This window comes from Mytilus galloprovincialis, chromosome 4 (genome assembly GCF_965363235.1).
Source record: "Mytilus galloprovincialis chromosome 4, xbMytGall1.hap1.1, whole genome shotgun sequence".
Taxonomy (NCBI): Eukaryota; Metazoa; Mollusca; class Bivalvia; order Mytilida; family Mytilidae; genus Mytilus; species Mytilus galloprovincialis.
This window is the reverse complement of record NC_134841.1, coordinates 20,778,128-20,903,274: the sequence shown is the minus strand read 5'-3', so window position 1 is coordinate 20,903,274 and position 125,147 is coordinate 20,778,128. Positions and strand designations below refer to the sequence as shown.

Here is a 125,147-nt window from a genome sequence, read left to right as displayed (position 1 = left end):
GATAAATTCAATATGAAGTAAAACACTGTTTGAGAAGTAGATAAAGTCATTTAAAGTTATAATACTGTACCACAGGCATATCAAGTGAATAAAAAGAACAACAAAGGTGATATATCAAGTACCGTATCTCTGTAAAGGTAAAAGTAAGAACAACGAAAACCGAACTTAACCTGTCTTCAATTGCCTAATATTTCATTGATATTTCTATTAATTTGAAAAAAAGCGGTTCCTCTCTATTCATTATTTAGAAACAAACAAAAATGTATTCATCCTACGATCAAATAATATATCGCTAAAACGGAAAAGTAAGAAAAGACGAATATCAAACTTATTTCAACCAGAATATATTGGTCCATATCATTACATTAAAATCATTTTAATTAAGGTCAAAAGCCAGGTATCGTTTCTGAGTATTAAATTATAATCCTGGTACATTTGAGAACTATTTACACCACTGGGTCGATGCCACTGTTGGTGGACGTTTCGTCCCGAGGGTATCACCAGCCCAGTAGTCAGCACTTCGGTGTTGACATGTATATCAATTATATGGAAATTTTCATAAATGTCTTGTCACAAAATTCTGAATTTTTCGAGAAACTAAGGATTTTCTTATCCCAGGAATAGATTACCTTAGCCGTATTTGGCACACACAATTTGGGTCCTCAATGCCCCTGAACTGTTTAATTGTGTGACTTTATAACTATTTTGATCTGAACGTCACTGATGAGTCTTATGTATACGAAACGCGTGTCTGGCGTATTAAATTACAATCCTGGTACATTTGATAACTATTATCATATGTAAACTTATCACATTTTGATTTTTATCTACAAAAAGAACAACAATTTTCGGACGGCAACAAGTGAAAACAATGAAGATTGAACTGAACTTATTATGACGGTACGAAAGTTTTCCTTAAAATGTCAATTAACTCTAAAAATCAGTTCTCTGTTTATCATCTGTTAACATACTTTTTCTCTCCAAAAAGCATACTCTATCTCTTGATTGTTAAAATTTAGTACGATACAATCGATACTAACCTGTATTTTGTTTCCCAATACATTTTATCAAAATTTCGATTAATTAAAAAAATGACATTATCTATTTATTCTAACTTTTGAACCAAAAGCTTGACGGACGGACAAGATGTTTCTTTATACCATTGACTCAACCGGATAACCCGGATTTGAGCGGGAGTTTACAAGTTCTGCTCACAAGGCAAGAATTAATAGATAGAAAAGCCAAAGTTTATACAAGAGGTTACACAGCACCAGTGGTATGGCAGATTCAAAGTAATTACGTTGAACGAAAATTCGACAAAGTAAAACATAAAGAAATTACACCAAATCAGAGAAATATAAAGCGAATTCAAGGTAAAAACACTAGACAATATGCAGACAAAGTATATCTTCAGAGTAGACAATTGAAGAATACAAATAAAATTACACTACACAAGAGATAGAAAAAGTTAATACAAGAAATGCACTGCTTGAGAGGTGATGCAAATTACAAATTAACTAAACCGCACCAAATAAAACTTAAATTGATACAGAGTAATTTCCGACGTTCTCCCGCACTTGAGGCGAGCAGTTTACCACCCAATTACTGGATTTGTTCACTAGAGGTGAATATATGTAATAAAACAAAGTAATTACACAGCACCAGTCGTAGATTAAGTAAAACAAAATAATTAAAAAAGTGGTAAAGATAATACAAAGTATTAACACTACATCAGAAGCTTTTACAGTCAATGCAAACAAAACTGCAGCAGCGGAATATGATAAATATAAATTAATTATATGATACACTGCACCAAAAAAAAGTGAATATATAGAAATTAGTTTGACACCACGCAAGAGATGGATAAATTTAATACGAAATTAGAAGTAGATACAGTTAGTACGAAGAAGAAATAACTGTACCAGAACGAAAATAAACTTAAAGTAATGACACTTCACAAAATGTAAAGTAATCAGAAGTAATTATACTGCACTAGATGTCAATAAAGTACATTAATAAATAAGTAATTACACTGTATAGAGAAAGATACAATTGAAAGGAACAAATTACAATGTACTAAAGAAAGATAAAATTCACAAAAAGTTATGATAATGCATTAGACAAATATAAGGTAATAAAAAGTAATTACAAATTGCAAAATAGAAAACTGTCCATGGTTAATTATCTCCAAAGCATTAAATGAAAAAGAAGATACGTAACATCTTACAGTGTATGTGGTGTTGCTAGAAACCTATTTACAAAATATGATAAAGCAATGAGGAAACTTTCAATTACAGACGATAAAAAATAAGTGAGTGACCACTATACACAAATACAAGAATACAAGATAGGTTATACCAAGTACTCTTTCCAAGCTCAAGTAATTTTCAAGTATGAACGAGAAATTTTGTCATGGTTTTGTCTGTTAAGAACATTTTTAGGTTATGGTTGCTACGATTTACAAGAAAATCACAACAAATTAAGACACTAATATATACATGGAGAAAAGGCAGAAAGGACAAGCATTCGATAACCAAATATGACTAATGATAGGCCCTTCACTGATTTGACTATATCAATACACAGATCAGACAGGATATTTCTAGGTTTATCATGTCTTCTTTACACATTTATCTTATTCTGAAAAATGAGTGACATACGATTGAAAATGAAATCTTCGAAAAAGAGATTCCTTCAATTTCAAGAAGACGAAATTTTCATAACAGATTTCTTTTAATTTTCTTTTTACACACTCAGCACTCTTTGTTAAATTATTTTTTCTATGACAGATACATACTTTGCAGCAAATGTTGTGCAAAACGGTGGAATTAAAAGATGAAACAGAGTGATTCTACATTAAACTGCAAACTACATACAACAGCCCATACACTTTTGGAAAGTTATCATAATAGTGGTTTTATTACAATATACGGTCACAAATCACTGAGGTATAGTATATAGGGTCTTGTGGTTTGGCGTTTGACCTTAATGTACACTATATTAATATAACTTTTCAATATTTTGCAGGTTTAAAAATAGAACCAGATCTTTTCAATTTCAATATCAGATATATTGATGATGTCCTATCAATCAATCTAACCTTCACTTTTTTGAGTGGTTGAATCTCATCTATTCCAGCGAACTTGAGATAAAGGATATTACCGAAACTAAAGGGATGCTTGCTGACACAGATAGGTACACGGGATGAATTCATTTTTTTCAATTGTCAACTTCTCATTTCTCAGCAGAATAACCCTCTGCCCCATCGTATGACCTATAAATATTTCAATCAATTCGTTTCGCTCATGCATGTTTACACAAACATACTTAATACTTCTGCTCAAAAACTGCAGAAAACAAATGAAATACTCAACATAAGTTCTACTGTTACATCATGAAATGGTTGCCCTATGCAATATGTCTGTGTCTGAACTCTCGTGTCAATTTTTCGAGGTTTTCGATTTTATGATACTATAAAAAAAATCTTAAAATTTCCTGTACCATGTCAGGAATATGGCAGTTTTTATCTAATAGTTCGTTTATATGTATGTTGCATTGTCGTTTATTTTTCACTTCAGTGTTCTGTTTCTTAAAGTTGATGTGTTTCCCGTGGTTTTAGTTTGTGACCCGGATTTGTTTTCTCTCAATCAGTTAATGACTTTTGAACAGCAGTATACTACTGTTGCCTTTATCTGCTATGTTAAATTATCAATTTTTAGATACCAGAATAATCCTCTGCAGCTAAATCAAAGGTTGAGTACTTTCTATTGCCCTGAACTGTTGACTGAATGATGAATTCACAAGGCGGGTGTTAAATGAATAGAAGGATACACCTAAAGTGTTAACACACAATGTCTGACTCTTTCGGAAGTTCATGTTTTTTTTTACAGTAATTTGTGTCTTCTAAGTTGATTAATGAGTATTGAACATCGGTTTAACTACTGATGCTTTTAATCTAGTAAGTCATTAAAATTATGAATCAAAATCAGAATACATAAAGTTGTTAATGACAATTTATTTGTAAATGTAAATGTACAATTATAAATATATTTTTAAAAACTGTAATGGGATGAAAATGTCTCTAGTTATTCATTCAAAGAAAAGTAACTCTAGTATGATGGTAATAATTTAATACTATAGACATACTAGAAAAACAATCACATAGAAACAGAACTGTTATGCCATACATCATCATGTTACATACACACAAGTTGTATAGAGAGGGAAATCATTATCCCAGTGTTCTTATGTTACTAAAATCTCCTAATAAGACACATATATCTGGGGCATACATGATTGATAAATTATTTAAAGAAAATGTATGATTATCACATTAATTCAATTACATTTGTATTACTCATTTGGGTATGGATGATTCCATGACAGTGATGTATAAACAGTGAAATTACATACCAGTAGACATGTATACACAAGCAGAAGCAATATGATAGGCATTAATTTATCATGAAAATCATGGAAATTCTTAAAACCAAATGGACAACTAGATAAAGGTTATCCAAAAAGTGCAACATGTGCAAGTACCAAGAGGTTGGGCCAGTCAGATCAAATTACTTGAATCAAAGAGTACAACATCTAAACAAAATTAAAGGGTACATCTTTGGGAATTTGATGCTTCCAAAACCAAAAGACTACATTTTGTTCACGACTATAGGCCAAGACATCCTTTCAAATGACTTACTGTGCATAAAGTCAAAAAAAAATATTGTGTATAAAACATCTTATAAATTTCACTTAAGTTTGGTTTAACTTAAGTGAAATCTACAAGATTAATTAAAATTAAAATAACCCTATATATAATACATATATGTAATAAAAGCCGTCACTTACAAGTTGTGGTATTTTATAGGTATAGTAAAAACAAAAGGGTTAAAAATATCTAACTGTAAAGCTAACGTAGACATGTTATAAGAATGATAAGAGAATAAAAATACAAAATCTAAAAACAATAGTGCACAAAAAAGCAAATGTCAATGTCACCTTCCAGCAATATAGAATGCATGTATATTCGAGGGTGAAAATAACAATTAAATCAGATTTCAATGCAATCATTCAAAGTCAACAGGTGATTTTAAAAGTCACTTAGTGAATTACCGCTTTTATAACTTAATTTTAACAATGATATGAAATCGTTAATGATTCCTTATCTACATCTTTATCCACCTTGTGGATCCTTAGAAAAGTTCCGTATAAGGTGTAATAAGACTTCTCTTTGAGCTTGGTTTCCTATGAATCTGGTTAGAGCTTCAATTCCAGTGCCTCCTACTAGTTCCTGTACTTTCTGAACAAGTTTTGCTTTTTCACTATCAGATAAACTATACAACACTTTTAACAGTGAATCATAATCATCAGACTGCCAGTAACCCAACACTGATCCTAAAAGCAGGTAAATATCATTGTTTAATTATACATGTACTAGTACTATGCATGGTCTTTTCAATATTATTTGTTCATTCAACAAATTTATTTTGTGCAAAATAAGAAGTGATTAAAAAATGTATTGTGTAATGCAATTTGTAAAGTATTGTTTATTCATATACACATGTAAGTATATCTCCTTACTAACATTTACTACTAACCATGCTAACATGACTAATTTAATTAAGTTTATACCATCTGCAATATGTAAAATATAGACCTAACACCATTTAATTTGATGTGTTATGATAGAACACAGGTTTAGCAATATACCTGAAGAAAAAAAATATCTTTTTATTTTCTTGAGATGTTGTAATTGTGATAATTTCTGTGTTTTGTGTGATACATTTGTGTATAATATTTTGTAGGGTACTATTTCAATGGCAACTACATAAAGAAATGATTTTATTATATATAACATGTAACTAGTCAATTAAATTGTATAGTATATATTTACATGTACCATTATTAAATAAGTACCTACCTGCAATGCCACCAACCAAAGCCCCAGGAGGTCCACCTACACAACCCCCTATAGCAGTGCCACATGCACCATATGCTACCTGTTTGAAAATTCCTACAATATAAAACAATGCTATGGAAATACTCAAAAGATTTCAGAAAACTGAAGCATCAATGTTGTTTATAAAAGATTTATAAAAACTTCCCATATATACTGCATTACATTAAATAAATCACAAATAAGTAAATAGTCAACTAGATTAGTCTCTATGTAGGTAAAGTATAACATCTGATTAAATTATTCAAGGACTTATAATATTTATACAATTACATGTAGCTACTGTACAGACTACACAAACAGAAATTTAAAAATAATGACAAAGATTAAATCAAAGTGCTTGTAAGCACAAAAGGGTAAAGATTGCCTTAGTTTATCAATGGGAATTAAAATTTAATATTGGATTGTCAATCATTTGTCAATAAATCATTAGTTGTAGTTGATTGAACTACAATTCAGGGTTCTCACTAAGGCGAGTCCATGAGTCCTGGACTCATCAAAATCTGTCTGGACTCACCATTTTCAAAACTAGTGAGTCCACAGATGCATTAAGATTGAAATATTTTGTATAAACTGAACACAGTAATAAACACAAATATCATCATTTTATAGCAAAAGTTTAAAAGTGATCTGAATTTAATGTCATTTCATTGCTGTGTTAGGAAATGCAGACTAAAATATTATATTATATTGCAATAAAATATTTTCTTCTTTCTGTTGGACTCGTCATGGCTAAAAATGACAAGTCCCTGGACTCGCCTTCAAAAATCTGTAGCGAGAACCCTGCAATTCTCGACAATTGGTGATAACTTAAAATTTTAAAGATGACTTTAACAATGACATCATCTATATTTTTAGAACAGATATTGATAAATTTCAGGAAATGTTCATGAATAGGATGTCTAGAATGTTATGATCAATGCACTATATTTTTTGTATAAAAAGGTAGTGGTAAGCCTTCAAAGATTTAAATATCAAGTCAGTAACATAAGGTTTTGATTGCATTTCATGCAATCTTTACCCAAAAATTTTATTTTGAGAGAAAATACTTCATTGTGAGACTAAAACATCCTAAGTGTACCAGTATGGCTTTTAAGAATATTCTGTTAAAAGAAAAGAGATCTTTTTTATGATATATTTCTTTTAACAAGTTTAATATGTCTGATAATCATGTGTTTTTTTTACAAGTATATTCTCATAGAATCCATTTACTTTTTACCTTTTGCACTTGCCCTTAAATCAGGATTTGTGGCAAGTATTTCCATTAACTGATTATAATATGGTATAAACGCCATTCCAATGAAAGATGCCATACTGATGACAAATTTTTTGATTTCCTCTGTATAAAATTGAGAAGTTTACCTATTTGAAATCATCTGGAGCCACACTAAAAATATAAAAATCAATATATCATGTTGAATATAAATGGAATTAAGCAAGGCTAGGAGTTAATTTCAAGACTTAATCAAATTTCAATACTAATTAAACTAACAAATTAAAAATAATAGAATTAATATATGATCTTACTGATTTCTACATTGTATTGGATGTATAAATAATCAAAGATGAATTAAATCATACCTTTTAAAATGTTATATACAATTTATTTTAGGTATTGTATTTATCTAGCAGTTGAAATAAATAAAATACAATATATATACCCCTACATTGTACATGTTATAAACTTCATTTGTCTTCAAATAAGGTTATGGATTGAGAGATTGTTGGTTGCTTAACATCCAGTCATGCCAGTGGCAAATATTTCATGCATGTTCAGGATGATAAGGTTATGGAATGAACCAGGTTTGATAGATCTATGATTATTAGTAAATTTATCTTTAATTTTAGATAGTTAAAATGCTAAATTCGACAGGATTATCTTTCTTGTCATGCTTGTACATGATGTACGGTTTCTGTTTTCTTATGATATCTTAGTGGCATATCCAACATGTTGAATTGATGGGCAAGTGTCTTTCTATGTCATAAATGTATATATATATATATATATAAGTACGTCTGAGTCAGTGACAACTCTACAACAGATTTATCCATCGGATCACCAGCAATGATGGTGATACACGGCTGTGTACATTATGTATATACAACTCGTCTAAACATCAACCCAACAATGTTAGATCTGTAAATTTGCTTTCGCAATTTTTATATATATATATATATATATTCTTACATGTATTTGTTTTGGAGGTTAAAGTAACATCATGAAACTTGTTTAATGACAGAACAACAGTAGATCTGATGATTTTAGTGTATAAATGGTGATGTTTTCATTTATCATAATAGAGGGTAGAAATTCCCTTACTGTCCGGCATCCAATTGGTTAAAATTTTACTGTGATTTGTCAGAGTTCTCAAATAATTATAATACATGTATCTTTATTTTGGGAAAAAATTATTGTGATACGTCAAAATTGGTCAATTTTTTTATTGTCCAAATTAAAAGAAAGTGTACATTTTATTGTCGTGCATTAAAATTACCGTTAACATCATTTGGCTAGAATTTTAACAGTAATTTGTCATTTTAATGTACCCCTATTACGACCCTCTTTAAGCTCTTAATGGTGAAGGATTTATTGCACATATACATGTAAGGCATAGATGACAGATGCATAAATACTGATTTAATGTTGTCCCGATGTGGACAGTAGAAAAATTCCAGATGAAGATTGCTAGTTAATCATTGAATGGGTATTAAAAGTGAAAGTGAACTTATTTCCTAAGTGCATAAAATTCGTTCTACTGTATTGTTACTAAATCGCAGAAGAAATAAATTTGTTTAAATAAAGATTTACAAATGATAATCATACCAGAAATCAAATATTTATTACACGTTTTGTAAACTAATAACCTGACAGTTCAAAGTTTCAATGTAAACATTACCTGGGGCTTGTTTCTTTTATTGCAAGGGAGAAAATCATTAAAACGTGGGGCGAAAACCAGTTATGAAATACAACACTGAACTAGGTTCGGACGCGACTATGACGATTTTACGCACTATCGGAGTAAGTTGATTTTGTGCCAGTTTATTTAAAAAGCCATTAACTTTTCAAGACGTCACGTGTAATAAATATTTTATTTCATGTATACCAGTATGGTCCCAGATCATATAATGATGAACATTAAGTTAAGCATCGCTACAAAGGTATAATGAAATGGATTTGATTATAGGATATTTTTTTTGTCAGAATACTCCATTTTTGGGATACGATCACTTTCAAGCAATCTGTAGACTTATACCATTGGCTCAGGACCATGCCCTCACGTCAACCGTTTTATTCTGAACATTAAGGAACATTCTTATGATTGTATTGCTTTAAAATGTAAACACAAACAAAGGGATTGAACTAAAACAACTTTCCTTTAATGTTCTTTTCATACTCTTCATGTTTGATATTTCCCTTGACTTATATTCGTGTTTTTAACAACACGGAAAATCAGAATTAAACAGTATTTATATTTAGTGTTTTTATAAATTTAGAAACACGTCAGAGGGAATTCACCAGTTTTGATAAAAATGCGAGAGTTCTCTGAATCCGATCAATCTATTTCTGTCATATAAGAACTGAAGTGGAGTTTTTCTTATATGTCACCGTTACGAAACTGATATTTGATATTGTACTTCCATAAAGAAAAAGAGAACCATCTAGGTCGTTTAATTAACTTTTAATCAGAATATACGTTCTTGCTCCAGGGTTTGTTTAGGTATTTATGCGTATGCGTATAGTTTTCTTGACTTCAAGGGGTGTTAGATTGAATGGTTGCTCTGGATTCCCCACTCAATTGATTTATTTCAAACTCATGGGATCCTTTTATGTATGTCTGCTATCGAGGGTTATTGTTGTTGCCTAATTTTAAATCATATGCATCATTTAAATTGAAATAAATGTAGTCCACATCGTAATGGTGTAACTACAACAGCCCTTCAGGCGAAATGGAGTCTTCCATATTTAATATCGTTTCGAGTTGTCTCCCTTCCGGAAGTAACTTTCGTCAATTTTATACAAAACGTCGAGAAAAATTAACTCTGTCGATAAACGCGCGTCGCATAATATTAAAAACGATCTCAATTTAAACTGGGGAATGTGTACGGAAAGGAGTCATGACCACTGACCCAAAAGAAATTAAATATTTTTAAAAGAGTTAGGAATGGGGTTCCTCCTAGAATTATCGTAGGAAAATAGGTGATAAGATACGAAGTGAAATACCTTCTCTCACTCTGAGTCTCTGCTGTGACTGCTGTGGAAAGTAAACTTGGAATTGATAGTACAAAATAAAACACAATGAGTACATTGTTCATATACTTGTATCCGGCCGGATTGGCTATTTTGTAACTATTCAGATTACGTAAATTACATTTTACATGTGCAGTTGAATTAGTTTTGAAAATAATATTATCCAGCTACATCTATACATGTGTCAATGAAAACAATGGCAATTGTATCCCTCAGAGCAATCTGCTTTTTGATTTTACCTTCATTGCGAGTTTCGTTACTTGTCTGCTCTAAAAATATTATCGAGTCCGTACGCTTCATCATAGGGATTCGGCTCTTGGAAATGGGCTAGCGAATATTTATCTATTTGCTTTAAAGGGGTGATGATTAGCTGTCAAGTTCATGTTTTTCTCTAGTGTTGCCGCTAAGTTTAGCGAGACTGAAATTTTGTTCCTGCCGTCTGTTTATCATTTCCTCATTCAAGTAAGTGGCCATGCTATTGGTAGCTCTACTATGTAGGTTACTTTCATCTAAAGTCATATCGGCCGCTATATTAGCGGAATGATGCAGAGCTGATATAAAAGCTTGCTCTCAGTGAAAGGTAGCAGTCAGCACAGCCTGTTAGTTATAACAAAGCCTGTATATATATAGTTCTTACAAAGACTGTATATATAAAGTACATGACAAGAAAGTTCGTCACCTACATGCATTTGCTATATATTTCATATAAAAGCAATTTTTATGGTTGGATTTTTATAAACAAGTACGTAAAATTATCTCAAGAATATTAGTTTATTTGGTCATAGTTTTGTCTCAGTTGTTTTTAATTGCGATCAGTGGATGGTTTATGCAATAAAACTTCTTCTGTCAGAAAAGTTGCCAAGTTGCTTAAATTCAAACCAGAAATGACTCCAAAATATTGGTTTAAAAAAACGTAGTTTTGTATGAAATATAAAGTGAAAATCTCTATGACGAATACTTATGGGCACACTCTGATCTAATTTACTAATTGGTGTTTGAAAATAGCATTATGCATGGAGACTACATCTAAATGTGTTGCCCGGAACCTATACATCCACGATTGATTTCGTTTGTTTCCGTCGAAATGATTGTCACTACGATTTTATAACATCATCTTGGTATGTTACCATCTTCCATTAGTACCATATATCGCAAATCTTAATTTGACATTTATATTTTTTTCGTATATGCGCATTATTTCCCATTACAGATTGTTGGTTCTTTTTAAAATAGACTTCTGTATTGGAAATATGTATTAAAACAAATGAGATATCTGTAAGCCTGTAAACACATTGATGGCATTCCGTACATGTTATGAATTATATATACCACATATGTGTCAAGAGTCTTCAGAAGATTAAAAATTGTGCTGGTAAAATTGTAAACATCTCTTTTGTCGTATGTTTTGATTTAAATATTTCTATTTTGTACTAAAACAGTTATTTCTGAAAACGGACAATATTTCTTGTCTAATAAGTTTTATGGAGCTGAAGTTTTGCGTGTTTTAAATTGGCGTACTAAATTATAATCCTGTTGCCTTTGATAACTATTTACACCACTGGGTCGATGCCACTGCTGGTGGACGTTTCGTCCCCGAGGGTACCACCAGCCCAGTAGTCAACACTTAAGCGTTTAAGTGTTGACATGAACATCAATATTTGAATTTTCCTTACCCCAGGCCTAGATTACCTTAGCCATATTTGCTCAACTTTTTGGGATTTTGGATCCTCAATGCCCTTCAACTTTGTACTTGTTTGGCTTTATAAATATTTTGATATGAGCGTCACTGATGAGTCTTATGTAGACGAAATGCGCGTTTGGCGCACTAAATAATAGTCCTGGTACTTTTGATAACTATTTACACCACTGGGTCGATGCCGCTGCTGGTGAACGTTTAGTCCCCGAGGGTATCACCAGCCTAGTAGTCGCGTTTAAGTGTTGACATGAATATCAATAATGTGGTCATTTTTATAAATTTCCTGTTTACATAATTTTGAATTTTCCGAAAAACTAAGGATTTTCATATTCCAGGCATAGATTACCTTAGTCATATTTGGCACAACTTTTTGGAATTTCGGATCCTCAATGCTCTTCAATTTCATACTTGTTTGGCTTTATAAAAAATTGATATGAACGTCACTGATGAGTCTTATGTAGACGAAACGCGCGTTTGGTGCATTGATTATAATCTTGGTACCTTTGATAACTATTTACACCACTGGGTCGATGCCACTGCTGGTGAACGTTTAGTCCCGAGGGTACCACCAACCTAGAAGTCAACACTTAAGAGTTTAAGTGTTGACATAAATATCAATAATGTGGTCATTTTTATAAATTTCCTGTTTACAAAATTTTTAATTTTCCGAAAAACTAAGGATTTTCATATTCCAGGCATAGATTATTGCGCATCTGGTGCAACAAAATTGGTACCGTTGATTTTATTACTACCACTGGGTCGATGCCTCTGCTGGTGGACTATTAGTCCCCGAGGGTATCACCAGCCCAGTAGCCAGTACCTCGGTACTGGCATGAAAATACGGATTTTTTGTGTTATTAAAATTTGCTGTTACAAAATATTAGAAATTATTATAAATTAAGGAATGTATCTCCCTCATGCAAAGCTCTGATTCCTTTCACGAATTTGGTTATACTTTTTGGACCTTTTGGATTATAGCTCTTCAACTTTTATATATGCTTTGGATTTCAAATATTTTGGCCACGAGCATCACTGAAGAGACATGAATTGTCGAAATGCGCATCTGGTGCAACAAAATTGGTACCGTTGATTTTATTACCTTAGCCATATTTGGCACAACTTTTTGGAATTTTAGATCCTCAATGCTCTTCAACTTTGTACTTGTTTGGCTTTATAAATATTTTGATATACGCGTCACTGATGAGTCTTATGTAGACGAAACGCGCGTTTGGCGTACTAAATTATAATCCTGGTACCTTTGATAACCAATCAAATTCCAGGAGTATCAACAGTAGATATTGATTAAGCTATCTGCTATTGATTTCAATGTCTGTTTTTGTAACCATCTCTATCTGATATATTTGAGTCTTAAGTTTATGGTCAACAGTTTCATCACACCCTAAAACGGAATTAAACAAATAAAACAAAACCACATCTAAAACGGACACATGCCAACGGTACCTAATTAATTTCCTCCTTTGTTAAAGACAAATAACGTATGTATAAACTCATAATTATCAGTAAACGTGTTATATAAATAATATTTTTGCAGAAATAATGTCTACTGCAAGATGGTTATCTCGGTTGATGTGTACCAGTAACACCGGTAATACCGGAATACCGTAGTAAGATAACCGCAATGTCCTAATGTCGATGAATGAGAGCTGTTCCCCTGGCAAGTGTACAATACATTCCTATTCTTTTATCTAGTATGTACGCTGATTACAAAAAGTGTTGGAATCCTAAACGGAAAGTTTTTGGATTATCAAACCAAAACGACACACTAAAATATTACCCAGGACTAAATTTGAGGAATTTTTATCACTACTTTATTTGAGTACACATAAGCAGATTTGAGAATTGATGTAAACTTCCCCCTTTTAAAGTTATTTTTAAATGCAACGATTTCTTTTCAAAACTGTACCTTGTTCAGAAGAAATCGGTATCAAAATAGAAATGTTAGATAAACAAGTGAGAGTAAGGAAACAGGAAATATCGGATGAAATGTGCACCCCAACATACAAATATTCAGAGAAATATAGAGATACGCAAAGTGAGACCAAGAGCAATTTAAAATCGCAATACAAATTGAAATGTTAAAACGACAAGGGCATACATAGCGCCCACCGGTAAATGTAGTCTCAGAAACAAAATTCAATCTTTAAGGTAAAAGGATTTTTTTTTCTGAGACATGTGCCTGTGATATCGCCCTTTTTTTCGGAGAATACTCAACTGTTTTAACAAACTGAATGATGTACATCATCTTTAATTAATCTATATACGTAGTTTCTATCACTTTTCCATTTTTATATAATGCCTTATTCTCATTGTACGTATTCTATATTTCCGATCCCATTTTTATTTGACGTTAACAACAAAATTAGAAATACCGGTAAGTGCAATAAGACTGAAAATAAACATACAATAGATCCATGTATTGGACAGATGCCATATAGATATTCCAACGTCAAGTATATGTTTTTTATGCAAATTCAATCACATAAAATGTTTATACTGATTCTTACAAAAAAAGAAAAACAGAGCAACGAATATATACAAGAAGTAACAATATTTAGAAAATAACCAATTCCCCACATATCAATCACTTGTGAAACTTCAACCACTCAAGGTCGTGAGACTTTTTGTCGGAGAATTTACTAGACAAAAATGTTGACAAGTATTTTATAAAAAGATGAAGTCCTTGATATAAATACGTGTAAAGTGTCTGATTTGATTTGTAAATTACAACTGTACAACAATACTTTATATGATAAGTTCGTCTTTCGAACGGTGAGGTTTAACTTCAAGGTAAGGCACTGATGATACAAGAAAGACCTGTCAAATTTCAGCTGAGATGTTTTTGTCGATACGTTTATACCTAAAAAAGTAACACGGTAAACATCGTATCATTTTAATCGGATGAACCACACAGTTAATTTCAATTATCAGACGGTACGTACCTCTAGTGGAGCAGGAACTATTTGCTTTTCCGGGACATTTGAATATACCATCGGTGTTTGGTTTGGATCGTGTTTCTCAAGCTGTAAATTTCTGTGTACTGATTTTTGTCTGTTGTTTGTCCTTTTAATTTAGGCAATGTGGTGCTGTCTGCTTTTTTTTCGACTTACAGTTTTAAATATCCTACTTGGTATCTTCTTCGTCAGACCCAAGTGTATAATAAGACTGGTGGCCTAATTATAAAATATGCTCATTTACAGAGGAACATTAACGGTTTGATTATTTTGATTGTTGTTGTCGTTATATACTTCGTATGTATTTAGTTCCAATTATAATGGACATGAGATTGTAACTAAGTTTAAAGATTTTTTAAATTCCTGTAGAAAACTTTTAAATAATGACAATTATTTCTGTCTGGTGAAGTTCGCAAGTAGATATTATACAAGTGTTTACCTTGTACAGATAAAATGCGTTTAACGGATGGAACTCTTGGAAAAATGTGTCTAGCAATTGAACATTAATATTAAGTGAATGTGAAAATATGCGTAATTAACTATTTTATTTCATTTTCATGTCTTTTATCATTATTTAAGTATATTCATATTTCATTACATTCCATCTGAAATAATACTATTTTTGTCGTTCTAGATAATCTGATTTATTCGTCATGATATAAGTATCCGCTTGTTTCGATTTATATGTAAATTTGTCGTGTTCTAGACATAACAGTTTATTATTTGCTATTAAAGACTTAACTTTACAGCTAGTTCATGCGTGTTCCTTTACATACTCACTAGAACTCGCCCTTAAAATGGAATATTTGATTAGAGTGAAAGACTTTATGTTTCATGCATAGATCCTATCTTATTTTTTTATCTTTCGCATCTGCTTCAATCTTTTTTACCAACCATTTTAAGCATCTGCTTCATTTTGTTTTACCAATTTAGCAACACTCTGTTTCATTTGTCGTTGTTAATATGGTGAAATTAAAGTCCTGGATAGAAATTATGGTAGATAGAAATATTACAAAACAATCGCTAGCCTGTTTATCTAATTTATTCATATATATATATATATTGAATGTGTTTTTTAGAGACACATAGTGTACATGCTTAAACATGCTTGAAATAAGGAGATGTGGTATGATTGCCAATGAGACAAGTCTCCCCAAGAGACAAAATGGCATAGACGTTAACAACTATAGGTCATCTTACAACCTTCAATAATGAGAAAATTACATACCACATAGCTTTAAAATGCCCCGACATGACAAATGTAAAACAGTAAAAAACAAATATTTATATATAAAATGCACCAAACGACAACCATAGCATTACAGTCTCCTGACAATGGACATGCACATACCGAATCTGGCGGGGTTTGTCATGTTTGCAGGAGCCCAACACCCCCCTTTCCTGAAAAGTGATGAAACAACACAATATATGAACAAACTATAAAGATAAGTTGTAAATGGCTTTACTCTTCAGATCGATTCAAGGTAGAACAACAAGTTACAAAAACACAGACCAGACGTTGCAGGGTATTTACACATCCCAACAACAAAACAGACAATAAGAAAATATTTGAAAGCACACACACATACTGAAAGCATGGAAGTATTATAATATGATATAATACTTCCATGCTGAAAGCTAGTTCAAAACCAGTAACAACTAACGATTTTTTAATTTAAAAAAAAGTATTTTCGATATCTGATTGGCCCCTTGGCACATTCTATTTCTATTTGCATCGGTGAATATCACCTCCCCTGTTTTATATTTAAATACAAGTACTTTTAGGTAAGTGTATATAATTTGAGAAAGTCCTGAGGAAATCCTGGTGCAGAAGAAACTTTTGAAAAATAACTATTTTCATAACAAAATTAATCTTTTCAAAATATCTTTTGTACTTCTTTGGTGGTAGAAATATTTAAAATTAAGTGATAAATATCTACCAGAAGATTAGGACGACCGGAGTCAATATAAAGTTCACTCTATTGATAGACAAGATATATCGTCTGGTCTGTTTTTAGCCTCGGTGTTATTTTTTAATTGTATTTATGATATTTGCATTGGTGAACATTGCCTCCGCTGTTTTATATTTAAATATAAGTACCTGAGTTAGGTATAGATAATACAGAATAATTGCCCATTTGAGCAGTCATACATGGCGCTATTGCACATTTGACGTGGCTTTATTCTTATACAGCCCGTCATTGTGATATTGTACTATGGTAAATTTGTGTATTCTTGTCTTTAATATTTGCTTATATGCTTGGTCTATATGCCATTTTATGCTTCTTTGCTACATATTTGTTTGTTGTTTTAGTGATTAAAGTCATAAGAAACCTCAAATTAGAAAAAAAAATATGCATATGTTTTTTATAACTAAATAGATAGTTTTCTTTATACAACTTATGTACATATACTTTTTTCTGAGGAAAATTCTTTAATTTGTCCACATTTAGAAGAAGTTTACTATTTTTAATTGCTTCCTTCGAGGAAGCAATTCGCCGACATATTTTCCGTATGCATAGTGACCTGAGCGTAATTCTCCTCGTAAAAATCCGGTGGTCGCAATACGCATGGATCTGTCATTAAAATAAACAATTATCTGATTGTACATGTTAAACACGTGCTCAATACTCACTTTTTGTTATTTGTTTACTATAAGGTGACAATCGGTAAACTTCGACTTCAAAACACGGCATTTAATAAGCAGCCATATTGGTTAAATCATAACAGACAGAGTGAAAAAAATTGACGATTGTACGTTATATTTGCGTAAAAAATGAGAAAATCGTTCACAGAGGACTAAGTTTATGATATATACATGCATTGGTTCAAGAATTGGATAAACATTTTTTTTTCACCACCCACTCGTTTCATATGACTTTAAGATTATAACACAATGTTGTCTGCTGTAACCCTATTTTTGTCTTTTTACCAATAATGTCTGTTTGTTTTGTCTACACAACGTTGTCAATATAATGAAATTTGATGCGACTGTCATACAAGTGAGAGGTTTAGCAAGCTATAAAACCAGGTTCAACATGAGAAAAATGCCTGTTCCAAGTCAGAAACATGACAGTTGTTATCCATTCGTTTGTGGTGTTTGTGTTGTTGATTTTGCTTTTTGATTAGGGACTTTCCGTTTTGAATTTTCCTCGGAGTTCTTTCTTTTTGTGATTTTACTTTTTAATACAGATTACATTTTCAGTTCTTTTGTGCTTTGTACTCAATTATTAGAAATACTAAAAATGATCGCCTAAAAATCACATCAAAGCGAATGAGGGGGGGGGGGGTAAAAGGGGGGGGGGGTAATTTAATATAAGATAATTTAGAGAAATAACTAATAATTTCTTTTTTAATTATCTTTGTACTTCTTTGATTTACATCTTATTTTTCAAAATAAGTGATAATTATTTACCAGAAAATTCATAAAGATTTGGACGAACAGAATCAATATAAAATAAAAGTTCAGTCTATTGATAGACAAGATTTGAAGTAAGACAATTTTTAGTGACAATAGTATAACAAAACATTATTTAATGCTTATATATCTATAAAATGATACATGTATCATTTCAGTGAAATAACGATAAGAGACGTTCTGGAATAACAATTTATGCATTAAATACAATAAATACATATGTGAAGTCAAAATACAATAAATACATGATACAAATAAACAATTGTCATAGCAACATAACATTTTCATTATTTATTTACATAAAATACATTTACCAGCTGTATTCAAAAATGGAATATAAATGTAAATAAAAAATATATAATACTGAATTTTAGCCTTTAGTACATCTTCCATGTGAACTGGAATATATTTACATTAAAGTGATTCGTTTTGCATTTATATAACCCAAAAGAATACAAATGCTCTTTAAAAGATCAAAATCATTCCTTCGACTAATTTAAAGTAAGCTATTAACCATTTTGCACTTAACTTTAACACATTAAGATAAAATAAAGGAAAACTATAGAGGAAGATCGAATGCACGTTATACTTTCGATCGATTTTTCACTGTATTGTTGTTTAAAATATGTGATTCATGCAGACCCAAACACGCTCCTCAGGGCGTAATTTCTTTGATATGTGGTTACAATTTTTTAAAAACTTAAACAGTAATAGGGACAGGATAATTCTTTCCTTACGTTTAAGTTTTCCATCATCGGAAACCTGGAGCACTAAAAGGGTAACTTAATCGTAATAATTAGCCTTTGGTTAGTATTGTACCCGCCAGTTTAAAATTGACTATTAATAAACATCATATTCAAACATACTTTAAGAAACAAAGCATGTTAAATTGAAATAGTGCTGTCCTTTCCATAAGAGGAAGCATTTAGCATGTATTATAATGGATTACTTCAAAGGCAAAAACATTCAAAATATAACAATACTGGTTGTCACATACGTGAAATAGTGCTATGATTATTGTGTACAGTGAGCGAATATGACTTATTGAGGCCACGCAGACGTGTTAGTTCTAACTGTCTATAACCTGAGTTTCTATGCCACATATATTTGTCATCTGAAATATAACAAAAAAGAAGACGTTACTAAGTCGTAAAAGTTACTGTGTCTGATCCATTTTTCATTTTGAACAATACAATATTTTTAAACTAACAAAAAAAAAAAAAAACCAAAAAAAACCAAAACACATGTCATTTTTCAGTAATGGACGAATGGATAACTATTAAAATTAATTCTACGCACTAGAACTGATTGTATATTTGTTTGAGATACATATAATGCTTTTGAAGCAGTCTCATCTTTCGGTATCTTTACAGTATTGAGTCATTTTAAGATTTGCATCAATCTCTATATCACAAACAAATGGTCTCAGACCCTGGAGACTGTACGGTACCGAAGTAGCGCCTGTATATCGTTTGTGTTTGTATGGTTATTTATAGATATTGATTTGGAAACCTTTAACGTTGCTGTCTCGTGTATCTAGTTAGATTGAATTTATAACAAGTGAAACAGTTGTTTAAGAGCTAAAGGGGAAAACAGCTATATGATTTATTCATAATTATAAAGCTTAAATGATCAAATGCTTGCGGAAGATGATGCTGAATGCAACTAATAATGAAAATGGGCCTAAACAATATTTCAAATGAATAAGTCTTCGATTATCTATGTTATCATTAGTCATCCTTGCTGCGTTGAAGTCCCATTGGTATTTCTGTCGGGTTGTTGTCTCTTTGACACATTCCAAATTTCCATTTTCAATTTTAAATGACATTTTGTTCGCCTACCGTAGATTTTTGTTTTTGCCTTGCTCTGATGCTTGTAATAATATAAATGTTAAAATACTTTCGTTCAATAGAAACTTTAAACCAAAACAGAAATATACGTACTGACCTACAATAGAATGTTTAGTATCAGTGGACCTATAAGATCCACCACCAGTGAAAGACTTCCGAAATCTACAGGCTCTTTTTCGAACATTTCCTAAAAAAGTCGCCGTTGAAATTGTATACAAAACTGGATTTATTGCGGAATTTAATGGAAGTACAAATACTGCTATCCATGCGTACACCTGTAAAATATAACAGTTCAGTGAACCTATAAGTACCAATTATGACAATATCTAACAAATAATGCCACAGTTTCATAATTTTATATGGGGTTATTATAAAATATTTTTGTTGTTGTTATATATGAATTGATACTTGTTACTAGAAGCCGTTAAAATTGTCTAATTTCCAAGAAATGTGATATGTTCACAGACAAGTTATATATGTAAAGAACATTAAGTGATATCAAGGTTGAAGAATAGTATTACATCACAGTTGTCAGTCGTTGTGAATTCTTACGCAGTAAGAACTTTCGTAGACATAATATATTAAATAAATAAGACAGCCGCAAATTTGATTACTTTGTCATTACTCACATTAATAAGTGACAAAGTGAGCAAATGTCAATGTTGAAGCATTAACGGGATATTAGCTACAATTAAGATAGAAATGAAAAGATTGTTTTTGGCTGCAAATATTATTAAAAGTGGACCACTTGATTTAATTATTCGCTATTAGCATTCATTTTGTTTTCATTTAAAAAAAAAAGCTCAATACCGTGTATGATATAATGAATGGTCTTGCAAGTCAATAATTTGATCCATGTTTGGTCCGTTTATTTGCACGCAGCTTTTTATTTGACCCTTAGCTGGAGATGAATTGCGCATGTGATCAGCATTTTTCAGCTTTGTTATGAAAAAAGAAAAAAACCATAACAAACTGATTTTGATCTGAAACGGTCGGTTTGATCTGAAAAGTTAATTATTAACTAATTTTCAGACTTTCAGTAATTTTCGAATTGTTAACTGCAATACATTTTATACTGTTCAGACAGTTCGCTTGCATTAAATTAATAACTGTTTAGACAAAGCTCAGATTTTTAAGAAGATGCTATTTTCCCGTAAAATCAGTATCATACGCAATGTCCTAAATACCGAATTTACTACAAGCGAACAGACGGAAGAGTAATACATATACCGCAAGCGAACAGACGGAAGAGTAACACATTAACTGCAAGCAAACTGTTTGAAGAGTATTACATTTATTGCAAGCGAACTGTTTGAAGAGTAATACATTTACTGCAAGCAAACTGTTTGAAGAGTAATATATTTACTGCAAGCAAACTGTTTGAACAGTAATACATTTACTGCAAGGAAGCTATTGAAGAGAAATACATTTACTGCAAGCAAACTGTGTGAAGAGTAATACATTTCCTGCAAGCGAACTGTTTGAAGAGTAATGCATTTACTGCAGTTGAAAAGTTGACTTAATGACTGAACGTTGAAAAAATAATTTATCGTCATCTTTTTCAGATGGTGTTATGATCCATTTGATCGTTGAAGACTGTAAATTCATTTACTAGTGAATGTTATCATTGACAAGTAAAGCGAAGGGAGCAACCAAGTATAATGCTTTCGATGACTGGATCAGACCATAAAAATCGTTCTTAAACATTTTAAACGACGGTACCTATATATATTCCAATTATGACATGAAACCAAACCTGTCTAGAAAAAATAGTCATTTAGCTGTTTAACATACATTTTTCTCTATTCATAGTCATCTCTCAGTTGTTATTGAGATAACATTTTAGTCTGAAATAATGACGCAATGCTTAAACTTTGCTTTGATTTCATGCAATGTTTATTGTTTCCTTTGGCGCGTATATACTTTGAAATATTTACCGGATTTAAGTTGTTTACGTCTATTTCCAATTTAAGGACAAAAGACAAGTGTGTATGGAACAACCTTCATTCGATACACTCGAGACTAAAAGTCTGAACAGCGAAAAAATATAAAAGTTTTGAGTGCATAAAAAGCAACAAACTGAAGGTATTTTCCCTAGATATCAATACAACTTTTTTTTCATTCGCACTAACTGATAAAGTAAAAATTACGTATGTTAAATGGAACTATTTTTAGCGATTTTAATGGTTTTTTTTAACTTCTTTCGTCTAATTGATTTTTAAGTTGCTACGTAGTGGTGGTCGTCGTTTGGAATTTGTTAAAAGTCTATTGAGCTAGTAAAAAATCTCTAAATGGTTATGAGTATATATTGGTTGTGAAAATATAAAAGATCAGTAAACTGATAATTGGTTTTGATAACAAATCTTGACTATTAATTAAGGTAGATGGGGTGTCTAAATTATAATCCATAGAATCTTTTAATAATTTGCCAAAATGGAGTTCATATCCTGCTTGTTTAAAAACATTAATAAAAAGAATGGGTCACCAGACTTATTTTCACACTACAGGTTGTGCAAAATTGTCAAGATTTTGTAAAGATTATGCATGGAAAACTCATTTTTCCGCAATAAAACGCAAACCACAGCATAGAATTTTGAGATAAGATATGAGAAGATAGCTCCAATATTATGCTTTCAGATAAGAAAAAGAAAAAATGGGGTCACCGGACTCGTTTTCTTGCTACATGTAAAAATGGGTAAATACCTAACACATTCTATTGTAAAAGTAACACTATCTGAATTATCTGCCTTTGCATTTGAATTGCCTCCCCTTTGAGAAAGTTGGAAAAAATGAATCAAACAAAAGAATTCTTATTTTTGTAAAATACAATCATAAATATGATCAAACATGGCATTTCTATATTATAATGAAAATTCTTACTCATGAATTACCTACTACTATAAAAATTTGCACATTTCATCAAAGATCTAGACCTTATTTTCTAGTATTTCAAAATCCAAGATGGAGGAAAACACCCTATCTACCTTAAGAATCACTACATACCTGTTGTGGAACGTGAGCACCACCTAGTGATGCAAATCCAAGTAAAATTATTGGTACCCAACACATAAAATCAGTCATCACAATAAGAGTCATTCTCTTGGCCATTGATTTGTCAGATAACGCTTTGGACTTTCTTACAGCTGTTGTAGTCTTTTTTGCCACAAAAAACATCCACAAATATGATAGAAATATTAAAAGAAATGAAACAAAGTTTAACACAAGAAATACAAAAACGGAGTATTCCCATCCTCCAACGTGATCTGGTGTTATATGGAAGGCAAGACAAACGCCGGAACGACCATAGAAGTTTTCAAAATATTCTATACCCAATAGTGGGCATGCGGATAAAAAGACTACCAGTACCCATACAGAAGGCATTACTATAAGTGCTTCTTTCATTCCTAAACGTTTCAGTTTTAACGGAAATATAATACATACTAATCGGTCTATAGTAATAACTGTAAGAGTTAATACGGACAATTCACTAGATAATGTAGAAATGAATCCTGCAAATTTACACATCACACTTTCCCGCCAATATCTGTCATATATATAATAATTTCCTCTGTAATAAGTATCCACTACAGCTATTATCATAAGGTATACACCCATGAAAAAGTCACCAATAGCAAGATTTGCTATAAGAAAGGAGTGAACCTGAAAAAAAAAATATTGAATACCGTTTTTTATATATAACTTGAACATTTATGCTAGGTGAATCAACTTTTTTTTTTAAATTCTAAAAATTAAAAGTTAAAATACATATATTCCATTTTAAAATACTTTCTGAAGAATTTTTATAAGCCACGTCTGATTTGCTTGTTTCGAAAAAAGAGACAGCAGATACCACTAGGACATTCAGAACTCACAAGTCGAAGAGATATGTTTTTGGAAACTAACAACGCCATAACAAAAAGAAAAAAAAAACAAAAAACGATGAAAACAAAAGTCCTGAAACAATACGGAAAAAGACTGAACATCATGATGTGCTTCTGAATGATATCGGACTTTGTTTCACATGCGACAGCCGTGTTACTACTATAAAATACGTCAATACGCATCAATATTTTTTTTTGTTGCATTTTTGCGCATTTCCCAAGTCAGGAGCCTTTGTTAGTCTTGTTATTTTGATTTTAGTTCATTTATATGTTTTGGAGTTCTGTAGTTTTGGAGTTTATAAGTGTAACATCCATTTCCACTGAACTAGTACACAATTTTATTTAGGTGCCAGTTGAGGACAACCTCCGCGTGCGTGATTTCCTCACTGCGTTCAAGACCCATTGAGGGACTTTGGCTGTTGTCTGCTCATTGGTCGGGTTGTTGTCTCTTTGTCATACCCAATTTCCTTTCTCAATTTTGTACTATAAAAATTGCTTGCAATTATAGAGATCAACCAATTCTCTGATAGATAAATCATGCCGTCTCAAACCCTCATATCGACGTCTGAACCTCCAAAATGATCAAACACAGATTGATGTCGCAATGTCAGAAAAAAGATCCGATGAGTTAGTACTATACTCATGTGTGTTTCTCTTATGAACTTAAGGGTACATATGAAACAAATCAATGAGACCTCCAAGTCCAGATGTCTACACATTTAAATAAGGGTTTTGAGTGATAATGCAAACGAGGCGATACTTTCAAAATAACATTGACCGACAACATTTGAGCATCTTTAAGTAATTAAACAGTCTCCAAAGCTAAATACCTTATAGCAAGCTGTAAAATACTCAATTCAAAGAGGACATAATCAATGACCAACGATACCTTAGTTTTATACCAAATATGATAGCTGCTAGTATGTCTTGTACCAAGTCAGGAAAATGGAAGTTGTTATCTTATATTTCGTTTCTGTGTGTGTTGCATTGTCGTTCGTTTTTGTTACACTTCAGTGTTTCTGTTGTTATGATGTTTTGCTCTAATTATTGATTTGTTTCCCTTGGTTTTAATTTGTAACCCGGATTTGTTTTCTCTCAATCGATTTAAATATGACTTTCGAACAGAGGTATACGTCTGTTGCCTTTATTTATAAATATTCAAGATTACAACAATTACATTTTTTATAAATAATTTAATGTACTTACTTTTCCATTTTTAAAATCCTTTATTCGCCATCCAATTACTAATAAATTTCCAAAACATGCAAGGGAGCCAAGAATCCAAATACTTGTACGTAAAACAAAGTTCGACATTAAATCTTCACAAGACGAAAATTCGTCTGGTTTTGGGTAGCAATTTTCCACCGTCTTGACCATACAGCAGTAAGGAAACTCATCGGTATGTCTCTCAAAAGAAAACAAAATACACAACTAAACAATTTGTTAATTATTTCATCAGTTCTTTCAGCATTGACCCCTTCTTTTGGTTCAAGTACGAAAATAAGGACCTCTTTGATTGTTAATATATGAAGCCCTAGTGTTTATACAATTTTATTGAAAATATAAGAAATGGTAACTTTATCATTTCAAGGTAAGCATTTGAGACACTACTTATACATGTTTAACCATTCATATATACAATAACACATCTACATTGTAATAGTAAAGGAAACATATGTTGTTTCGGTATTTGAATTATTTTAATCAATTTCAACACATTATTAATTAACTACACTGTTATTGGACTTAATATGATAAAAACTGCCTATGCAATATAATGTGTAAACTGGGCCAATACAGAATAACTCGGCCAATATAGATTTTTTTCTGTATTGGCCGAGTTATTCTATATTGGCCGAGTTGACACAAGTGCAGGATTTCGGAACGTCTCTAGATTTTACATCGACAGTTACGATAAACACAAACTGAAAGTAAACAGTTGTTTTGAAGACGCAGTTGTCATCTAGTTATCTTAAACATGCTGAAATCAGGCGAAAGACGGTCACATTCATTTAAAAGGTATTTTGAAGGCAGACGATAGAACTATTTCAGGTTTGGGGAACGAGTAGATTATCACAAAGTTCATTTCTTGACGACCTCATAATTTCACGATTGTACACATCGATTTTAAATTAGTTTCTGCATAACACATGCAATGGCAGTACCTTTCCAATTACTATTTATGTGTTGCGTCTAAATTTAAGTTGTAACACTTTATAGTGACTGAAAAGGGTAGAAAAATTCATCAGATGAGAAAATGCTGAAGACACCTGGCCTTGCATCTAATAAAAAGAAACAAACAGAGATGGATAGTTCCACTTCAAGGTAAAAATATTTATCTCTTTTGAAATGAAATTAAAAAAATATTGTAACACTGTAGTTAATTAATAAAGATATTATTACGTGTATTTCTGTATTGGCCTTGTTATTGGTCCTCGGCCAGCTGTATTGTCCTTCGGCTTCGCCTCAGGCCAATACAGCAAGCCTCGGACCAATAACAAGGCCAATACAGAAATACTTACGTAATAATATCATATTATAGATCTGATTGAGGTATACTTACCATATCATGTTTATGGCAATATTAAGGAATATGTTAATATGTATATATATATATATATATATATATATATATATATATATATATATATATATATATATATATATATATATATATATATATATATATATATATATATATATATAACAATAACATCTTCATGCCTTATATATCATGTACTGTAGTACGCCGCTAGATTAAAACTGACGTGGAAAGGTAACACATGGCCAGCGAAAGCTCTTTTTTTGAGAGCCCAGGTGGTCGTGTGGTCTAGCGGGACGGCTGCAGTGCAGGCGATTTGGTGTCACGATATCACAGTAGCATGGGTTCGAATCCCGGCGAGGGAAGAACCAAAAATTTGCGAAAGCAAATTTACAGATCTAACATTGTTGGGTTGATGTTTCGACGAGTTGTATATATATATATATATATATATATATATATATATAGATCGTTTTACATTATCAAAACTAATATTTTACTTTTATTGTTAGTTCCGACGTACAACATTACGAGAAATCCGACGGTTACCAAAATCGTGTTCTGAATGCATACACACTAATTTTTCTACAAGACCGTATACTTTTTTTCTATATACTTCATTTTCTACATATACGTTTTTACTTTTAATGTGGTCCGACGTATTACAAGGAAATTCGAAGTTTACATGTTTCGTGTTATGAACACTGAAACACATTTTGACGTTAATCAGCATGATAATTTTTCTACATGCTTGATTTATATTTTTGATTTTACCGATTTTTAATTTCCCCGTTAATAAGAACTTTAATCCTGGTATCTATGATGAATTTATTTAACTGTTTAAACTAATCCAGAGAAACATGTAACACTCTTAAGAAATACTTACAATGTCCGAAGATTTGGCAGACCATGAAACGCGTTTGATTCTATCATCATAATTTCGTTATTTGAAATGTCTCTGCAAAACAAATAATGTACCACTACAAATATTGAATAGTTATCACTAGGTTTATATATATGGCGAAAACAGTGTAGATAAGATAAATAGTAGACAAAAGAAGGGTGTAATGATTTATTCCAATTTAATAATTTGACAGAAAGAAAATATCAACATTATCGTATGAAATTCGATCTATTACTTTTTTAAGGTCATAACACAAATTGAACAGATTGAGTCACTGTAAACTGCATTCGGTACTGACAGACATATCAGTAAAACATGCCTTCGGATAATACTTTTTTCTATATCAAAAGAGAAAAATAGAAAGATGTGTTAGATATATGTTTGAAAAATAATGAATATGTAAAAATGGAAGACTTACAATGTGAGCAGTTTCAGCAAACCATTCAAACCACCACCTTGTATTATCTGTATTGTGTTGTACGACAAATCTCTAAGTATATTGAATAAAGAGAAATTTAACAGAAATTTGAACAAACGATATTGTTAATCAGCTCATCATAAGAGATATATCCCTTCAATATCAATTTGTAAAATGCTCATTCATGTTTCGTGTATTTTTCTATTTTCCTAAGATTTTCAATGGATAGAGAATTGAATGTGTACAGCAAAATTAATCTAAAAACTTTTAGCATAACTAAATTATTGGATCGAATGTTAATAATTTTTACAATAATTCTACAACTAAATGACGATGTTTGACCAATTTTATGGTGTTTGGGAATTATCTTGAACACTGTTATAGATTGAGAGAAACTATAAAAGGCAACACGGATTAGAAACTATATAAGATATTTTTGTATCGAATCTGAATAAAAATCTGGCCTGAGAGACCTATTTTTTTTATGTTTGTATCTTACAGATCTACCGTTATACTTACATACACATTAGTGAATGTGTTTAGAGACGAGAATTAATTCTAAATAGTTCAACAGAACATGTCCATGTTGACCTTTCATACATTTGATTTCCTTTACAGAAATTCTACATATTTGTCATAGAATATTCGAAAAACGAATTCATAATACAATCGTGACAAGGAGTTGATTGATTCTTTATATATCCTCCAGATATGTGTAACACAATTCGAGAACGTCTAGAATAGTATGAAATAAAGGCAACAGTAGTATACTGCTGTACGAAAAACATTAATGTATGATTTGTTTTTCAGTTCGCACTGGTAAGTCTGAATAAAATACCAGTACCTCCCACAAGTGCACTTAAGATAATATATATTGAAAAACTATAAATGTTTTTAGACATCCCAACGAAAAAAAAAACCATGGAAAATCCTTTTTTCCCTTAAGCATTCCAAAGCTTATACAATGTACTTTTATATATTTCCTTGTTGATTATGCATCTGTTTTGTGTTTTTCTTTTGACAATGACTTCTTGATTATGGTCCTGATAACCTTATTGTTCGATATTTTCCATATGTGACAGGTGCATCGAGAACAGTTTATAATGGATTATGTAATACAATTATTATTTATAAAATTGGCTAAACAAATACTAACAAGCTGAATAGGCTACGTAATCCAAGGAATGTACCGCTTTGCAGTGTAACAAGTCTTTGATGACTTAAGTCTCTGAAAAACAAATATTCATTTTATCATACCTAAAATAAATTCAATTAAAAAAGTAATCCTCTGCTTTTTTTCTATGACATGTAATAATTTAGTAAATAGAGATAAGATAAACATTTAATCTTAACATACGATAAGAACAATAAAACTATGTAGCGAATGCATTTTACCTACGAAAATGAGTTACTAAGCAGTTCTTAACAATTAGTTATATTTGATATATGACAATCTAAGTACTACTAAATAGTTACAGTGTTTGCAGCTGTGAAAGTCCAACAAAAGCTGATGGATAAATCTCCTCGATACCATTTCCAGACAAATATCTGAAAAAAAAGAGACATGAATGCAATTTCCATACTATAATTTGAATTATTTTCATATAAACCATAATTAAATTTTTTTCGTGATGAATATTGCAAAAATATCCGCTTTATTAACATTGAAAATACTGAAATTGGAGATGATTTGTAGAAAGAAATTGCATCTTGTGGAACATTATTTGTATTTTGCCTGCTCTTTAATTTATACTTTATCTAGTAGGAATGACGTTCAAAATTATTCTTATTCAAGATTAGCCTACACCTGGTACGCTTAGATAAAAAAGAAAGGGAAAGTAACAAGTGAAAGTCACGTAGCATCTCGTAGACTATACTTACAGCGCACGTACACTGGTGAGTCCACTGAAAGAACCATTCCCAAGTTTCCTTATCTGATTATCTTTTAAATTCCTATCACAGATAACAGATAATACAAATCATTTAGGAATGGGGTACGAAAAAAAATATAAATACACCGTTAGAAAGTACAACGCTGCACCTGGATTAGTTAACAGGTTGTATCTTTCACTTGTCCTTTACTCGTTTATCATGCAAAACAATATGAATTCATCAAGCAAATTCTATTCTTTTATCATTATCATATACATTTCCTATAACATACATTCTAATTTGACACGAATTTTGTCTTGAGTAAAAATATACATCGTTAGCATTTGAATATAAAAAAATACCCAAGAGATGTGTTAATTGAAGTCTTGTTTTCTAAATACACTTTTTCTTAACTTTAGAATAGTTTTGTAAAAGTTAAAGATTTATTACTTAATTTTCATACATAATAAAGGAGATATAGTGTAATTGCAAATGAGACAGCTTTTCACCAAAGTTGAAATAAAGTGGATTCTCCGCCCTCAAATTACACGAATGAGGTTTCGTTACATATTGTTTTCTTACATTTTCTTATTTATAAATATAGTCTATGATGTAGCTTTCCTTTGTGGTATTTAAGAAATGGTTAAAAAAAGTTAGCAGATCATGTAGTAAAGAAATAACAAAACGTTTCATATGCAACAAAGATAGGTTAAAATCGTTTGATATTTCTATAGCATATAGTTTTAATTGGTGTTGAACTTACCGTTAGTGGATTGGCGCAAATCAAAAGTACTAATAGCAAATCCCGAATTGGTATCGATCTAATTGTTGCAAGTTAAAGAGATTATAGACTATCATCAATTAAAATCGTAATCAGTACTAACAATCAATCACCGATCGACAGAGTCCGAAAAGATCAGAGGAGCTTAAAGTCCTACCAATATTTCTACTAATTGGTATCCATTCAGTATAATAAAATTGAGAATGGAAATGGAGAATGTGTCAAAGAGACAACAACCCGACCAAATAAAAAACAACAACAGCAGAGGGTCACCAACAGGTCTTTAATGTAGCGAGAAATTCCCGCACCTGGAGGCGTCCTTCAGCTGGCCCCTAAACAAATATATACTAGTCCAGTGATAATGAACGCCATACTAATTTCCAAATTGTACACAAGAAACTAAAATTAAAATAATACAAGACTAACAAAGGCCAGAGGCTCCTGACTTGGGACAGGCGCAACAATGCGGCGGGTATAAGCATGCATATCAAAGGGTGTATCATTAGTCTGTTGTAGAACACCCACTTGTTTTAACTTAAAAGGAACACAAACAACTGGCTTTATGGTTTGGGTTTTGACAATTGTTGAAGGTCGTTTAGAGACCTGTATTCATCAACATCCTATTACTTAAGTCTCTGTCGGATATTTGGATCATTGGTAATCACACCTTACCTCCTTATTCATGAATAAACAGTCCATCGCCATTTGGTATCGACGGTGTCTTCCTCGAATGCCAACATTTTATATGTTACCTATTCCTTTGACATGTTTAAATTGTCGGTAGACCAAAGGATATTGGCATTCAAGGAATAAACCGTATCGACATAATATTACCTTATTAAGGAGAGCATCAGTCCATTACAAATAAGTATTAAGAAAGAAGTAGCAATTAAAAAAGGAAAAGAAAGAGAGGCAGAAGATGCCAAAGACTTTTTACTTAAACTTTTAAAGTCGTAAATAAACTGACCACGCCATAGCAAAACCAAAATAAATATGTCAACATGGCATATTTTCCTTTCCCAAAAAACAAGTTCCATTTCTTTTGTTAAACCAAACTGTGTGTTACCATTATAATTGGGTATTGACATAATTGTGGGAAACTATAGGAACTAACAGTTAATAATAAGTGTTATTAACCTAGTAAAAAGTAAAATAAAAAAATAAAAAATAACGAGCTCCAAGGAAAATTCAAATCGGTAAGTCCCTTATTAAATATCACAAAACAAAGCTTAAGAACATCAATCGAATGGAAAACAACTGTCATATTCCTTTAATTAGATTGTTGTTCATATCTCTGGGATAAAATGTGGAAAATAACAATGATAAACGAAGATACATATTTCTTCCAATTCAATTATTGCCTGTTAAACATTCTTACAGTAATTAAGAAAAAGATAAGCTGTAACATTTCATCAGCTGTGTTGCACTCATTCAGCAATTGTTATTGATTCAGTATCAGCAATTTAAAAACCTAACTGAATGGACTCAGAGAATACGAGTTCTTCACAAATTTGTAATGACCTGGTTTTGCTAGATTTAAAGGTACATCATTTTTTGGTATTGCATCAGTTGTAGTCCTTAAATGAAACTACCACCAACTAATAATGACTTAGAAGTATAAAATCTTTAAATGGAATTGACGTAGTAGTGCTCAAGTAACAGGACTATAAATATACTGTAATTAACACTTACAATGTTACTAAACGAAACAAATTCTGGAAAACACCATCTGGTAATTCAGTAATTAGATTGTTGCTCATATCCCTAGGATAAAATGTGGAAAATTAGAAAAGTAAACAGTGTTACTATGCATGTTTCTACCAATTTAATTATAACTTATTGAATGGTCTTACAGTAGTTAAAAACATGATATTTTATACAAATCTTAGAATCAATTTCTGAACGCATGTGACAACATCCACAGCAAATAGCCATCACTTTCATTGATGTTCTTCATTTAAAAGTACTAGATGTCTTAATAAGTATACAAAATGGTCAGTATACTTTATTCAATAGTCATGCTTGATATATAACAGAATGAACAATTTTAACATTTATTTACTCTCTTTTTTTCTCTCATAATTTTGATACAAATTTAACACATAAGACACCACATTGTAAAGGAATATTAAAATAATGTTTATTACTCAATATTATAAAGTTAAAGTGGCAACATTGAAAGTATGCCAGAAGTGCCCATATCTTTTCATATATTTTTGTTGTTGAAACCATTCATTATAAAGTGAATATCCTGAGCATGCATTAAACATAAACATATAAGATTTTAATGATTTTGCGGTCAACGTCTTCTATGAGTTTTCTAAAGACTTGTAATTTTTGAAAATAATGATTGCATAGCATGAAGTGATTACGAACTCCGGGAAACTAATTGAGCATAGAACGGAATATGAAAAGTGCAATTTCATCAATTATATTCATTTGTAAATGTTATCAAGATTTCAATGAGGTATATTAAGTACATATATGAGTCGGAAAAGCTCATTACCTCAGTACTGCACCGATACTGTTTTAAAGCACTGATAATCAATTTAATTAAATACATCTTTGTACACTTTAAGGTAGTAGCAAAGTACAAAACTAAAGATAAGGTGTAGAAAACGGAAGTCATTATATATAATCACAAATCAAACGTACCTATTTCATGTATGCATTTTAACTTTGATAGAAATATTTATCAAAATTCTTGAAGGTATGAAATGTGTTTCTTCCGGCTAAATTACTAAAACAAGCAGTATTTTTTTTGTATATTATACAATCTGCATCGTAAATATTTCATACGTCACAGAATTAAAATTACTGTTTTTTAAGACATGCGTTACCTTAGTTTTTCATTATCATATCAAAATTGTCAACTCTAAACAAAGAAGGATACATATAAAATAATGACTTTATTGAAAAAATCATTGTTGGCACGCAAGGCTCCAAAGATCCAATAACAAAAACATCAATTTACTGAAGTAAATGTCAACATGTATTAATAGCGGCCTTGTCCTCAGTGCGAGGTTCTTTGTTTCAAGGTTGCAAATTCGTATTTGTTACTTCGTCACTAAGAATAATGCAGTTTGCATTCGAATGATTTATCGATGAGCTCAAAGTCAGTATAAAGTTAATAAGAAGACACAAGTTAACATAGTTTGAACTAAAACGGACATTTTAATTAGAACTGCTGTATAAAGACTGAAAAATAAAAAGTAATGTTAATTTTTTAAGTCAATTTTCAGACTTTTCCACTGAGTTCAACTCAGTACTATTCGGATATATCGCTCGAGATTACGATATATTAAGTTTTATGTTTAGACTGTTTTTAGTACCTTGTAATGGTTTTGTAATTATGAAATAGCATGTATAATGACCGACCAAGCGTGATGATCAAGGTCAAACCCGATTAAAATTCACATTCAAAACAACACAATTTAGTCTATACTTTATTTCATTAAACAAATGAAGAAAAATGGGCATGGATATCGATGCAGATATTATCCGCTGGACATGTACACCGATCATACATCTATCCACTATACTATAGCTAAGCAAGGAAGTTGTTTTTTCTTGACTCAGAATATATTCATATTCTCGTTGCGAACATTAACATTATTTAGAATTTCGGACATTGTGGAGATAAGTTTGTAAAAAAGATGTCACCTGAACAAGAAACACATTGTAAAATATATCTGGAACGAAAATTCAAACAGAGATGTTGATAATCCAACTTTGAGGGTATCATCAGCTCAGTGGTCAGTTTTTCGGTACTGCTATGATTAATAACAAAACTCTTTAAATTTTGCCATAAATATGTTTTGAAATTATTAAGAAATTAAGGTTTCAACTCCCTAATGCAAAGTTGTCCTTAGAAGGATTTGGCTTTTATTTCAGTTCGTTTTCAATTATATAGCTTTTCAACTGATTCGGTTTTATACATCCGTGGCTTTTCAATATTCGGCTTTGTGAGTTCCTGATAAAATTGAATTCAGGCAAGCGCTTCGGATGTGTTTTTTTCCCCCATTTTTCGACATATTTTGTGTGTAAGTCATACATATGCAAGAAGTCAGAAGTCTGTGCAGTTGAATAGAAAATTCAGAAGTCCATACGTGATTTTTAATAATTATACTTACAGGTACGACAATCTATCCAGATCAAAAAATGTATCTGTATTAAATGTCATCCCAATTCGGTTACCAGCGAGTACACTGAAAAAAATAATATATCGTACATGTCTAGAGGAAAGTGATAATTTAAACTAATGTTTTCAAAAAAACAAAACAATGAGGAAAAATTCTATAAATTTTCATTTCCAGATTTAAATTTTATTTTGATCTAATTTAGTGAAAGGTTTTTGTCTATGAGCTCATATTTGAATTTTTTTTATGACGGCATCGATTTTCGTCACGATTTATTCCTTGAAACTGAAATTTATATTGAATTATAAGGAAAGACTGTAATATTTATTCTGTCTTTCCGAAATAATCTCGCATATGTGGTGCACAATTCTAAATTGTCCATTTCGCGGGTTATTCAGTGTGTACCACATTTTTTATGTTATTTATCAACAAATAGAAAAATATAACAAGTATTCCCTAAATAGACCATTTTATTTTTTAAATTATTTCAAAGCACTTTAATGTATTGAAATATTCAAATACGTTTTCTATGTTTCTATGCAAACCAAGTTGTTCCGATGAATATGATGGAGCTAAATAGTTTAGGTGTCTGATATATATATTTACAATAAAAGCAGTATAACTAAATTAAAAGGTTTCACTTCAGTTTTATTTATTTTTATATGTGCGTTTCAGCCAATGAAAAGGCTTACATGTTTTGAGGACATTCGGAAATAACAAGAGCTATCATACGATAAAAGAAAATAAGTTACACCTTTTATTTCAAAATCGTCCTTGAATTACATATAATAGTCTCAATATTAAGATACTATCGATATCAATTCAGTTTTTATGTTTTTATCCAAGGGTTCAAAATTGAAAAAATAAAATGAAACCCAGCATTTATTTACTTTTAAGGTACTCATTAAATATATTTCTATATACTAATTATAAAACTAACCTTCACCTACAACTAATACTATCCATAGCCCTGAAAAATATTTATCCCTTAACCATAAACAGAACACAAGGCTACCTCTAAAGTACAGGACCGTTACAACAAATGGAGGCCAAAAATCTATTGAAGATCTTCAGTATAGAACAACAAAAAACATCATTGAATGATGTTAATTACTTCACATGCCAACAAGGATTCCGTGTTCCAACTTCCCGTTTGACACTGAACATTGAACCTCAACTTTCAACTACGTCTTGGCGTTTCTGACTAGTTCTATCAAACAACAAATGAAATCCATAATCTGCATACGAATTACTGTATTTCTCCATGGTCAGCATACGAGGTATATTACGAATACTTGACCTGGGCACTTTCGAAATTCACTGAACGAAACCGACAATATCGATAAAACTCATTATTTTGAGTTTAAATTGTACGCAGTCAACTAAATATTCTCAATTTAGTTCGCACCGGATGGACAGAGATACACATTTATAAACATTTTAATGGTATCTGATGTTACTAAGATATATTATACTCAACAGCTGTTTATCAGTTCTTTTGTCTCTTTCTAATCAATTTACGAGATTTGAACATCGGTAAACTACTGTCGTCTAAATTCATATATGTCAAGTTTAATCAGGCATTTTGTTTAAAAACATAACGATATTGCCTTCATAATTGATTTACCTTTCGAACCAAAAATATTAAACTTTGTAGTTTAAAAAAGATAACACTAAGTTTGACTGAAATAAGAGTCCTACAGATTGAAGACATCGGAATTAGAGGAGATTATGGGGGGGGGGGGCGGATACGATATAGTTTCAGACGATATATTTAAAGGAAAATGATTTAAAATCCCCTTTTTACTGCATCTTCCACATTACTGTTAAGTCTTGTTAAGGGGTGACAACAAACTGTTTTTGATCCTTGACCTAAAAATCTATAATACTTTAATACATTTCAAACTTACAATTTGATTAGATTACGCTCTAGAGTCAGGTATTCAGGCAAATCTTCTAACCCAAGATTAGTACAATTCATTTCATCTTCCTTACAAATGCATACATCTACCTGATACGGACATGAATAAGCTGCAAAAATAACGTACACAATAATTAAGTAAATGCTGTGTTGAGAAAGTAAATAACCTTTTCTTCAAGCCAATAATTAGTGGGTATTTTGTTTTCCTCATTATCGAGATATATCTTGAGCTCTAATACGGTGATCGGAATTATCATCATTAGTGAATCTTAAAAAATACAAATTATGTTTCTGCAAAATGACCAACAGTTAAAATTTAAACATTTATAAGTTTTATAATACGATTAATGACGTACATGTACATGAAAACTTTGAAAGAATATTTGTATCTTCAACATGAATAAAATAGGTCCGAACAAATCTCTAAAGATTTTTTTCTTCTGTCTCTATGTAATGAAATTAGACATCCATGAAAAAAGATATCATCAGAACAATTAAAAAAACCAATTGAAACACAAGGAAGAAGACCTAATATGTTATTGGATAAAACCATAAGAACGCTCTTAAACCTCGTTTGTATCTTATGCTACAAAGTAAGTATCAATTGACATATTGGCTGAAAGTTTAAACAACAACAAAGCAATAACAATAACATAAAGTAGAAGGTCAGTGCCGAAATGCAGACAATTTCTAATGAAGATGAAATCAGAACAGAGTATTTTGGAATGGTAAACTTTTAACTCAAATGAACTAAGCGTTATATTGTTATCCCTTTTCCGTTATAAAAAGTTTCCATACATAACATCTTATGTTTGATTACTTACGACAGTTTGTTTCATCCACATATGTTTCTGTGCAGTCTGGAACTCCATCACAAAGTCTCTGGCCATCAATACAAAAGGACTTATTACATTTAAACTGACCATCTCTACACTGCCATGAACCTATAAGTCAAAACGTTTTTAAGCTTTTTAAAACACATGCTGGTTCTTGATTAAATAGAAATTGGTTGTGTTGTGTGAGTCTGGATTGAACAGCGCTATACTACTATTGCCTTTATCTATAGCAACTAGGTTCAAGTTAACATGAACTTATAGTTTCCGATAATGCCGTGTTGTGTATATCTAAATTTTTAAGGTAAAAATATTACTTCACATATTCAAATAAAAACTATTTTCTAGTGCCTTACATATGCAATACATACTATTCAAGTGGTAATTTGGCGTTACACTGTAAGGAAACAAAAACGAAACGGCTACATGTGTGCATAGCTATAGGGTGAGGTTCATAGTAAGAAATCACATGCCTTCCAATGTATTTTGATAGGAAGAATACGTCTGATGTTACTAATGAAGCATGCTCTTCTGCTTTTTAAAGCTTCATCCACAATAAACTCTGGTTTTTATTGAGGATTGTGGACCTGTTTGTCTTCTTGAGATTTGCAATGGAGTTGGTAGTTTCTATCGACTTATAAGTTTTGAAATTCCCCTAAAGCCTCTCGTCTCTGTTTTTTTTTGCCAATATTATGAAAACATATACTATGTTCAATATGGAAACATATCCAGGAAATGTTTGAAATATCTTCTATAAGATTGGCAAGGCTCAGCTCCTTTTTCTTTTACAATATATCTTAATAATGATCGCATGAATCCAGAATCTGCATAACGACATTTCACGTTAAATTTACATGTCTAAAATATTTATTTTTACTGCAACAACGGATGACAGCAGTCTTTTAGTGATGCGAGTTTTATTTTCTTTTTCATTTGAAATCTTCAATTAATAACTCATAAACCTGTAAACATTAAATCATGCATATCATGTGTATATGACAATTACTATGTGATAAAATAATAATAATCATTTTTGTAGATTTCAATTTTAAGAAAAAAAATAAAGCCCGCCAGCAATAATTATTTCTGCAATTATAACCTTCCGAGATTTTGCTATTTTTGCATGGAAACACATAATTGCTGATAACGCTGTATACCTGGTTTGAACTATCATTAGAATGAATAATAGAAAATTTTAATCTTGAAGGCATAAACATGATAAGTTGCCAAAGATGTGAAATATTTGAATTGATAGTAATTTATAACAAACCTGTTTGTAAAATACAATGTACTGTGCTAAAGGTTCTATTTTAACCCTTTTTAGATACCAAAGAATAACAATACAACCCGGGGTCAACTGTCTTTCCTTATTGTGATGTCGAATTGACATTATTGTTAAAGGAAAAACATGCATATCAAATAAAGTAAAACAGAAGATGTTTGAACACTGAAAAAAGATTTAGTACACAAACTTTAGTTTATTTAATAAATTGAGTATTGTTGTTGTTATATTTTTTTGTGAATTGAAGTATTCAACAACAACTGGAGCTAACCTAGCTAGGTTCTTACAGTACCGACCTTACCTATACACAGGGTTTCAGATTATGCGAATGTTTTAACAAGTTTTGTTTATTTGATGTTTTGGTCGGCAGCTGTACTGTGATTCTTTGATGTGTTTCTCAACAAATGCACTGCAATGTTATACGAAACTATCTAGCAAATTGACATAAACGAATCACAAAATATTACTTAAAACCAAATTTACAATAACCTTGACAAATCTCACTTCTAGCCTTGTTAATGGACTGCTCGACTATTTTCTATACTACTCGATAGTCTATTATTGACCTTTGTATCCCAATGAATTCTTATTAAATGCAGCGGGTTTAATCGTTTTAATAAGTACCCACCTTCACCCTTATCTGAAACAATAGGTTTACATCACAACATAAAGAAAAATACAATAAGATATCAATTGAAATGGCTTAGCTCAAACAAAAGACATATTAACAACTCTAGTATAAGGCATGTTTACAAGATTTGTACATGTATTGTAGTTTTCATAATGCTTATAAAAAGTTATGTAAAAACATAAATGAAATCATGAACATCCTCCTCTTCGTAAAATAAAATATTTTTATGTTTACCATGTTTCTTCCTCGGCATATTTACTGGGTGACCCTTTTTAGAGTAAATGTTTACTGATGAAAATATAATACTTCAGCTTTACTTATTTGGACTCATTTGTAAAATGTTTGACGTTAGTGGGTTAGTGAACTTTTAGATATGTCTGTAATCCAATATTGACATTTGGAACAAAACGAAAATGGAATAATAACTAAAGTCTCACACAAATGTGTTATTAATTAAATGAATTTGAGAATAAACGTTTCATTGCATGCTTGATTAACTAGCGAGAAATGAATGTTTAAAGGAAGGCGATTGTCCGTACAAAACTGAAATCAAGAAAACACTTCCAATGATATGTCATTAATCCTTTCATTTCAGTTTTATTATGGAACATTTTACTCCTGGAAAAAATATATTGCATTGTCAATAGTACATTAATGCACTGATTTCAAGTTATCGTTTTATTAACTTATCAAATCAGAACTGTCATGAAGACATTAGTATATTCTGAGTTAAGGATTGATTTTAGGTTTCATGGGAATCATTATATATATTTCCATATATATAAGTAGCTTTTTATTTGATTTGACTTCTGACATCACCTGAATATCAATATAGATGATAATGAAAAACAAAACTTTGGATGATTTGTTTTACAAAGGAGTGAAAACACTTGAGAAAGGAAAATCATAAAAGCCATAATAAAAGATATTTATTTGAATTGCTTTTAGTAATTTCTCCAATTTCGTACTTTATTTAGCCTGTTTGATTTTTTTAGGGTTACTAATGGGGCCTGTCTTTGTAGACGAAACGCGCGTCTGACATATAAAATTACAAGCCAGATATCTTGGATAAGATGTTTTCGTCATCATCTGCGCTTTTTTACACAAAACGAACGGTAAGCATCCTATTCAACATTGTCGTATTTCCTATGCAAGTTTAAATATTGTGTTTTTATTTTTGGATTTTTAACGTCACTTTTAAGCACCGAATTTATGCTATTTCGTAAAGGCCAGTTTTAATTGGTGGAGGAAGCCGGAGTGCCCGGAGAAAACCACCGACCTTCGTAAGGAAACTAGTCAATTAAGTTTGGAGTTGAGTGCTCCCGCACGAGCCGGGATCGAACTCACAACCTCAGTGTTGACTGGCTGGTGATTACAGTATTAACTACGTATACCACTCGGTCACTGAGGTAATAGATTAACATCGTCTGCGATCCAGATCAAAATTTAGGAATATAAAAATACAAATAAAAACAGTGTTCAGTCATAATTCTGTCAAATAAACTTACTGCAGTTCAGTAGATGAGATTTGTCCGCACAACCTTTTCTTGTGAGGTTATCTGGATCATAATAGCACACGTGATTCATATCAATACACTGGCCATTCTTACATGTGAATTCATTTGGACCACATGATCTCCTCTCTAAAAAGAAAGATGAAAAACTAAGGTTCAAGAGAAAATATCTGCAAAACGCGTAGAACAGAAAATACAAAAAAAGACGATATTTCTTTCGATTTAAAAATTTTAAAAGATACTTTCACTAAATATTGAGCCCTTGAATGGTAGGCATATACTTGTCGATTAGTGGGTGTCCTTAGAGTAATTTTTGTTGTATTCCTATAATTAAGTCAGTACAAATAGATAAGGTACGAATATTGAATGCCAATCAGACAAATATTCACTCGAGACAAATGGTGGGAATGTAAGCAAACAGAGAGCATAGAAAACATTCCCTATGAACATAACCAACACCGCAAAGCAAGCTATAAAAGGTAATACAAAATGTAAACAATTCAAATGAAAAATTCAATACCCTGATTTATGTACAAACCACACATGTCGAATGTAACGAGGTTGAACATGAACTAAACCATCTTCCTTACCTTGTAATGTAGTGTTACAGAACAATATCAGAATAAAATGTAAAAAATAGTTGAAACGCCAACACCAACACCAAGCGCAAAACAACTAACAAAAAGAACGACCATACAAACCATCGATTTTTGGAGAACTCGCAGTTACCAAAAGCTAGTTCTCTAATAGATTACATGGAATTCAGTGGTAGTCGTTCAGCATTAATTAAATTTAGAAAAATGCTTCACACGGTGGCAAACTGGTAAGCGTTGTTTACATTTGTTTTTGTCGTTAGTTGATGTCTTTCATACCGGCGTTTCATAGTGCCAACTACTCCTTAGGTACGATTCAGCCAACAATGTGTAACATAACTAGTACTACCTATCCGGTTGTCAGTGCTGTCTTTCATACCGACGTTTCATAGTGCCAACTACTCCTTCGGTACGATTCAGCCAACAATGTGTAACATAATTAGTACTACCTATCCGGTTGTCAGTGCTGTCTTTCATACTGGCGTTTCATAGTGTCAACTACTCCTTAGGTACGATTCCACCAAAAATGTGTAAAATAACTAATACTTCCAATCCAGATGTCAGTTCTGTCTTTCATTCTCACATCATCTATCTCAGATAATTACATTTAGCCTTTTAATTAAACTTTGTCTTTAGCTTTCAGTCTTCCATCCCTATTAACATTAGCGATATCTATTTAATCGCACCAGATGCGTATTTTGACAATAAATGATTCTTTTATGACAACATAATGACGATCTTATACTTTGTAAAACTTACCAGGACACTGTGTCTCATCACTGCCATCTGGACAGTCTCTGACATAATCGCACCACCAGACCTCGGGTATGCATTGACCACTCCGGCATTTTATTTCTCCCGTTTGACAAGCAGTTAATCCTAAAAATAATATTAAGCCAATTTGAACTTACTTAAACCCTCGCGGTAAATAGATGACATTGTAAGGTTCATATCTTCATTGTGTACCATTAGGTTTTCTTCTAAGTTTGTCTCAGGTATTAAATCTTCACTTTTTCGTTATGAGGGACGTTATTATGTTACTTTTGATACGATACAGCTATAGATAGTTGACTGAGAGGGTACATTTGCCACAGGACTTGATTAATCGTTATGACATTCTATATAAAGTTATATCACCCAGGTCTGGGTAAGTCTTTGCTCAAAGTAAAATTTAATAAAAACAAATATCTTTAAAATTTTTAGTCAAATATATATTTAAACTTTCTTAATTTGTTTTTGTACTTATTCAAATAGGCAGGTGTAAATTATGGTCTTAACAATGGAAACTCTAATATAACGCCTATTTTACAAAACCAAGTCGTCTGACATTGTCTGACTTCTATAGAGGTTAATTAAAAACTTGTCATACGAGAAAAACACTTGTCTATTGCTAACAAATGTTTGTTGACCTCTTCACGGATTTAATGGCTTTAATTTTCTGTTTGGTATTTGTCATATTTAAGCATTTTGCAGACTTCTTTAATGCATGTCTTATTAGAACAATGAGAGGTGTAGTATGTACTTAGTTTTATCAAATTAACATATTGTCTATTCCATTGTAAGAAACGAATATACTCCTTATACGGAAACTTTTGACATATTGTGTGAGGGATATTTTGTTGGAATTGATGACCTTACATTAGATCTTACCGCAGTTGGCCTCATCTGTCCGGTCAAAACAATCGAAATTTCCATCACACTGTCGACTTGCAGGTATACACTGGTGATTAGTGCATCTGTACTCGTCAACTGCACAATCAGGAAACACTAAAGAACATTAGTGGTATATATTTAGTTATTATCTTTCTCAGTAAACAATGTGTTTTTATGCAGATGGCATATCAAAGGCAATGAAGTCGAAAATTACTTTTTACCTTTTGAAAGTAAATGATTTCCCCTTTTTATCTTTGCCAGTGATAATTTTTAAAATTCTATAAATTTGTCAGCGCAGCAATTGTTTGAAAAAAAACCCATTGTTTATTTTTGTGCTGGCGTCTTTGATTGTTAGACGGGGTAATGTTCTTGATTTAAGTATGAGAAATTTTTGTAAAAACGGTTTCTGATTTATATGCTTTTCATTTAAACAGAACTTCATATTTCATAAGTAAGTTTAATCTAACAAAAATGAAAGCTCCATAAAAGTTAATCTCAAATTGTTTGTCTTATCTTTCAAGTCTAATTCTGTAATACAGCTTCTGCATTTATGTCTTCATATTTGACTCTGAATGCTCCTAATGAAGGTAGGTCTTTTTTTGTGACCAATAATTTCTAGACAAAAAATAGCGGATGATTGTCAACTTAAAATTCAATTTTTACGTATTTATAAAAATTCTAAAATGATAAACTCTTTTTATAATCTTGCATTAATTCATTGTACCTATCACTATCATAAAGTAAAAAAACTTTTTCATTTGGACAATTGATCGACATTTTGATTTATGATTTAATCTCTTTTCAGACTTACTGCATCCTTCTTCGTCTTCTCCATTCAGGCAATCATAAAAATAATTGCATGTTGCATTTTCAGGGCCGGAGGCTGGTAAGCATCGGCCTTCTGGACATATGAAGTATTTTTCTATATGTCGTTCAGCTAGATATGGCAAGTCCGCGCACGTCTGATTTGGCTTTACTGAAAGAAAGATATGAGCTATCAGTATGCTATGAAAAGGTTTTTTAATGATGACGAAAATTGTAAATATAAAAGAACTTTGCCATCCATTCTTCCTCATTAAAACCAAACAATAAACTAAATTTCATATATATCTATACCAAATTAATTTGCTGTGGAACACATAAGACTCAAGAATAACTTTAATCATTTTTTCTCCAATTAGAAGCCTGGACAGCTGAAAAAAGTATATGGACAACTTTGTAAATGAGGTTATTCTTAGATTTTAATAATTAAAAAACATTTTGCAGTGAATGTATTCAGAATGGATTCATATGAGTAATCTCAGCACGATCATCCCTATTTACTATTGTAAAGAAGGCAATATCATTTTATTTGTTCGGTATCTACTTTCAACGTTATACTATAACATAATAACTATATTATAGCGAAAAATTAAAAAAAATATTTTAAATTACCAAAAACAAATGTTTTCCAACGAATTGCCATCCGTTGTTAAGGAAACTATTAATCACTATTCGTAGTATGTGTGCTTTTCAGAAAACCGCTTAATTAGAGCTTTCAATTTTACATCTGTTAGGAAAATAATGGTTTTAACTTTTTACAAATGTTTATCTTGATATTCCGAAAAAATTTTCGAAACATAATTTTATTCTTTTGGAAAATATCTAAGATAAATTTGTTTAAGAAAAACAGGATTGAGATAAATCAAAGAGTTTGTTTCCACATAAAACACAGTTATTGAAACTGTTTTAAGTCAAATTAACGAAAGGGTCTTACATATTTTCGTTGTAAACTAACAGACCTAAATGAACAATTCAATAATACTTTATTGAAAATACTCAATCACATACAAATATGAAACAATTACACACGAAAATATGTAATAAACATATATTTTTAAAGTGTCTCATAAGTCAGTAATTTGGCTGGGTACCAATATTTTGATTGTAATATTTAATTTTCAATTGCATATTATGTAATTATGTACTCATTGTGTTTATATTGGTATGTGACACTATAATAAATTATTCTGATTCTGATTCTGAATAAAAAAAAACCAAAAAAACACTCTAAAATAGAATATGCCAGTATTTGTGTATATGCCCCAAACAAAAATGGTGCACGTTTTCAGTACAATCATTGTGGCTTCCCGTAAACAATTTTATAATGAAAAGAATCAATTTAACACCATTATATATTTTTACATTATAATATGAGGACAAAACATATGATGAAACCAAGGGACAATTAAAACGATAACTAAACATTACACTGTTAAGTACGAAAGCACTATTTGTTAATCCTTTAACATATACAAAAAAGCACAGTTAATGATTTACAAATTTTATGGCATACTCTTCATTTGAAGAACATGTTTATTTAAACTGCAGTTTGTAATAAAATATAAAAAGAAAATTGCCAACATTTTATTGTTGTTATATGGGAATTTGTTTATTTGAACTAGAAGCAACTCTAACGTTATTTAAAGAAATCTTTCAGATCGAACTAATCAAATGCAAACATGAACTTCCTTCTTTCATTATTAGATGTGAAATGTTTATTTCTCGTCGATTTCAAGGATGATTTCAAAGAAATTGGTAAAATTTCTGTTAATAAAATTAAGTTCGGTTCAAGATTGTTAAACCTTATTTTTGCTTTATACTACAATTTCCTGACAGTATAAGATACAAATTAAACAAATACATATATCATCATTAAAGATGCTCACTAAACACCAGCAAATACCTTCTAGTAACAAACATTAAACAACAGGACGTCACCATACGTTCATCCTAAACAAACAAGTATTCAAAGCAGCCGACATGTTTTTAAATGCCGAAAATATTTGGTTGAGTTGAATACATACAATGTACATCGGAACACAAATCATGCATCCGGGGTATTATCAAATAATACAGAACAAAGATATAAATACAGAGGTTACCAATGACATTGATTGTAAAAATTCATGAGGGTAAAAAAAGTCTAAGACACCTGTGACAAATTTACAAGGATAAGTATCAAATAATCTATGTTCAAAGGCAAACAAAAGTTCAGGAAACAAAAGAAAAACAAGAAAAAAAACAATATAAGAGAAAAAAAAAACTCACATTATAGTATATAAAAAAAACCTTCCAGCACATAATAAAATCAACTGAATCAAAGTGCTAAATTATCTATGTGTAGAGAATAACCAAAATAAAAGTACAACATCGAGAAAAACAACTCGAGGAGAAAAAATGAAGCGACTACATGTACGTTTAGATATAATCGAAAAGGGGATTATTAATTGAAATGAAAGGGAAAAAAATAATATCATATAAGCACAGGTGCAGGTACCTTACTTAGAAAAAAATGCCGACAAATACAAGAGAGAATATACAATCGAGGAATAATAAAAGGCTATGGATCGAAAGAAAAAATGAAAAAATAAATCACGATAGCTTGAGAAAAAAGGCAATTAATATTGAAAAGTATTTGCCAACAGATTTGATTATAATATATAATAAGCTTAGTTATCATCCCTGCTTCAAATCATAAGTAGATATAAGGAAAGTAATCTTCAAAGAAATATATGTTAAAAAAATGCGTATATATTGTGCAATACAAGATTTTACAGTCAATGGATTCTAAATAAGAAAACGTAAAATCGACCCATGGATTGTAACAGAATTATCAATAGTCTAGAGAGTACAAGAATTTAGTAAAGTACTACCGGACCACACTGAAACACCATCTCCAATCAATCAATTAACTTATTTCTGATTGCTTCTGACAGATTCAATGTACCAAATTATATTATTATCATATTATTACTGCAAGATTACCACTGGTAATAACAGCTGATTAATGACTCGTGTCAGGCTTAGTACCAGCTTACATCCAGAACCTTTAATAAGATAATTGAAGTCGTAATTCTTTCTAATTTCATTTGCCGGAACATGAATGAAACATTTAAAGATTTAATTCATAATAACAACACTAGGTCTAATACAGTGTAGTTTATAGGATAAGATGTAACGGATAAGAAGATAGTTTGCTACTTGCATACCCCTAGCATACCATTTGCAGATTTCTAGTAATTCTCTGTGCAAATCTCCAAATTAATTCAAAATCACATAATTGGTATTTTTTCTATAAATAGTAAATTAAGCTTCTAACGAAATATTAAAATTGGTATGATCTAAAAGTTAGAAGATGTCGTATAAAGCTTTTTAAAGTAGAAAAAGCAATCCAATCACAAAGTTAGTTGACGAACGAGAATATCCATAACAGCAATACGGATAAATGTATGAGCAGGAAAAGGCCAACACAGGCACAAAATATAAAACTACGAATAATATTAGTTCGATTTAAAGGGAAAAGCACAAACTCCACGTAACAAGGAAAACAGACAACAACTTGGATACATGGAATTATGAAAATCCACCTTTCGCGGATATGGCAAAATAAGGAAATGTTTATTTCATAACGTCAACTTACTACATAGATTCAAGTAAGATGTTCATGATAAGTGAGCGTCAGAAATTGATAACAGGCACGCGAATATGCCATTCATTGGTAAAACAAGTATTTTAATGTTCAATCCACTTGAAATGGAACAGATTTGTTAAGTTACAGATTCTAGCAAGATTCTCCTGAAACGGTCAATAACCTTCCGGTATTTCAAAACCCCATCAGTATATAAATACGATGTCCTGCTTCTTGGACAGTTTCTTTTATTGTGACAGCTGCCAATGCTTCCGATAAAGTCATATTTATATGATAGCAGCACGAGCATTATTTGATCAATGTAGTCTTGACATAAATAAAACATCTCGAATATAGAGGACGTTTACTTTAATATATCGATAAATGAGATGTATAGCTTCACTTGTGGATTATGAGTTTGAAGGTCCTTTTAGTATTTTCGTTTTTCTCCGAAATGAAGTATGGAGAAGACCGTCTGTTAGCGTACAGATGAATATTTTTCATTGTTTTGCTCCCTTTTTAACATGTACCCTACATGTCCAACCATATATAAAATCAATAAATATTTCGTCCTCATTTTGCTTATCTGTAAATGCAGACAACAGTTACTTTAATTTTATTTGATAGGTACAGAAATACCAAATTTTCATGCTATATACACGTTATTGCAAAATATACTAAATACTCTGAAAAGCCTAAAAAAGACTTCATTAACGCTTGCTTTAAATATGTTGCGATGGTGTTCTGTTATCTAAATTATTTTACCTCTTTAAAACAGTAAGTGTAGCATTTATCAGTTTCTTATTTTTCACTAAACAAATACCCTGTATTATTTTGATTGAACGTTTAAAACGCTATATACGCTTGTAAAAATATATACACAAAAGAGTTACCAAAATATTAATGTACTTATTCTATATTTGGAAACCTAGTCAAAGGTCAAAGATTGTTTTTTTTTGTTTTATATTTTGTCTTTGTCTTAATGGTGTTATCTTTTAATAAATGTAATGTTATTAGCAATAATTGGCAGATTTTTAGCAGAATGAAATGGCAAAAAAGAAATGACAAACAAACAAAAAAGTGTTTCCATAACATCACGTGAAAAAGTAAAATTTAATCCAATAGAAACTGATTCGAACATCTGCGATGAAATCATGATTTTCAGAATTTTGTTTACCAGTTTCTGTTCGATTAGTGACACCCACCGAACTATCTTTCCTAACTTCGTTGGCATAATCTATCCAATGGTATGGCATCATACAGTAACGAGTTTTGTGGCCTTATGTGCCACTGGGGATGAAGGAGATAAGTAAGTAAAGTACAGTAACGAATATCATTTAAAAACAAGAGACGAAAGATACCAAAGGGAAAGTCAAACTCATAGATTAAAATTAAATTGACATCGCAATGGCTAAAACATAAAAAGACAAATAGAAAAAAAAAATAGAACACAAGACACAACACAGAAAACTAAAGACTAATCAACACGAACTCCACACAAAACTGGGGTGATCTCAGGTGCTCCGGAAGGGTAAGCAGATCCTGCTCCACATGTGGCAATCGTTGTGTTGCTTATGTTATTTCATTTAACTTTCTAAGACAAATAATACTAATTGGTAAAAGGATTCAGAAATGTTTGAAATAAACTCATCATAGACACCATGAATGAAATTTTATATTTACGCCAGACGCGCGTTTCGTTTACAAAAGACTCATCAGTGACGCTCGAATCAAGTAATGTTTAAGGCCAAATAAATTACGAAGTTGAGGAGCATTGAGAAACTTATTGTTTTTAAATGATACTTACAACAAAGAGATTCGTCAGAACCTGACTCAGCATTCCAGCAATCATTCCTATTATCACAAAGGTATTTCTTGTCGATACACCGAACAGTTGTTGTATGGTGAAATCTACATGGATAGTTTTCACCAACAGTACATGAATAGTTATCTGGAAAAAATAAAACAGGATGTTAAAATTTCCATCGCAATTAGCTTTTCTTTCGATTTAAAAGAGAGAATACAGAAAAAGTATGAAACTTGTTTACTTACAAATTAAAAGGAAAATCAGAAAAATACTAAACCCCGAGGAAATTTCAAAACGGAAAGTCCCTAATCAAATGGCTTAATAAAAAGCTCAAACACATCTAACGAATGGAGAAAAAAACCTGCCATATTCCTGACCGGGAACAGGTGAAAATGATGGAATCACACTGGTTTTCCCAAACCTCGCGCTTTATGGAAATGTTAAATATGGTAAGATGACAACACCACTCAACAGGAACACAGTACAAACAAATGCAAGTTAGGCTTTACAGGTAGTCATACTAATATACATGTATACATATGTCATAATAACAATACAAATGTTATTGACCCATTTGTTATGAGCATGCTAGATGAAAGAGTATCCTATATATTTGTTAACGCAATTATAATAAAGAGAACGTCTCTTTAATATAACTTAGAATTGGGCTGAACGCTAAAACACGTGTTTAACCCAACCACATTGTTAACATTCATGTCCCGAGTGAGTGGTTGTCGCTGATAGCTGTGTACCTTATTTGAGTTTTGATTTCTTATTTAAGAATAAATCAGGTCATCGATTCTCATTGAACTGTTTCCCATTTTATCACGCTGGGGACTACCATAGCTTCTTTGACGTATAGCTTTTGATCAAAGTTGAAGGCCGTACAGTAACCTCTGCTAATTACATCTTCGTCTAGTTTGGTCCGTAGTGGATAGTTGTTTCATTGGAAATCTAACAATATATTCATATTTTTGAATTGTTATTTATTACTCTGACTTTCTTATCCACATGTTGCTTATTTCAAATATAAGGTTGTTTGTAAAAAAACATCTGTCAATGCTAGCTTTATACCCGGTGTGTATGTAATTCATGGGAAATTAGCTCTATTTCTAAAATAGTTTGAATGCAATAGAAGTTCCTTCATTTGTACGACTACAGAAACAAGACATTTTATGAACAACTGAAATATTTGCATACAGCAATATGTCTTGGGTGATTAACACGACAGTTGCAAACAGGAGTTACATCTGCACTACTGCAAACATGGATAACATCAATATTTTATACATATATATTGTATATGCATAGGCTTTAATATTATCAACACCAGATTGACATTTGACAATAAATGTATACAGTGATTCTCGAGGCCGAAATTTTTGAAAATCAAAAAAACTAAAGACAAAACTGATAAGCTAAATAAAAGGACAATTAATATAAACCAAATCCTGGAAAGAATTGACATTTTCATTAGGGAGATATATTTCGTATTTCAAAATAATTTTTTTGTAAAACTTTTATAACAGCTAATTATAATACTTTTATATTACAACATTATTTGATTTTCACCAAATTTAATTAAAAATGCAATGTATTCATCATGAGATATTACATTGGTCATAATTACAGTAGAAGTAAGTTCACCAATAGAAGTAAAATCAATTGAGAAAGGTCGAATTGACGGCTCTAGCTTACACATGGATGCGGGCTTCGATGTAGTATGATTGTCCTTGCGACAACTACCCCGTCACGTTCAAATCAATTGGACATTCGCATTTACAGTCAACCGTACGACCTTCAACAATGGGAAAACCCAAGAACGTATGATCAGCCATTAGAGTCCTGACATGAAACATGAAACAATTCAGTTGTAACTGTCTCTTTCAAAATGTTTCCTCATATGCATATGATTTTCGAGCAGCTGTATACTACCGTTGCCTTTATACATAACAAAAATGACATATTTTTAAACATAATATCTGAATTCTATTTTTGCATTTCGTAATGATATCAAAACATCAACTATCATTTTGTAGGGTTGTTAGCGTACGTTACTGTGACCTTTCCAGTAATGGCATCTCATCTAAATTACCAGGGATGACAACGGCGGGAACAGTTATTAAATTACATTTAATGACACTCTATTAATAAGTAATTTCAACATTCTAGCTATAGAAGTGAAATGCGTGAGTTAGATCAATCATACCCATCCTTCTCATCCATCATAAACTCTACAAGAACGTCTTTTGTTTACCAAAGTTTAAAGTTCCTAACGGTTAAATAATCTCACGGGATCAATAAAACTTCATAAATTGTTTAACAGATTTGATAAATGATTTTCGCAACGTTATTAAAATACTTGTTTTAACGGATATATTAGTCTTAGAATTCAATGAAATGTATCTGCAAAATGACATTGCATTATAACTATAATCGTGGGAACAAGTGTTGCAAGATTCTCAAGTTCTTCGGTTGCTGTAGACAATTTCGTAATGGAAAGGGCGCATACTTAGTTCTGTTGTACTAAATCTTTGTCGAAGATTGTATCATGTGGGTGTATAGTTTTCTTATCATGCATTTATTCACTTTATATCCTTTCTTTACTCAATATTATAATTACACTTTTTTCTTTATAGCACCAAAAACTGCATAGCTAGTAGTAATATTGCAGAGAACATGTTTCATGGCAATCCGTACAAACAGCTCTGTTTCTAAAAAATACTTTACAGCGGAATTAGCCTACAGCGGCGATCATGATCTTTCATTATTATAAGTAGGAAGTAATTTCAGTTCTACCATCATAATTCACAATTTTGTTTTAACAAGTGCCCCTAATAGGAGGATTGATAATTTAACCTACCGAAAATGATAGCTTTGTAACTTCAATCTAAGACAAACCTGACATTTATCATTACTGCACTTTAGATTCGAGCTTAAATTCTTTTAATAATCATTAATATTTGAAAAATCTTCGCTTTTATTAAATGATCAATTCGACATTTAAAAAAAATGCGTACTTTATAAAAAGAGAGACTAAACATACCAAGGTGAAATACAAATTGGAAACACCATTGTAAAAAAGAAAAGAACAAAAATGAAGATAAAAAACACAAACAACTGTATGCAAAACACTAATTCGAAATGTTAGGACTAGGCATGAATCCCGTAAAAATAGTCTAGAGGGGAGAGAGCTCTGATACCCCAAAAGGGTAGGTATATCTTTCTCTACATGCACCATTTATCATGTTGTCGTTTAAATTAAACCCCGAATAAGTATAACTCGGTAAATCACATTACTAGGAAGGACTTGATTGTGGTTACGACAATTTGTTCTTAGCTTTCGTCATCTGTGAAACTCGGTTGGTTTTTATAAAATGAAAGAAGGCGTGATTTTAATTAAAAATTGCTTCGAACTCTTGGTTAAATAGCTTCAATGAAAGCAGCGAATCTCAATTAAAAAAATCATGATAGAAAATGCCATATTAGCTTGTATTCTCCAAATGTAGGCGCAGCTTTAATGTTCAGATAAAAAGAAAATTCACAATTGAGAGGCCGAAATCATGTTTTTGTCGTAATAGTTTGTTTAAATCCCGATTAAAGTATGAAATCTTTTGTTTTATTATCATGATACTCGTCATATATATTTAGGCGTCATTAGGACAAATGTATACCATATTTGAAAAAACTGAAAGAAATCAAAACTGTCAGAGGTAAACCAGAGGATGTATAAGGTACTATTTGACAACTGAATGCATTATAATATAATTGCAAAACTGAACTATTATAAAGAAGGAGAGATAAACATCTACAATCTTTCTATACATTCTAAGGTTCAAACGTTATACAACCTTCTGTGGTATTAAATCAAAGAAGAATAATCGCCAATTGGACAACTTTTAATAAATCATCAAGTCATACAGGTTTTGGGTCAGAGACGGGCACTTAAAAAATTAGGTGGTTTACATGGAAACCTACAGATTGAAACCCGGTAACACATCAATAATATTCATAGTAATACACAACTTGACAGTTAATACTAATTGTAAAATTGTATAGATAAAGCCGCTACCACAAACTAAGATTTTGTTTGTTCTTTTCCTTCCTTAACCTATGACTTCAAACATAAAATACGACCCTGAATGTAATAGCTATTGCCATTGATAAGAAGTTTGCTATTAGAAGAAGATAAATTGTTTAATTAATTTCTATTATATAACAAGATTAGTGAAGGTTTCGTTGTACTTTTCGACGTATTTCTTTCTTTTCCATTTGTTAAATTTCAGAAAGATAAATTACGTCATTTTGAATGCATTGCCTAATGCACTGGTGATAGCAATTCATTAGATTGTGAAGGATCTTTACAGGGTATTATAATTACTTCGTTTAGAAGGGAAACATAACTATACGCTTCTTACTTATTCAAGATTTACAACCACAATGTTCTTCATTATATTTTTTACATTAAATTAATAACGATTTTTGAATTCGAATATGATATCTTTAAAAACAAGATAGACACACTTGTATCAACTTGTATTCCCTACTTTTGACTTTAAAACATTGTAATATTTTTACGATAATCCTAAATCATACATGCTTGTCCTTTAATTTGATAGTGTCTAACGTTCTTTACAAGATATCAACAAATCTAAAATCTGACTTAACTTATTGTCAGGTTAGTGAGCATTCGGTTCATAAGAACAAAAGATAAAAACAAAAACAAAGTGGGGACCATTTACATGTAATATTAGCACAAATTGATGTTACCCTGTCATTTCAGTTGTCTTAGATATTAATTGATATATTTTCCACAATGAAAAAAAATATGAATTTACTGATCCGACATCAGTGTTTTCTGTTGGAAATGTAATACGTGAGAGGTTTAGCAAGACGATAAAGAAAACGTGATTAATAAATACTATGACAAACAAGGCTTAAAACAGCAAATACCAACAAACACATTTCTTAATATTCCAAGAAATTAAGCATTCCATTTTAAATGCAAAACAAGAATGAAAAAAATATTTCAAATAATCTGAAATTTCCCAAAGTTCGTATCAAACAAGTATCATACTTTAAAAAAAAATAAAAGGCTTATTACAACGAAACACATTATCAACAGATAAATGAAACATTTTATAGTGTACTGAATCACATTCATCAATTATATTTCCACTGCTCACTTAATCGTATCCACAATCCGTTTATGTACTCTGGAATCTTCAGATGATCATACATATAAACACTGTATTATATTTCATAACATCGAAATATCGTTATGATATCGTTTGATCTTTCAAAAACGTTAATAAATCTGCAATGTTTGCAGAAAACGTGTTCTTAGATAGAATTAATGTCTAACCATAGAAGCTATCATTATATAACCATAGAAGGTATCATTATATAACCATAGAAGGTATCATTATATATAACATAACCAATTAAGTTTTAATGTTTTCAATATTTTATTTGACCTTTCAACTGTTTTAATTTGAATGTACACATATAAGAATCGGTAGAACATAGGACCGTAAATTCTATTAACTGTATATCGATTCAAACTAAGCTTTGTTGTATTTTTCGGTTACCAAAATCAATGTTTGTATTACAAAAGCCAATATTCAAACACCTTTACCGTGTTGAATTGTTAACCTTCACAACCAAACTTCCAAATTGCAAATTCTTTCAAATGAATGTTGTATTAATTCTATTCCAGAAAGCCCATAGATAGTATCGAAATTCAACACGTTGTTAAACTATATGTACTAGTATATTAACATTTTTATTGTCAGTACTTGCCCACATTATGATTGCATATATTTAAACAATAATCCATGCCCGTTTCTGAAGACTTTATTTAAATGTGGCGATACTTTATTGCTTGATCAAGTTTCATGTTTGTTTTAACCATTTAAATTTAACAGCTGTGTACGATCAATCAAACATGCTATGAAAACTCTGATCGACAGAATGTTTTCACCCACAGTAAATGCAAAATACAAAAACATACATGCATAATACTGCAGGTGTTTCTTATATTACACAGACTAGCGCGATTTTGTTTTATCATTATCATTATGTACATTCATGTTGTAATTAATCGCATCACTTAGGAGTAATAAGTGGTTATAGAGCAATGCATTAAAAAAAATAATCTGCAAAGAGATTTTTAATGTGAAATTGCACCATGAACATAAAATTGATGCACAGCCATAAAGAATGTTTGCGATAACACTTAATTCCTACTTCTAGTGAACATATTTCAAAGTTGCACTTTTCTTTCAAAAGTAGATGCAGTTGATGTAATTTGCTATAAATTTAAAAATCACGATCATTATATTCCGTAAAACCCGAAGAATATGTGGCTGAATTCAGCGCTCAATTATTTTCAAGTTGAAACCGTTATTTTGAAAGAGCTTTGTTAGATCTGAAAAAAGTACAATTTACTTATATGGATGTAATATTGATATTCCTATCGTTAAAAAGTTTCTCCTCTCAGTCGTTCAAGGTTCTAGATTCAGCATGCAAATAGACCTAAGAATATTTTGAACTAATTTTTAACTTCCATATACGGATCCTTTTTATTTCCGTTTTGGTTATACAATGTATAGCTCTTCAACTGTGTAGGTTCTAATACATTCTTGGCTTTTTAATATTCGGCTTTGAGCATTCCGGATTGATAGGTCAAGAAATGCACTTCAGACGCATACAATTTGACACGTGTTATTTTCATGTTTTAGCTATTATACCCTTTTAGTATATAGCTCCTTCCATATTTCGGTTCTTATTTCAAGTTTTGGTTTAGAGAATTTCTGGTGAAGGTTAAAGCAGTATGAACGCATCAAATCTATAAAGTAAATTTTTCATTTTTATCCCAATATGTCGATAACCCAGCTTCTGGACAATGACAATGCTCTTCCGGCAGGTATCAGCAGCTCAGTAGTTAGTGCTCTGCTGCTTTAGAAAAAACCCTTGCAGAATTTTCTGTTGACAACGTTTTAGAACCCGGAATCCTATTCCCTTAATCAAAGTTTACCTCAAACGGCTTCTAGCTAAGTCTTGCTTATTTGTGAATAAGACACAAAACTCGAAAGATACCAATAACACTGTTAGTACCTTTGTTAACTAACTACATGATTTAATAATGATGGGCTGTTTTGCATGTGTTTCTCGTTGTGTCTAATTTCTTTATTTGTTGATAGCATTGGAAGAAATAATACGTTTAATACGATAAGATGGACCAGTATACATAATTAACATTGGGAAATTTGAAAAACAACCGGAAAAGGAATAAAAGCAATGCACGATATTGAAATATTTCAATTCAATATTTGATTTTCAATCGGTTCTACTTTGATTTTGATCAGAATTAGCAAATGAAATCTACAAAATTACACACAAGCACTAATTCATTTAAGTAAACTAGTCAACACACTTTTCACGGGCAATAGTGAAGAAAAAGAAAATATAAAATTTTTTTTCTTCAAAAAGATTACGGTCAAGGACAATAAAATATTTGACAAAGTTTAATAAACTCTTTGGTTAACAGAAAATCAAAATAATATATTTAGATATAAAATCATATTCAAACGGCTGTTCATCGAACCTAAAAATATTACAAAAGAGCCTCCATTTGGGTAATTGTCTTATGGGAATACGCCTTTGTGAGAAAACGAAACTTATTTCTAAGTGTCAAGCACAGATAGCAAAGAAACTTTCCTACTTGGTATCTATTTTGGATGTCTTTGTGTTTAAAAAGGTTCGAAGAAATATTCATTCAATAGCAAACAAACATTTTATAGATTTTTGTGCCGTTTAAATCAAACTTTTTTTGTAATTATATGATCAAAATAAAGAAAGATGGACAACGACACCCGTAAAGATCAATTCATCGAAGAGGGACGTTGGATTGACAAAAACAGACAAATTATAACCCAATATCATTTGTTGACAGATTGGCTTGATAATGTTGTTTTTAGTATATATTTACCACATGTGTTTTCATCATCACAACTATAGCCACAGTCACATTTGCCATCACAAACATTTGATAGTCTTATACATCTACCATTACCACAATGATAGTCATCTGCTTTACACGGACCACCTGAAAAGAAGACAGAATTTACTAATTTAATAATAAACATAGGCTATAAGTCAGGACATGGATAGAAAGCTAACACATTCGTTTTTAAATACAATATTCGATTGATGCTTATAAATGAATGACGCTGTATACGTAATCCGGAGATAAAACTCATTGTTAAGTTAAAACATATTCCATTTCCCTGCAATATGTACATCGGATACATTCGAAATATAATTCAAAGTAATTCAAAAACAAAGAAAAAAATATTTACTTTGACCCTTTGACAAAAACCTAAATTGAACCACACACTTTATCGTTAAGTTTTGACTGGGCATAAAGCAGTTTGACTAAGACTAATTTTGACCATTGAGAAGCTTAATATTTTCTTAACAATATAACGTCATTAAAACGTACAGCTGATTTTTACAGAGTTATCTCCCTGTAGTGTTATGTTCCACCTTAAAAACCATAAATATTTCCCATTATAATATTCAAAAGGTAGAAAGGGCCTATACCATGTTAGAACTTTAGTCATTTTATAAGAAAATAAACAATTATCGCTAATGCTTTGCAACGGTAATTTAATGTTTTACGTTTGACGAGCTTAATTTTCAATCCAACAATCCTAATAACAAACCCTACACGAAAGTTCACCCAATAGCTTGTTTGCATAAACATTTTGAACTTTTGTCTTCGGTGGACATCCGTTACCATGAAATAAACGTTATCGTTCATGGTATGAATAAGGTAATTGCCTCATTAATGGTTGCATGTCATTTCCGTATATAGTCGTTATTTGGCATTAACAGTCAAACATGATATCATTGGACTACACGTTACGGCCAGAATTGTTTACACTAATAACCAAATTTGCAATAATTTGCATAGTCCCATTATAAAAATTAAGAATAAAGAGACATTCAAAACCTAGATTAAATATCATGGTGATTAGATCAAAATTTGGCTTAATATTTTCTTTATCATAGAATATTGTATATTATTTGTGCAGATTAGGAAGAATGTTACTGGGTTTTCTTGACAGTTGTTAATGAGGAAGCTGTCAAGACCTCTGATAATTAAACAGGAGTCTTTCATTTTTATTATTCTCGTTATATTCTATTTTCTGTAATCTATTTGCATATTAGATAAAACTCTGTAAGATTGTCAACCATCAACGTTCTAACCACATTGATTCTTTTATATATACCATCGTAAAAATTCGAAAATAGCTTTTCTTAATGACTAGACAATGGACATGACATGGTAAATGGTAGATGTAATGTTATAAATAAAAATGTTTATTGCCAAATCTGGTTTGCAATCTGTCACAACCTGAGAAAACATCTTATTACCGATCGAAGAACCCAATATTTCTATTAATCAATTTTGTTTGTAGACTACGGTTAGCATCGTTCACTGTATATGTTGTTGAAGATATATGCAATTGAGCAAATAACTCTTGATGTTTGGATCTGATGAATGATTAATTTATACAAATAAACACATAGAATAAGCAGTTTCATGACAGAGAAGAGTGCCAGTAAATATACAATGATGTTTTGAAAGTTTAAAGCATGTATACCGATGATCTGTGCTTCTCTCCCTAAGTTGTCGAAAGTTGTGTGTGAATGCATGTATTTATGTAATTTTTATTAAAACAAAAGCAAAATGCTGGATGTTCATAACGTAAACAAAGCGACCACAAAAAAAATATTTTCATTACAAATGTTTCAACTCACCAAGAATTTACCTATTTCAACATTGTTGATTAAACTCGGACCAAAACATGTCTTTTCTATACAGTGTAATAAACATGGTACCGTGTACCGTGTAGGTATTGTTTTTCTAAGTTAATTTTTTTTAATGTTCAAAGTTCATAAAAACTCACAGTTAGTCTCATCCGATTGGTCGTTACAATCAACCCAACCATCACATACTAAGTCCATATTTTTGTATGTTCCGTCTCCACATCTGAAGTAAGAGCCTAAAACAAACATAAATAACAAAATTTAAAATACATCAAGCCATTACAGACTCAGCACATGTTTTTAATATATTTAATCACAACAGACACTTGTTGCTTGCGTGTGGTAATGCTCATGATAATTCATCTTTAGGTTAAGATTTGAGCAAACTAAACCTATGATTAGGTATATTTGTACACCAAATAATTCATTATAGGATTCAACAATATTTGCATAGTGGTTATTTATGTGTAACATAGGCGAATAACTCACAAAATGAATAAAAGTCTTAGGAACTTCCATAAAAAGATTGTAATCAGCAGACAAATGTAAGCATCAATAACTTCTAGACAAAATGTGTTTCATCTTTAGCATCCTTGTATAAAACATTAACAATATTTAATCAACAGTAGTTTCCATTTGCAACTACTCAAAAATCCACAGATGACATGTCCTTACTAAAGGAATGAAAAAAATAATGTAACAACAATACTAAACTCTAAGGAAAATTCGAAACGGAAAGTTCGTAATCAAACGGCAAATTCAAAAACTCAAGTACATCAATCGAATGGATAACAACTATCATATATCCTGACTTGGTTCAGGCATTTTCTTATGTAGAAAATTGTGGATTAAAGGACCAGCCATATTGACTTGCTGTAATATATAAGATCAATTTAATCGTAAATAAAACAAGACCTACATGTACTTGCTTTGACTTCAATTGACAACTATTGAACCTTTCCTTATCTTGAAACTAGTGTCAGTGAATTTTGTTTCTAATATATTTCTTAGATTTTTTAACTAGGGAAGAAAGGATAGGGGAGGCAGTTTTGGTGTACCGATATTTTTTGTGGGTCTCCAACTATTGATATAGAACTCACACGTTACAGCGAAACAGCATTGCGTTACAAAGATATAAATTTTTCATCTTAATCTATAATTGCTTAACATATTTTCCAATGATTGCATATCTGTATTTCAATTTAAATGTAGAGATTTATCATATGTTTATAGATTTTATAATTGTAGTTCAATTGCATCTAAAAAATTACATTACAGAGGGAATCAATTGCATTTATTCTTCCAATTTTAATATAAGTATTCACTAGCAAATGAATTTAACTGGGAAAAACGGATTTTTTTATAAACATCATCTTAAAAGCCTGAATTTGTAATGTAGAGCATTCAAATATTTGTTTATCTTTATTTTTCCCGAGAAATAAATTCAGTACAATTTAGACGTTTACCTTGCGTTTTATAAACTCTGTACTTAGACCTAACAGATCCGAATTTATTGCAATGAATGTATTTATAAAAATAGATATTTCAACATTTATCGAATTTTCACAATGGATATTTCTGACAATTGACTGAGAGTTGACATGACTGGTTTATTGTGCAAGTTTCAAAACTGTTTAAATAAAATTACTGATTCATTTCAAAATATATTCATTAGTTATATTTCTTCAACGATGGAATTTTCTCATAACCAGCAACTTATAAATCGTTAGTTTTTTTATTTTAGGACAATATCATAGATATCGTCGTATGAGATGATGTAATGCTCGCAGATGCTCTTTTGCTACTTTTTCCCTTCGTTTAATTAATATGGTTGCATTTCTTTTGATTATATAAACCCTGTAAAAGCTTATTTAGGATTTCAACGTTTAATAATGATTATTGTGTTTGTGGGTTGATGTCTTTGTTTTGTGTTCATCCAATAGCTTTTATGCAAAAACATGTTGAACTTTTGCCTCTGTTAGACTGCAGTGATCATTAAATAAACGTTATATTTCATGGTAAAAGTAATGTAATTGCCTCATTAATGGTTGCATGCCATTTCTATATTTAGAAATATGTTGTTTGTCGCCAGTCACGTTTCAATACCAAACTATGACGTCATTTGAAATATGAAGAACCGTCCTGATGAAGTTACATTGGAGTTGTGTTGAAGAAAAGATCATACAGTTTAATATTCGGTGTTTTATTTGAAAGAGATACAATTATAAATGGTGTTTTTTATAGATTAAAAAGATGGACATAACGTTCATCCGGCAAACGTGATCATAACGCTTGCTAGGTAAAGTTTGTACAAATTAAGATATCTTATACGTTTACGGTTATTCAATTATGTATACTCTAGCGTACAGATTTAAAAAAAATCGATTTTCTTTCGTTATGAATACGGAATCATACGATAACATCATTTTATGTTTATAATAGGTGCCTGATCACAAGTAGTACCCATTGTTGTCATTAGTTGAAGTATATATCATCACAGGTCCTAGTTGCGGAGATTATTTTTGCCCAGTTTAAAATGTTAGTGAAACATCATCACAGGGTTTCATTTAACACGCATTGTGGGTTGCTGCTCACAAGGAAGCTATTAAACCAAGAGTTCCAAATGGTGAAGTTGAAATCATCCCTTCGTAAATTTTACGGACGCCATCACGAGTTGGTTGACCGTTATGGAATAACCGTTTCACAAATGATATCGGATATGTTCCTTACGTCGTAACTACAATCCCCTTCCCTTTCATGAATGTGACCTACCGAATTAGACTATTTACCGGATTTGTTATCGCATAAGCAACACGACGGGTGCCACATGTGGAGCAGGATCTGCTTACCCTTCCGGAGCACCTGAGATCACCCCTAGTTTTTTGGTGGAGTTCGTGTTGTTTATTCTTTAGTTTTCTATGTTGTGTCGTGTGTGCTGTTGTTTGTTTGTCTTTTTCATTTTTAGCCATGGTGTTGTCAGTTTGTTTCAGATTTATGAGTTTAACTGTCCCTTTTGTATCTTTCGTCCCTCTTTCATAAATGTATACTCCAGATGTCATTAGTGAAAATAAGTATAACAACACTACGAAATCCCAAAAGTGCGTAAGGGTTTCGTTGTATAACTGAAATTTAGAAAACATTGTTATGTATATTAAAACGCCCAAACCATGTTTTAAAAATGAACTGTAAAAAAACAACAACACTAAATTTAACTGACCACAATTTGTTTCATCACTAGCGTCCTCACAGTTAATTTCACCATCACAGAGATAGCCATAAAATATACACTGAGAATTGTTACAGCGAAACTGGGATTGGTGGTAACAGTCAGAGTACTCTAAAAGAAAAAGAAAAACGTCAGGAAAGAAACACACCTCAATATTTTATTGGATGATTTATACTACATTGTTATCTCCTTCAATCTAATATTGGACCTACAAATCTTTAAGCAGTTTATAAATATAGCAATTTGTTTCTGTATTTTTGGTTCTTAATACTCTTCAATTTTGTTAAACAGTTGGCATTCAAATGTCTTGATTCATTAAACATTAACCTGGCCTTCTAAATTATACGCCTTGTATCTTTGGTTAGTGTAAACCATCGTATTGTTTATTTTGACCGACAACAAATAACAAAACAACATAAAACATTGAATGACACCAATCAATCATATGTAATCCTGTTTTGATTATAAAGCTGATCATTATTTATAAGCACACTTTATATATTTGTTCGACTTTATTCGAAACAATAAATACCTACCACAGTGTTGCTCATCAGACCAATCACCACAGTCATTTTCAAAATTACATGCTGCATCACGTGGTACACAAAAATGGTTTTTACATTTACTGTGAGTTGGTGGACATTCGTATACCTCTGAAAACAATCATTAGCAATTGAAAGCATGTTTACATGTTAGTGACGTATGCATATCTATGAATCTTCAAGTACTCATGTATCAAAATTGCCTAACATTATTAATGCGTTACAACAATAATCTTAATTTTAGAATTCATACCACAAATGTCCTTGTTTTTATAATTAAATGACACAGAAATAAGACAAGACATTTTTTTTGAAAAGTCGTCAATTTGGTTTTGCTGATTGTCCAAGGCCTCATGGTGACCTATAGTGGCTTACTTCAACGTCATTTGGTCTCTGGTGGAGAGTTGTCTCATTTGCAATCAAACAACATCTTCTTATTTTTAAAAAGATCTTAATGTGTTCTGTTATCCTACTTCATTAATGTAATAACAATGCATTGATTCATATATCCGTTCAACTTTGAAATTTTCATTTTTATTTGAAGAAATCAACAAGAACTTGAACGGATGCATGATTAGACAAACTGCAATCCATATATGCCTATAAATGATATTTGTACGTAATTGAGCGATAATATCCAGTAAACTCAAACTATTATGCAACTGTTAATGAAGCATATATGAAGCTGTTATTCTTAATAGTATGTCAATTGCAAAACAAATGGAAAAGCTTTTCAAAAAAGATCTTCGAAGATAAAGTTGATTGAAATAAGATCGTATGACTATATTGAATAATGTTCCTGCTTAATAAAATGCCTTAATTGCCATGAGTAATAAGGATAAAGATATATTTTGATATTGGTTTCACGGCTGAAATAAATCATATTATAGAAAATGATTTAAACTTAGAATATGTACACGAACAATTGAAATTGGTATAAATATTTCAATGTTAAGTACAAAACAACTGTTACATCCATAAGTATAATCATAACATACATGTTCTATTATTAGATATTGTCGATGCATAAGATGAGTAATGGAATACTTATAGTGAATCAATACCAAAATATGACATATTTTGATTTTGTTACTTTTGAACTTGCCATGGTTCTCGCGAGTAATAGGTTATTTCTACTGAAATATGTTTTGTTTATCAAACGTTCACATTATTTTCTTTTTGTCTATACTGCTAATAATGATAGTCTCTCCGTTTCCGTGAAATCATAAATCAGTAGAGTTTTGGTTTTGGCACAAATAGGAATACACCAAATAGAGTATGTTCGATAAGGTCTTAAATGGCTCTTGTTTTGGGTAGCTAATGCAATCAATAGATTAAAAAATCTTCTTTTTGTTGAAAATTTACATACTTGCAATCCATGCATTACGTCAAAAATATCTTAATTTTGATTTTTCTAGAAAACGTTCTGAAAATGGGCAAATCTTAATTATTTTTTTTGCATGAAACAATTATGGACTTTGAGTATTATACTTACCACAACCCTCCTCATCCTTTCCGTCCACACAATCCTGTTTTGTATCACAACGTCTAATCATATCTATACACACACTGGCATTACACTGGAATTCTATGTCTTTTAGGCAACCTAGTATGAAAAATTGTACCACATGGTGTATTATGTTAATACATACATAGTATATACTGAATTTTAGAGTGTTTAGACAACTTATATTGTAAATACCTGTATCAAATAGTGTAACATGTTTATACACACAATTGTTTGACAATGCAAATCTTTGAGAACCTTTTTATTTTTAAACTTGTGTGCCATATTGCATTACGCTGCTAATGTACTTTGACATTTTTGATATTTTTGACAAATTGAAATATTAGTCCCTTTTTCTCGTTAGCATCGAAATCTTCCGAAGACCGGTCGATTTGATTCTATGTTAAACGATCATATTAAATATCATATATTAAGATATGCAAACTGAAGATGTATTACCATTGGGGTGTATTTTAGTCTTTGGTCGGGTAATTGTCCGTTTGACATATTCCCCATTTCCATTCTCAATGTGATAAAAAAATCTATTCCACTTTTATAACTTTACATTTGAAATATTAACGTTTTAATCTTGATGAAATTATTGTCATTTTTCCTTTTATTTAACTTCAACCATGCAAGGGCTGTATAGACAGTCAATGTCATTAAGGTCGTTAAAAATTTCCATCGTCACCAACTTATAAATACTACTTTTAATATTTGCATTGTTACAGTTTTCTACAGACCAGGTTACCGAACTCCTATTTAAATTTAAACAGATGAAATCATTAAAAACTGACTAAATATTTTTTTTATCAATCAGTGGAAAACATCTGTCTTATTTCTGACTTGCTATGTGCACTTTGCAACGAAAATGTTGGATTAAGCCTAGTTTGATAGCTAGCTAAATCTCCCACTTGTACGGAATTTGTTGTGTTAAATTAAAAAGAACTGGATAATTAAGCAAAGCAAACCGTTATAAAAGTTTAAGGTGTCAGGCATTTGGGATCTAGCATCTAAAACTGTGTAAACATACATTACAGACATTCAAAACAACCGACTTTGATTACTTCATTCTTCCTGTTTGTGTCTCGATTATCAAAATAATACAAAACCAGTTAACTTTATATTATTAATATTACATTGGCTGTTGTACTTCTGTCGTATCACGAAAGTAAAGGGAAATTACATCTTTTAAAACATCATCATACATTTGTGAACAGAATTGCCAATTTGTCACTTTTGTTGAGTTTATCAGTTTGGATCTCGTCGTGGTATTGACCGTCTTTCTCCGTATATTTAAACATTTGTTTGTTTGTCACAGCACTATTTAAAACAATATCGCTTTATTTATTAGTATACAATATTTATTGTATGATTGGCAATGATTGATAAATCAGTTAGTCTATGATAACCATATACCATGATGAATATAGTTATTAAGTTCATGTTTGAAAAATTATCTTCTCTAGATTTGATATTTCCCATGTTTTTAAAACAGTTCTTGAATGTTCTGTCGTTATCAAAACTTCTATTAGGTTTAGACAATTTAGTATTGTATGTTTATATATATATATATATATATGTATATAGTTTTAGAATGATATTTTCCGTTTGTTTTCAGTTGTGACGTAAGAAAAACCACATTTACAACCTAATCATCATTGACACTCCGTATCATCCCTTCATGAATGTTCAACCGACCATGGTTTTTTAAAATGTCTGTACCAAGTCAGGAAAATGGCAGTTTTTATCTTATAATTTGTTTTTGTGTGTGTTACGTTGTCGTTTTTTTTTAGGTTGCACTTTAGTGTTTCGATTGTTTCGTTGTTTTCCTATTACAGTTAATGTGTTTCTTTCTGTTTTAGTTTGTAACGCGCGGATTTGTTTTACGTCAATCGATTTATGACTTCCGAACAGCGGTATACTACTATTGCCTTTATTTTGGCAGGAATTAACTTTTACTGTTGACTATTTACAGATATTCAATTGTCGTACTAAATCATTCAAGTAAGTTATTTCAGTGGATTTCTTTTCTTTGCATTAATGTTTATGCATTTTTGTAACTCTATTGATGAATTACTAGTAGATATTGTTTAAGACTTTTAAATTATGATATGCCTTACCTAAGTCATGGACCTTGTGAATGTAACTATGTTGTTTGCCCATTTAAAATTTTCAGGTCGAAGCAAATATTTAATCGTTTGTTGAATTCATTAAAAATGTGTAAAGATCCCTTGTCTGTCAGAGTGAGATATATGGTACGAATGGTTGTTTGTCATTGCCAATTATGGTTTGACCTTTCTTTGCTTCTTTTATTTATTTGTTATGCCGTAAACCATACATCTTTTCCCGTTCATAATCGAAATATTCAGTCTACCCTTATAATTAATTTACTGTTTCCCCTAAATGATCATTGATGTTTAAATATAAACCTAAACCTATTTAGTTTTGTTACATAGAAGTACGGCTGAACTTTTATTTCGGGCTTACAGAAATGAGTCAACATTCATTACTTATGCATGCTTAAGTATTAATCTTAGATCTACTCAGATGCGCATTTTGATCGACATCGCTTTAACTCTAAATGAAAATAACTACAATAGACAATTCTAACTAATAGACAATTTAGCCAGTAAACAATAATTTAAAAAACAATCAGACAACATATTGTCAATGAAAGACAGTAATAGGATAACAAAATAAATTTTATGGTCTTTATTTTAAAGTTTTATTGTCCATGTTTAATTAAATATGTTTTTACGTGCTTATTTTTGTCGGTATATATTAATGCTAATGCAGGTGAAATCCTATAATTTCCGTTTCACTGAAAATGCTTATCAAAGTGTTTTTCACCTTTTGATATCTGACATTCTGATTGTTATGAACATGGCAACTTTTCAATTTCATTGAAAGGTTGGAGATCTGCAGATTATATAATATCATTTTATACTTCCGTTGTTTTGATGTAGTTTATTGTACTATCATACTCGTAGTTGTCACAACTAGCCACAAAGGTTTTGAATGAGAGGGTTTCTTATAACGACTGTGACTTTTGGAGGTTTTGCGTAAATGCCTTCTATTTATATCACAATGTTGTTTTGAACATTAATCAGACCGCTAGTTTTCCCTTTTGTATTGTTGTAAATTTTTCATGTCAGGCTCTTTTATAGCATACTTAAACGTATATGTATTGGTTTTGATTATTGTTGAAGGTCGTTCGGTCATCTATAGTTGCTGACTACTACTTCATTAAGTGTCCTATATTGATGAAATATTTACAAGGACTCCATTGTGAAAGGCTAAGTATTGTTGATGTACAATTTTGTTAGATGTACCAAATAAGATTTCCTATCACTCTCCGTCTTTCATGGTTTCCTTAATTTTCCTTTCTTTTGGCTTCCATTAGTGTAATGTCATTTATGTTGTATGTCTTTCAATACATTTTGTTTGTTATGAATTTTGTATGTATGATCTAAATATTTTTATATTCTGAGATTTAATATTTTTAGTCGGCCATGCATGATGAAAGTAATTTCTAAAATGATTTTTGTTTTTGTTTACTTTATCACTAACCAGGGTGTTCGACGTTCGAGGAAACGTAGTCTTCACAGTATACGTATAGATACTACCATTGTATAAATAAGACACATATTTTTAAACTTCTAATTAATGAAGAAAAAACAAGGTTGTAATAATCCCCTGTCAAAGTATACCTTTGAGATATATGCTGTTTTACTTTTTGCTTTTCCTTTAAGAGTCTTCTGTCTATTTTAAGGCTAAATATTTCAAAGATAAACGGTCTTATATCATGGATCGTTTGAATATTGATCTAAATAAAATTGAGAAAGGAAATGGTGAATATGTCAAAGCGACAACCACCCGACCATAGAGCAAACAACAGCCGAAGGCAACCAATGGGTCTTCAATGTAGCGAGAATTCCCGCACCCGTAGGTGTCCTTCAGCTGGCCCCTAAAATATGCATAATAGTACAGTGATAATGGACGTCATACTAAACTCCGAATTATACACAAGAAACTAAAATTTAAAATAATACAAGACTAACAAAGGCCAGAGGCTCCTGACTTGGGACAGGCACAAAATTGCGGCGGGGTTAAACATGTTTATGAGATCTCAACCCTCCCCCTATACCTCTAGCCAATGTAGAAAAGTAAAACAATAACAATACGCACATTAAAATTCAGTTCAAGAGAAGTCACTCCGTTTATAATTTGAAATGTGTATATTCAAGTTTTTAGTATATTTTTTCAAGAATTCAATAGACTGGTTTGAAGAAAGCTTTGTAGCATGCATAGAAAATTCCATTCTAAAAGAAATATTTTTTTTAACATTTTTTTTTGCAATTTATAAACTAATACCTTTCACCTTTTAAAAAAGCAGTTCAATAAGAATGTATGTAAAGAAATTATGCAATTCTTTTTTATAATATCAATGAAGTGGAGTTAAAGTCTTATAGGATTGTAAGTATGCTTTATGTTAACACCTGGCACTTCCACAACTTGACTGTGGTAAACTACAACAGTTCATTAAAATTTCTGGTAGTTTAACTTGTTTGATAAAACAAATTGCAATTTGGTCATAATTTTGAACTGCAATACTTAGAGAGCAACAATTACAGTCAAGTCACAGTAAAATATCTAAATGATCTGAACGTAAAACTTTGCAAGGTTTTTCCATAATTTTTAAACTGAGATGAATATAACAAAAGACTACTATGGTACACTACCACACAATTACATTATATGTATGTTTCATTATAATACTTTATTCTGATTGGCTAACTGTACATCACGTGTTATTCCTTAAGCAATTGCATCACTCAATAAAACTTATCATTCATGAAAACACGTGGTTCCACAAAAAAGTGTACAGGTGAATTAAATAAAAAAAAATATAAAATTCGTGTTTCATGATCATAGCTAAAAATGTAATTATAAGTATTGAATGCTTCTTTTTGTAACTTCATAGGGTGGTAAAAGCGTTGACCGTGCGTACATTTTTAGAATGAAGCGCTTCCGCGCTTCATACAAAATGTACTTCGGTCAAGGCTTTTACACCCCAATAAAGTTAGAAAAAGAAGCATTCAATTGTTAAATATAAAGTCACCCTAGATGAAGAAAGCAGGGGTGGTGTTCTCGAAGCTATCTTTGGATTAGGACGTGTCCTAAGATCATCTTATGACAAGTCTTTGTCCTAAGTCGTGTTCTCGAAGCCCTCTTAAACCCCGAAAATCTTCAGTCCGGACTGAATTCGTATGATCTGTAACAGCTTCAGTATGTTATCATCTTGTGACAGATTTAATTGCTGAACAGTTCAGGCTGTGGTTTCACATCTGATAGCAGTTAACTGAGCAAAGACAATATGGCCTTAGTTTTAGAGAAAAGAAGTTTTATTATCAAAATACATATGCACTGGATATAATGATTTGTTTTTGTTACATCATTCCCACTGATGTCCAATGTATGGAATGTCTTTAGGATTAGAATATTTGGATCTAACTAAATCCAAGCTCTCAGAGTCAAAACTACGTTTTGGCATAATTTCTGTGATAAACTACCCATTTACCACCTCCTATCTTTTTCTTTCTGTCCAAGTACTCCTCAATATACCATACCCCTTAATTGTCCATTATCTTCCAAAACCGTTTATAAATTTCTTTTCTAATTCATGAATTTTCTTATACTACAGCGTTACATACAACCTGTCATGAATTTTTATTACAAATCAACATGATCAATTGAAATGAAGTTACATGTAAAATTATGCAAACATTTAAAATTGTAAAAGACTTTATATTTTGACCTATATTATACAGTCTTTACCTGATGACATTTCAAGTAATTGTAACAGAGGTATAACAAGGCTAGGCATCTGTAAGTCATCAGCTTCTTGTTGTCAAATATATGGTCATAAATTCATAGATCAAGAGAAACCATACAGTGACTTTCTTCATCACCAAACTGATCAAAAAGCGGTGTACTTCGGGGTTTAACTTAGGATATATCACATTTTCGTCCTTACTTTAGGACACCTAATTAGGTGTCTTAAGATCATCATATCTTCATCCTAACTTTGTGCATGCTTTTTCTCATTTGTTTACGTGAAGATGAACGTGAAAAGAGACGCACCATCGGTTATCACTCGTATAAGAAATTGTGCATGATTTTAAACTTTGAACTTCGTGTTTTTACGATACGATGACACTACGAATTCAATATTCTCATTTCAAAACAAATTGTTTTACAGTTTATATCAAAATCCTATTTTGATTATTATTTTATAACTACATTTGAAATCATGCATTTCATTAAATACTTGTTATTACAAAATTTTGTAAACAATTTTATTCATTGGTTTCGTCTCTAATAAATGTTTTCTCAAACAATTACTTTAACTATTTAGGATTTCGCACATAGGATATGTTAAGGACGTCCTAACATAATATGCGTCTGGGATAGCTTCGAGACGCAACTTAAGCGTGTCCTAAGTCGATGCTAAGTCCATCCTCAAATCGGTCTTATCTATGACTTACGACGAATCTTAAAAGATACTTTCGAGAACACCACCCCTGGTGTATTAGGATAACGATTAGCTTCCATGTGAGTTAAAAATTTACTTTTCAAAGCTTAAACAGGAACAAAATGAGTCCTTTTTTTAATTTCATTTGATATCAGTATTAAGGAACAAATTATGGTGTTCGTTTATTTGTCAAGAACGGATGATATCGACGATCAAATCATGTTTAACTAAACCGTCTTTTGCGTGCACATACTGGAAGCGACGGTTGATTACATGTATGATGTAATTTTGTTGCATTTACAGAACATATGCACGAATTTAAAGTTGTTCTGTTAACAAGTTTTCCATGTAACGTTGTCTGTTTTAATACCTTCACACATGACATGGCATCAATTTAACAGTTTTTTTAACTTTCAAATATTCCATTTTCATCAAACCTAGGAAATTACATTGACAAGATTCAGAATTAAATGAATTATAAAAGGTCATGTAACTGTTTGAATGAAACCCATCTGTTTCTTGCAATTCATTAGACTTCAATGAAAACAGCATTTAGAATAAAATCTATTACTTGCTAGAGCATAATGTGTTATAAAGGAATGAAGTAATATTTGCAAAATGTCATTTCAAATTGAAATCCTTAAACAATTTAACAATTCTTCTAATTTTGTAATTAGCTAACGTATTGGAAATTCCATTGCAATAGTATTGATTCTAAAGTAGAAATTACTAAATATGGTATACACATGGTCTTTTTATTTTATATATTTTTGTTTAGTATGAAAAATATCCATGTGATCATAATTTAAAGATGATACTCTGTTTGCTGAAGGAGGTCATGTTACAACCATACAGTCATGTATTTGATTAAACAAAATGTTTAAACACAAAACTCTTTTCAGTAAAATACTAGTATTTATTGTTGCCGCATAAAAAGATAGACAACGGGTAATTAAATAAATCTATAATCTATTCTTTGGCAACACCAGTCTATGGAGAAAAATTTCCCGTCAATATTATGTTCAACTACAAAAACTTATTTATTGGTGTCTTTTTTTAAATATACCATTAACTACAACAATTTCTGTTGTTGATGTCATTGTAAGATTTTCTTTGTATGCTTTTCAAATGTTTTTATCAGTTGTGTTGTATGTCTGGGTTGTGTGTCTGTGTTGTATGTCTGTGTTGTATGTCTGTGTTGTATGATTACACAGTTTTGGCTGCTGAATCATGATGATTGTCACCGAAACCTATCATACCTGTCATCGCTATTTTCTTATATGCAAGTAAATGTTGTTTGAAAGTTTGACTGTAGTACTTAAAGGTTGAAGGATGAAACGTTATTTATGCCAAATATCCCTTTATTTTTACAAAGATGAATTCTGCAGAATGTTTTGACAAATACAAATTTTGCAAAAACTAATAGGGGAAACAATTGAGGTATTATCTTTGTCAATTATGAAATATCTGTGTCACAATAACCATTTTGTCGTAACAACAATGTCTTCCTCTATTCTTTTGAAAGTGAAATCACCGACAATGTATTTGCCATGAAACACATTACATTTAAACTAGGGAATTCGGAACTGTGTACCATTTGGAACTATACGAGTTGACTACCTATTGTTTGTGTTTTTTCTGATTATTGTTTTCTGTTTTATCTATTTATCGTTTATCTTTGTCTAATATCTTAGATGATTTATAGTTTTCGTATAGCTTCTCTCTCCTTTTGAATCAGAAATTGGGAAAAAATCTGATATATCAATATATGAAATAAGTAACTTCGATTATAGATATTGTATACGTATACCATGTATACAGTTTATAGATATTGTATACGTATACCATGTATACAGATTATAGATATTGTATACGTATTCCATGTATACAGTTTATAGATATTGTATACGTATACCATGTATACAGTTTATAGATATTGTATACGTATACCATGTATACAGTTTATAGATATTGTATACGTAAACCATGTATACAGTTTATAGATATTGTATACGTAAACCATGTATACAGTTTATAGATATTGTATACGTAAACCATGTATACAGTTTATAGATATTGTATTCGTAAACCATGTATACAGTTTATAGATATTGTATACGTATACCATGTATACAGATTATAGATATTGTATACGTAAACCATGTATACAGTTTATAGATATTGTATACGTATACCATGTATACAGTTTATAGATATTGTATACGTATACCATGTATACAGTTTATAGATATTGTATACGTAAACCATGTATACAGTTTATAGATATTGTATACGTATACCATGTATACAGATTATAGATATTGTATACGTAAACCATGCATACAGTTTATAGATATTGTATACGTATACCATGTATACAGTTTATAGATATTGTATACGTATACCATGTATACAGTTTAAGTTTTATAGTATTGATGATTTGAAGTTTCAATTTGACGTTGACTAAAAGGCTATCATGTTCAAACGATAAAATCAATATGTGCCAAAGCATATTAAATTTTAAAAAATATGAGTTGCATTTGAAAAAAAGGGGGGAGTTTTGACAAAATTTACGAAAACTAAACGTTTATGATTTAGTCGAATTACTGCAAAACTAGTTCTTTTCGAGACAATCACAGCTTACACAATGATTGGAGCATGTCCTGTTTTATTTGAATTTAATATTTTCAATGTTTATTTTTTGGATTTCAGAAATTACTCCTTTTTGTAGTTTTATTTATGATATCATAATAAAAAGAAATTGCCTACTGATAGTCAAACAATCTAAGCTTTGGAATAGCTGCCATAAAAAATAACAATTATCGTTTTCACGCGAGACTTTGTTCTTGGCAAGAAATCAAGTATCTGCTCGTGATATTTTGTTTTTCGAAATTTAAAAACTTTTGCTTTAAATATAAAATAACATTTGGCATGTTTGTTTAGTTTCAATTCAAGATGTATCGAACAAATACTGTCATTCCTATAACACTACCTATTTGTTGAATAGCATCATTACGTAAATTGTGATACTGTATTATTTGCGTGTCTACTTATAGAATTTTAACTTACAGTGGCTGTGAACAATTAATGATAATAAAGAAATCAAATGCAGTGCTTTTTTGTACAAAGAATAATTTGTTAATCTTACAAGTAATGAAAAAGGAGAAAAATCTGGTTTATAAACTGTTAACTGTTACACTTTCAATTATATCAAAACTAAGATGTTGACTTTATTAGTTTCAATTACAATAAATTGTAAAAGAATACCAATGAACTTAAAATCATATCTAAAAATCCTTTCAACCTGTCTAGCATTTCGAACATCTTATCAAACTTACATTTTGAAAAGATGAATTATATGCACCATTATGACAAGGCAATGGATACTTTTCTATTAGACATTTAAATTTTCTTAGAATAATTCGTTTCAAAACGTCAAACGCTCGATTTAAATCATACTTGACTTTTTCTATAGAATCATTATTTCATGTTAAATACTTAATCACAATGGGATACAGAGCAAAATAAATGCATGGATACAGGGCTTTTCATCATGTCGTACTCAATTAGCTTCCTACGATTTCCTCAATATTCTGTTCTGATCTCAAGTCTGCTCTCATTTTTACTAAATTATATACCAGTTGACTTTAATCATACCTAACGCCTATTTTCAGATGACCTTTTGCATATATGGTTATAGAATCTAATAGTGATTGCTGATCGTCAAAAAATGTGGTAAGCTAGTACTCATGAAATACTTATAAAATATTTGTTGTAAAAGGATAATGTCTGTTTGTCAATCAATATAATGGTTCTGTTCGTTGGATACACTTTCATTATATTGAGGTAACCTTGTTTTTTATGCGACTGTCATACAAGTGAGAGGTTTAAGTAACTAAAAATCCACCATTTTCTACATACATAAGAAAATGCCTGTACCAAGTTAGTAATATGACGGTTATCATTCGTTCGTTTGATGCGTTTGAGTTCAGTATTTTTGTGATTTCACTTTTTCAATATTGATTAAGAATATGAGACTTGTACACTTACCACATTCCTGCACACTTTCGTCTCGCCCTGTACTACACTCATTTACACCATTACATATTTTGTCTTTAGATATACACTCTGCTTGTTTGTCGTCACAATGGAACACGTCTTTTCCTTCGCATTTGACAAAATCTGGGACTACTAGTTCTTCGTTAAGATATTGACTTAAAACTGAAACAAATATAATCATATTAAGCCAAGAATTCAAAATACAGTAGTCTATTCATGGACAATGATATAAGTTAGTATTGGTGATGTATAAGGTTGATATATTTTACAGATATATATCTATTGATAGACAATATGTTGCCTTCTCAATGTCTTTTGGTTATATTTGTCTGTAACAGTTGTTTGCTATCTAATCATTGTTGTATTCATCTCATCTTCATTCGCTTATATTTAAAGATGGTGTGTTTTTCTTTTTTTTTATTATGTTGTTGCAACATTTGTGTTTATCTCAAATATTCCCTTTATCGTATTCAACTAATTAATTCTTGTTTTTTGTTTATAAAAAAAAATATTTTTCAAACCATACCATGTTATATTAAACAAAATAGCACTGTTATTTCTGGAAAAGGCTTTGATTTCTATTATATAAATGAGACAAGCATTTTACGTGAAACACTGGACATTTTTAACAAATAGTAATGGTATTGTCATTAATGAATTACTTAATTTTAAGCAAAATACTCGTAGAATAGAAGATCTGATTCATATTTCATAAGACTAAGATAAAAAAAAAATACAAATAAATGTACATGGTGAACAAGCAAAGATACACGATGAAAACATATGTACGTTTTATTTCAATTAGAGGCTTCACGTACGCATGGTTCACACTATATATTCCAATGTAAACATTGGCACTCACACCACATCTTCCTATACCAATAAAATTCAATAAAGCGTAAATAAATTTAAAAAACTACATAACTAAATATCAGCATCAGATAAGATACCTATTAGAACAGATCTTAAAACTCGGAAACTATAACGCTGTTAACAACTTATATTTCTACTGCTTAAGTGATTTGATAGTATTTATAGAGCATTGTATATCTAACAAAGTAGGAATGTTCCTCTCATAAAACCATTTATATGATAAATTCCACTTGTTAATTTATGACAATATGATAGATAAGCCATTAAAAAGAATTGAAAAAGTATTGATGATTCTATAATGGGATTTTCGAATGCAAACTATTAGTTAAATATGATGATAGGAAATAAAATCTGTGTAAACGTTTTTGATTTAATTCATGAACTACTATGATACAACGGAAGTAGAATTGTGTAATGTTGTATTGGACGTTCCCAAACACCTTCCTGTGGGAATCATTATTCCATTGTATTTACACTGTCTGCAATCCCACCATCGTTTTTAATAAGTATATTTTTTGTATATGTCCTTTAGTACATGATACATTTATACATCACCCTACATACAGTTTTTCTAAGAAGAATATCCACATTTTGATAACCTGTTAACGTTATCCATTCATTATCTCCTTCATGTAGAATGTCATTTAGATAGCACTCAAATATTATCTGAAGTTAATGAACTAGATAAAGTCATATGAAAGTTTAATTTAAAAAAAAAGTTCAATATGTTTATTTACCTGAAAGGCTAAGTGTTACTATAAATCAAGTGTGAATGAACTTAATTGTAAAAAAAATAATCTTATAAAATGTACTATTATTGAATTATTGTCTGCCACTCCTATTCGCAGAATGATTTTCCACATGCAGTGACCTTAACCACAAAACCTCTCGTAAGAACTGTGGAAGCCGCTCAGCGCAAGTGTGAGGAAAAACTGTGAGGAAAAAAGTAAACAAACGTTTCTGAAAGAAGAATTAATTCGCAAAATAATTTAAACAAGTATTATTACAAAGTTTAATCAACATAAAAACTCATGGAAAACATGGGACTGACATCGCTCTATTAACTCGCTCATAGTTTATGTGCTGTATGATTAATTCTATGTTTGATTATTTATCAAGTTCAAGATCGCTTAACTTCGACAACAAACTCGAAAGTTCATTGGCAGTAACAAGTCAGGAGCCTCTGGTCTCTGTTAGTCTTGTACTTGAACTGAATTTTAATGTGCGTATTGTTATATACGTTTACTTTTCTGCATTGGCTAGAGGTATAGGCGGAGGGTTGAGATCTCATAAACATGTTTAACCCCGCCGCATTTTTGCACCTGTCCCAAGTCAGGAGCCTGGCCTTTGTTAGTTTTGTATTATTTTTTAATGTACAATTTGGAGTTTAGTATGGCGTTCATTATCACTGAACTAGTATATATATATTTGTTTAGGGGCCAGTTGAAGGACACTTCCGGGTGCGGGAATTTCTCGCTGCATTGAAGACCTGTTGGTGACCTTCTGCTGTTGTCTGCTCTATGGTCGGGTTGTTGTCTCTTTGACACATTCCCCATTTCCATTCTCAATTTTATTTGACCAGCGTTCACTGAATGAAATATTATACAGTATAGTTGATATGTAACTATGCAATAGATCAAAATATATTTCCCGAGTTGGCTTCGGGCAATAGAACAATAAGCTGATCTTCATACCGAGGGAAATACATTTTGATCTATTGCACTGTTACACATTCACACGTAAAAATTTTATATATTGTAAATAGTATTTTATTTCATATTGTGTATTATATCTATATGCATTTTAATAGTCTCTTTTAATTCTGTATAGAATGGCTCTCATTTTTATTTAGTGTTATTTTACAATGTATAAAGATTGATTGTACTTGTTGAGAGATGAGACTTTAATAAAACATTGAATTGAATTCAATAACTGATTTATTACATAAGTCAGTTCCAATTTGAATGAACAACGTGAATACCTTTCAACTGATCAAATTTCAGAATAAGAGGTCATAACAGGTCAGTGCAATAGACTGCACACAAGTGCAAAAGAACGATAATATCTAGTGCAATAGACCATGGAACAAAAAATGGCCTAAAAAAGCAAATGATATAGAAATATTAATAAAACAGTAAAATACTCTTTATTAGGTAATAATGTTTGTTGTTTATACGTTATGCATCGTAATAAAAGCATAAAAAAACAATGTGTAGATAGATAATAGAGTACTTAGCTTAGTATATATGCATGCATTGGTTCAATAGTTTTATTTTCATTATTATGATTATGATTAGAAACTCGTAAGGTCAAATATAATCAGACACTGTTGTTTCAATTTCAGAGAGAGAGTCCGAAAACTCTTTCCCAAAACCAGATTGGCATTTTCCCGCGTCCAGGGTAATATAGCATAATACAATACTATTGTTGATAAAGGCATTTCTAGAGGTGCGTTGTATCTGCACCTAAATATTTACTGTTTATATGATACTTAAAATGAAGCGACAGATACCAAAGGGGCATTCGAACTCATTTAAACGACAAATATGAGAGATACAACCGACAGTTTTTTTTTATATATATCCGGAATTATAAATCTCTCGAATCACGAAAGTGTGGTTAATTGGTTTTGTACACTTGTTGTGTAATCATTGCAGAATCATCATTTAAATCTAAATTACTTGTTTCGTTCTCATACACCTGAAATATGTCAATAAACGAAAAGTAATTGTCAACATTCTTATACAGAAAACTCTATTAAAGGACTACTCGATTTGATATTTATATTTCGTCCATTTGCTGTGACAGTCTTCATATGGCTAAGAAAACCAGGAAACGAGTTTGATTAAGCTAATGATCAGATCAATGCACACTTTGCACATGTCATTTCATTCAGATTAACAGTATTCAAATAAACAGACCAATTATGCTGTACAAAGTGAAGAAGTTGGAATTATCTTACAAAACGATTTTTAACAAACATGATGACTTATGTGACGGACGAAAGTATAGTTCTATTTGAAAAATTGGCGACTAACATACGCTTTCATATTTATTCATGCTAAGTGGTGCGTCAATTAAGCCGGCAAACCTGATTATTTAAAAAAGCATTACGTAATATGTCTACATAACACAATATTAACAGACAGGACATTTCGGTCCACCGAACTTCGGAAAAATTAAGCTGTTTGCATAATATATAAAGAAAGAGAAGAAGCGTTATAAAAAATATCTACGTCATCATTTACCAATCCTTCAAGAGATAATGGTTTTATTTTCCCGCGATAATGTGTCGGGACTTAGTAATACCCTTGTGTTTTAGCAACTCAGCCTCGGTATTCTTTATTGTTTACTTCTTTGATCATGTTGATAGATCAAGTTTTATTATTTCCATCGGTTTGTTACAACATGAATAATAGCATATGCAAGGTAGAATGTTATAGGCAATGCGATATTTGAATAAACAAACTTTAATCAATTATTTCAAGTCTACATATCTTTAAAAAATATCTTGAAAGCATTAAACTAGACATAATTATATCTTTGTAAACTTATTTTTATGCCAGAAACCTTTTTACATGACAAGCAGAAAAGAAGAAAAAACTGTAAATACCTAACCTGAACGGATAATAAATATTGTTGTTAACTTTACTTTTAAATCAAAATCTAATCAAGATATAGATATAACAGAGATATGTTACGTACTTCTCCGTAACACGTGCATTCATCCCTTTTCATGCCGTGGTTCGGCTTGCCCAATCAATATCTTCAGTTTTGTGTTGTGGTTTTTGGACATTTTTCTTTATAATATTTTCTGTTTTTCATATGTTTTGCCCTCTTGCTATTGTTTATGGTTTATATATAGTTTACCACTGCTTTTCTTGTATTTGATAAGAAATTTAGAATATCAGTATTCGTTGTACTATATAAAATTGTTAGTCTTTCTCCGGTTAACTTTCTGATAATCTAAAATTAATTTTCAATTTCTGGTTGACTTGTATATTTGCATGTTTCAGTTTTTAATTAAAACTAAGTGCAGTTTGTAAATAAAGACCAAACTTTGTTTTCATTGAAAGATCAAACAAAAATGTTCTTCATTGTCAGACATGTAGAAAGATATTTTGTGAAATCCCATTTCAGTGACTTACCAGACCCTTTCAAATATTTTTATCGATACTGTACAAAACATCATTATTATATGGCATAACTAAATTAGTTCGCAATGTAACTTAATTCCTTAATCCGTCTCAAACTGAGCGGTTCAAATTTCAATTATTCGATTGTAAACATATAATATCTAAGACTTTCATAGGGAAATGTTTTACAGTTTGTGACAATATCTGCTGAAAGCATAACAATTCATTATTCAGTAATCAAACAAACAAAACAATTTTCCATTTTGACATGTAAAGAACTGATTAAAACCTGTTATAGTTTGTTTGATAATATTTATGTTCGCTTGGGAAACATTTGAAAATTCCTGTCTTTTATTTTACAAAATGAATTAACCGATAGTAAGATAGCACAATTACACATCTCGACGTCAACGTACGATTTACAATTCTATTTTAATCATAAATTTAGACCATTCTGATACTTTAATAAAAAAGAGACAATAAAAGAGTTCTAGAACATATCAAATAGTAAAGCACATGCATGTGTAATTGTGTTTAAACAGCAGCATTAGCCGAAAAGGTTACATTGGACATATAGATTTATGTATCGTGGCTCTTATTTTGTGATTATCACTTCTTACCATAACAGAAGCAAGAGTATGTCATATGCAATCGGTGATAATCCAATGCTTTCAGTTGCATGAACTTATTCAGAGTTGTGGCTGTCATTATTTAAAATAAAGATCGTATACGTTTGTTTCATTTAAGAAGTAGGAAGGTGGAAATATTCTTAATCAAATAATAGATATCTGAGACAATGTATAATAAATCTTTCTTTTACTTTTCTGTCGTCTTGCTATAGACTTCGCTTTATTTATTGTTTCGACCTGACGTTCATGATGCTTTTTATTTTACAACGATATATGAAGCAGAATAGATAGTCCATTCTTTACGTATATTAAGCTTTCTGTGTAATCTTAATCATTCATTACCAAAAACTATGTGAGACGTTTGTATGTATGGAAAGCCATTTGTCATATCAAAATGAGGTTTAAAGGGAGATCCTACAACAATAGATATTTTTGCCTCACATAAAATCTGTTTAAAGATATAATCAAGATCTATTATTTGTCAAGATAAGACTATTCTATAGTAAAAAGTATCGGAATGAAATATATCCAGATCCAATTGTGTTTGTCTCGGAGTTCTATCATATATACCATATTCGATTATATCAGTAACAATGCTTTCATAAACTTGTCTTTTATTGAAACGAACAAATCTTCTACAAATCATTCATATAATTTACGGGAAACGAGTTTCAAAATAAGAATACAGGCTTTGGATAGAAGGTTCCTAAGTCGGGTAATATGAACGATAAGAATAATGCTTTCGATAGAAGGTTCCTAAGTCGGGTAATATGAACGATAAGAATAATGCTTTGGATAGAAGGTTCCTAAGTCGGGTAATATGAACGATAAGAATAATGCTTTGGATAGAAAGTTCCTAACTGAATACGATAACGAATCATGAATGGTGATTTTATTGTTGTTGTACTCTAAAGGGACATTTGTATTTAAGGTTAACTCGAATGGTCTAAGTTATTGTAAATCTTAAGAAAGAGAGATTTATTAGCAGCAAAACGATAAAGCGTGCGTAGATGTTAATATAAGATCAATAAATTACTGAGTATCAAGTATGTGTCTAAATTGAAGTGGTATTGTGGTATAAACGTAAAATGATAGAATGTTTTGATACTTTGTAGTATATATTGTGGTATGTTCAAAAATATAATTAAAACGATAGGTCGTTGATTTTTCTTATAAGCCACAGGTTGTGAACAAAATGAATTATGTTTATTAATTTTAAAGTGAAAACTAAGCATCATTTATGTAAATAGTAGGTAATATAGCTCTTAGAAAATGCTTTTAGAACATCGAAAGCAAAAGTGGGGTCATCGTCGGATTTTTTGCTATAACATAACGTAGAAAAAAAAATCATGTAGATTCCTTAAGAAATTAAACTATTATTATTTTAGTTACGTCCCTTTACAACCTAATTAGAAAAAAATGAAAGCAATCAAAAATGATCTTTTTTTCTAGGAGTATACTATGTCATTTGCGCCGATTTTTAAAATTGTCATTCTTTCATTTTTCTAAAAACAAATTAATTATTGATAAGTCACAATAAGTTTGTTCAATGTAATGACAATTCACATTTTTTAATGGCATATCCGCATTAAATTTTGCTGACTTGATAGAAAACAAGAGATCTTTTATGTTCTGCTACTTTAGAATCTAATACAGCAAAAGACATCATTGACATCCCAACCGCCGACCTTACGATACCCTCAATGGTAGTTTCTGTCGAAAACACCTCCATGTTAACTGTGCTATCTTGTTTTGAGTGTCACGAAGTAAAATCACAAAAATACTGCACTTTGAGGAAAATTCAAAAAGGAAAGTCCCTATACAAATGGCAAAAACAAAAGCTGAAACACATCAAACAAATGGATAACAACTGTTATATTCCTGACTAGGTACAGGCATTTTCATATGTAGAAAATGGTGGATTGAATTTGCTTTTATATTTAGCTAAACCTCTTATTTTTATGACAGTGTGTGAAAACTCACTATAGAGAATTGTTTTCATTTAGTTTGACTTGCAAATAACACAAAAGGATATGTAAAGTATTGTATAGTATTACTCCGTTGACTGACTCACAAACTAATCGGTTGGACTTAAGGGGGCTCGCGGGTCTAAATCAATTTTTTTTTTCATTTAATATAGGATTTCGCTATATTTTACTATAAATGAACTTTATCTTATACTAAATAGAAAAATGAAATAAAAAAATGGGGTCACCGTTCATTTACGCTCACAATCTGGCGTCGAAAGAAACATACATTTTTGTTAATGTCCTTTTCTTTCTGTTGAACTAATAGGAGAAAAAGCGGTAATATCGAAATAAAAAATAAAATAAAAAAAGAACTAAATTACAGAAATCGCTTAAATTTTACAATTATTTAGTTTATGTACAGATTATTCGAAAACAATAATAAAAATATAGGTCACCGATGAGTTAAAAAAGATATTTCAATTTTAATGCCAAAAATGGCATTTTTGCACCAAAGGGAGATAATTTGGAGCTTTTTCAATGATTTCTACATTTTAAAAGTTACCTGGGGCCAAACACGAATTGATTTTTTGGAATGATTTTTGTACCATATGACAAAATTAACAACTACTAAAGGTATTTTAAAAAATTTGTAATGAAAAATAAATGTTTAATTTTTTTTTCTATAAATTTCATACCCGTGAGCCTCCTTTAAGCAAAAAATATCATAATTTGTTACAAGTCATCATTAATTTCCATAAAATAATTTTTATAACTCACAGTTCTAATAAAGTATGTTTAAAGTACTTACGATTCTAATAAAGTATTTTTAAAGTACAAACAATTCTAATAGACATTCTTAAAGATATTATCATATCTAAATAAATTGATGTTTCCAGAAACATTTTGTTTGCAATGGAATTTATACTCACAACATCTCGAATTTATCAAAGTGTATTTTTCGGTTTAATGATATGAGCAATGAAACTGAATGTAACATATAACATTGGAATGAGCATAAATTTATCATACATCATAAACTCGACAAAATTCTTTCATTAATCAAAGAGATTAAATAAAGCCTTCATTCCAATGCATACAAGAAATAAATAAAATGGTAAAAATAAATAAGACATTTCCTTTGATGTAGAAAAACCAGTAAATTATATAACATACTATTTGCGATTTTTCTATATATACAAGACAGACACAAATGTTAATAAATGTCTTTTGCAATTCCGAGTTCATTTCATATTTCTTTTAACGAAATCTGGTGTAATATGAAGTCCCAATATTTTCAAGCAGTATTTCAATATGTTTGCTACACAAGTATAACATTTCGTGCTCTAGCTAGAAAAACATTGTCTATCATCTAGATGTTATATTTATGTGATGTGATTCATTCATACATACATGTAGCACACATACTTGTATTCTGTTATCGTCCAATTTACAGAATATGTTTATAAAAAAACACGAAGAGTTTAAGCAATAATATAAAAGCCGTTCAATTAAACTGAGTTTAAGCAATACGATTTAAACTGAGTTTAAGCAATACGATAAAGGCCGTACTATAAACTGCGTTTAAGCAATACTATAACACTGAATTTCAACTTGAACATCGATTTACACGATGAAAACAAAATACGTACAATGTTGAAAAATACACAATTTGTATTTTTTAAACCTGTTATTTTATTCTTAAAAGACGTCGAGAAGTTTTATATTGTAAATAATAATTGAATACTTTTGTTGTATAATTTTACCATTCAAGTTTAATATTTATTATGTACATATACATATTGTTTTAGTTGATTATCGTCTCTCATAAATCTGTACAGCTTGGCTTATGTATACAAAATGTATCTTTTATAAATGTATTGTGTAATTTTATACATAAGGTGAGACGTAAATAAAATATTGAATTGAATTGAATTGTATGTACTCGAAACGAAACAGGAGAAGTTTTAAAGTTCGGCTGTTATTGCATGTTATACACTGTCTGGTTGAAACCATGTAAACACACATTCTCGACACAATAGTAAACTTCACTAACAAACTCTTCAAAAGGACAAAAAACACATATTCAGTTGCCCTTAACGTATTTTTCACCATCTGTTCTATTTCTTTTCAGTAATTATGCTTTATTTAATTTTTGACCTGCCATTGTTCTGGTTATTTTCAATATAGAAACTTATAATACCTTCGTTACATAACCTCCAGAAGCCGTTTGATGTTTAGCAGTTAAAGTATTATATGTATTTTCATTAGATGAACAGAATTTTTTTCAAAGGAATATTTCACTCTAACAGCGTTGTTATTGCGGCTTATAAACGAAATCTATTTCAGTACAATGAATGCAGATGTTGAATATTCGTTAACGAGACAGCAAGACAAAGACACTGTCATTAAAATAACCAACAAGACATAGAGAGGGTACATGATACAATCTTTAACAACAGGCAAGTTTTATAAAAATATATCAAGCTTCGAATCGTCAATAGTCTAAACAGGCTGTGAATAAATTTAAGTATAATTAATTTGCTATCATCCATGTTTCGTCATAGAAAACTTTTGTTAATCGTTTAATTTATGAAATTTTATAATCTGTAATTATTGGGAAAAAAAACATTTAGTATCGTTTTTTTGTCTGCTGCTTACGATCTTTTCAAGAATTTCTTAAGCTGGTGACCATATCAGATCGTCATTCGTGTTTTTTAAATGTCAAAATAATGCACTTTAGTATGTGTTTACATATTTCGTATCAATATATCTCATTAGAGAAGGCAGCTGACGGATATTAATATTTTTACTCCGGTGGTGAGACGACAACTTTAGTATCAAATAACGTTTACATTAGTTAAAACATATTCTATTGTTCAAAAAGGTCCAAATTGACCTTTCTATTTTGTGCTTATACTTTTAAATATATACATGTTTCTGCGCCAGATGCTCATTACGACAATACTGACTCTTAAGTGAGAACTTATCATTTGTCGATATGATGATGGCAGTTTCAAACGACCTTGAGTAGCTATACAGCCCTCGCATCTGGTTTTGTTAATATGGTGATACGTATAACTATATGTAGTAAGATCGGTTAATTGGATGTACAATGATATTGATGCCATGAGACAATGAAAGGATAGAAAAGGTCCATATGCTAGGCTTTAAGGTATTCAATGTTCTAAGGTAGTTAGAACAAATTAGACAATACAAACGGAAAGGAATGTAAAGTACTGCAGCGCCTGTTAAATGAAAAAATACATGTGACAAAACTGTACAGACAATATTTAAAGAACTAGGCAATTTTATAAATGTTTGAGGCGGTATTATATTTTACGAGGTATTAATGTTGTCTGTTTTGCGATTTTAATAATTGTTATATTAAGAACTGTTGCATGTCATTCTTTGTAAATTTTGTTGATAACAAGATAGATGGCTGCGTGCTAAAATAGTCTATACTAAATGTTTAAACCCTCCTTATATTATGATCATGGGGTGTCGGGAACCTTGACATGTTTGCATTCATTCCTGGCATTATTGTAGATCTTTGTTAGCATATACAGGAAATTTGGAATGTGTGCCAATGAGCCAACTCTCCATTCAAGTCACAATTTGCAAAAGTTAACCATTATAGGTCAAAGTACGGTCTTGAACACGGAGCATTGGATCACACCGAACAGCAAGCTACAAAGAGCCCCATAAATTACTAGTGTAAAACTATTTTAACGGGAAAACCGACGGTCCATAAACAACGAGATAACACTTATGAACCACATCAACAAACGACAACTACTGAACATAATATGCTTTGTTATGCAGCTTCTGATGACTGTCCCTTTGGTATCTTTCGTCCCTCTTTCATATATTTTAAAAGACTCCAGTATAAGTGCGTGGTGCATTTGTATATTGCATTATAAAGATACTTATCTACTATTGAAGAAAAAGCTGGCATAAAACACAAGAACATTATGTACACAGCACTCTACACTTTTATATGTGAGAAACACATTTTAGCTGACAGGGTTAACCACGTATTCCGGAAGGGTCAGCAACACATGTGGCATACTATCAAAACCTTGTTTTATTGAGTGTAATACTCCTTCTGTTAATAATGCCACACCTGGTTTTCAAACGTGTACCGAGTAATCTTTCTAATTAGTTTTAAAACTCGTGACATACTCATCTGGTAGATGTAGCAGCTAATAAATGCCAGAAATAAATGAATTAATGAATTTATAGACTAATCCAAAATAAAATAATAAAAAATATAGATAAAAAGTACACCTAGTTGAATACTTTTATGTAAGTCTGAATGGTTTATTGTTCTAGTCATACATATGATACTTGAACTTTTTGGCACAACAATACAAATTTTGTGCGGAATTTTCGTTGATTTATGAAAACTGATTTCTTATCGGCATAATGTTACGAAAGTATAAAGCAGCAAGTTTTATTTCTTTCTTATCTATGACATCAAAATTATCTCGTGTTCCTCTGATTTGCAGCTAACATAAAACTGGTTTTACTCAAAGAAATTACCTTCAGAACTGCCTGACAGCCAAGTCATGTCATTGTTACATCATTAAAGAATACAAGTTACATTTGAGTTGAATCTTTTCGTGGAGTACATCATCTTCATTGTACAAATCTTTTCATAACCAAAGAATCAGCAATGGCAAATATTCAAATAACTTTGAAACAAGGCTTTGGGCAAAATTCACAAATTGAAGAAAAAAAGATCAAACTATTACAAGAAGACAAACGACGAAAAAAACAAACAAAAAACCAACAAACAAACGCACAGAAAATTGAAGATATTTAATATGAACTCCACCCAAAAACCGGAAGAGAATACAAATACATATTTCCTCTTTTTTTCATTAAATGTTCATAAAAAATCATAATCCCATAGGATGAAGGATTGGTCATAAAATCATAATAATTATAACTGATAAATCGATAAACTATAAACCTATTTCAATATTTCTAACGCGAATAGATTTGGTCAGTTAGAAATATAATAGCTATTACTGTTTTTGATTTTGTTTTTGTTTTGTTTTCTGACCGCTGTTGTTTCATTACCATACACCCACACAACTAGTGACATACGTTTTTAAGAATATTATGTGTGTTTGCTTTTTATTTTCATTCAGTGTATGAAGTAAACAATATATGAACATAAAATACCAATTCTAATGCAACAACGTTTGTAACGTTCTTTTTGATTGGATAACGTCACTTTCTTACATGGCATCAATTGACAATTGATGCTATGGGACGTACGCGCAAGCGCAGATGGCATATGACAGATTTTAAATACATGTTTTAACGTTGTTTTCTGTCAGTTTCATTAGAATGGAGATAACAATATTGTATTTTAAGCTCCGACGGCATCAATTTGGGATTTGATGGTCGCAAATACCCGTTTACTGTCTCCGCTAACGCGTCGCCAGTAAACTTAATTTGCGACCATCAAATCCCCAATTGATGCCGTCGGAGCTTAAAATACAATACAGTTATCTCCTAATTGAGAATGTCGATATTTATATATTTAATGAAACTATCAGATGTATCAGAAAAGAAATCTAATAATGTTATTTAGACAAAAAACCACTTCCGACATAGAACTATGACTGCAAGGTATTAATGTTATACTGCTTCAGATAATGAAAGATAATGTGATTTCAGACAAAGATAGATGACTTCCCGGAACATAAAGATGACAAACTATTACAATGTTAATGCAGTTCCAGAACTACCAGGATTCAATACAACCGATTAAGTGTTAGGAATCTAGTAAACCACACAGAGATCACTTGTGTCGTGTAAAATGATGATCTTTACTCAACCTTTTTAGCTTTAAAAATACAAAACATATCTTTTAATAGACCAATGCCAGTTCTTATTTTTGACAGGCCTATAATCATAAGGGAACTTAAATCTTGTGTCACGATCACTCATACTTAAAATGTAATCCATTTATACAGTTTTATTTGTCAAATATAAACATCTGCATGTTTTATTTCAAGGCAAATGACCGGTTTAGTATCAAAACACTTGAAGACAATAATTTGCCATATTTAAATCATAAGATTGAATAGCTAACTTCCTTTCGGCCACGAAATAGAAGTATTGATGATTCGTAAATATGAATAAAAATAGTTGAGACTGCATTTCTGAAGGAAAATGCTTACCTCAGCGTTTCGGTTGGAATATTTATGAGAATCAAATGAAAATAAAACTTCTAATAGCAACATTATATTAATTAAACAGATTATACTGCTAATAAACTCTTGAATTGCTATCATACAAATCGTTCTCTTGACGTAATAAATATTTGACCAAGTGACTTTCGTCAGTGCAAACTAATATCTTTAGTGATTTTTTTTAAGTTCAGACCTATTTAAATTAGATATTTCTAGCAGCTCAGACCTATACAATTTACAGATTTTTAGCAGTCAGACCAATTCAAGTTACAGATGTTTAACATTTAGGACCATTGGTACAATGTAGTTCGGACCTATTCTAATCACTTATTTTTAGCAGGTCAGACCTTGTCTAATACAAAAAAAGTTCTTTGACAATTCAAACTATTCCAATATCTGACTTTTGGCAGTAAAGACCGTGTTTAAAAATGAATTGTAGTTCAATATAGAGGGGCAAAAGATACCAGATGGACATTCAAACTCATAGATCGAAAATTAACTGACAACGCCATGGCTAAGAGAAAAAAAAAGACATACAATAGTACACAAGACACAACATAGAAAACTGAAAACTAATCAAACCTATTCTAACTACTGATTTTTGGCAGGGAATTATTTATTGATCATTATTTTTAACTGTTCGTACCTCTGGTTTTGTTCATTAAGTCTTGCTAAAATAATGGATTACAGCCAATGCAAACTTGTTAAAACATGTTTTATGCAACTAGGTGTGCTTTAATTGGGTAGTTCGAAAACAACAGCCGAGCACATGTGTTGTGCAAATCCCAACTGACTTCAGTAAAGTACATATCGTTCTACACTTGACCGTTGTGATACAGATCTATTTGGAATAAAAATTTTAAACTTAGAAAATCTTCATTGACTGGTTGAAGTTTGTGGTCAAACAGAATTATAACACGCGTGCTCTAGCATAAACAATTACAAAAAAATACTAAACCATAGTTGGTACAAGACAAGGACAATGGCATGTTGACATGTTTATTTATACTATGTGAAATCTACATGTTATATAAAGACGGAGACCCAGAGAATATTCATAGTAAAAAAATATATTAAACAAAAAAACCCAAGTGAAACTACTGTATCTTCGAAATGAATGAGCTACAAGGTCACATGCAATATTATACTGTGGGTTGGCAAGTTAAAACAATGACAGGAAGCATAAAAATGGGCACATGAGCCATGGTATGATGCATTGTATGAGAAATAAAAGTCCAAAGAATCAAATGATAGACAATCTTGCAAATTCAAAAGATGCCTGAACGAATATGTAACTGATATGTGGTGCAATGTATTGTGTCCGTAACCACGTGACGAGCACATATACCAGTTATATTCTATTGTACTAACACTGTTCTTGATTTAAACTAAGAATAATTAACTGATTTGAAAGCAATGTGTTTTCACGTAATATATTTACGCATGTTGTGGCTTTATACGTAATCTAAAGTGTTAAAGTCCAATAATTTAACCATAGAAATAATTGTATAAATATCAGATTGTAATTATATATAGTTATTTCCAATTAACTGGAAATTATAAATAAGATTACAGCAACAAGATTACTATAACTCCCTGGTGGGTCGCCTTCGCTGGACTTATTTAATCATTACTAATAAGACTTTTCACGTAAGCCAGAAAGAAAACCTTTCACCTTTTGGTGTATGGCTTCCTGGGTTTTATAAAAGCAAATTTGTAGAGCTGTTCAATTCACTCAATGTTGTACAATCACTGCCAATATTTTCAGTCAGTTTATGCCTAAAATCAATTTTCTTAGTTTTTATCATATTTGCAACGGAAGTGAGGACAAAAGAGAGTGAAAGGTTGAAAAATTCATTTTGCTTTATCGGCATATTAAAACCAGCCTATGATGATTGATTAAGAGTAAGATTAATCATATCAGTAAATAAAATGTCAGATCTTTCTGTTGTATTTTGTATGTATCACTTTTGTCATCGATTTAAAGTTGAATTATCTTAAAACAGACTCTACTTGATAAGTGCTTTTTCTGAACCGATTTATTGTTCTCCTTATATGTTTGTCTCTGTTATTGCAATGATCCAAGACTTAAGCCAAACACATAGAAAACATATTGTAACACAAGCATGTTAGTATAAACGTTCCGTGGACTTAGTTAGTGGCGTTTTTCTTCGTTTTTATCTCAGTATTTTTGTTATATTCGTATATAGATATAAGAAGATGTGGTGCGAGTCCCAATGAGACAACTATCCATCTTAGTCATAATTTGTAAAACTGAACCATTATAGGTAAAAGTACGGTCATCAACACGAAGCCTTGGCTCACACCAAGCAGCAAGCTATAAAGGGCCCCAAAAAATTACTAGTGTAAAGCCATTCAAACGGGAATGGTTTTTCACTATATCTTTATAAAGTGTTGACAGCAAATCTTAGAAACAGTTTGGTAAAAGAGATACAAATTTGAAGGAACATTCAAAGTCGTAAGTATAGAAAACAAATTGACAATTTCGTAGCTGAAACGGTAACGACATAAGAACATTCCAAGTACAGTTTACAAAACAAAATACAGAAAACCATAGACTAGTTAACACGAATCTCGAGGTAATATCAAGTGCATTATGTAACAAATTTATTCACAACTGAGTTCAAAAGCTATGTACGGGAAAAAAGAATTTTACAAATAGTATGGGGAGATGTTGACGTGATATATCTTTCCTGGTTTTATTCTGTTGTTTGATTGACGTATAAGTTACCTTTCTATTCAAATTCATTGATGTATAAGTAACCTCTCTATTCAAATTCATTGATTTATAAGTTACCTTTCTATTCAAATTCCTTGATATATAAGTTACTTTTCTATTCATATTCGTTGATGTATAAGTAACCTTTCTATTCAAATTCATTGATGTATAAGTAACCTTTCTATTCAAATTCATTGATCTATAAGAAACCTTTTTACTTATATTCATTGATGTATAAGTTACCTTTCTTTTCAAAGTCATTGATATATAAGAAACCTTTTTACTTATATTCATTGATGTATAATTAACCATTTTATTCATATTCATTCTTGTTATGTAAATCTGACACCTCATAAATATCGTTAAGTAAATCCCGAAGTCAAAGTTTTCAAAGAAATACCAAAACAATATTAACAGGCGTATTATCGTAGACATTAGTAATCCAAAACTGCCAGCTATTCTCGAATAGCACACTCTAATAATGGTTCAGATATATTACTGGTTTGTCTCAAAGTTTTAATATTTTTCATATCACAGATATTAAAAATTTTTTTTTTAAAATTTGCAATTCGACGCTGAGCAATACCTATACTACAGAAATGTTTGCTGAAGGTCATCTGTGCAGGGTGGATGTATACACACACAGGTATGTCCAGTATGATAGGTATATATAGACAAAGATTTTGAAATCGAAATAACTGCCCCACACGCATTCAACATATTAATTTGCGCATACACAAATTTTCAAAGAGTTGTTTTATTTTGAGATCTTGACGAAGTTAGTCCCTGAAAAGTGGGTATGATGAACAAAATTTTAAAGTTTTTTTTCTCATCGTCTGTGTGTTATTTTTTTTTTTTTTTTTTTAGAAATTCCCTTTTTTTTAAAGTTCGATTTTCTTACATGCATGCTCATATACCGGATTGGTAACACATGTAGGTATTTAAAACAGCAAAGAATGAACACTTCATTCAAGTTTTCTATTTACGACTTCTAAGTATTTGACTATCACTTATGATGTGTAAGGAAATATTGCGGGAAAAAAAACCAACTGCAATGTGTTTTAACTCTATCAATATTGTGATGCTGAAACAAAGTGAATGAAAAAAATAAATATCTTTGTTATGGCACACCCTTTGTCAAAACATCGCATGTTGACCGAGAAATATCACTTAAATTCAGTAATTTTTTATCTAATTGTGTTAAAAACCCGTAAGGACAATAATTTTTGCAATTATTTTCTCATTTTCTTTCTTTTTAATTTGAAAAAAGTAAACAATTCCTTTTCATTGTGTTAAAATGTGCATGCTTATAATCGCATTAAAACACAGACATAAAACAGGAATTTCCCAGTAGGCCTTTGTTTAGCTTGTAGTGAATAAATGAGCCTGTCTTTTACTAATAAAGTCTTTGATCATTTTTACAAATCTGTAAATGACGGATTTACAAAAAGTCACAAACTCTAACAATACAGGGGGAAAGTTCGTCAAGATACAAAATGTCACCTTATATTCCAAGTTATGGCTCTCGTTTGTTACCGTTTCTGATTGTTTTAATGCTTCTAATATTCATATGTGATAAATTTTTCATTTCATCCTTAATCGTATTTGATTGCAATATGATTCTTAGTAAAAAAAAATCGATTTCCAGTCAATTATGATTTATCTTTAGGTTAAAACCAAAATTGCATTCTTCCTAAGAAAAAGATAACTTTAGTCGGTCGGGTTCCAGAACAAGTATATTTTCGTGCCAAACAATAGTTTATTGTTCATGCAGTACAAACCGTTTGGCTTTAAAATGCTCCATTTGATAAAGATTTATCAAGAAAGGTGACTTCAGTGTAGGACAATAGATAAATGTTTAATTGCTAAGTCATGTCAACAGTAAAGTTAATGAACTAGCGACGAAAGGATGAAAGGGAATTTAATTGTCCTAAAAAAAGTAACTTAAAAGTAACATTATACAACACAGCTTACTTCTTAATTAAACAAGAATAAATCAAAGGATACTCTTGTTATGTCGTTACAGAACTAAAATAGATATAAGAAGAATGCCAATGAGACTACTCTCCATCCAAGTCACAATATGTAAAAGATAAAGAACGTTTAAATATAAAAATTGAAGTTTGCTTCAAACGCCATTTCATTATTTTCAATAGACAATTGTCAAATAAACAGCAGTGCATCTTAGTCGTCAGTGGTTGTTTTGTGTCATGCATTACACATATTTATAGTATCTGGTGATGTTTTTTTTTATGTACACAGCTACTTTTGCATAGAGTACTAGTACTACTATTTCTGTACCAAAAAATCTGTAGTACTGGAAATGTACTTTTAATATTTAGTATCAATTCTTTACTTAAGAATTATTGTGATATTCAGGTGCTTGTATTTTTCAGTACTTGATTTGTACTTAAAATATTAGTACAAAAATAATACAAACAATGATCACAGTATTTCACGTTTGAACATCATAACTTATTTGACTTTAAGAGATTTGAAGAAGACAAATTTCAAAATGCTGAAAAATTTACCGTGCAACCAAAAATATGTAGTACTTAAATTGCAAGTACAAATCAAGTACTGTAAAATACAGGTACCTAAGTATTACAATAATTTTAAAGTAACAAAATAGTACTGAATGTTAAAAGTAAATTTCCAGTACTACAGATTTTTGGTACAGGAATAGTACCTATGTAAAAGTAGCTGTGTATAGGTTATTCATTGCTTAAAACTTTCAAGAGTTGTAACTTTTTAAAGCTTGATATGTTTTGCCAGATGTTTTTTCGATATGTTTTGTCGCTAAGTTGCTGTCTAATTGAAGTAGATAGACTCCGTACGTCTCATTTCATTAAAAAAATTTATAAAAGACTTACAAAGAACAAAAATCAATTAAAATTCTTTCTTTATCGTAAAAAAATATAAATTATACCACTTCTATAAATTAATAGACATCAAACTTGTCTGATAAAGCGATGTAATAAATTTATGTATGATTTATTACCACTTTACAACGTTCACATGTAATTACATATAGTAATCTTTCAAAGAATTACCCGAAAAGTAAGCCTCATTAATTTTCCTCAGCTATCACCTTCATCAGACAACACAGACGGATTAGTTGTCAATATGTTACTGAGTAAACGTTAACAATTTCCCTCTTGCAGTTTTACAACAAAAATGTGTAACATGTTAATTGTTTCCTAATTTTTCGATAACATAAACTTAAATGAGCCAAAATGATAAGAGGGAACTGACAAATTGCACAGCAGTAGATTGGTAAATGCTTAATGTTTCATATATATATAATGTTAGCACATAACTCAATGCTAATAACAATTATTAGAACTTCAAAATGTTAAAACAAATGAAATAAAACGTTTTCAAATAAAATATACGCAATTACGGCATTGTATTTAAAGCCCTTTTTGTACTTAAAGTGACGAGAAGATATACACATTAGAAGATGTGGTTTAGTTGAGAAAACTCTCCACCAGAGACCAAACGACACAGTTAAAGATCATTAATATAAAGATTATGTAGACTGATCTCTCACAAAAGTACATTTTACAAACGTATTTCAGATGTCTGTCTTTAACAGTTGTAAAGTTAGATGATTAGAATTTTCAAAGCGGTTAAGTAGACCATTGATTTGGAAAGTATAAGAAGAAGGAATAAAAAGAGAAATTGGTACGCCATTATAATGAAGATGAGGGGTATGGGTCAAAGACACAACAATTGTAAAACACAATAAAACTACACAAGTGTATTTTTTGGTAATAAGAATCATCTGTTAACTATTATAAGTATATTATCTTTTTTAGCACTTCGATGACATTGGACTTATTGGTTCTTTAATATAAACAGGTTCATGGAAACCGATTAATCAGTGTATGAATGGTACACATGCATGTTTATTATGTTTTTCTAATACTAGTTGGTATCTACTGAAATCATCTTTAATTAAAGAACACGCATGGTATATATCTGCAATCAGTGAGTTAGTTTGAGAATAATTATGGGTATTTTATGGAAACAATGATTAAAAGTATTATTTAATATATAAAATATTTTAGGATTAACGTCTCTCGAAAAAATATTTACTCGTGAACTTATTGTTATCATATTTAGATAGCAAGCTTTGATGAGCGGCTAAATTCACAACCGTTCATTTTGTAAAACATTGTTTATCTTTCTGTCATTTTTATGCTGGCTGTATTGATGGGGGCTTCATTGATGGCTGTCCCTATTCATATCATCTATCTTGGTATAGCCAATATTTCTCACTTCCAAGCTTGGGATGCTGTTATTAAAAGATAATATGTGCGATGCATGTGAGCCAAGACTCCGTGTTGAAGACCTTACTTTGGCCTATAAGGGTTTACTTTTACAAATAGGAACTTGGACGGAGAGTTTTCTAATTGGCACATATACATTGTACCACATCTTCTCATATCTACTAATCTTTTATTTGTAATCTATAGTGGGGAAAATATGTACTTGAATGAAAATCTGCAAATGTGTATGAATGAGCATTTTAATGTAAAAATTGTACTTTTTTGGGAAGTCAACCATGTTTTGAATAGTCCATATATTCGTTCTTTTTCAAAAGACTGTTTTTGTAATTACTTGCCTCAATTCCAGATAAGAACAGCCTACACTTTAACGTTGCGTAATCTTGGGTTTCCAAAAGAGTTTAAAAAAAATTAAAAATATTTTCTTATTAATTTTTAAAGATTTGATTTTTTTTCTGCTTTTAGGAATAATAAAAAGCAATTAAATCCGCTTCAAGTTTAATTTGAGCGCCAACATACAAAATTTTCGACTGCAATTGATTTAAGTGTATTTCATTATCGTTTCATTTGATTATAAAAATCGGGAAAGGCCAATGACATTTAGTTCCACTAAATGACATTTTAATAGTTTTATGAATTCGGCAAATATTATTTGAATCTTGTAGCTTTAAATTTTTGTCAACACTTAAGAGTTAGTATCAATAAGTTAAACGACTTTCACCTTTAGCTTTATCAAACCTGATAATTTTAAGCATCAATATTTTTACTGTTTGACAAGAGGATCAGTTTGTAATAGAATTACAACTCTTGCAGTAGTCATGGGAAATCCGATAAATGTTAATGAACATTTGTTGCAAAGTTTCCGTCCGATATTTCCCTTGTAGCACTGGATGCTAGTAAATCAATTAAAACGGATTTACATAACTATGAAAAGGCTGTCAAATATGACTACTCCACTAAGTTTTGTGTGTCATTGCTTCCACCAAAACACTCTCTTTGGAATTTGGCAGATTTGTTTTTGTTACGGCCAGAAATCGCCTTTAAATTGTAGCCAACAAAAGACACAAATCAATACTAAAATTTAACAATATTTATTATACAAAAGTTTACAAGAAGTATTTTACAAATATTACTGATAACTTAACTGTCAAAATATGAGTCCACTCTTTTATCTTTATCTGTATCCGGAAATCTTTCGGAATCCAATCTGAATATTATGTTCACTACTAAGGTCACAATCCAGTATGATGTTGTTTGTAGAATAAAAGTGTCAATCCAAATGCCGTGAATACTAATGTCTATCAATGTCTAAGTCCAAGTTTAATTATTGGAAATTAACTTTAGTGTCTGTATATATAGTGTTGTCATGGAAAATTCTAGAACACTCTATAATGGAACATTGTGGAAAATCCTGGAAAGTTACAACGGAAGTTTCTGGAATAACGTAGAAGTTTAAATTACGCATCTTTTATAAGGATCATTCTAGAAAGTTCCAATCATTCTGTGATTGTTCCAGTGATTCCTAAACTGCACAGTTATAAGATTATTTGGTAAACAACTATCAGGCCATACAACACAACTTAGGCCAACATAAATAAACATAATAATTACAATATCATAACACCTCCCCCCTTAAAAGAAGTTTTAGTGTAACAAAAACTTATCATGAATAATATGAACAAAAATACATAATATATACAAAGTGATTTAATAAGCTCTAGATAAAGCATCAGCTATTACATTATCTTTACCCTTAATATGTTTTACAATTACATCATATTCCTGTAACAATAAACTCCACCTAGTCAACCTCTGATTCTTGTTTCTCATTTTATGCATGAAGGTGAGAGGATTATGATCAGTATAAACAATAATAGGATATACAGTGGGATTCAAATATACATCAAAATGTTGAAGTGCTGACAACATTGCAAAACACTCTTTTTCAATAGTTGAATAATTTTTCTGATGTTTATCTAATTTCTTAGAAAAATATGATATAGGTTTTTCAACATTATCATCTGTCTCTTGATATAAAACAGCTCCTATTCCTACATCGCTTGCATCAACGGCAAGTTTAAATTGTTTTTCAAAGTCTGGAGTAATCAGAACTGGACTATTAATTAAAAGTGATTTGCTATTTTCAAAAGCTTTTTGACAATTTCCGCTCCAGATAAATTTAGAATCTTTCCGTAAAAGATGAGTCAATGGTTGAACAACAGTAGCAAAATTTGAACAGAATTTCCTGTAAAATCCTATCATGCCTAAATATCTCATAAGTTGTTTTCTATTTGTAGGAGGTGGAAATTTGGAAATAGCTTCCACTTTAGCCATAATAGGTTTTACTTGACCTTGGCCAACTGTATGCCCTAAATAATCAACAGTGGCCTGACAAAATTCACTTTTACCAAGATTAACAGTCAAATTTGATTTTGACAATCTATCAAAAGTATCATATAAATGTGTTAAATGCTGTTCCCAGCTATCACTACATACAATAAGATCATCAATATAAGCATAACAACAGTCTAAATCTTTTATAACATTATTGATCATTCTTTGAAATGTAGCTGGAGCACTTTTCATGCCAAATGGCATTACAGTATATTGAAATAAGCCATCTGGTGTAACAAAAGCTGATATTTCACGAGCTCTCTGTGTCAATGGAACTTGCCAATAACCTTTCAATAAATCAAATTTGCTCACAAATTTTGCTTGACCAATATTGTCAATACAATCGTCTATCCTTGGAATCGGATAGGAATCAGATTTTGAGACTGAATTTACTTTTCTGAAATCAGTCACGAAACGAAAAGTTTTATCTGGTTTTGGCACAAGGAGACAAGGAGAGCTCCATTCACTGTTACTCGGCTCAATAATATCATTGTCAAGCATATATTTAATTTCTTTTCTCATAACTTCAAGTTTGAGTGGATTGAGCCTGTAAGAATGTTGCTTAATTGGAGAAGCATCTCCGACATCAACATCATGACAAACAGCAGTGGTTTTGTTTGGCACATCTGGAAAAAGATTTTTAAAAGAAAATACCAAAGTTTTTATTTCTTCTCTACGATCAAAAGACAGATGTGCAAGTTTTGAATCTAAATTTGACAAAATTTCTGAATTTTTCAATCTAACTGTCTCTTCCATAGTTTTACAACTAAAAGTTGGTTCAATTACATCTGGTTTGTCATGATTGTTCTCAAAGTTAACCATGCCTAAAGTGGCAACTGGTTTACTATCACATAGTACATTAGTACGCTCAAAATATGGTTTTAACATATTAATATGACACACTCTATTTTGTTTGCGCCGACCTGGAGTATTTACAATATAATTCAAATCATTAATTTTATTCTCTATTGTATAAGGACCACAATATTTAGCCTGTAAAGGATGTCCAGGGACAGGCAGAAATACAAGTACCTTATCACCAGGCTCAAAAACTCTGTCCCTGGCATCTTTATCATACCATATTTTCATCTTGTTCTGTACATTTTTTAAGTTTTTCTGAGCAATTTGACAAGCAGTATACAATTTTTCTTTAAATCTAGATACATAGTCTAAAAGATTCAAGTCAGTATGTTCAGTAAGCCACTTTTCCTTAATCAATTTTAACGGTCCCCTTACAGTATGACCAAATACCAACTCAAAGGGACTAAATCCAAGGGATTCTTGAACAGCCTCTCGAACCGCAAAAAGTAGAAAGTGAACTCCATCATCCCAGTCTCTGTCAAATTGAAGACAAAAAGTTCTAATCATGTTCTTCAATGTTTGATGAAAACGTTCTAAGGCACCTTGAGATTCTGGATGATAAGCACTTGATCTGTACTGAGCAATCCCTAACTGGTATACGACTTGCTGAAATAAACCTGACATGAAATTTGATCCCTGGTCGGACTGTATAGACTTAGGAAGTCCTACTAATGTGAAAAATTTGATCAAAGCTTTGACGATAGTAGGTGTCTTGATATTTCTGAGCGGAATAGCTTCAGGAAAGCGGGTAGATGTACACATGATTGTCAGTAAATATGCATTTCCAGTCTTGGTCTTTGGTAAAGGTCCAACACAGTCAATTAGAACTCTGCTGAAAGGTTCGTCAAAGGCTGGAATAGGCAGAAGTGGTGCTGGTGGTATTTTCTGGTTAGGTTTACCAACAACCTGGCATATATGGCATGATTTGCAGTATTCTGCGACATCATTTCTAAGTCTGGGCCAGTAGAAATGTTGCAATATTTTTAGGCAAGTCTTCCTTATACCTAAGTGCCCAGCCAAGGGGGTGTCATGGGCAAGACCAATAATTTCTTGCCTATAAACTTTAGGCACCACCACTTGGTATAGCACTCTCCATTCCTCCTCTGGGGTGGCATCAGGAGGCCTCCACTTCCTCATTAAAATGCCGTCCTGATGGTAATAGCATTCGGCCACTTTGTCTGCTTCCTCCTGTGGTTGAGCTCTCTGGCTGAGCTGAAGAACCTCAGGGTCTTCATGTTGTTCTTCAGATAAATTCTTTCGGTCTAATGAATGGCTGTTAACGTCTGGCCATGGCATAATAACATTCTTGTTAACACTAGGTGGTCTTGTAATGGCCTTTTCTGAGCTACCAGGACCTTCAATGTCAGCTATAAAAGTGTCAGAAAGGTCCATGTAATCAAACTTGTCTTCTTGCAAATTCTGATTTTGTTGTTTTCTAGCCATCGCCCTAGTAACAACACAAGCTGGATACAATTCAGCATCATCTTCAGGTGATTTAACATCCACCACCGGTTCACTGGTAACAATTGGTTCAGCAACCACTTTGTTCCTAGCTAGATCATTTCCTAGCAATAATGTAACACCCTCAACAGGGAGATTAGGACGAACACCTACAACAACTGGTCCAGTTATCAAATCTGACTTCAGATAAATACGATGGAGAGGAACATCTATACAACCTAACTCTACACCTTGTAACAAAACGGAGGCACCAACAGAAGTATTCTCGGACAAAGGCAACACACCTTCTAACAATAAAGTCTGAGAAGCTCCAGTGTCCCGTAAAATCTTAATAGGCTGAAGAGTGGTATCATCAACAATAGAAACAAACCCATCAGACATAAAGGGTTTGTATTCCTCCATGTAATCACAAAAACTGGACTTAAAAGCCTGACGCGCAGGGCATTCCAATGTACTGGTATTATAAGGTGTCGTACAAGCACTGGTCTTCGGCTTATTATCTCGTTCATTCTTCTTCTGGAGTCTAAAACAATCAGCCATCAGGTGACCAATCTTCTTACAATAAGCACAAGTCAGTGACTTCTTCTCAAAAGTATCAAATTTTGGACTAGACATATTATAACTGGACTGACTCTTATTCTGTGCAACAGACTTACTATCAGTACGCTCATTGCTTTGATTTTTGTAATTTCCACTGGAAGTATTGACATTTTGACCCTTGAAACTTCTTTTATGTGAAAGAGTATAATTATCTGAAATGACAGCTGCATCATGTATCGACTCAACAGTTTTGTCGTCTAAATGTGTTTTTAAGTCTAAATAAACACATAGTTTGAACTCTTCTAATAATATCAATTGTCTTAGGTTATCAAAATTGTTATCTGTTTTCTTTGACGTAAGCCATTTGTCAAATAGATCTTCTTTTTCCCGAGCAAATTCCACATATGTTTGTGAATCAAACTTTTTATAAGATCTAAATTTCTGTCTATATGCTTCTGGTACTAGCTCATAAGCTTTCAAAACTTCCTGTTTTACCGTGTCATAATCAGAACTTTTTTCTGATGGAAGTGCGGAGTATATTTCAGCGGCCTTCCCCTCAAAAACACTTTGCAGCATCGTAGTCCAATACGGCATAGGCCATTTCAAATTGTTAGCAATTTTCTCAAACTGTGGAAAATATTTATCAACTGTTTTTTCACAAAATTTTGGAACCAAACGTATGTTTTTTGCTGCATCAAAATAATCTGATTTCGAGTGAACTTTAGTGTTGCTTTCTTCTTTGACCATTTCAATTTTCAGTTTCTCCATCTCTAGCCTTTCCCTCATTTCAAGTTCTTTTAATTTCTCCCTCTCCTTCATTTCCAGTTCTTTTAATTTAAATTCATCTTCTTTTCTTATCTCCAGTTCTTTTAATTTGAGTTCATGTTCTAATTCAAGCTGTTTTAATTTAAAGGCGTCAATATTTTCGACCTTAAGTTCAAGAGCCTCTTCACCTAAAATTTCTGCGTCAACTAATTTGTCTATAACCAAATTTTTTATAATTTGTTTTCTCATAGATACTTTAAAATCTAATTTCAGATGTTTAGCAAGCAACACTAATTCCTCTTTCTTTAAATTATCAAACCCCTCCAGGTCTGGCGTTTTCAAAAATTTACCAGCATCAAATGCCATTTTGTAGAATTTTGTTGGCTAGTTATAATAAAAATATTAAACAAATTTTGAATAAAATATGTTCAGTCTCCCGGACGAGCCCCCAATTTCTGTTACGGCCAGAAATCGCCTTTAAATTGTAGCCAACAAAAGACACAAATCAATACTAAAATTTAACAATATTTATTATACAAAAGTTTACAAGAAGTATTTTACAAATATTACTGATAACTTAACTGTCAAAATATGAGTCCACTCTTTTATCTTTATCTGTATCCGGAAATCTTTCGGAATCCAATCTGAATATTATGTTCACTACTAAGGTCACAATCCAGTATGATGTTGTTTGTAGAATAAAAGTGTCAATCCAAATGCCGTGAATACTAATGTCTATCAATGTCTAAGTCCAAGTTTAATTATTGGAAATTAACTTTAGTGTCTGTATATATAGTGTTGTCATGGAAAATTCTAGAACACTCTATAATGGAACATTGTGGAAAATCCTGGAAAGTTACAACGGAAGTTTCTGGAATAACGTAGAAGTTTAAATTACGCATCTTTTATAAGGATCATTCTAGAAAGTTCCAATCATTCTGTGATTGTTCCAGTGATTCCTAAACTGCACAGTTATAAGATTATTTGGTAAACAACTATCAGGCCATACAACACAACTTAGGCCAACATAAATAAACATAATAATTACAATATCATAACATTTTCAATAACCAGAAATAAAGAGTTATTAAAAGTTATTCTGTTGAGAGTCCCTCATGGTCATTTGAGTTCAACCCCGGTTAATGATAGATTTAGTTTTGCTCAATGCTTAGTTTTCTGAATAATGTAATGAGTAGCCATGGGATAAAGCTCAATGAGCCAGAATCCAAACGCTTAAAACATATGGCAATATTTTGTAGATTTTTTTTCTTTTTTCATGGCACGGCATTGTCTTCTTTCGTTTAGCCTAAGTGCATTATTATCTTATTTGTTTTACCCATGGTGCAGTATTGTCTTATTTCTTATGAATTGTGTGTCATTTGAGGCTAAAATTGCCTGCGTCAACTATGGTCATTACTCCCAAGTCTGTAATTTTTTGTTTGCGTCCTTCGTAAATCATTTTTATAATTGTAAATACAGGCACAATATGAACACAAGTAAGCCTTAAAATCTTTAAAAAAAATACTTTTAAAGAGAACCATGCACATCCTGGTAGCAAACTTATTTACAATAATTGTTGACTAAAAGAAAACAATATCCTTTAACAGAGACATTCATCTAAGATATGTAAAATAGATTTTTCGTGATATAGAATATATTACAGTCAGTTGATTTACTGTTATTAATTCAAACTAATTTGTGATAGACGAGTTAACAGTTTTTATTTGTATTTACTTCATGCATCCGCTATAGAGTGTACGTACTTAAATACACAGTATGTTCATTTTCATATGCATTTGTTGTCAAATACAAGTAAATAATCTCAATTAAATATAAAAAGAAGATGTGATATAATTGTTTATGAGACAACTCTTCACAAGAGACCATTTACGACTCAGACATTAACAATTTGGGTCACCGTATGGTCTTCAACAATGTACAAAGCTAATGCCGTATAAACAGCTATAATAGGCTCCGAAATGACAAAATGTCAAGCAATTTAAACGAGACAAACTAATGTAAAACGAACGAAAAACAAATATGTAACAAAGCAATGAGCGACAACCACTGTATTACAGGCTTCCGACTTGGGACAGGCACATACATACAGACAACCATCATCAGGTTACACATTTTTGTCATTTGAACTACGGGAAATAAATTTGACTGGTTCGTCTTAGAAACAAATAAATGAAGTTATGGAATGTTATATATGTTGTGATTATTGTGTCAAAACTGATCATTAACATAAAGTCTATTGAACCAACGGACGAAACTACGGATGGTGTTTTATATATCCGTCTTTAAAATTGTGACAATACGTTTCCTGCGAGTGTAGATATGAAATGTCAACATTCATCAATATACTGTTCCTTTTTATAATTTTTCGACCCTGGTACATCAGTGATATCTTATTTTACTAGAATTTGTTATTCTTTTCAAAATAATCTTCACCCGAATATTTGTTTTTGTCTTTCAAAGTACAATTGCTCTGACTGAAAGATTAAAGTTCAAGTTATCTTGTATCTACGTAGCAAACCTCCTTTGGTTTTTGTTTTTTAATATAACAATATAATTGTTTGTTTCGCCATTTCTGAGACTTGTACCTCTAAACATACATCTGCCTTGTAATGCTGAATATAGCTCGTTATATATTCTGTTTAGCATTCATCACATCATGTTTTGATTTCTATGTCACACAACAAAACATCTTTTTCAATCATGAATAGTTTCATTAGACATTGTTGTTGCATTACCACGGTTTGTAACTCGATATTTAGTGCCATTTATTTTATTAACAGGTTTCTATTATTGGCTTCCATGGAATTTCGTGCCGCAAGTTCAGCTACGAAACAGAATACAGACTTGGTTAATTATTTCATGTCATATAGTAACAAAATGACAATCACTGAAATATTGTATAAAAGAGAAAGAGCATATGATAATGAAATTTGAATAGAAGAAAATTAGCAATGTTCAGAAATATGTATTAAACGTGCACAAAAGAATATTTTCCTTTCTATGAATTTATTTTTTGTTGCTAATTCCATTTCCTGTGTATAAGGAGTCTACACTTGGTAACGAGACAATGAAGAAGCAAGTTCGTTTTATATACGACATGTACAACGAATAACGTTGTCCGATAATTCAACCAGAACAAAGATCTAGGAGACACAACGAAGAACAAAGTCCGATTAGACTGACGAGAAAACGATAAACAAAAACCGACGAAACAACGGAGCTAGAACCAAGTTCGATCAGACAACGACGAACCAACTAAGACTTTAAAATATGTTGAAACGATTTCTTCTCAATTTTTTTCACACGAAAGCCAATTTCTAAGATCTTTAATCCGTATTAACATGAACCACTTCGCGTGTTTATACTGCTCAAAATTGTAATAATAAAATGACACTGAAGTAAAATTGAGAATTTATTTTTTACTCAATAAAAAATATGAAAGGAAAGACATTCTTAACAAAGACGATTGCTGATTAAAGTTTATGTTTACAGTAGGGTATTTGGAAATCATGGAACTTTTTTCATTAACACAACATTTAGGCTTTTGTAATTCAAATTTTGATATTAAGGATTATTTTTATAATTTATTACAATACCCCAGGAGCAGCATGAGTAGCAACATTTGTGGATGCATCATTTTAAACAAAATAACCATAGTGATTACTTGTATGATCACAAGAGGAACGATGCCTTTAATCGTATACTAGAAAAACCTCAGTGTACAAAGAGGGGCAGCTTACTTCAAAGTTATGTATACCATGTCAAACAGATATATTTAAAAATGTCAGCAATGTGTTAATATGATTAAGATTTTTGGAAATGCATTGGCTATGTTTATTTACATTAAACTTAAAACATCTATTTATTTTAGACTTCATAATAGATTTTTGTTTTTACTTCAACGTTATATATAATATTACAAGCGTTCAAATACAAATGGATAGTTGCTTATTTTACCACCTTGCACTTATACCTTTTATAAAAATTCTGGAATTTGTATGATAATATAGATTACTATGCGGTAGAGACATGCAGAGTTAAAAGATAATATTGAAAACTACTTACATCTTCAACTTAAAAAGAAAACCGTTTTGATAACCACCAATTAGTTGCGAAAACAACAATACATACTGGTATGTATATTACCTACATCAAAGTAAGATAAAGAATTTGTGTAAGATCATTATATTATTTCAAATCAAAAGAATACTTTATGTATCGATAGTTTGCAAACCGATTTTAAGTTTACAGCAGTGACCTAAATTTTACGATGGTCAATCGTTTGTTGTTTGAGAAAAATAAGTTCTGTTTTTAAACTTTTGAAGACAATTGTTCTTTTTCTCGTAATGGCGGACAAAATGAAATTCATTAATCATTCAACAGTTTTGTTGCTAAAAACATGGTAAACACAAACAAATGCATATTTAAGAAGCATAATATTTGGCAAAAAAACCCATAAAATACATATTCAGCCAGCAGACTATCTCACTCAAAGCAACAACAGAAAGGATCTTTATTCATACAAAGATACATTTACTCGAAGCCACATCCAATATCTCTGTTTAATGAAGTGTGGTAGTTATAACAGATAGAAGATTACTGCAACATTAATGTTTATACGTATCAATCACAATATGTAATGACATCTAGGGGGAAATGTACCGGATTTCCACTAGGTTGACTTGTCATTGGCGTAGGTTTATTGTTAGTTTATTCTGTAACATCTTTTGGGTGATTGGTTGATTTGAAAGTTGTTTGCGTCACTTTGAGTGTCAAATACTGCATACTGCACTTGTGTAACGAATATAAACAAACTGTAGATGCATTAAGGATAAGATCATTACTTTCATTCAATCATTGTTAAAATAGGTTAAGTCATATGACTGTTTTGAAGTTGTCAATAAACAAGCTGTATAAAATGAGAATAACCAAGACAACTCGTTAATTCAAGATTTATTATTCTTTTTCTCACTTTCACGCATAAATGCAATGTTTATGCCCGCGTCACACTGTCCTGATTTTTATATACGATGGACACCCGAATGCGAAAATTGTAAGTTCGTACGAAGTTGGTCCCGATCTCGTTAAAATACCCAAAAGTGACCGAAGCAAGTACGATGAATAACGAAGTCTATACGAGGGTGCCGAAAGTATATACGATAGCAAAAGATGGACATACGAAGGTTAACCGAAGACGATATTTAAGCTTCATATCTCAGCCGAAGCCTACAAGATGGATCACGAAGGCTACACGATGGATTACGATGATGGCGCGATGGCCATACGATGTCTAAAAGACGTCGTGTACAGCTTACGATGCATTTAAATTATATGCCGAAGGCATCACGCGTTTTAAATTGTTTGATCAATATTGAATATACATTATATTGTACATTTAATTTTTGATTTAATCATAAGACGGAAGACCGTGGGTATTTCCAGTTACTGAATAATTTGGTTGATTTCTAAAAAAAATAGTTTATGTATCATGTATCATTATGTAGTGTCCATATTTGTCCCCAATATGTTACATACGAGGGGATGCCACGCTCGGCATTGCCTTGTTTGAACTGTAAAATGTGTGCATTAGTCTGAATAATCACTCATAATTATGCCCATGTTTACTGATCTATCTTGAAGGTAAGGTAATGGGTTCGTTGATCCCTTTTATCCAAAAAGAGCTCTTTCCAGGAGAATATCATAATAATATAGACTAAAGGAAGGATGTGGGGAAAGCAAAAAATGCGGCAAAATATGACATATAGAAAACAAAATGTTTATGGAGTAAACATTCGTGTAACAACAACTCAGACGATACATAAAAAATCAGAATAATGAAGAAAAAGTTGGTTTCCCTATATACGTGTACCTGCAGTGTTGGTATACGAGGCGCGTTTATGATTTTTATTATGTTATTTGATATGAAAAATTGACAAAAAATAATATTTCATTTGTAAAAGTAAATCCTGAGCCTGTAATACCTGCTCTTCTTGTTCCATTTGAATTAATAGAAACAACGCTGTCGCCTTTCTTGTTCTCATAGAATCATATGATATGAGGTCCATGTTTTGTGAACGTCTTTCTTAACTGTCGTATTAGACTGACCAGTGCATATCGCGCATGGCACTTTAAATGTATTTAAGCGCGAAAATTAACTTACATTTAGCTGGATTTATTGCCGTCGTAGTTCCATCTTGTCACCTTCGTACTTTTATTCGATGGCATCACGACGGGATTACGAGGTCTTCACGAAGTCGTGTTGCCATCGTAAGACCTTCGGTTAGCTTTGTGATTCATTCGTGTAGACATCGTAATGTCAAAACTGCCCGATGGAAACGATGGAAACACGAATGCAATACGATGTTCAAAGATGCATTCCCGGTGACATTGCGATGGTAAGGATGGTGATACGAACTCAATACGAACCCTAAACATCGGACGCACCTTCGGGGATTTTTTAACATGTTAAAAAATTTAGAACCCTTCCCGAAGTTGTCCCCGAAGGCTAGAAAAAGTGGCCGATGGTTCTACGATGGTTAAAGATGGCACTACGAATAGCCCGATCTGGATACGATCAGTCCCGATTTTGAAAATTTCCATAATCGTGTTGCCATCGGCGTAAAAATCGGGACAGTGTGACGCGGGCATTAATAAATTGTACTGCAGAATGCGTCAAAAATTCAAATTGGCCATTACATTACCGTCATAAGTTGTTAACAACCTTTCATGGCACGAGTAAAGACTCTTTCTAAGTGAAATGGTATTTCTCGTTTCTTCGTTCTCCTTTCCTTAAAATGTAATCAATGAAATTCTCAAGAAATTGTGCTTCATGGATAAGAATTTTTGAAACCGAAGGATTGCAATAAGATTATTCTTTATTTGAATTAATAATGAACGCGTTATGTAAGGAAAGTGATAAAAAATGAACCCACTGTTCACATCCTGACGGTGAAACAACAACAAACACCAATCCCCTATATATGACTGAGTTAAAACAAGTTTGAACATTAGAGACATTCCTTTTTTCATTCAATATTTATTAACCATTGAAGGTTTATCTATATTCACATTAATGATAACAAAGTTGCACACAAAATTTAACTTCGTAATAAAAAAAACATCGCAAAGTCAAAGTCCCACCAGCATTCTTTGGCATACAAGAAAATAACATAATTCATATAAATCTTCTAATGGTCTGATAAGTAGAAGAGCGTTGACTAGAAAAGCAAATGCATATTTTTGAAGTTTATATTTTCACAGTTAGTTTCAAAGTAAATATTTCAAAAAATCATTTTTGGTTGGTCGATAAATCGTATATTCTGTGGTTCTACAACAACTTTTTGAATGAGTTTTAAATGATGTATCTTACATAAACTGTTATTCGACTACACATTCCTGCATATTGTGATCATTAAAAAATATTTAAAAATAAGATCATGTGATTCAATCAGTTATTATCATTCCTATCTGTAAAGTCAATAGCGAATTTCATCATAAAGCTAGTATCAATAGGTAAATACATTTTACTCTGCAGCATAAAACATATCAAGATTTGCTTGCCAATCCTTCTATTAACTTAATAAGCTTGTTATTAAATAGAAAATCTGTTTTCTTTAGAAATATCTTTTCAGGCTATGGAACATGCAAAAATAATAAAAGGAAACACGTTCATTGGAACATTATTTAGAATTCCATTGTTTATTTAAATATAGTTTTAAGTTTTGCTTAGGTCAACGTAGTTTTCCTAAATTTCACAAACATATTGAAGTTTATTAGGGATGGATTTATGGAATTACTAGAGGTAAACCATGACATTAAGGAGAATTATGTTTTTACACATATTGACAGATCATGTACAACGCGACGTACAACATATACCGGTATTGAGTACACAGCGTCGTACACAAGCTACTGTTAAATTATTATATTATTAAAATATAATCAGGAACAAATCGCGATGTTTAACTGTCGAACACATACATGTAGATTAAACTCGACGAGGTTAGTATCTGATAAACGCATACAAGTGGATTGAGTTCACCTCGAAACGTAACTGATAGCAAATACATCTACAAGAAGATCGTCTTCACCGCGGCGTTTTGGGGATAAATACATACAGATACACCAAGTTCACTTCGACGTGTGCCTGATAAGTACATACATTTTGAACGAAATCTACTGATACACGCCTATTTTGTAGATTTGTAAATCATTTAAGCAATTTTCAAACTCCTGACGTAGGAACGATAAGGTTCGTGTGGACTCTTTGGCTAAAATGGCTGCGCTTTCACCTCAAAATATACTCTGAGTACAGACAAAACTGTGCATCTAGAAAAGTTTTAAGGCATAACATGCCCTAGATAGATTAAACTCAAATGCATTGTATGATTAACTGACATACAAAAGTTGTTGACGGTAAGTGAATAAAAGTAAATATTCAGTAAACATTATTGTGTCGCAATACATCATAACAACCAAAACACAAGAGTTCTGCGAAGAACAGTTTGTAATCATAGTTATCAAAATCACTTCGTCCCAATTATTGAAAAAAATAAATGTGAACATAATGAAGTAGTTCATTTAAGGTAAAACACAATATTTATCATAACACAATATTTTCGTCTATGTTACTTTTGACTTATTTATATTTAATCACACAGAGGAAAGATTGGCTAAAGAAATTACCAACATTCAAGGTCCAATATCTGTAAATTCATCTAACACGAATTTTTCTATGAATATATTTTGTCTTTTAATACAACATTCGTTGGGGAATCAAACTTCTTTTGAAAGGAGATTTATAAAAAGAACACACAATAAACAACAGTATCTTAAATTCAAATCTTAGTTTGAAATATATAAATATATAATGCAAAAATACTTTGTAGATACGCAAATGTTACCCATTGTACGACAAATCATCCTGTTGAGTACTTTAGTGTTGTCAATATACAATTATAATTTCTAGACTGTAAACCAGTAATTAGGTTTACATTGAAACTTCATGTTTAAATAAGCATTTTACTTTATCCAAATATTCGTATTTTCATTAAAACATTGTGTTTGTACATACATGTTTAATGTCACATATTGAGCAGGATATGGTAACCAGTCCGGAGCACCTATTAAGATCATCCCAAGTTTTTGTTTGGGTTCGTGTTGCTCAGTCTTTAGTTTCCATGTTGTGTTTTTATACGCAAATTTGTCTTCTGGTATTTTTCTTTTTTAGCCGTTACGTTGTTTCTTTTATTTTTGTCTTATGCGTTTAAATGCCCCTTTGGTATTGTCGCCCTTTCGTTGAATATTTCGAGTTGAATATACGTTGTATACAACATGCGCTTTGCTCCTTATATGACCAGTAGTTGTAACAACTTTGGTGGGAAATGGTTTCATTGGCAATAAAAACACATCTCCTTATTTTTTTACATTGAGGAAAAGACCCGTATTGAATTTCACACCTGTACAGTATTCTAATTATTTGAATTGTAACACAATGAAAGAAAACTGCCATAGCTGTATACAACAAAAGAAAGATACACCTAATTAAATTGATATCAATTTTTCAGACAAAATTATCCTTTCTTTTGTCTAGTATAATAAATGATACATTATAATCATTTACTTTTTTGATATGATTGAATAGTTTCTTATAATCTTATCTGTTCACAAAGTGAATCAAGTTTTGTTGGACGTTAGTTAAGGTGGTTGAAACAACTAATTTATTAGTTACTTTTACCGAAGAGGTAATGAGGTATGAGATTGTATGCTTAACTCATCTTATAGACGAGTGTTATCAGGAATGGAACAGAAATGAGACCCTACGTATGATAACATATTCTATGGGGACAAAATTTACATAGATAAAGGATAGACTCATATGAAATATCTTATATTTTTCATTAATAGTTTGACGTTAATAAATGGATTTCTGAAAGGAGATTAATAAGTAATACTAAATTGAACTAAATTTATTAGTATTATCATGTTTGATGGAAATTGAATTGATCTTTTGATCTGAAACAATCTGTCGCACATATTTTCTTTTTTTCGTGTCAAGCCGACTGAGATATTAACTTGTAAAAAAATGTTTTATTAAAGGTCTCATTTATTTACACATTGTAATAATGATTTAAACCCACTCCCTTCATACTTTCCTATAAACCTTCATTCTACTGTCGGCATATTTGGTTTTATTGTCTGACTCCATTAATTGTTTCCCACTAACCTTTGATTAAGTTTGATGGTATGGTGATCCCCCACATTTGTTCTTAACCAAATCTAACAGAAAGGCTCTAGACAGCTGTATTTATATACTTTTGCATCATTATTATTATTATTATTGTCATCATCATTATTATTATTATTATTATTATTATTATTATTATTATTATTATTATTATACGATTATATATAATTTGATACCTGCTCCAGAATCTTTAAGTTTTCCAGATTATACATGAATCTTAATGATCCTCGATGCTCTTAAACTTTGTACTTGTTTGGCTTTCCAACTTTTTTTCGATCTGAGCGTCACTGATGAGTCTCATAAAGACGAAATGCGTGTGTTGTGTTTAAAATTATAAGCCTGGTACCTTTGATAACTATTAACTCATTTCACATAATGTCAACTTATTTGTTTTTAGAAATAAACAGAAGATAGGTGGTACACACAATTACAAATGAGATCAATACATGGTCGTTAATAATACACAAGTAGATATAGGGAGATGTGGTATGAGTGCCAATGAGACAACTCTCCATCCAAATAACAATTTATAAAAGTAAACTTTTATAGGTCAAGGTACTGCCTTCAACACGGCTCACACCGAACAACAAGCTATAAAGGGCCCCAAAATTACTAGTATAAAACCATTCAAACGGGAAAACAAAGGTCTAATCTATATAAAAAACGAGAAACGAGAAACACGTATAAATTCAATAAACAAACGATAACTACTGTACATCAGATTCCTGACTTAGAACAGGTGCAAGTGTCTATATATATAATAGCAGAGCTGTAGTAATGGACTTAATATGGATAATATATATAACACCTCTAAAATCTCAGTTAGCCTAAAACACAATTGTGAATAAATCAAACATTTTGAGACTATCAAATATTTACCATCAAGACCAGATTAGATAAATTAGATAAAAAAAAATCGCCCATCTACGTCTACCTCTTATTCTGTTAAGTCTAAATATTCCATAATGCTGCCTTTCTTATTATTGCAATAGCAATACCAAATTTATTTTTTATTATGCATCACTATCAAAACGTTTTGCATATCCTTCCTGATAATTTTCGTATCTGTATAAGAACATATATTTTAAATTCCGGTAATTTGCATCAAACGACTTGTTGAGTATCTAAATTATGGCAAATTTGTATATTTGAATTGAATTACTTTTTTATCATTTCATTACCATGATTACCTCTGTATCGTTATCCTGGTACCGAACTACAACCTTTAAACACATGCAATTTTCACAAATTTAATTTTTTTCAAAATTGTATTGTGCTTATCATTTTCAAGCTGATACATGCATAACTTAATTTGGAACTTACCAAAAATAAACCTAATATTGCGAAAAAAAAAAGAAAGATAAAATGAGATAAAAAATTTGAAATATTTTTAAAAACTTACCGGATGATATATATAACAGGAAAATAAGAAAGTTGGTTCCCATTACAAAACCAATATAATCACTTCTTTGGTGAGATAGTGATTGACTAACTAAGCTTCCTCAATCTAAATATGCCATATTATTGGACAAAGGTGATAATAACCACAGAACTCCAACAATCAATTCCACTATCTGAAACAATTTCATAAATTAATCCTTTAGCGTAGTATTAGAGTATACGTCATTATTTAGAAGATCCTTATGCCATAAGTTAAGACGGTTCATTTGGAATATAGCTGTCCGACGCTTAATCATATTCATTTAGTAATGTGTATGAATCTGTTGAGCACGTGCATGCAACTAAGGTTACACACACCTTTTATTACAAAATACCTTGTTATAAGCTATTATATCGTCTTAAATTTTTATCTACGTTTGATATTAACCTCATGATAAAATCGCGTTTTGATCACATGCAGCATATAATGAATTTGATAAAGATTTACTGAAATAATCACGATCAACTTTTTCTCATTACCATTCGATATGATTAAGAAACGCGTAAATAGTACTAATAGATCGACAACAATATTAAGAATATGGGCATATGTGCAAATACACAGGTTTTCCTGAAAGATAAATGCATTAAGTCTGAAATTTGTATGAAAATGCGACTTCTTACAAATAACATAATACAATCCCCGCTCACCATCGTAAAAAGGATACGCAATTTAAAATTAAAAACAATCGAAGTGCTTTGTAATGTCACACACACAGCAATAAACGCAGGTGTTTTGTTATTTTGAAAAAAAATTGTATTTTATCTCTAGAGGACTAATTGCTATGCAGTTATTGAGTTTTGAATGTTTAAACATGGGTAAATATGCATATCTACAATGTATTATGAAGGAACATTTCTGTATTTGTAATTTTTTTTTTATAGTTTTTCGACGTTATCAATCAAATTAATTTCTTTCGAAATTTGATATTTTAAATAAAGGCAACAGTATTATTAGTAATGGGGAAAATCTGAATTCAGAATATTCATTTTTGTCATCTTCTTGACCACGATAATGATTTTCCCATCAAATTGGGGGTCCAAATATATTTTATTTCTAAACGGTAATCCTCCCCTCCTTTTGAAGTTGAATGGTCCCTTAAATAGACAATAGTTTGAGTCAAATGTTGGGGGGGAGGAACGGACTTTATTATGATAATGATTTATAATTTTAAGTCTGTCGAAAAGTTCGTCTTTAATTTATCAATAAACATCGCGAAAAATAATTGCAGGTACCAGTTTTAAAATTCCAGTCAAACTCATAAATCAAAAATAAACTGACAACGCCATGGCTAAAAATGAAAAAGACCAACAGACAAACAATAGTACACTCGACACAACATAGAAACTTAAGAATAAGCAACACGAACCCCACCAAAACTAGAGGTGATCTCAGGTGCTCCGGAAGGGTAAGCAGATCCTGCTCCACATTTGGCACCCGTCGTGTTGCTTATGTGATAACAAACCCTGCAAATAGTATAACTCGATAGTTCACATTCGTGAAAGGGAAGAGGATTGTAGTAACGACATATGGGACATATCCGATATCATTTGTGAAACGGTTATTCCATAGCGGTGAACTAACTCGTGATGGCGTCCGTAAATTTACGAAGGGATGATTTCAACTTCACCATTTGAAACTCTTGTTTTAATAGCTTCCTTTTGAGCAGCAACCCTCTACCAAGAAAATCATGATAGGAAATGCAAGCACGGGAATATCGCATCAATTGGGAGATATATACCCCGTATGCAGGTGCTGCTGGAATTTTGCTACTTAGAAATGGAAAGTTCACAATTGGAAAGCTGAAATCATCTCTTTTGTCGTAAAGTTTTGTTTTCAACCACCGACCCTCATTGTTAATTTCTAGATGTAAGTCAAGATATAAGGCCGACTTAACTGTATCTGTATTATCCTTTATTTCTAGTTCTATGGAATAGATGCGTTCAACATAGTCACCAAATTTTGAATTATTTGTGAAAGAACATCATCTATATAGCGGAAAGTAGAGATAAAGGATATTGCTAATTTCTTATCTTCTTCCTAAGAAGTTCCTGTAAGAAGTCAGACTCAAAATAATAAAGAAACAGGTCGACAAAAAGAGGGGCACAATTTGTTCCCTTTGGAATGCCGACAGTCTGTTGAAAAACACGTCCTCCGAACGTAACAAATATGTTGTCAATCAAGAATTCGATCAAGCATCTTGATAATGTCAGTTTCAGAGATTTTTTTGTTTGAACCAGAGTGATCATTTTTTAAATAAAATTGAAAATGGAAATGGGGAATGTGTCAAAGAGACAACAACCCGACCAAATAAAAAACAACAGCAGAGGGTCACCAACAGGTCTTCAATGTAGCGAGAAATTCCCGCACCCGGAGGCGTCCTTCAGCTGGCCCCTAAACAAATATATACTAGTCCAGTGATAATGAACGCCATACTAATTTCCAAATTGTACACAAGAAACTAAAATTAAAATAATACAAGACTAACAAAGGCCAGAGGCTCCTGACTTGGGACAGGCGCAAAAATGCGGCGGGGTTAAACATGTTTGTGAGATCTCAACCCTCCCCCTATACCTCTAACCAATGTAGTAAAGTAAACGCATAACAATACGCACATTAAAATTCAGTTCAAGAGAAATCCGAGTCTGATGTCAGAAGATGTAACCAAAGAAAATAAACAAAATAACAATAATACATAAATAACAACAGACTACTAGCAGTTAACTGACATGCCAACTCCAGACTTCAATTAAACTGACTGAAAGATTATGATTTCATCATATGAACATCAGGCACAATCCTTCCCGTTAGGGGTTTAGTATCATACCATCATAACATATATGAGAAGAACATAACCCGTGTCATGCCAACAACTGTTTTTAGAATAAATGTGTTTAGTTCCGATGCAAAGACCTTATCAGTGACTCAATATTAACGCCAAAATATGCAATCTTTAATGACTTGACAACAGTATCGTAATTATATCCCTTCTTAATAAGTCTATTCAAAGGTTTTGTAAGTTTCGAGGGTGAATACTGACACCTTTGTGCTTTATAAAGAATATTACCATAAAAAATTGGATGTGAAATACCTGAACGTATTAGAAGTCTGCATGTTGAGCTATATTTACGAATGATGTTTTTATACCGATGATAAAATTTAGTAAATGTTTTAACTAGTTTGTGATATCGAAAACCCTGGTGTAATAATTTTTCAGTAATACATAAATTTCTCTCGTTAAAATCTAAAACATTGTTACATACACGAGCGAATCGTACAAGTTGAGATATATAAACACCGTAAGATGGTGACAAGGGAACGTCACCATCTAAAAACGGATAATTAACGATAGGAAATGAAAAATCATCCCTTTTATCATAAATTTTAGTATTCAGCTTTCCGTTAGTGATATAGATATCAAGATCGAGAAAAGGGCAGTGGTCATTGTTAGTATTAGCTTTATTTCAAGTAAGTTCAACAGGATAAATTTCATTAATATACATACTGAAGTCGTCATTATTGAGAGCCAAAATATCATCCAAATATCTAAAAGTATTATTAAATTTGTTTATCAGATGTTGTTTCGATGGGTCTTTGTATGATTTATCAAAACATGGAGTGGAATTTAATATTTCATTCTTTTCTAAATAAAAATTCTGGACTGCTGAATTGAAACATATACTGATTTAAATTTTTGCTTGTATCATTTTGGAATATCAATCCAGGAAAGAGGAAGAACGTCATGTTTATAGGAAGTGTTGCGGCCTAGTAAAACCGAAAACAGAAAGGAGAAAAAAGAATTTTTCAGGGTTACATAACTCTTCGTGGCATGACCCATTTTTTCTCTCGATTAAATCTCAATTTCACATTACTACATACATGATATTAAAATTATTGTTTTTTCTATGTAGCATTTTTAATTTGTTTATTTTCAAAGATCAGTTATTATGCGTGTAAACCTAAGGAGCAGTCAATTACAAGACTGCAACCTTCAGTTTATGTTAGCAACGTAATTACCTCCCCTGTAACTGTTTACAAATGGATACAGATCAGAAAGAAATCACGACAATCGAAAACAGAAAACATATGTGACATTTGTAATAATAAACGTGTTGGAACTGGTTCGTGAGTACTAAATAAGCATAATATGACAAATCCGAATTTCTATATTTTTTTGCTATAATCATAATTCTGACGTTTCTACGCCGAACTTTGCCTTTTCTCATTTTCATAATGGCGTCATTAAAAGTTTTGAAAACGGAAACAGTTGAATAAAATAGGCATCGGTAATTAATAAATCAATAAACAAATTGATAGGTCATATTGCTGTTTTATTGAGTGGGACGACATAATGTTTCACGTACAATATATTGTGTCATAAAAAAGTTCATTAGTGCTTGTTTATCTTTTGAAATCTATATTTTCGCTTGTAATAAGTTCCACTAAAAAGACAGAGAATAGTTTCATACATATGAGATAACGTAACTAAACACGTGTTAGCGGTTTGGTACTTGAAATACTTAAAACAGCAAACAAATCGAAAAACGGGGAAAACTAATTCCACGAAAAAGTATGTTAAAACAAATATTCATAAGACAAATATAGTTAAAAGCTTATATATTCGATCTATGTTCTGCGTAAACTTAACATTTTACGTGTCCGTTGCGACTCTGAAATAAAAATGAGAAAACTGGATCAAATGTTTTAATTTTATAGATCTACATTACGATTACGTCTTTACAATGTTTACATGCGATATGTTTGAAATATCCAAATGACTGGTAAGTTATCTGCCTCTAAACGGAACAAGAAATAAGAAGCTGTCAAAAATTGGCCTATTAGGAATAAGTTTATGAGGTAAGCAATAAAAGTCACAAACCAATACCTGAAAACCCTGTCAAGAGATACCGGAAACAGGAAATAAATATACATATAGTTACTAAACGTCATGTAATCCGCAATGTTTGATCTTTAATTGACACTTGAAGATAACAGTACAATACCAATACATATAGATTTTACCATTTCATCGAACGTGATACGAAATTTATCTACTCGACAAAGTTAAATTTTCAAATACAAATATTAAAGATTTAACTGTCGAGAGGAGATAAATATCGTATTGTACGAAATTTGGTGGTTGAATCTGTTTCTCTAATGATTTTAGGCGATATGTAGTAATAAACAAAAAGTATTTCCATGAAAAATGAATAATAAAACATGAATCGATAGAAAAACCAGAACACTCATTTATTGGTACCAAATATATACAGATATGACAAAAAGGAAAACAGCATTATGATATAAAATCTCCTGCTTAAAAAAAGTCTCTCTAATACATGCTTAGATCAATCTTAAAAACATAGTTAAGCCTAAAAACATTGACGGCAGACAATAAACATAAGAAAATGTAGTGAGATTGCCATTAAGACAACTCTTCACCGAAGACCAAAAGACAAGAATGCTAGTAGCTACATGAGACTGCATGGCCTGCGACAATGAGCTGAACTCATTCATACCATATAGTTAAACATGTAAAAAGGTCTAATGATAGAAAAAGTGAAAACATTGAATGAGCATACATATCCTGATCAAGTCAGATAGTACATTTTAACAGTGAAATAGAACAAACATATCAAGAAGTTGGTGAACTAAAAACGTTTCCTCTTTGGTGAAATAATGGTGTCTCAGGTCACAGTTCAACATTTAATAAAACTGAAACAATCAACTTATAATGGTTTATTTTACAGATTATATCGATGCTACTTTCGATATAATCTATAAAAAAAACAATATAAATGACAACAAAAATAAAATACCGATCACATGTCATTTTTTGTATCAAACTGAAATAAGAATATCTTTTAAAAGATAAGTTTCTTATTTGTTTTGTCTAGACAGGCTATTTTCATGTCTTTACAACATTGTAATAATTTACAGTTCTCACACAGTGTTTCCGACCTGTCTGACACATTTCTGCATATAATTCAATAATTAATACAAACAAAGTATAATATAATAATTTTTATGTCATAAACTTGCAAGCTGAACTGATCATCACAAGAAGTTAGCGAAAAAACAGTGAAAACATTTTTATTTGCATAACACCTTCAATAAGAAATGAGTAAAGCACACTTTAGATGTAAATGTATATATTAATTCAAGGAAGACAAATGTAACATTGTCTGAAGTAATAAAACAAAACACTAAATAAAAAAAAACCATCGGAAATAAATCGATTAAAACATTCTGATGTTCATTTACTATTTTAGCATTTATTAATTGTGTAATTCAACATTTGATAAGATAACACAAAGATATACGCATAAGATGAATGGTAACGAAAGAGTTAACATAACCTGTTTTGAAACTAGTTTAATTAATATATTGTCTAAGAAATACATTTTTTTCAGTAATTGTATTGTTTTTTGTCTTTTTTTAGTTAAAATTTGTCCCTTGTTTGATAATTGATTTAAAAATGAAAATAAACGGAAACAGCATAGCTACAGAAACAAGAAGACAAACGGACTAACAACAAACGAGTAAACTCTGGTGCATAGTTCTTTTTCTACAGGTGGTACCCTTCGGGTTGTCCTTGGTAAGTAAAATGCGTGATGACTAATTACATTCGCAGATACCATGACGAGGAAAAGAGGACAAGTGAAAAAAAACACCAATAAATCTTAGGAATTTTGTACCTACAACGTGTGCCTCTGGTCCAAGCTTGTGACCAAAGGTGTTTGAAGCCAAAATATATCAAAATCTAGACATCTGTAATATTCATAAATGTCAACCAGATCATAATGTTGTATATTGCTAGTCGCTTTCGGTAATACAAATGGATATGTTTAAACATTTTTTGATTCGAGCGTCACTGATGAGTCTTATGTAGACGAAACGCGCGTCTGGCGTAAATATGTTATTTGAATCCTGGTATCTATGATGAGTTTATTATAGAGTTGCCACTTGTTTATTTGCAACAACTGGGTCGATGCCACTGCTTGTGGAGATTTATTTCCCCGAGCGTATCACCAGCACAGTAGTCAGCACTTCTGTGTTGACTTGAGTTATCATCGATAGGTTCATAATTATAAATTAACTGTTAACAAAACTTTGAATTTTTGAAAAATAAGGCTTTTCTTCCTCAGGAATAAATTACATTTGAACTAGCTGTCAGATAACTGCGAGTACTCTCAGATCTGTTCATTGTGTCTTTTAATGTCGGGATGTATAAGTACCAGGCCATGTACGTCCACTTGTATTTTTGTCTATCTGATGAGTTAAGGTTTTTTCAACTGATTTTTATAGTTCGTTCTTATGTTGTACTGTAATACCACTGTCCCAGGTTAGGGTGAGGGTTGGGATCCCGCTAACATGTTTAGCCCCGCCACATTATTTATGTATGTGCCTGTCCCAAGTCAGGAGCCTATAATTCAGTGGTTGTCGTTTGTTTATGTGTTACATATTTGTTTTTCGTTCATTTTTTTTACATAAATAAGGCCGTTAGTTTTCTCGTTTGAATTGTGTTATATTGTCTTATCGGGGCCCTTTATAGCTAACTATGCGGTATGGGCTTTGCTCATTGTTGAAGGCCGTATAGTGACCTAAAGTTGTTAATGTCTGTTTCATTTTGGTCTTTTGTGGATAGTTGTCTCATTGGCAATCATACCACATCTTCTTTTTTATACCTTTGCTGTATTTGGTAAAATTTTTAGGAATTTTTTGGTCCTCGATGTTCTTCAACTTCGTACTTTATTTGGCCTTTTAAACATTTTTTGATTTGAGCGTCACTGATGAGTCTTATGTAGACGAAACGCGCGTCTGGCGTAAATGTGACATTTTAATCCTGGTTTCTATGATGAGTTTATTTGCAACAACTGGGTCGATGCTGTTGGGTCCGCTGCTGTTGGAGATTTATTTCCCCGAGGTTACCACCAGCCTAGTAGTCAGCACTTCTGTGTTGACTTGAGTTATCATCGATACGTTCATAATTATAAATCAACTGTAAACAAAACTTTGATTTTTGAAAAAAAAACTAAGGCTTTTCTACCTCAGGAATAGATTACCTTAGCTGTATTTGATAAAAAAAAAATTGGTCCTCAATGCTCTTCAACTTCGTACTTTATTTGGCCTTTTAAACATTTCTTTTATTCGAGCGTCACTGATGAGTCTTCTGTAGACGAAACGCGCGTCTGACGTAAATATAAAATTTTAATCCTGGTATCTATGATGAGTTTATTATAGAGTTGCCACTTGTTTAGACGTATACTTATAAAATTCTTTCTGTGACTGTATCTTACAATTCTTTACGATAGATAATTAACATAATCTGCAATCAATCTTCATGGATTATACATCATGTACTGTGTAAGAACTCTAGACTCTACTGAGGTAAAAAGTCGGCCACCGAAAGCTGAATTTTGAGTACAGTTTAAGTGGCTAAGTGGTATAGAGCGCTGGACACAGTACAGGCGGTGTTATTTAGATATCCCATTAGCATGAGTTCAAATCCCGTCGAGGGAAGAACAAATATTGCTTCCGCAAATGTACTTATTAAACATTGTTGTGCTGATATTTAAAGTTATTATGAATATAATATGTGTTTCAGTCGTGTTTCACCTTCAATGGTTATCCAATGCTCGATTCTGTCGTAGAGTTGTCACTTGTTTGGACGAACTTATCATATATAAATCATCTACAGGAAACCTCTAAGACTAACAAAACATAGTAGTACTCTTTTATAGCCCAATCGTCCTGAATGTCCATAGAATACTTAGTAGCAATTGTTTAAATTGCATAACCTTTTGTAGAAAGGGGTGATCGATCGCGACAATGTTTGGGTATTTTCACATTGGATTTAGAAGGGCCATCAGCAGACGCTTGATTCTGACGTAGAGTTGTCACTTTTTTAGACGTCCTTATTATATTCGTGTTTGAAATACCTTAACCAAGAAAGCTTCAACATTCGTGTTACTCGGTCTTTAGTTTTCTATGTTATGCTCAGTACAAGGTATACTGTTGTTTGTCTTTTCTTTGTTTTTCGTTTTTTTTTTGTCTTAGCATTGTCAGGTAGTTTTCGACTGATGAGTTTTTTGTCCTGGCATTGTCAGGTAGTTTACGTCTGATGAGTTTTTTGTCCTGGCATTGTCAGGTAGTTTTCGACTGATGAGTTTGAATCTTTGGTATCTTTCGCAATTCTTTTGAAAACCAACCTTGTTTAGATACACAAATACTCAATGACAAGCTAAATACATACTTGATGTCATATTATCTCACGTAATCAATACGATAATAAGATTGCTTTAACACGTAGTTAAGTAATATCAACTGGACGAACTTAATATTTCAATTCGATTACCATAAACCTATCGCAGTTGTTTAGAATCAGATGTATCCAATATATAGTAAATTGAATTGGTCGAAAGAATTGGAAAACTAAATAAAAAAGGTCTGGTTCTTCCTTTTTTCTTTACTTTTTTAATATTTTTTAGGGGGCAGTTTTGTTATTATCACTATGTCATATTGGCCTGGCAGCTGTAATTGGCTGTTTAATATGACTACTTAATCAGAATACAATCATGAGTAATTAATAAATATATTAAAGCCAGATCTAAACAGATTTTGCTAAGGCGATTGGCCGCATTTGTTGAATTTCTTAACAAAGTAATTTATCAAATGATCCCTAAAAATAATTTTTTGAAAGTTGGACAAAAGAAAATTATATGTTTATTGATTCTTTCGTTGTGATAATTTTACGAATTTCAAATTATATTTGGATTAGGAGGAAAGGGGATTGCTAAATAAAACGTGTTGCATTCGTGTGAACTGTTTGTATATTATTGTATACAACGAGTATGAAGTGTGTTGTAGTGTAAACAGTATAGTGTAATCATAACACACTAGGTCTCATCATTTTGAACTTCCAGAAAAGCTGGCCTCATTAACAGATGTGGGACGTCAGCATGGTTGACCTCTGTATCAATATTGACTCCGAATTATCAAAGAAGTTACAATGGTCCGACGAGAATTATCCCAGGACTCTATTTACAATTGAAAATCTATGCGTTGGAACATTTACAAGGCTGTTTCTGCTCTTTGGTCGGGTTGTTGTCTCTTTGACACAATCCCCATATCCATTCTTTATTTTATTACCATTAAAATCAAAACTGTCAACATATTATACGTTTAAAAAAAATAGATTTTCCTTGCGCACAATGTGACTTACAAGGTAGACACGGGATTATAAAGGTGACACAAAAAAAAAACTGTTTTGGTGAGTTGTAATTAAAACATGTTTTATTCATATTTATATTCAGAGTTAGTATTAGGTTTATTTTTGTAATTTATTGGATTTTAAGATTTAGACTCGAATAATTACAAATTTATAAAATCTCAGGAATGCTTTATAAAAAAAACTACGGACAATGCTTCTTTTAACGTGATATCAAAAATATGAAGATGTCGTATCAATGAGACATCTCTCTACCAAAGATCAACTGATGTACACGAAAGTAACTCTACGTTCCAAAGATGCTCGATCCGGTAATGAGAAGATTTGTATCTATATAAGCAGCAATAAGTGTATAGGTACAGGTTTTTTATATTTGTTTTTTTTTTTTTTTTTTGATTTTTGTTTTTATTTTTATCAGCAGGTTATGCCAAGAATGGGAAGCTCAGATAATCAAACATAAAATAAGTACTAAGTGGTAATGGAATAAATAAAGAAACTGAAGGAATTTCGATATCATCATATTTCTTTCTGATTCATCGAAACCATAAAAATACACTTATTAACAGTTATGAACATTAGAACTATGAAGAAATTTCCACCCTCAACAAAAAAATCGACAGGCAAAACAAAGGACTGTTATGTAAATCTACAACAAATGTTCAGTTATATTTGCCTAGATAAAGAAATATCGTCTAAATCGTTCGTCTTTGTTTTTAAATCATCATATCCGAACCCAAAAAGAGGTAAAGTAATTTATCAAATATTATCCTGTTAATAGTCACACACATAACCATAATATAGCCAATCAAATACTATATAGTCACTGTAATGCAGTTTAGTGACTCTCATTTGGCACCTGTAGTAAACATTCTGACAATATACTGAACAAACCTTAATACACCCTGTAAGTGAGGTACCTTAACATTTATGAATTCACTGCAGTGAATATGTTTGAGTGTATTGTATACCAGAACAAGACTTAGTTGTTCATTGTGTGTAAATTATTCAGATTGGTTCAGCTGAAAATGAATGATTATGTTCAAAATTAATTTACTTGAGGTTTTTTCTGCATATTTTCATTTTCCTTTGGCGCATAACAGTACATTTCAACGTTTTTGATTTAGTGTTCAAAGATACAATTAATTCTTTGCAAGTAAATCATTCATCTAATGTTTTATAATGTGTTACACAGACATTAAACTTGTTCTAGCCTGTATTGTCATGAGTAAAGAACTGTACATTTGAAGATAAATGAAAAAAAGTG

At 31.3% G+C, this 125,147-nt stretch overlaps 2 protein-coding genes across 6 annotated transcripts; both read right to left on the bottom strand.

Annotated features, from left to right (window-relative positions):
* Window positions 1-3,995: 3,995 nt before the first annotated feature.
* On the bottom strand, window positions 3,996-8,913 carry LOC143071600 (uncharacterized). Of its 2 annotated transcripts, none has more exons than XM_076246016.1 (4): window positions 8,854-8,913; window positions 7,176-7,343; window positions 5,921-6,013; window positions 3,996-5,394 (listed from the first exon to the last, which is right to left on the bottom strand). In XM_076246016.1, exons 2-4 carry the CDS (start codon window positions 7,267-7,269, stop codon window positions 5,174-5,176), a joined length of 408 nt encoding a protein of 135 aa, XP_076102131.1. In that variant the 5' UTR covers window positions 7,270-7,343; window positions 8,854-8,913; the 3' UTR covers window positions 3,996-5,173. The 2 variants fall into 2 exon arrangements, with proteins under 2 accessions (XP_076102131.1, XP_076102130.1); XM_076246015.1 differs by having other exon boundaries at window positions 8,781-8,867.
* A 9,556-nt stretch (window positions 8,914-18,469) lies between these two features.
* LOC143071598 (G-protein coupled receptor GRL101-like) lies at window positions 18,470-113,950 on the bottom strand. 4 transcript variants are annotated; one of them, XM_076246010.1, is made up of 25 exons: window positions 113,614-113,950; window positions 75,066-75,236; window positions 64,466-64,576; window positions 62,965-63,081; window positions 62,420-62,539; window positions 59,343-59,438; window positions 57,356-57,472; window positions 49,363-49,506; window positions 43,917-44,081; window positions 43,103-43,219; window positions 42,212-42,331; window positions 40,854-40,988; window positions 37,424-37,543; window positions 36,589-36,709; window positions 34,673-34,747; window positions 32,232-32,303; window positions 29,768-29,839; window positions 29,363-29,434; window positions 29,043-29,114; window positions 27,887-27,958; window positions 27,451-27,522; window positions 25,229-25,427; window positions 23,145-23,801; window positions 20,235-20,416; window positions 18,470-19,405 (listed from the first exon to the last, which is right to left on the bottom strand). In XM_076246010.1, the coding sequence occupies exons 1-25, from the start codon at window positions 113,654-113,656 to the stop codon at window positions 19,402-19,404; spliced, it is 3,246 nt and encodes a 1,081-aa protein (XP_076102125.1). In that variant the 5' UTR covers window positions 113,657-113,950; the 3' UTR covers window positions 18,470-19,401. The 4 variants fall into 4 exon arrangements, with proteins under 4 accessions (XP_076102125.1, XP_076102122.1, XP_076102123.1 ...); XM_076246007.1 differs by having other exon boundaries at window positions 20,239-20,416; window positions 113,614-113,948; XM_076246008.1 differs by lacking the exon at window positions 27,887-27,958 and having other exon boundaries at window positions 20,239-20,416; window positions 113,614-113,949.
* Window positions 113,951-125,147: the final 11,197 nt, after the last annotated feature.

What these genes read in the sequence shown, in the direction of transcription:
- LOC143071598 (XM_076246007.1), bottom strand. Translation starts at nt 113,656, where the DNA reads ATGGGAACCAACTTTCTTATTTTCCTGTTATATATATCATCCG. An exon ending in CTTTCACAGCTGCAAACACT is followed by an intron (nt 29,115 to 29,362) that starts GTAACTATTTAG and finishes TTTGTTTTTCAG; the next exon opens with AGACTTAAGTCATCAAAGAC. An exon ending in CTGCCAAATCTTCGGACATT is followed by an intron (nt 25,428 to 27,450) that starts GTAAGTATTTCT and finishes TTCTTTTGAGAG; the next exon opens with ACATACCGATGAGTTTCCTT.
- LOC143071600 (XM_076246016.1), bottom strand. Translation starts at nt 7,269, where the DNA reads ATGGCATCTTTCATTGGAATGGCGTTTATACCATATTATAATCAGTTA. An exon ending in TTTAAGGGCAAGTGCAAAAG is followed by an intron (nt 6,014 to 7,175) that starts GTAAAAAGTAAA and finishes TTTATATTGTAG; the next exon opens with GAATTTTCAAACAGGTAGCA. An exon ending in TTTGGTTGGTGGCATTGCAG is followed by an intron (nt 5,395 to 5,920) that starts GTAGGTACTTAT and finishes ACCTGCTTTTAG; the next exon opens with GATCAGTGTTGGGTTACTGG.